Source organism: Xyrauchen texanus, chromosome 4 (genome assembly GCF_025860055.1).
Source record: "Xyrauchen texanus isolate HMW12.3.18 chromosome 4, RBS_HiC_50CHRs, whole genome shotgun sequence".
Lineage (NCBI taxonomy): Eukaryota > Metazoa > Chordata > Actinopteri > Cypriniformes > Catostomidae > Xyrauchen > Xyrauchen texanus.
Genome location: NC_068279.1, coordinates 14,450,487 through 14,567,936, shown reverse-complemented (window position 1 = coordinate 14,567,936; position 117,450 = coordinate 14,450,487). Strand labels below are relative to the sequence as shown.

At 37.2% G+C, this 117,450-nt stretch overlaps 2 protein-coding genes across 3 annotated transcripts; both read right to left on the bottom strand.

Moving 5' to 3' along the window:
- Positions 1–15,359: 15,359 nt before the first annotated feature.
- LOC127643132 (neuronal PAS domain-containing protein 2-like) lies at positions 15,360–96,606 on the bottom strand. Of its 2 annotated transcripts, XM_052125715.1 has the most exons (23): positions 96,483–96,606; positions 45,802–46,017; positions 45,604–45,723; positions 45,099–45,155; positions 42,547–42,701; positions 40,197–40,288; positions 38,209–38,298; positions 37,109–37,232; positions 33,060–33,173; positions 30,595–30,713; positions 28,613–28,695; positions 27,413–27,519; positions 27,052–27,199; positions 25,868–25,949; positions 25,586–25,712; positions 25,373–25,476; positions 24,103–24,174; positions 23,810–23,968; positions 23,188–23,352; positions 22,557–22,747; positions 20,424–20,516; positions 20,101–20,311; positions 15,360–16,916 (listed from the first exon to the last, which is right to left on the bottom strand). In XM_052125715.1, the coding sequence occupies exons 3-23, from the start codon at positions 45,675–45,677 to the stop codon at positions 16,716–16,718; spliced, it is 2,568 nt and encodes an 855-aa protein (XP_051981675.1). In that variant the 5' UTR covers positions 45,678–45,723; positions 45,802–46,017; positions 96,483–96,606; the 3' UTR covers positions 15,360–16,715. The 2 variants fall into 2 exon arrangements, with proteins under 2 accessions (XP_051981675.1, XP_051981674.1); XM_052125714.1 differs by having other exon boundaries at positions 45,604–46,017.
- An 8,493-nt stretch (positions 96,607–105,099) lies between these two features.
- LOC127643142 (vacuolar ATPase assembly integral membrane protein vma21-like) lies at positions 105,100–109,754 on the bottom strand. Its single transcript, XM_052125732.1, has 3 exons — positions 109,599–109,754; positions 109,166–109,275; positions 105,100–106,049 (listed from the first exon to the last, which is right to left on the bottom strand). Exons 1-3 carry the CDS (start codon positions 109,658–109,660, stop codon positions 105,907–105,909), a joined length of 315 nt encoding a protein of 104 aa, XP_051981692.1. The 5' UTR covers positions 109,661–109,754; the 3' UTR covers positions 105,100–105,906.
- Between the last annotated feature and the right edge of the window lie 7,696 nt (positions 109,755–117,450).

Genomic DNA, 117,450 nt, shown 5'->3' with positions numbered 1-117,450 from the left:
ATATATATATATATATATATATATATATATATATATATATATATATATATATATATATAAAACAGATTGTAAAATGTTAAACTAATAAATTGAGTTCTCTGCACTCTGAATCTGTGTGTTGTGTTTAATAACATTATTTTAAAGGGCTCATAATAGGGATAGAAATAAGAGTTATACTCTATGTACATTTCAGAACTGACAACATCCCCCAGTCCAAAAAAAGACAAATTATTAAAATTAAGGTGCAAAGAAGGTTTATTCTAAGTTTTAGATGTCAAATAGGTACAATACATTAACATATGACTGCCCACTTTAACGCACCAGTGATGCATATTCTGTGTTCATCAGTTCATCTACAGCCCTGATCTAATCCAATGCTTATTGGATCTTAGTGACATAGTGGATGATTTAATGTGAATGTGTATTCACATTTTAATTTTTTTTTTTTTATTTATTATTGTAGCATACTAATGGTCATTAATACAGTATATATTAACACACACACACACACACCCACACTCATTCTAATGCATGATGCACAATTTTCTGAAGTTTGTGACTGGTGGAATGTTCTGCTGAAGTATTGCTCTGCAACTGTTGATACATTTCTATCTTTATAAAGGCTAAGCATAATTATACATTTTATCATCTTTACTTTCCCGGTAATTTATTATACCTATTAACACACTCTATATCAGGGGTCAGTATTATTAAATTTTTTTACAATATTTAAAAAATATATTATTATTAAAAATGTCACTGTTTTATTCTATTACATTAATACTTTTAAAGCTACAAAATGTATTCAGCCAGTAGTGAGTGGTTTTCTCGTTTCCTTGTTAATGTTTGTAAAGCAGTCATTGGAAAGGAGGAGGCGAGAACCGGCTTGACGATATAAATCATATTTTAATGAATAACTTAAAGACAAACACACACGATGGACATGTCCGTAAACTATCTCTCTCTCCCGCACAATCCTCCGCAGTCAGCCTTTATCCCTCTCGGAGGCATGATTAGCCTGAGAAGGGACCAGGTGTGTATGATCACGAACCGGCCCCGCCCTCCGCCCTGCCACAATGTTGTTTGATTAATAGCCTTTATATGACATTTTATATACTAGACTGCTCTATTCGGTTACATGTACACTTCAAGTCCGACATTTTGATGCAAATATGTTTTTTGTCCCACTGTTTAAATTCACTTTAGACATAAACGACTGCGTTTACATTAAATCTTCATCAAGACGGGCATTGGCGGAATTTTAAAGTGTATTTGATCATTTAGGCTCGTAACCACATTAGCAATCAAATATTAGCCGCCTGCCAATCAAACAACATGCAGCTACAGATGTCAGGAAATAAAATGTCAATCTTCTACACCAGTGGTGCTCTTGCTATCGCAATTGATGTAATGAAAACCCCTGTTCTAGAAAACATAGGCTAAATATAGAAAACTACTCAAAAGTTTGAGGACATCTTCCTTTTTTCCAATAAACATCTAGATCAATTTATTGCCCAGCCCTATAACATGGATAACATTGCATTAATCTCTCACAGCAGCCCAATAATCTCTGTAAGAGATAGTTAAATTACAGGCTACATTATAGACACACAGAATCTAATAAGCAGAAATATGAAATTTACCTCGATATGTTTCTTCAAATTAGAGGCAGGATTAATGCTGATGTCTGGCTTGAGCAAGTTAAACTCACATGATACAATCAAGCAATTGGCCTTTTTCACTGTGAAAAGTCCTTTTAGGTGCAGCCATGATGTTCAGGTGTAAACTGTGCTTGAGGTATTCTCCACATCAGTTGGCACCAAATCTGCAGCAGCCGTTCAAGTTTTTACGTGTGATTTGATTTGACGAGAGTCACGAGACACTCTCTAGCCAAACAGGTTGATAGATACAAATAAAATCAGGACATGGAAGTAGAGAACACAGGCGGTGGGAAAATAGCGCAGTAAAAGAACAGTTCCAGTATTTAAAATAACATCAACTAAAAGTATACAATTGTTAAACTACTTAAAAAAAGTAAAATTCTTGGGAAAAAGTAATTAATTACAGTAACATGAGTATTTGTAAATCGTTACTTTACACCCGTGTGCTAAACAGTACTTGAAAATAACTGGACGTTTTTTCCACAACTTAAACTACACAGTCAAACCTCATATGTGAATTTTGAAGTCACCGTGTTTAAAAAAAAATTATGTTGCTAACAAGTTGCTAAATAAAAACTACAGATACCACAAGCAAAAAGAAAAAAAAGCCTGACAAAACGAAAACTGTAGTAATTCTTATCTAGCAGCTTGTTAGCAACATTCTCTTTTTCTAAAATTCACGTTTGAGGTATGATTGTGTAACTATTGTAGAACAAAACGTCCAAGACCCCATCACTCATAAATCCAAAACTGACATAATATAGTATAATATAATATAATATTCAATCAAGAATGCCATCATAAATACTCTCTCACGTTTCTGTGGGCTTTTCTTACTCCTCCTGCTTTCCGTAGTGAAAGTAAAGTGGGGGGGATGTGACGACATGGCGGCCAAAGGTGAGTTTTTTTTTTTTTTGTTTGTTTGTTTTTTTAAACAGCAAGACATTTTATTCACAAAGGGTTCCAAAATTAGCAAAGTGCCTGTATATAGATATATCTTTTTTTTTTTTTTAATTATTGCATTAAACATATATATATATATATATATATATATATATATATATATATATATATATATATATATATATATATATATATATATACATTGAATAACAACAGTGGGGACATATTGCTAACAAAGGGACAAATAAAAACTACATAAGATATCAAATATAAAGATTACATTTTCAATGTGACATCCTTAAGGATGTTATATGTTTTTGAAGCCTTGGTGTTCAGAGGTTTAGACATATTATTAAAAGAGGCAAAATGCGATTTTACATCAGCAGAAAAAATTATAAAATTAGGTTTCGATTGTATTACTCTGGCTTTGTGAAGATGAAATTTACCTAGAAGACAAAGTAACAATAGAGAACAATCAAATTTATCATCATTACAATGAATATCTGAAAGAAAAATCATAGTCTCTGTAATCTGCACCAATTTGTTAAAACATAAAAATAATAACAAGGTTATTTCTGTCCAAAAAGATTTAGAGAAAGTACACTGATAAAACAAATGTAAAACTGATTCTTCTTCCATTTTACAAAAGGAACACAATGGGGATACATTCTCAAAAAACCTGTTTAAATTCTGATTGCAAGGGTAATATATTTGTGAGTAATTTTGAAATGAAGTTCTCGCCCCGGTGAAAAGGCTGAAACCTTTATTAGAGCTCTCTATGAATTATAATACTGTGACTTTGTTGAACGCAGAGATGAACACATTCGGGATCGGATAGTTGTTGTGGGCATACTTGATAGAGAACTGTCACGTAGACTGCAGCTGATGTCTGATCTTACATTGGCCCAAACTATTCAGAGTGTCCGCCAGTGTGAGGAGGTAGCGCTTCAAGTTCACCAGCAGGGGGAGACGTGGGCTGCCTTACAGGAGGTAGCACAAGGGAAAGCAGCAGACAGAAGGAAACCGAAATAGAAACCTGAAAGAAATAATGGCAAGGAGCAAGGAGAACCAAAACGTGGAAGATGTGGAAAAATCAAACACAGACAACAGGAAATATGCCCAGCAATGAAATCCACATGCAATAAATTAAAAAAAGTGGGTCACTGGGAAAGAATGGGTCACAGTAAATCAGTGAGAGAAGTGACAGAGACTGTTGCCCAAACACCATATTTCCTGGGTGCTGTTACAAATTCACACAGAGATGATGAGCAATGGACTGTACAAATTTCCATTGGAGAAACACCAGTCAATTTTAAAATTGATACTGGTGCTGATGCAAACATCATGTGTGAAGAAACATTCATCATGCTAAATCCTGAGAGAGTGTTAGAGCAGTCAAATGTCACATTATGTAGTCCTGGAGGTAAAAGTGGAGGTAAAAGTGGAGCTGCAGCATATGGAAGAGAACGGGCCCATAGTGCCAGTGCCTAAACAGAATGGTAGGGTATGCATTGGTATGGATCTTAAAAAGTTAAATGAAGATGTAAAAAGAGAAAGGTATGTTCTTCCAACTATAGAGGAAATAATTGCAAAGCTGAGTGGTGAAACACTATTTTCATATTTTGATGCTGCCTCAGGCTTTTGCCAGATACCTTTACACCCAGAAAGTAGCAAATTGGCCACATTCACAACACCATTTGGAAGATGCTCCTTTAAATGTCTTCCCTTTGGCATCACAAGTGCCCCATAAATATTTAAATGAAAGTTGACAGAAAATCTACAAGGGCATTATCGAGTATCAGTGCACATGAATGATATATTGGTGTATGGAGACACCTTGTAACAACATGACCAGCGGCTTACCAAGGAATTGGAGAGGATTGAGTCTGTGGGGTTAAAGTTAAACAGTGAGAATTGTCTCCTGAAACAAAGCCAGCTCCACTTCCTTGGTCACCTAATTGACAAATCAGATGTGAGAACTGATCCTGAAAAATTCAAGACAGTCCGTGAGTTCTCACCGCTGCATTATGTCCAGGAGTTAAAACGTGCACTCTGAATGTTGAATTACCTGGGCAAGTACATTTCTAACCTGTCAACAGTGGGCAAACCATTGTATGACTTGCTGAAGTCGACAACTGTGTGGACATGGACCCATCCTCAGGAGGAGGCATTTCAGCGCATCAAAGACATTCTTTCCACTTCTCCTGTCTTAAAGTTCTATATTGTGGCTCTACCTACTGCTGTTTCAGCTGATGCTAGCAGTTATGGCATAGGTGGCATTTTATTACAGCTGCATGAAGGAGACTTCAAAACCAGTGGCGTATTGCTCACATACTCAATCTGAGGCTGAGACCAGATATGCCCAGATTGAAAAAGTATGTCTGGTGAGTGTCTGGGCTTGTGAAAAGTTTAAAATATACCTGATCGGCCTTGAGAACTTCAAATTAGTCACAGATCACAAACCTCTAGTGCGCCTCATGAATAAGAAGGACTTGGACAATGTTCTGTTGCGTAGTCAGAGACTATTTATGAGGCTTATGAGATTCAAACTGACTGCAGAATATGCTCCAGGCAAGATTTTGCTGGTGGCCGATACTCAAACCGATAACAAAGTCCACTAGCATGCAAGGAAAATGACATGAACACACTCTCAGATGCTGAGTGTTACATTGTTGAGGTATGCCTGCAAGCTCACAAAGACTCATAGCTATCAGGGCTGCTACAGCGGCTTACAACAATTTGCAAATTGTGTTGAAGTTTATACAGTCAGTATGGGTGAATTATGTAGGTAATGTTCCAGTGGTAGTTAGACATTTGTTCCCTTTCAAGAATGAGCTGTCTGTGCACAACGGAATAGTGACAAGAGGTAGCTGCATGATAATTCCAGATGTCTTAAGAGCAGATATTCTAAATAGAATACATAATGGATGTCAAGGTCTGACATAGTGTAGGGAGCAGGCTGTGTTGTAGCCAGGCATCTATTCTGAAATCAAAATGTGCAATCCTGTCAGATTTGCCTTGAGATGAAACGAGCACAGCAAAAGGAACAACTCATCTCGACTCCTCTTCCAGACAGACCTTGGAAAAGACATGCCATTGACCTGTGTGAGCATAACAAGCACACATACCTTGTTCTATCAGACTATTTCTCTCAAATAATTGAGATACTTCACATGCCAGCAACCAACACCTCAGAAGTAGTGTTCCAAACTCCTTATGGGCAGGAAGATAAAAACGACACTCCCAATGCTTGAGACAAGTCTTCAGCTCCAATGGCCAAATTTGAAAGATGTAAGGAGAAAAGATACCATGGAAAAGCAAAAGCAAGCCTTCTACTTTAATCGTCGCCATGAAGCTAGACCCTTACATCACTGCAGCCTGGTGACACCGTGCTCACAACGTTGGACCACCAGAAGGGTTGGGGAACAGCTGCTGTTGTCACAGGAGAAAGTGCAACTCCACGATCTTTTGGCATTGAGACGCACCAGGGGTCAACAATGTCACTTGCAGCATATCCCTTTATCAGCTGGAGGTAGACAATCTCTGGTTCAAAGAGAACAGTCACGTGAGCAGCAGCCTGACACTACAGTGAATACTGACATGACTTTACATGTTTCTCAGCCCCCAAAGAGGCAGACAGGACTGTTAATATCTCGATCCGGCAGAATAAGCAAACCTGTAGACAGATTAGATCTGTGAAATGCAGATGAAGAGAGAGAAATTAAAAGAGAAAAAGTGAAAGGGAAGAAGAAACATTATGTATGGTTCATGTGGGTTTAATTTATATTAGTAATGACTTTAGGTGTGGGTGGAGAAAGCAGTGAGATAAATTAGGAATTAATTAATGAGTTAAGTAATTTTTTTAATTAATACATGTATTGAATGTTTATCAAAACTAAAGAGATATGTTTAAGGTGTACTTAAACGTTAAAAACTGAAAAAGGGAGATATAATGTGTGTATGCCTTTAAGAGAACGTGGGGTGAGTTCATCTAGCTCCATCGGGAGTGGGTGTTGTTTTCTGTTCTCCTTGAGAATCAAAATAGTTACTCTGTTCAGACCAGTGGTGTTCATTAAGGATTATTATAGTGTGTAATCGTCTGCTGCAGAGATATGGTAGATTAGACAGATGTGGTTTTGCAAGAGTTGAATGATGCTGCCGTTATTCAGAGCATGAATGCGTTGTCTGTAAAACAAGAGTGGGAGAACCTGCTAGATCTCACTAAATTCTCTAGCAGGCGCATAGATTCCAGTTGTCAAATAAATTGTCAATTTACCGAAATGTGAAATTCTTCAATCCTATAAATGATAATCGTATAGACATATAAAGTTTAATTACATGCAAAACTAGAGTGATCTACATTATTCAATGTCAGTGTAAAAAGCTTTATGCTGGAGAAACATCTCGCCCTTTAAAGAAGCGAATGACAGGACATAAATTAGAAGCGCAATAATAAGCAATGATAAAAAATAGTCCCGTTGCAAGATGAATTCAATCATAAATTATCATCCTTTTTCCTTTTGGGTATTGAACATATAAAACCTAGTACAAGAGATGGGAATATTGACCTTGTGAGGAAAAAGAGAGTGGTGTTTAGAATTGTTTGCTGTAAAAATTTATTTCCAATGAGAATGAGGATATTTCTTTGGACTTTTTGTAATTATGATGGTTATAATTACCCCCCCAATAATCAAAACAATCAAGTACTCCCACCAGTCGTCCCCCCATTATTTATACAATGATCAATGGAAATATCTAAACACTTCACTTGCTGACTAGTGATCTGTCTCACACACATTAGCTGTGTCTTGTTTCGAAGGCTGCATGCTAGGTAGGACACGTCTTTTGAAAGCTGCAGTATATTGAGCGTCCTCTAAACAAACGGCTTTCGTAGGACAAACGTAATGTAACATGGTTGCGTGGAAGGGAATGCATGAGGTAAATTTTAGGAGTGTTATAATGATGTAAAGAGAAAACAAAATAGATTTTACAGGTGTACTTTTTAATATACTTCTATAATACTTTGTTTTAATCATATATTATTATAATTATACATATACACTCTGCATCCATCTACTGAGGTACTGAGGGAATTAACATTACTTGCCTTTGAACATCATATTTACGGGCAAATTGGCGTAATTTTTTTTGACATTTCCGTTGAAGCAAAGAATTGTGGGTTGTAAGTTCCCACGAAGGATACACCTCATGCATTCTCCAAATTCACGTGACGTATGCTGCCTTCCAAACGAGACCTCCTGGAGGACGCTGCCTTCCAAACGAGACAGCCATTGATGAGCTAGGTGAGCTGCTCTCCTAAACAGAATTTTTGAGCATCAAACGTACCCTATCTAGTTAGGCAGCTCATTATGCTTTGACACACATCCATTCAGCCCTCAGTTTCACTTTCTGTCACTCAAAAGACCCAGGCAGAACAATGTCTTGTCTATTGTTACTCCAGTATTCATAAGTTTGTGCACACTAATGGTTTTCTGTAGCCCCCCCACCCCCCTTTTGTGCTTTTGTTTCTGCAAGAGAGGTTGGAGAGGAGGCTGTCCACCTCCACCTTGAAGGTTTATGTAGCCGCCATATCGGCTCACCACGACGCAGTGGAAGGTAAGTCCCTTGGGAAGCACGATCTGATTATCAGGTTCCTTAGAGGTGCCTGGAGGCTGAACCCTCCCAGGCCATGCCTGTTCCCCCCTTCGAGCCACTAGAATCAGTTGAGCTCAAAGGCCTCTCCTTGTAGATGGCCCTCCTGATCACGGTGGCTTCCATCAAGAGGGTTGGGGACCTGCAAGACCTGCTCAGGAATGCGGAACGTCTGACCGGGTGTTACGCTTGCTCCACTGAGGTGATCATGTGCGCTCTTTTTTCCCCAGGAGAGTCCACTAGATTCGCGCTCCCTGGATGTTCTTCCTCCCTAGCCCTCTGGTCCGTAAATTCAGCGGAGAAATTCCCCGACCAGACCCACTATGGGTACTAAAATTACTCTGTACTGGAATAGGTGCTCCACAGGATGGGCCCTTGTGGATTAATCCCACTGTGTGTATTTTCACCTGGGCAGGTGGAGGTCTCCGCGGGGTCTTTTCCCCCTGAAAGAATAGGAATTGGAAAAGAACACCTTCCCCGATGCATGTGATAGCATTAAGATGGCCCCAGCCACTTTAACTCTATGCGATAAACATAAAGAGAGAAAAGGCGTGGCTGCCACGGCCTGCTCCCATGCTTGGCACGTCGCTTTGTTCCCAGCCTGTTACTTCGGCACGCAACTGCCTGCTCACACTTGCATCAGCAGCGCATGTACACGGTTCAGCGCATGGCATGATTGAATAGGGACCCCTAGTGTCACTTCACTCGACACAATGTCAAAGTGAGCGACAGATGGGGAATGTCCCTGATGGGGGGAACGATACGTTGTGTCCCCCTGGCCATGACGCTGAACCGAGCCACTGCTATGGCCTAACCTTATTCTCGGCTCCTCAGTGCAAAACCTGAATGGACAGACACATGATTTCCTCCTTTTATACCCGTATGTCTGGGGGAGGGACATGCAAATTCTGTTCGGCAATTTTTCATGGACCTTTTTCATATTCAGAGGCATATCCGAGGATCCCTAAAGAAGCCCCTTGTGTCACTACAATCGACACAATGTCTCATTCCCTCCATCAGGGAACAGGGGTTACACTAGTAACCTAGACGTTAATTTAATTTAATTTTACAGAATTAGGAGAATTAAACTATTTACTAAAGAAAAACATGCGGGTGTGAAATGGAACTGTGAACTGAAATGCTGCATACTGTAACTCTTGAATGAAGTGAGACTTAGTGGAACTTTCTTGGATTACCTGTTGGACTGCTCTTTGGATCTGGTCAAATACGGATGCCACACTCCTCTAAACAAAGAGGAAGTAATTATATTTGGTGACTGTGGTGATGTGGGTGTGGCCGAGTATCAACTGTGGAGAGCGAGGCAGGGAGAGGAAGAGCTGTAAGGATTGACACCTGTGGGAATTCACCTCTAACAGCTGTTTTGTGTTGCAGTGAGAGCTGGAGGAGTTTAAAAGTGCAGTCCAGGCCGCCGGAGGAGAGAGAGAGAGATAGAGAGAGAGACGCAAGAAGCATTTTGTGTTCCTGTGTGTGTGACATTAGGGGTGCTAAAAAGCCATTAAGTTTTGTATGTATTACACTGAAAAGTGCTGACGATAAACAACGTACACTGGATTGTTTGTCCTGCTCCCGCTTCCTCCTTCAAAGAGATGTATTGATTTGTCACAGTGACATATTTCCATGACTCAAGAGTTAAGATAAAGAAATAAATAACATTTTAAGAAATTAACAGTATAATACTTCAAACAGTATAATATTAAACAATACAACATTAATGTAAATACAACATGAAAATAATTTCATAGCTATATGCATTAGACAATTTGATTTAAAACCAAATTTATTTTTAAGCAGAAACGGTGACATATTAAAGTAGCATTAGTTAGCAAACTGACATCATGCAAATAGCCACGAGTCGCTGTGAGCTACAGTAATTTTACCACATGTAAGGGGTGTTTCTACCTGAAACATATTAACAGATTAATTAAATTGTTCAGTTAGAGTTTAATCTATAGTACAGGAACACTGACTAAATAAAGTAGAAAAAAATCCCTAATGTGTTGGCGTCCTTATGAATGTTAAATTATAAATGGTGTAACACATTAAAAAATATGTATATAATATTTATTGTTTTATTGTCTGTATATTGTGTGCAATGTGTCTATCGTATATTATTTATACATATCGTTCAGTGTTGTGCACTCCGTATATCTTTCAACTACATGCCTGCAATGTTGATGGAACTGCACTAATGAAGTGATTAAATTTCCAGAACCATTTTAATCAAGTTTAATGCATTCAAAATTTAAAATCAACCACTAAGCTGGTTTGTTATTTAACTCACATTTTGAAGCACTATTTAAAATGTCTTTCAACAAAAACATTTGTATTGAATACCCATGAAATACTCTTGAAGGTCTACATCCTGTGAAAACAAACTCCATGCTTCAATGCGATTTAAAGTCTTCAGAATTAATAATAATAATAATAATAATAATAAAGTGGGAATTGTGATAGTTTGAGTGCATGCGGTGACAATGGGGTAATTAGTGTGTTTTCATGGTGACGGTATTTGTCAGTGCTGCTCCTGAAAGCTTATCGCAACAAAGTATTAGGAGAAGACAAAAAATACAGATATAATACAACAACAAACGTCTAAATATACATCACTTAACATTAATTAATTATAAAGATGCTTGCAGATTCTCGCATTTCTACAAGCAAAACTTAACAAGAGCCCCTTCCACTAACTGACATCTTCTTCCAGGTCAAAGATAGGTCAATCAAAAATTCCCTAGCCAATGAGAACTCATTAGCCTCAGTTAGCCCGCCAATATGAGAGTTTTGTGCCAGAACTGCAAACGAAAATTCAGGGAGCTTAACTGAAAACTTTGGAATTGTGACTGAAAACTTTAGCAGCGCATTCCTAAATCCTGATCAGCAAACGCAAGCATAGAATATCGTCAACAACGGATATTGTTTATTTGAAGACTTAGTTTTTCCTAGTTTGAGACTAGTTTTGCCTTATATTTTATAAACATTTCAACATTTCAGATTGTTTTTATTCATTCTTATTTTAGATTTGTATACATTTCTTGATTACGTTCAAAACAATTGGCACAAATATAATCCCATATCTCTCCAATTCCCCCTTCAGATTCACAGCTGCTGTATTTGGTGTCTCATCTAGAACACACAAGACCAGTTTTTGTGGTGAACAAGTTTTCCATTTCAGTGACAGATTAACAAGAGATCTTTACTACAAATTCCCGCTGCACTCTGAAATTCACATTTCTAGGTATAATAATCACAGCAGGAATACTGTGTTGGAGCAATGCATAAGGTTTTGGAAGGCAGATCTTACTGGCTGTGTTGTTATTGGTGGTTGTGTGAATGTGGGCGGGGCAGGAGGGTAGCTGTAATGTCCTCTGACTGCAGTCCTCCGCAACATGACACTGCCTTTTAAGTGTCTTAGTACACTGGATGAAAACTTTTACTTTTGGCCCATTGGCATATGGCTGCTTTTTGTGACAGCCTGATGAAAAACACACACACTTTGTTTTTTTTTGTTTTTTATCATGGTGGGGACTTTTTCTAATGTTTTTATACTGAGCTAATGATATTTTCTACCAATCTGGCTGGAATTCACCTGTGATGAAGAGCTGAGTTTCTGTGCTACTGGTTAGATAGACAGAACAGCCCGCCTCCCGACACACACTCATCTGAGTGCACACCAGATACGTCACTATAGAGAGAAAGTGAAATAAACATGAATGGAGTAAGAAGAAGATCAAATGAGATGAGGTGTTGTTTGCTTTAGAAATACTTCCGCTTTATTAAAACAGATATCCAGGCTGTATCAGAATGTAAACTTTTTTTTTTTATTATTAACTTCTTTTAAAACAATATTAACAATATGTTAAAGCTTGTTGTGATGGTATATGTTCACAGAAGAAAAAGGGGGAAAACAAACAATACATCATTGACTGTGCAATAACAACTCGCTGAACTGAAGAACAAGTAAGACATCTCAATAATTAATCTGTTACATAATACCTCTGTTTTTTACTTTCAATTCATACACTGTATATAAATGTATTTCAATTTATTTAACATCTTATAAAATAAACAACTATATTTTTCTAAACATTTCGTTTGTATTTCTTATATTACAATTTCTTCCATGTGTTTTCTGCAGAGTATCAGCAGAGATTGTAGCTTTTACCAGGTGCCATTTTCCATCTACCATCACTTGGTAGAACATTAAATGCATCTATGCCCTTGCCACCCAGGATGAGAGTGTTTTCACCAGTTTAGGTAACACAAATAACACACACATTCTCACAACACACATGTAACACTCACACAAATCTCTGGAGAAATCCAGGCCAGAGAGAGGAAACAGAAAAATCAAAAGACAGAAAGGGAAAAGAATAAAGTGCAGTCTCCACAACCAGAGCATAGTTTCACGGTACAAAGCGAGAGAGAAGAGAGAGAGAGAGAGAGAGAGAGAGAGTGTAAAGTGATTTTATGGTTTTCATCTACCACTTACAGCCCAATCAATAAATGCAAAGACGATAACATTCACATGTGCAAACAACACAGCAAACACATGAATGTCTGCAAAATAATAAAAACTGTAACTCAAGAAACCTTTGAGACTACATGTTTGTGCCTGGCTGGCGACAGATGTGGAAGCAGCTGGTTTTGTTCGAGGGAAAATGCACAGAGATGTATCTCTAAAATACCTGATGCACGAGAACTGAAAACATCAGACTGGGTTGAGCCACAACATTTGGATTTCTTTGTCCTACTTTTGTTCATTTACCATTTTAAATGAATGATTGCATGCCTAACCAAAAATTAACCAGTCAAGAAATCACAAAGAGCATTTGTAAGATCTCACAAAAGCAGAAAAACAGGAGGCACTGTTACAGAACATGGTGGCACATCATAGCCTTTGCCAGTAAGGGTGGTTTGTGTCTAAACCCTTGCAGTTCACTCTAGACCCCTCATCGACTAAGCCATGTCCACACACGATTGCTGGATCATCTTCAGTTATTAAAGAAATACCACAAACACATACTCCAAGCACACCAAACATCTTCCTTGTCTTTACTAGAATCACTCCATGGAGGCAGCACAACATGCTGAGATTAGCAGGAAGTCAAAAGGGCTTTAAACTCTGCTAAGAACATTGTAAATGACTGTAGAACATAAATGGGTTATCATTTTGATGGGAAATCTGATACTTGTATGGTTTGTAAATTCAAAAATAAAATCTGGAGGTCTTCCTTCCAGTGTAATTTGATCAAAAACTAACCACAGAGTTTTGGTGCTTAGGAAAATCTTTTGCTAGCTTCAACACCTGCGTAAAAATGTCACACCTGAGAGTGTCTGGTAGTTAGACTGTACATCACCAAAGGAATGTTGAGGATGTTTTTATACAAAAATACTTTCAGTTTTCATTTAAACAGCACACTGACTCACTAATATGAAGTGTCTCTTTCTAATACAAGAAAACATACCTGACTAGAAAAAAGAAAATATCTTAGATGAGTATAAATTACAAACATTCTTGGTTTTAGATTCACATTGCACAATATGCAGAAGGGCACATAATGTAAGTTGTCAATAGATTGATTTAAGACTTTCTTTAAAAGAGTTGTCTTTGCTTTACAAAAATAAAATAATCAGCACCAGTCTTAAAATATGCAAGGTGTGACAAGACAGAAAAGAGTGCAGCTTAAAGCACCCACAAAAAGAAAATAATTCTGTGATTTTGGATTGTCAGATTGTTTTTTTTGTGGATGTGTCTGAGCATCACAACATTCCATAACAACACTGCAATAAACTTGATTTTGAATAATCAAATATAAGAGGGTAAAACTTTTGCCCTTGACAAGCCTGACACATATATTTCCACATCAATTCCTGATAATAAAGTTACTTTAAAAAATGTAATGAAAAAGTGACCAAACAACAAGTGCATAAAAGTTTTGAAAAAATGTTAGACTTGTTTTTTTGTGAAACACTGAGCCCAAGTGATGAGAACATTTTCATTCCTGCATCTCTCTATAAAGTCATCACATTATGATGGTCTTCAATCAATCATTTCTCCTGAACTGGACACATAAACACAAATACACTGTGACACCTAAAGTGTCCCACCACCTTAAATGAATAGTTCCCCCAAAATAAATATTCTGTCATCAGCCTCATGTTGTTCCAAACCTGTATGACATTGTTTGTTCTGTGGAACATTAAAGGAGATGTTTGGCAGAATGAAAGCCTCAGTCACCATTAATTTTCAATGTATGGAAAAATATGCAATGGAAGTGAATAGCTAAAATATAAATTTTTTGGGTGCACTATCCCACAAGTTAGACAGAGCTTCTTCCCTGTGTAAAACTGAAAAAGCACTTTCCACGTATGAATGAATGTTACATTTACATAATGCGTTTCTGACACTACACTCAAAGAGCTGTACACAGTTAACAGGGAACTCTCCTCAATCGCCAGTACACTCAGCAGGCACCAGCTATTTGTGGAGAGGAGAGAGTAGAGTTATAGAGCCAATTAATGGATGGGGATTATTAGGAGGCCATGACTGATGAGAGCCAATGAGGGGAATTTGGCCAGGACACCAGGGTTACACCTCTACTCTTTTCGAGAAGTGTCCTGGGATTTTTAATGACCATAGAGAGTCAGAACCTCGGTTTTACGTCTCATGCGAAGGACAGATATGAACAGTGACGGAATAAATATCTATGCTGGCCTGAAATCGACATCAAATCAACGCAGTTTTAATGTCTGGACACAGGATCATAAATGTCTAAAACAACCTAAACTAAAAAAGAACATTTCAATCAGGGAAGTTATCATACTTCACCTGAAAATTATGAAGATTAATGTCTAGGCACCAGCCTAAAAATGGAAACTCTAAGAATTTCATTTGAATTTAGAATTCAGAACTCAGTATTTGGAGGAGCAGTACAAAACTTTAAAAACACCTGCCTAATATTGTGTATGTCCCCCGTGTGCTGCCAAAACAGGGCCAACCCGCATCTCAGAATAGCATTCTGAGATGCTATTCTTCTCAACACAATTGTACACTGCGGTTATCGGAGTTACCGTAGACTGTCAGTTCGAACCAGTCTGGCCATTTTCTGTTGACCTCTCACTTCAACAAGGCATTTCCATCCACAGAACTGCCACTCACTGGGTGTTTTTGGCACCATTCAGAGTAAATTCTAGACTGTTGTGTGTGAAAATCCCAAGAGATCAACAGTTACAGAAACTGCCCGTCTGGCACCAACAATCATCCATGCGATTTTCTAATATGCCAATCGTGTGGCGGCAGTGCAGTGCATAAAATCATTCAGATACGGGTCAGGAGCTTCAGTTAATGTTCGCATCAACCATCAGAATGGGGAAACAATGTGATCTCAGTGATTTTGACCGTGGCATTATTGTTGGTGCATGATGGTCTAGTTTGAGTATTTATGTAACTGCTGATCTCCTGGGATTTTCACACACAAAAGTCTCTAGAATTTACTCAGAATGGTGCTAAAAACAAAAAACATCCAGTGAGCAGCAGTTTTGCAGATGGAAACGCCTTGATGATGAGAGAGGTCAACAGAGAATGGCCAGACTGGTTCAGACTGACAAAGTCTACGGTAACTCAGATAACCACTCTGTAAAATTGTCAGAACAAAATACTGATGAACAGATACAGCATGATTCAAGTTTTATTATTAACATTATATCTATCTGGGAGGGGACTGAAACTGATGGCTTTCTGTTTTCAAAATATATTTTGGTCTTAGCTGAAATTCCCCTCTTAAACAAACACACATATATAGAACCTGTGGGTGAGAGCGCCCTGCAGATGAACCACACTTGATGTATGAAATGTTCATGCATGTTCATGGTTATGATCATGCATTTCATATATTTTATCTCTTGTGAGGTGGAGCTGTTTCTTAATTTTTGTATGTGTTCAGCACTCGCAACGGTTTTGTCACTGGACTCTGCATCCAGTTTACACTATGTCAAGGCATTTCTTGATAGGTTGACATTGTTGAATTTGTGTAAGAAAGGTCCAGATAACACAAACCAGCTGTAACATTACAGTGCCAAAAAAAAAAGCTTGCAGCTCAAGTTTCAGTATTTTCCAATCAACTATTAAGGATTATCTGAAGCACTCTGTCTTTTATTTTTAAATCAGAACATCTGCTCGACTGTTCAGGGCTTCTCCGTGACCTCTGCCTTCATGTGTACCAAATGGGTCATGCCGCTGTGGGCATCTCCCACACCTCCCCAGCAACTTCTGCAAGCAGTCTGGGCAGCCTTGAGGCTTGTGGCGTTCTCGCCATTGTGTGCTGTCATGGGAACTTTGAGAAACTTTGGATTCTCTATTTGGTTTGGCTCAGGAGCCAGCCATCCCCTGAGGAGAGATAGTCCCTTCCCATCGTGCCACAGAGCTAACCGCTCAACGTGCTTTCTCGGCAACCTCTTGGCTTCTCACTGGGAGTGGGGCTACCGTGGGAGCATGGTTCTATAGTTTGACAGGCTGCCAGACTGGGAGTGATGGTGCTGCTGCTGCTGCTGCTGCTGCTGTTGTTGTGGTTGCTGCTGCTGTTGTGACTGTATGTATCCCACAGTGCTTTGCTGTTGAATATTAGGTGTGTGGAATATGGCCTGAGTGGGACCGCTGTGGATGAGACCCTGAGGCTGCATCTTTGAGATATGGAGAAAGAGCAAGAGAGAGAGTGATGTGGTTATCAGTATGCTTTGTGCAATGCTCTAAGGCATAGAATAAAGTATGACATTAGTATCTGAACATGAACTGTTTATCATTGAAATTAACCATACAATATTACAATATTCAGGTTCCTTGAATAATAATGGATTTACTGCTCTCAGCAGCCTATTACAATGATAAAATCTCTTTATATTTTAACAGAACAGATTCTTGCAAATTTTTTTTACACAGACTAATTAAGATATTGGTAACAATTTATTTCCGTGTCCCTGTTACAGTGTAATTACCTAAGTAAGTACAGAGTAATAAATAACTTAAAAACATGAAACACAAGCACTTAAAATATAATTAAGTTATGGAACAGCATATACTTATACATTGTAATTATATATGTGTGGTATTATAACATACTGTATGTGTAACAGGCCAGTCTTGTAACAAATATTTGTGTAAGTGGGAAATCACTAGTTTCAGCTAATTCACTAGTACACTACTGAATACATGTAATGGCTTCATAATTACATAAGAATTACACAATATGACTTGAGTATTAATCACTGTAAAATACAGTGTACTGTACTTAAGTGTACTTCATGTGTACCTACATACAGTATCTTAACAAGCTGTGTTTAAATTTAAATTAACTTGCTAGTATACAGCTATGTATACTATGTAATGGTTTTTAATTGCTTCATAATAATGTATAATTATTATTTCAATAGAAATACACAATATTATGGAATATTAATCACTGTTCAGTTGGGGATGTGGTACGCCATTTGGTTTCGTAGTACTTGGGTAATTACGATGTAACAGTAACACTGTAAAATTAAGCGTTACCAAGATATTTTATTCATTTTTATTTTTTATAAAATACCACAAATGACAATAAATCTCATATTGTGTATCAGTGTTGTGTAACAACTACCTCGTAATTACTCTGATTGAAGCCTCAAGAGCTTTATTTCAGCCAGAAATGAAAATTTGCTCATCATTTATTCACCCTCATGCCATCTCTGATGTGTATGACTTTCTTCCTTCTGAAGAACACAATTTAAGATTTTTAGAAGAATATCTCAGTCCTGTTGGTCTATTCAATGCAAGTGAATGGTGGCTAGAACTTTGAAGCTCCAAAAAGACATAAAGGCAACATAAAGGTAATCCATATGACTCCAGTGGTTAAATCCATATCTTCAGAAGTGATATGATAGGTGTGGGTGATAAACAAATCAATATTTTTTTACTATAAATTGTCCTCCCTGCCTAATAGATGGCGATATGCATGAATAATGTGAATCGCCAAAAACAAAAAAGGAAGAAAGTGAAAGTGGAGATTTATAGTAAAAAATTACTTAAACATTGAATACTGTTTTTTACCCACACCTATCATATTGCTTCTGAAGACATGTATTTAATCAATGGAGAACCTATGGAATAATTTTATAATGCCTTTATATGCTTTTTGGAGCTTTAAAAATTTGGTCACCATTCACTTGCATTGTGCGAAACTTCAAAGCTGAAATATTCTTCTAAAAATCTTTGTTTGTGTTCTGCAAAACAAAGAAAGTCATAGCATCTGGGATGAACATGGGTGAGTAAACAATGATAGAATTAATATTTTTGGGTGAACTATCCGTTTAGGTACTGTACACTGATATTAAAATTTGTTGTGCATTTCAAGTTGGACAAGACAAAATTAATGACTTTTGTTCAGAAAGTTATTCACTTAAAAGAACTGACTCATAAAGAGTCTTTTGTTCAGGAAACGGATTAGACTAGTCCCGCTGTGCTTTGACGTAGCAGTGTTCCATACACATCGGTGGAAAATGTATAGTTGAAGTCAGAAGTTTACATACACTTTAGTCATTAGAAAAAAAAATTAACCACTCCATAGATTTCATATTAGCAAACTTTTGGCAAGTTGTTTAGGGCATCTACTTTCAGCATGACACAAGTAATTTTTCCAACAATTGTTTACAGACAGATTGTTTCACTTTGAATTGACTATAATCACAATTCCAGTGGGTCAGAAGTTTACATACACTTAACTCTGCCTTTAAGCAGCTTGGAAAATTCCAGAAAATTATGTTAAGCCTTTAGACAATTAGCCAATTAGCTTCTTATATGAGGTGTTCTGAATTGGAGGTGTACCTGTGGATCTATTTTAAGATCCTATTTTCAAACTCAGTGCCTCTTCATTTTTTATTTAAAATAAATCAGCCAAAACCTCATTAAATAAAACAATTGTTGACCTCCACAAGTCTGGTTTATCCTTGGGAGCAATTTCCAAATGCCTGAAGTTACCATGTTCATCTGTACAAATAATAGTACGGAAGTATAAACACCATGGGACCATGCAGCCATTATACCTCTAAGGAAGGAGATGCGTTCTGTCTCCTAGAGATGAACGTAGATTGGTGTGAAAAGTGCAAATCAATCCCACATTTTGGAGAAATGTCCTCTGGTCTAATGAAACAAAAATTCAACTGTTTGGCCATATTGACCATAGTTATGTTTAGAGGAAAAAGGGGGAGGCTTGCAAGCTGAAGAACACCATCCCAATCATGAAGGATGGGAGTGGCAGCATCATGTTGTGGGGGTGCTTTGCTTTGGTACTGGTGCACTTCACTAAATAGATGGCATCATGAGGAAAGCTGTTACAAATGGGTCTTCCAAATGGACAATGAGCCCAAGCATACCTACAAAGTTGTGGCAAAATGGCTTAAGTACAACAAAGTCAAGGTATTGGAGTGGCCATCTCAAAGCCCTGACCTCAGTCCGATTCACAGGGCAGTTCTCAGGGGAAAACTGAAAAAGTGTGTATGATACCTTCAAACCAGACTAGTTACACCAGTTCTGTCTGGAGGAATGGGATAAAATTCCAGCAACTTATGGTGAGAAGCTTGTAGAAGGCTACCCAAAATGTTTGGCCCAAGTTAAATAATTTAAAGGCAATGCTACCAAATACTAACTGTATGTGTATGTAAACATCTGACCCACTGGGAATGTGATGAAATAAATAATAGCTGAAATAAATGATTGCCAAAACAAATGTATGCAAGTATGCACTGTTGTGAATCCAGCTGAAATTTTGCACAAGAACCTAATAAACAACGATTAGTGAATGAGACCCAATTCGTTTTTTGGTGTTTTGTCTACCTGAAAGAACTGCTGAGGCTGCTGTAATGGTAAGCTGTTTTGGGCAGCCGAGGGGTGAGTGGTGTAGGTGGCTGTGGACTGATGGGTAATGAAACTGTTATGGGGGATCATGATTGGTGAGGTGAAGACTGGGGAGGGAACAATCACAGCATTACAATTCATCTGCTGCACAGGGAATGAGGGAGCCATCATCTGCTGCTCCAGAGGATATCTGTAACACACATACACACAAATTTAAAACAATAACATCCATTTTATGAGTTTACATGAATTTTGAGTTTAGATATTTGAGCCATACAGTACAGGGCCATGCACACACTTACTTGGTTTGTTGAATAGTTGAGTTGAACTGGGAAGACTGAGCCCCCCCACTGCTGTCTGGTACAAGTGTTTGCATTGGCTGATTGAACAAGAGCCTAACAATCAGAAAACACCTGACATTACTGATAACAGCCAATCAGAGAGCCCCATTTATTGTTCAGCAAGTTTATTCACTGCCTGGCCAAAAACAAAAGTTGCATACTCTAATATATCGTTGGACAGCCTTTGGCTTGATTATGGCACGCATTTGTCGTGGCATAGTTTTGACAACCTCATGCATCGTCACAACATTTATTTCCATCCAGAGTTGCATTAATTTTTGGCCGAGATCTTGTATTGGTGACGGGAGAGTCGAACCACTCCGTAAATTCTTCTCCAGCACATCCAAAAGACTTTCAATGGGGTTAAGGTCAGGACTCTGTAGTGGTCAATTCATGCTCCCTGAACCACTTTTTCACAATTTGAGGCCGACGAATTGTCGTCCTGGAATATGCCCGTGCCATCAGGGAAGAAAAAAATCCATTGATGGGATTACCTGGTCATTCAGTACATTCAAGTAGTCAGCTGACTTCATTTATTGCCACATAATGTTGTTGAGCCTAGACCTGACCAATTGAAGCAACCCCAGATAATAACACTGCCTCCAGAGGCTTGTACAGTGGGCACTATGCATGATGGGTGTATCGCTTCATGTGCTTCCCTTCTTACCCTGACACCCCCATCGCTTTGGAATAGGATGAATCTGGACTCATCAGACCACATTACCTTTTTCCATTGCTCCAGAGTACAATCTTTATGCTCCTTAGCAAACTGAAGTAGTTTTTTCTGATTAGCCTCACTAACAAGTGTCTTTCTTGTGGCCACACAGTTGTTTAGTCCAAATTCTGTAAATTCTCATCACTTTGTGCATGTGTAAAAAAATGCTCCTATTTTTAATATTAAACATAGCCGTGAGCTCTACTGTCGATTTTCTACGATGTGACTTCACAAAGCTCCGATCACGATCATTCAAGATTTTTTTCCTACCACATATCTTCCGCAAAGCTGACAGTTCACCACTATCCTTACAGGTTTAATAATGCATTGGACAGTTCTTACCCCAATTCTAGTGTTTTCTTTGCTTGATGCAGGCCAATAATTTGCACCTTCTGAAACATAGTAACATCTTTTCCACGACCACGGGATATGTCTTCCGACATGGTTGTTTAAGTAATGAGAAGCTACACACTGCATCAGTTAGGGTTCAAATAATTGTTGCCAGCTGAAACATATTAATCACTGCAATAATGATCCAATCATAAGCTCTGCTTATTTAAATCCAAACAGCACTTTTTTTCTGGCCAGGCAGTGTATGATACCGTACAAACCATTAGTTGGGGTTATTCCAACCAGAGATATTTGGTCTGTTCCAAAATTTAGTGAGCTTCCTCGCGGTCTCCTGCCTACATATGCAGCTGTCTTCTACGACAGCATCCTAACTGAATTGATGCTTCATAAGAGAGCGATTTGGAGTGCTCTACATAGGCGGCAGCTTCGCACATCATTCAAATAGTGCTTCTCACTCGCATACACGGAACTCGACTCACAACTGATTGCAATCAAAGATCTTCAATACAGGTGACGCAAGAGAAACGATGCAATCCTCTATTGAGCCTAAATACACAATTTTTTTGTAAAATAGTAATTTTTTTGGTCATAATAAACTGTTATTTATCAAAACTTTTCAGTATTGAATAGATTATAAGTCTATTTATAATCTCAATATCTCTCGCATTATCCGCCATCTTGGATTTATTTTTCCACCGAGCTCATCACTGTGCATTCTGGGATCTTCCTAACCGAGGAATAATACATATGATGCTACCTTAAAATTTGGCCAAAATTAGATATCTTAAGAGGCAGCATAATTAAGATACCTACCTTTTGGAACAGTCTTCACGTCGGGAGTTTACCTATGCCTTAAATTCTGCCTGTGGAGGATGCTCACTAAGATTTGGAACAGACCCATTATCGCTAAGATCATTTTACTTCAAATGACATTGTTTCTATGAAGTTAATCAAGATGGAACATCTGTACTTTTGTCAGTGTTGTGTGTTATGTTAGTGTTCTTCTGTGTGTAAAGGTGTGCTGTTACCGTAGCTGTCCATCCTGGCTGTAGTCGTTGTTTGTGTGTCTTTGGCAGTGTGTGTCTTGTTGGCTTCGGTGTCCGTGGTTGGAAGAGAACATCATTGGGTTGCTGTAGAAGGGTGTGGTGAGACTGGTGTGTGTCTGCATAGGAACACTGATGGCCTGCATGGGTCCACTCTGAACCAGTCTCTGCTGGCCCTAAACACGCACAAGACAACCATCACTCTGTGTGTGGCTCTGTAAGTTGTTATATGTAAGGGATAATGCACAGTCAGCCGGTTGTTGAACTACAGCCACTTTGCGTTGGGGTCCTAATCACCCTGTGGGGGTTTATTTTGCTTTAGCAACTGTACATTATTACACGGCTACTAACCAAATGAATAAATACATCGACGTACAATTTTGATTTGTGTTGAAAATATATAATAAGCAAAATAAATATTTTATGAAAATTAGGTCCGACACCTAATTTTCCAGCATAAGAAGCAAAAGATGAATCGCAATACCCAGATGAGTGATCTGATATGTGGATGTGCGGTTGTTACTCAGAGATATCAGACCGCTAGTTGGTGCCATAAACAAATCAGAATCAAGTATTTCATGTAACAAGTGCGTGTAATGTGCATCTGTGTTTTTACCTGAGCAGACGAGCTACTTGGCTGTTCTCTAAGCAGTGTGTGTGATGAATGTGAGACACAGTGTTGGGGTTTCGGGTGTGTGCTGTGTTGGGTCGGCCTGCCTGGACCCTGCTGCTGTAGACTGGGACCAGTGAACTCTCCCTGTATTGGTTGCTGGAGCAACATCTGCAAAAACACAGATTCAAACACACTGCTCAGAACAAGCCTGACATCTGTGATAGTTTTTAGTTGTGATAATATATGTAGTTTACATCTACATAACATAATAATTCCTTAAAAAGCCTTAGCCATTTACAATGACATTTTAACAAATGATCCAAAGGTGATTTTTAGTTGATGTATAAAGTTAGTTACTCTCATCTTTACAGGTGTAGTTAATAATTTATTAATTCTAACAAAATATCTGTTGTTTTATAAATGAATACCCCACCCTTTTAATAAAACGGCATGTTTGAATGTGTACTTGGATGTTTAAGTGTGGCTTCATTGTCTATTCACTTTTTCGGAATGTAGACATTTCTTCCTTTTTAATTTCACTTATATTACATATACTCTGTGTTCTATCTGATCCACACTTAAACAAATACAGACAAAAATGGCACGATATACAACATGTGTGTACTTGTAGGTTTGCAAGCTGCAATTTCTCTTTAATGTCATGCAGCTCCTCTTGTTGCGTTTTGATGTCTGCCTGTAGAATGCGTGTTCGCTCTTCCAGCTGTTCCTTCAGTTGATGCATGACGCCTAACTGAGGCTGCTGGAATCCATACAGAGCTTGTGTCTGAAACCCACATTCACAGAACATTGAGAACACTCAAACACAACAGCAGACATACAATCTAAGATTACATAAATAGTAGGAGAGAGAAAAACAGATGGAAAGAGGGAGAGAGAAAGCGGGAAGTGGGGACTGACCATGGTCGAATGTTGACTGCAGGAGGGGGAGACTGGCGTGGGCTCAGAGGAGCTCTGCCTCTGAATCAGGGTCTACAACAAACAGAGAGACAAAGCTTTCTGACACATGCACATGCTTTCACACACTGTAAAGAGGAATCTAGCCTTTATCATGTCTGAGATTTCCATAGCTTTTTTTTCTGATACTTGTGGATTTTGTATTGAGTGTTTAGACATACTGATCATCTTATGATACTAATCCCAGGCCATCATCCATCCATCCATCCATCCATCCATCCATCCATCCATTCATTTATACCCTTACAAAAAATTATTACACTATGCAGAGTTTCCATACAAAATTATTGTTACTACAGTTATTGTTACTATTAAACCTCAATAACTTAATATGGCATTTACTTCTAACATTGTAAGAAGCTTTGAAAATAATTTTCTCTTTTGATGACAGAATTGTTTGGTTGATACCAAGTTCCCCTAGTTTTGTACAAAAATATTTGGCATATTTTGGCAAAAACTATGGTTGGCAGATGGATTGTTCCAAGCATCTTGGAGAACTTGCCACAGTTCTATGTATTCAGACTTATTTCAATTGATGCTGTCTCTTCATGAAATCCCAATGATGTTGATCCAGGCTCTGTGGGGGCCATACTGTCTGTTGCAAGACTTGTTCAACTTCTATTTGCAAAAGGAATGTTTGGAATTCTAAAATGTATATTTCCTATTGACACCCCATAGCAGAAGATATAAAATAACCATCTTAGACAAAAATATTTTTATGAAACATCTAATAAGACATTTGCACAGACAAATGGATGGGTGGATGCATGGACATACAGAACTGACTAATCTACACCCTCACCTGTTGAATTCCATTTGCACACACTTGTGTACTCTGTATACACACATCATGCTTTGTAGATTTAAGAAACATTGCTAGCAGTAAGCTCCTAAAACGTTATGAATTATGTTGAGAAGGTTTTTTAAAAGTTTGACACTTCTGTGCCACAGAATGGAATTAAATAATTATCACTTATTGTCAAACAGGTTTCCTGAACACTACCCCCATTTTCCATTGGTCAGACAAAACAAATATTCCCACCCCAAACTCAAGCCAAGTTGAACCAATGTTGTTATATTGGGCTGGTCTGGATGCTCAAATAAACAGGGTAATCTTTTGATCACGCAACAGATTGCTAAGTAATTAAAAAAGCACAATTCCTCTATTCCCCTATAAATAGTGATGTGCATGAGTGTATGTTCGCATTCGTACCTTTGATCTGCTGTGTGACATTCTGCTGGAACTCTTCTCAGGACCAATAGAAGCAGATTGCCTTGACGACGTGCATGCTTCTGTGTACCTCACTGATGAGTTTGCTATGGAAACACATGAAGGGTTTCTTATATATGAGCTTCTGATTTATATGTTCACATCATAAGTAGTGCTGAAGTATTGGCAGAAGTCTGTGTGCACACGTGTACTCACATGCAGAGTCAGACATTGCTGTGTGTGATGATTTTCTAGAGCTTTGTGAGGACACTGATCGCGTGCTGCTGATTCTGTCCCGTGGGGCATCTAAAGGAGGGCACATGTCCAAAAACACCTCCTGACCCTACACACACAAACAAAGAAAAATACACTCCATAAACTGGACATAAACATGACTAACTATTCAGTAACTTTACAGACAAATGGCTCATTAAAACAAACAAGTATGAAATCGAACATTATACTAGCATGTGTGTTGGGTTTGTTTTTGCATAACACCTTGATTGAGGATGTGGCCATCTCAGACGTGCTTTCCTCTAATCCAAACTCTCTCCTTCTCTCTGCTCGGACTTCAGCATAACTTTGAAACAGTGAAAACAGAGAGAGACATTTGGGTACAAGTTTTGCTTTTTGTTTAGACTTTTTATCCTTTCACCTTGTTCATTGGTTGTAAAAAGATGACAAGAAACTTAACTCACCTTCATGATGAGTATGACTTTTTTCTTCTGCAGAACACAAACATGGACATTTAGAAGAATGTTTCAGCTCTGTTGGTCCTTACAATGCAACTGAATGGTGACCAGAACTCAGAAGGTCCAAAATAGACATAAAGGCAGCATAAAAGTAATCCATACATCTCCAGTGGTTAAATCCATATCATCTGAAGCGATATGATAGGTGTGGATGATAAACAGATGAATTTTTAAAGTCCTTTTTATTGTAAATTTCCACCTTTGAACAGCCCCAACCAGTTGGTGGCTGAATGTGAAAGTGAAAATCACTTCTATACCAGAATGTGGAAGTGAAAGTTTAGATTTACAGTAGAAAATAATGTGAATGTTGATCTCACCCACACCTATCATATTCCTTCAGAAGATATGGATGTAACCACTGGATACTTATGGATTACTTTTATGCTGCCTTTATGTGCAGTTTGGACCTTCTGAGTTCTGGTCACCATTTACATTGTGAGGACCTACGGAGATGAGATATTCTTCAAAAATCTTTGTTTGTCTTTTGCAGAAGAAAGAAAGTTCTACACATCTGTAATGGCATGAGGGTCAGTAAATGATGAGAGAATTACTTTTTTGTGTGAACTATTCCTTTAAGGTACTTGAACAAACATTGAAATCTGCAATAACATAAACTAACCACAAGATGGACACGCAGGACTAAAAACACTGTAGACAAAGTAAAACTGATTCTATTAAACCAAGATAACTATTAATGCCAATTAGCAAATTGGATAGTAACTGGTATATATCTATATCTATATATAGTATTTCAATATGTTAAACTAGAGGTTGAGGTGTTTTTGTGTGTGACTATTTCTAAGAGTATTTCCTTTTATATGCATGTGAAAGAGTTTGTGTTTACTTGCCAATCTGTGTGTGGTGTGGCACGGTGTGGTATGGACATACTTTCCATATGTATGCATAGCTGTGCGTGTGTGTGTTTTATACCTGACTACACTGTGTGTACAGACGATAAACTCTGGTTTGGAGTTCCACTGGTGGTATGTGATGTAATAATGTGTCTGCAGCCATATCCATTGCTGTCCTTTAGTCAGGAACCGATAGTAACAGGATTTTCCTTTCCCACACTGCATCACTGCAATGCACATATACACAAGATCAGTAGTCTCTAACATCAGAAAGCTTGTTACTTGTAAGCTTGGGAGTCTTTTATCTTTCCTGATGGGGGCATTTTAGCTCCTCTGTGATTCACACAAACAACACAAGAGTTTAGAAAGAGTACACTGACCTAGTTTTAAAAGAGAGACAGAGAGAGAAAGAGGGAGAGAGATTTAAAGATAATGCTTACATTGTTTATGACACTGAGCAATCAGCTCCAGGTCATCCACATGGTAGTAATCGTAGCCTGACGTTCCCAAAACCTCGAATGGCAGGTATCCAATGATAGGAGACGCCCTGCAAACACACACACACACACACGCAACACATTCCTAATTCACAAAACAATCAAGTGACCCTAAACATAGGTGCATGTACAACACCCAAGAAAACTACTGTGGACTTCCCTTCTAGTCATGTGACTGAACCTAAAACATGATGAGCCTACATACACTCCACTGAGGTAATTGAGAACTGGATGTCCATAGCCAGCTTGAGTCAAGTGTGTTTGAGTGAGTGTGTAAAGAGAAAATAGCATGTAAGCTTAAAGGGATAGTTCTGCCAAAAATGAAAATTCTGGCATCATTTACTCATTTTACCTCATTTTGTTTCAAACCCATGACTTTCTCAGCAGAACAAAAAAATATTTTTTCCAAACAAAATTAAGGTGATTAGAATAATTATTTTTCTGTTTATGTGAGTGTTACTGTTATTCTATTGGGCCGATATTGAGACCACTAAAAACGTGTATGGGCCACATTAGGGTATGGAAAAAAGATGCAGTGAATGTGAATGGTGAGTAAAGCTGTTAGTTCCTAACATTTTGTAACATCATAACATCTTGTTTTGTGTTCCACAGCAGAAAGAAGGTCATACAGGTTTGAAACAGCATGAGTGCAAGTAAATAATGATAGAATATTTGGTAAACTATCCCTTTAAAGAGAAAGTTTGAAAAGAGAACTTGAACATCCTATTATAGCTCTGTAGGGGACAGGACATCCAGTACTACGCATACACACACACACAGAGTTATGTAACGCTCTGGGGGTCAGAAACTCATTCTGAGTAGATAATCTCTATACTGGAATTTATGAATGGCCACAGCAGAATAAAGAGATCATGTTAAAATATGTGTGTGAGAACTGACTGAAACACACACACAAACACAAAAGTCTGATGTCATATCAGCCCCCCTTTAGCTGGCCTTGGGACAGTGGAAAGTCTGAATTAGCAGATGTAAATGGGTCAGCAACTAATGAATGAATCAGAGGAATGACATCATCAGAAAGAGTCACAATTCAAATGAACCAAAAAGGAGAGTTAAGTACAAGACCAAGCAGACAACATGAGAAGAGTTTGCATGACAGAGTCTCGGCAGCATTTCACAAACCTGTGATCTAAGAAGAGAAATTTCCATTCCAGACTGTGTCTTGATGTGAATTCATCACAAACGTCCTCTATGTTACACAGATCCTGTGACACACACATAGATTCGCGCATGATTGTTTTACTGGTATGGTGGGGATTTTCCATTTACAGGTGAAACTCGAAAAATTAGAATATCGTGCAAAAGTTCATTAATTTCAGTAATTCCACTTAAAAGGTGAAACTAATATATTATATAGACTCATTACAAGCAAAGTAAGATATTTCAAGCCTTTATTTGATATAATTTTGATAATTATGGCTTACAGCTTATGAAAACCCCAAATTCAGAATCTCAGAAAATTAGAATATTGTGAAAAGGTTCAGTATTGTAGGCTCAGAGTGTCACACTCTAATCAGCTAAACACCTGCAAAGGGTTCCTGAGCCTTTAAATGGTCTCTCAGTCTGGTTCAGTTGAATTCACAATCATGGGGAAGACTGCTGACCTGACAGTTGTGCAGAAAACCATCATTGACACCCTCCACAAGGAGGGAAAGCCTCAAAAGGTAATTGCAAAAGAAGTTGGGTGTTCTCAAAGTGCTGTATCAAAGCACATTAATAGAAAGTTAAGTGGAAGGGAAAAGTGTGGAAGAAAAAGGTACACAAGCAGCAGGGATGACCGTAGCCTGGAGAGGATTGTCAGGAAAAGGCCATTCAAATGTGTGGGGAGCTTCACAAGGAGTGGACTGAGGCTGGAGTTACTGCATCAAGAGCCACCACACACAGACGGGTCCTGGACATGGGCTTCAAATGTCAAACGTCTTACCTGGGCTAAAGAAAAAAAGAACTGGTCTGTTGCTCAGTGGTCCAAAGTCCTCTTTTCTGATGAGAGCAAATTTTGCATCTCATTTGGAAACCAAGGTCCCAGAGTCTGGAGGAAGAATGGAGAGGCACACAATCCAAGATGCTTGAAGTCCAGTGTGAAGTTTCCACAGTCTGTGTTGGTTTGGGGAGCCATGTCATCGGCTGGTGTTGGTCCACTGTGCTTTATTAAGTCCAGAGTCAACGCAGCCGTCTACCGGGACATTTTAGAGCACTTCATGCTTCCTTCAGCAGACAAGCTTTATGGAGATGCTGACTTCATTTTCCAGCAGGACTTGGCACCTGCCCACACTGCCAAAAGTACCAAAACCTGGTTCAATGACCATGGTATTACTGTGCTTGATTGGCCAGTAAACTCGCCTGACCTGAACCCCATAGAGAATCTATGGGGCATTGCCAAGAGAAAGATGAGAGACATGAGACCAAACAATGCAGAAGAGCTGAAGGCCGCTATTGAAGCATCTTGGTCTTCCAAAACACCTCAGCAGTGCCACAGGCTGATAGCATCCATGCCACGCCGCATTGAGGCAGTAATTAATGCAAAAGGGGCCCAAACCAAGTACTGAGTACATATGCATGATTATACTTTTCAGAGGGCCGCCATTTCTGTATTTAAAATCCTTTTTTTTTTGATTTCATGTAATATTCTAATTTTCTGAGATTCTGAATTTGGGGTTTTCATAAGCTGTAAGCCATAATCATAAAAATTATATCAAATAAAGGCTTGAAATATCTTACTTTGCTTGTAATGAGTCTATATAATATATTAGTTTCACCTTTTAAGTTGAATTACTGAAATTAATGAACTTTTGCACGATATTCTAATTTTTCGAGTTTCACCTGTATTTTTACTGGTTTTATGCTGAACTAATGACATTTTCTACACTATCCTTAGACCTATGTCTAACCCTCACACAAACTTTCCTTTCTGCATTTGGATAATTTCATTAAGACATTATGTAACATGTTTATTAAACTATTAGCTGGTCCCAACATTGTATGTGTTATCAGGATTTTATATTCTTCAGGGGACATTTGGTCCCCACAATATAGGCAGAACCTAATTCACCATCATGTCAAAGGAAGGACTGACTTATTTTGTGTGTGGGAGGGAGCTCTCTTACCTTCAGGAATTGGGGGGTCACGAGTCTCACTGTGGCTACAAGACAGATCTGCTCCTCCAGTGAGGACTGCAGCGTGCGCGGGAATGCCAGCTCATAATCGTTACATGAGGACAGAGGCACTGCAGCACACATAGAAAAACAGAGTTTGATTTGGTTTTCCAATAAAACCATGTAATATGCGCAAGTACTGTATGAACATTCCATAAAAAAAACACACACACATCCAAGTGCCAACGTGACCTGTTTTTAGAGCTACTTGACACTGTGTGATATATCAACCAAGCAAATTTATAAACCAATAATTGACGTTTGTGAGTTATTATCAACCAAAAATGGATAATGCACATATATATATATTTTTTTTTCAAACATTTTTAGTACATTTTATTTAAATAGTGTGTAAGAATTGTTTATTTAATTTCAACAATTTTGTGCAAATCTAATTTGCTATCGTGTATAATAAAATGGATAGTTCCAGTCTTTGATGCTGACTGGTCAATACAGCCTTCCAGCCATGCTAAAGCAATAGAAGTAAACTGTCTGCACTTTACTTCTTGAGAAGGCTCTAACTCAGGGGTTTTCAAACTGGGGTCTGGGGAAAAGCAAATGTGTATAAACGTGTAAACATTTTTAACATTATCAACGTTTCATTCTCAAATCATAAGCTCTATTCTAATTGTATTCTACTGAGCCATAGTTTTAAACATTAAGAATAAAAACAAATCTGCATACAGTTTAACATAATAATTATATACTATTAATAAATATATAATATTTCTAATAAATAGGGATTGTAAGTCACTGTTCTCAGCATGACTGCTTTGAAACAATAATAGTGAAAAGTGCTATACAAATCAATTTGAATTGAATTGAAAATTCTTCAGGTTTTTACATCCAACATTACTCTAACATTACAGTAGAAAAAGGACACTGTTAACTTGATCCGAAGTAAATGCAGTATATTCCAGATAATATTTTAACTATTTATTTTGGCTTCAATACAATGACAATATAACAAATCAACCAACATGTTGTCTTTAAAATATCATGCTTAGTATACTTCTTACACAGGGGGTCCCTCATAAGGGGGTCTTTGGCATCAACAAGTTTGAAATCCCCTGGTCTTAACAAACATTGATCTGATGTTTTATCTTGACTGTTTTCTATCTTATTCAGTTCCCATATGCCTCTTGTTTTCATGCTTCTGTACCTGCCAGTCAAGTTAAGACCTCACAATGACATTCTACTTGCAAATGTGGACCTGGTCCAATAATTCTAACCTATGCAAAATGCCTCTCTTCCTCAACTAAATGCACAGCAAGCCAAAGTTACAAACACAAGCTCAATTTACATGCTCTTACGAGAATATTTCAAGTTCAAAACAAGTTATGCTCAATTGACAGCATTTGTGACATAATGTTGGTTACCAAAAACATTAATTTCCTCCAAATGAATCTCCTTTTTAAAAAATATTAAAACAATTTGACATTACATTGAGGTACTTACAATGGAAGTGAATGGAACAATTATTGGAGGGTTTAAATCCAGAAATGTGAAGTGTATAATTGTAATAAAGCACACATTACTTCTGCTAAAACTCATGAATTATTTGAGCTGTAAAGTTTTTTTAAATGTAATTTTTATAGTCATTTTAGGGTTTGTTGACATTACATCATCATGGCAATAAAGTTGCAAAATTGGCTATAACTTAACACAGAAAAGGTTAATAAGTGATTTTATCACACTAAAATCATGTTAACACTCATTATTTATGTCTTGTGGCTATACTGTAGAAATAGTGAATATTGTAATGTTTACAGATTGGCCCCCATTCACTTTCATTGCAAGTGCCTCACCGTAACCTAGATTTTAGTTTTTTGCTTTAAATAAAAGGAGGGACAAGTCAAAATAAATGTTTGTAGTAATCAACATTATGCCACAAATGCTGTCGATTGAGCTTAACTTGTATTGAGACCGGAATTGTCCTCCAAGCATACTCACAGCTGAAGGCAATGGAAGCTGTGCTGTTTAATTTGTCTTCAGAATAAGTAATACTGTAGGTAGAACTTTTAATCAGTAACACTTTACAATAAGGTTCATTTTGTTAACATTAGTGAACAACATTAGTTAACATGAACTAATAATAATGAACTGCAATACTTTTACAGCATTAATCGATCTTGGTTAATATTAATGTCATCGTGTAATAATGCATTATTAAAATCAAAAGTTGCATTTGTTAACATTAGTTAATGCACTATGAACTTACATGTCATGAACTAACATTAATAATGTTTAGTAAATTCTTCAAAAACGAAATTGTTCATTATTTGTTCATGTTGCCAAATGCATTAATTCATGTTAATGAATGGAACCTTATGAAAAGTGTTACCTTTACTTCAATCATTAGTGTCTCTGTTGGTGTTGCATATGGCTCACAGTAATGTAAAAAAAATAAAACACACCATTGTTATGAAACTTGAAATCTCCAACGAATTTGACATATTCGTAAATGGGTGGTTCTTTTGGGTCAATGTTCCCCCTCGTTAAATGACAGCAGAACTCGGTGTGCGTCTCATCTGAGGGGCAGTGATTAGAGAGAGAAAAAGGTCGGGAAAGAAAGGGACAAAAAAGGGGGCACAGGGTGGAAGAAGAGAGGAATTAGTGCTATAACAGAGCAATTCATTTTGTCAGACACACAGATACAAACACACACACACACAAGACTGAGGTTAATGTTCTATTACGGCTGTGGCCCCAGTGGCTTTGATGATTAGCCTAAAATAGAGTGCAATGACCTGACAGACCATACAGCAGTGTGTGTATGTGAGTGTATGCACGCAAGTGAGTGAGACCAGTGAAAACAGAGATGTTTTTGATTATCAAACAAGATCAAAAATTCAACATTGGCTCTTCGCTATTTGAATCTCTCTCACTTTATAACTCTTTCTCTCTGTTTCTTTCTGTTTCAGGGATTGGGGTCAGGGTTAGAGCTGTGTGTGGGATTACCAGTGTGTTGTAATAGATAATCTGTGTTACCATGTTACACTGCGCACACAGAGCCTCTATAATTAGCCTTGAGTCTAATCATAGAAGTACACTGCAGCCAGCCAATAAGAGAGCACTGTACATAGCACTCGCAAATAATCCAATCAGAGTGCAAAGACTAACTCGGAATATATTGCAGGTGGCCAATAATAGGGATTCTATTTTGTCAAAAGTTTACAGGACATTACAAAAGTCTTCATATTAATTTGGTTAATTTTCCCCTAACAAACTCTTAAAGCATGTACTAACATTTAATAATGTATTTCCTGTTCCCATTCTAGAAAGCATTTGATTGGATGAAAAGCTGTGTAGTGCAAGATTGACATAAATGCATAATCATACAAAAGCCATAGTTTGGGTAATCAGTGCCATTGTAGAAATAGCCTATTCACAGGTACATTTGTCATGTTTAGTTTATTCCCTAACAGAAAGTATCTGACAATGGGTAGGGGTTACCAAGACAAAAGGAGTATTTGACTTCCAGCAGTGCCTTGATGCAATGCATGCTGGTTAGAAATGTTCTTTTTAAAAGGGGAGGTGAGACAAGCCACCTGGGTCAGCCGCTGCTGTTACCCCAAAGCAGCTGCACAAGCGCTGATGATAATTGGCCAGACTCCCTGATGACAACGATGACATGTATTTCAAATTTATTCTGACAACATCAGTTCTGCTAACTCTCACAAACCTGTGCATTTATAATAGTAAAAACCTCTTTCATATAATCTTATATATTTTATTTTATACATCATGTTTATTAAAAACAATACAAAATTATACAAATAAACTGACACTTTTATTGGTTTAAAAATAATAGAAGCTTTTCTCAGACTTTCTTCTTGTATACAAAGGCACTGAATCCAGCAACATGTAATCTACTCAAATTAATAGTGTATCTCGTTATTACATGTCAAATTCAAACCTTTATTTGACCAATTTTACATTTAATGTGATCACAATACTGTTACATGCTACGGGAATCACAAAGTAACTGACTAGATAGCTCTTTTTAACTCCCCTGACTGCAACTGCCAAATCTCGCTGACTGGTGTAGTTGGAGTCGAACACACTAAATGTATGTAAAAAAATGAAAATTCTCTCATCATTTACTCACCCTCATGCCATCCAGATGTCTATGACTTTATTTCTTTATTTCTTCTAGGATTTTTAGAAAAGTATTCAGCTCTGCAGGTCCACACAATGCAAGTGAATGGGTTCCAAAATTTTGACACTCCAAAAAGTACATAAAGGCATCATGAAAGTAATCCATATGTCTCCTGTGGTTTAATCCATTTCTTTAGAAGTGATGTGGGTGAAAAACAGATCATTATTTAAGTCCTTTTTTGCTAAAAAGTCTTCTCCCTGCCCAGAAGGGGGCGATATGCATGAAGAATGTGAATCACCAAAAATACAAAAGTGAAATTTGAAATGTGAAAGTGAGAGTTAAAGTGGAGGTTGACTGAGCAGGGAGGAGAAATTAAAGTAAAAAAAGGACTTGAATATTGATAGGTTCCTCGCCCACACCTATCATGTCACTTCTGAAGACATTGATTTAACCACTGGAGTCTTATGGATTACTATTATGCTGATTTATATTATTTTTGGAGCTTAGAAATTTTGGCATCATTCACTTGCATTGTACAGACCAAAAGAGCTGAGAACGTCTTCTAATAATATTCATTTGAGTTCAGCAGATGAAAGAAATTGATACACATCTGGGATGGCATAAGGGTGACTAAATTATGAGAGAATTTTTGGGTGAACTATTTCTTTTAAGAGTCACGTGGTCATGTGATATCAACATGGCAGCCTCATGATGGGGCAACCACCCTTATGTACAACCCCAATTCTGAAAATGTTGGGACAGTATGAAAAATGCTAATAAAAACAAAAAGTATTGATTCATAAATGATATTCACCCTTTGCTATATTGAAAACACTACAGCTACACATTATATGATGTTTTTCCTTGTGAATTTCATTGTTTGAAAATGTACAGTAATTTCAAATCAGATGATTGCAACATGCTCCAAAAAAGTTGAGATAGGGGCAATTTAAGACTAATAACAGTGAGTTGAAATAACATGGCGATGTGAAACAGGAGATGTTAAACATGTGAGGCAATCATGTCATAGTACTCCATACTGTTTAGGGAGCCTCCAAAAACAGCTTAGTCCTTCAAGAGCAAAGTTCATTCGAGATTTGTCAATTTGCCAACAGATTCTTCAGCAAATTATCCAGCACTTTGAGAACAATGTTCCCCAAAGACAAATTGGAAGGATTTTGAGCATTTTACCCTCTACATTGCACAATAAAAGGAACCTGGTCAAATCTCTGTGCGTAAGGGCAAGACGAAAACCACTTCTGAATGTGTGTGATCTCTGATCCCTCAGACGTCACTGTCTTAAAAAACTTAATTAATCTGCAATGGATATCATGAACATGGGCTTAGGATTACTTTAGTACATTTTTATTGGTCAGCACCATTCACTGCTGCATCCACAGATGCAAGTTAAGACTTTACTGTGCAAAGCAGAAGCCCTACATCAACACTGTCCAGAAGCGCTGCCGACTTCTCTGGGCTCGGTCTCATCCTAGATGGAAAGTAGAATGGTGGAACTGTGTTTTTTTGGTTTGAATAGTCTGCATTTCAAAAAGTTTTTGAAAAACAAAGTCGTTATGTTATCTGGGCCAAAGAGGAAAAGGACCATCCAAGTGGTTATAGCATCAGGTCCAATAGACAGTGTTTGTATGGGCCAGGGGTATGTCAGTGCCCATGGCTTGGGTAACTTGCACATCTGTGAGAACACCATGAATGCAGACAGATATGTAAACATTTTGGAGCAGCATATACTGCCATCCAGCACTGTCTTTTCCAGGGAAGTCTCTGCATTTTCCCGCAGGGCAACTTTAAACCACATACTGTCTGGATTACAAGTGTATGGCTGTTTAAGCGGAGATTGCAGGTGCTAGATTGGCCTGACCTGTCTCCAATTGAGAATGTGTGGCGCAATATGAAGCACAGCATACGGCAACAAAGACCCTGTACAATTGTGCGGCTAAAGACCTGCACAATGGATGACTGGGGTAAAATTCCACTTTCTAAACTTAACAAACTTGTGTCTTCAGTGCCCAAATGCTTAATAAGTATTATTAGAACAAATGGTGATGTTTCACAGTGGTAAACACTCGACTGTCCCAACTTTTTTGGAGTGTGTTGCAATCATCTGATTTGAAATTAGTGTACATTTTCAAAAAACAAGAAAATTCACAAGGAAAAACATAATATAACGTGTAGATGTAGTGCTTTCAATGAAGCAAAGGGTTTATTTGAAAGTAAAAAAAAAAAGACTTACTGCACCTTTAATAAACAGTCAAATAGAGAGTGTTCAGTGTTTGTGTGCATATACAGTATTTTTTTGTGTGCTAGTCTCTGTGTGTATGTGTGTGTGTGTGTGTGTATACTTACTGGTGTTGAGGAAGTCTACAGCAGAAGGCTCCGTCAAGAGCATGTGTGATGACAGCAGTTTATACACCTCTCCGTGCTCTCGCTCTGGCAGGAAGTTCAAAATGTTCTGGTCCACCATATCTGACTGAGACACAGTAGTATCCATGGCAACGTCACTCCCTGCTCTCCTCCATCAGTGGTATACACTTCAATTCTAACAATGCTATGCACTTTCATCACAATTTCAGTAGCATTCTGAATAATCTACTTTATGTTATCCATAAAACCTCAGTCCTATATCATCCAAGTAAATCACCTTTAAAAAATGAGTAGTGGGATTTTATTATAACAGGAACTGGGTTACATTTCCACAATCATCTAAACAAAGCCATAAGTGTACAATCTGAGCAGATAAATCCATGAAAATGGCCACACATGACCTTCAGTGCTACTCGAGTTCTGTCTGTTCTATTCCTCAATAACAAGGCTCTGCTAAGCCCTCCTCTCTGCTCTGCTGTGTTAATAAGGCCAAAGGCCAAGGGGGGTAAGACAGTGATGCAACTGACCAGGAGTATTATCAATCTGCTTTTGTGACCCACACATAACAGCATGACCAAGGACATTAGATTGGCAGCATGCAATCACACATTTAGATGGATTTTAACGCATTTGCAGCATAGCAAAAATGTTGTTGTTTTTTCTATAGTAAGTGGAGCCACATCACTGGGTATGACCTTCCACTTGAATTGAGGGCATATTTTTTGAAGAATCAAGACAATTTAAAGAAACTGTTTTTCATATCCTGAACAAACACAACAAATAAAAGGCCTCAAATGAGTCTTTTCCTAAGGGCCATTGTCCACAGCCTACAGAAATTCTGCTGTGTGTGGGCTGTCTTATCTAAGTTTAGAAAAACATGACAATTCCAGTACATTACTAATTAGATGAGTTTAGCAGTCTAATAATATAACATAACATCCTTAGAGGTAATGAATTTACATTTGTAAAAGGTAAAAAAGCTAATCAAGCTTACAGAAAACTATTGCATAACTGAGTTTTTATGAGTTCCATAATCAACCAAAAAGTGTCTTTGGAATTGTTTCCCTAATCCTTTCACTTACCGGCAGATGGCCAATGAGAGATGACACACTGTCAGATACATATATGATGTTCCCATCTGTGGTAAGAGCTATTAGGAAGCCATCCAATGCCTGCCATAACCAAATAAAAAAAGTAAATAAAAATTTCAGTAGAAACTGTTATACTATAATGATATTAGTATTTTCTCAGTAATTATTTAAATTAAAAAAAAAAGTTTTGACATCTTAATCACAACAAAACTTTCAATTAATTGATTATCTGTGTTACTTTAGCAGGGTACATATAGTATAAAGTTGTTGTTGTTGTTGTTTTTCACTTAAAGAGTTAGTTCACCCAAAAATTAAAATTATCTCATCATTTACTTACCCTCATGAGATCCCAGATGTGTATGACTTTCTTTTTTCAGTAGAACACATTTGAAGAAAAATATCTCAGAGTTCAGTAGGTCCTTAAAATGCAAGTGGATGGTGATCCAACATTTATAGCTCCAAAAATCTCAGACAGTCAGCATAAACGGCATCCATACAACTTTTTAATTATAATCCATCGCTTCCGGTAAGCTATTATGTCACACGTGCATACCGCTGCTGACCAAATGTGATGGTTTAGAGTTAAAAAGTCCTTAAATATTGATCTTTTTCGCACCAAAAGCAATCACGTCACTATAGACAATAATTTATCCACTGGTGTCATATGGACGGCGTTAATGCTGACTGTCTGTTCTTTTTGGAGTTTCAAAAATCTGATCACCATCCACTTACATTTTAAGGAACTACTGAGCTGAGATACTTTTTTATTTTACATCAAATGTGTTCTGCTGAAGAAAAGAAGTCATTCACACCTGGGATATCATGAGGGTGAGTAAATGATGAATGAATTTTCATTTTTGGGTGAACTAACCCTTTAAATGTACATTATTTATGTACTCTATATTTATATCACTTTACTTGGTGTTATACTACCCTGGCATTATAAAATATAAATTACTTTCGTAATCATGCGCTTTTTTTTTTTTTTCCCTTAATTTTCTTCAAATTGTGGAACATTTTTATTTTTTTGTTAGAGCAAAATGGAACTCAAAATAAATATTTGCTATGGACTTCCATTTAATTTTATATTCTAACCATGGTATTCACCCTGCTATAGTTTACCCAGAAATGTGAAAACTGTCCATTGTACGTGTCAAGTCTGTAACCATACAGTATATACAGGGTTAGGTGAATGAAATATAATAATTTAAGAATTAGCCACAAAAAAAATGGTTGACCATTAATATACTAGGAGTGGTGGTGGCGTAGTGGGCTAAAGCACATAAATGGTAATCAGAAGGTTGCTGGTTTGATCCCCACAGCCACCAACATTGTGTCTTTGAGCAAGGCAATTAACTCCAGGTTGCTCTGGGGGGATTGTCCCTGTAATAAGTGCACTGTAAGTCACTTTGTATAAAAGTGTCTGCCAAATGCATAAATGTAAATGTAAATATGGTGGTTAGGGCACTGGTGTGTGCATGGAATTTGTGATAACACTATTTCAAGCCTGTCACATCTATAGTTACTGCTAGAGGTCTGATTAGCTAGACTTGTCAGTATTTTAGACTGGGGGCTGAGGGAAGCCAGAGTTTGTTTTTAAAAGGAAGTGTTCATGTGTGAATATTTCCTTAATCCTAGACATTTTTGGGGTGAATTCAAAAAGTCCCCATAAAAAGCTTGACTTCCTTTTTCAGATGGCTATAGGAATGCAGAGTACAGGTCAAGTCATCACACAGTATATGCACATACTGTATTTCTGCTACATAATTATCGTTAAACTTAAATGAGTTTCCTTTATTTGTAATGTGTGTTTCACCTATACACAAGCACTCATTCAAGCCTGAAGCAATGCTGGAAGGCATCTAATAGCCTAGTAAAATACATGATGTGTTGACAGCACAGAATACAGTTGAAGTGTGCAGTATTCCCAGAGGGTTAGAAAAAAACAGAAAGTGGAGGTGGTTACAAACTACCTTTACCTCCAGCATTAACAGGGTGAATTCCTCATTGCTGAGGAAAGAAGGCTTCCAGTCCTGTCGGACCTCACAAGATTCTGTTTGCGCCGTGATCTCTGGAAAACATCAAATGCAGGGGAGATGTTTTGGAATGCTCTGACAACATGAATCAGGACTGTAAGTATAAAATTCAGGGACAGGCATTTTGTGGACTAATAGGTTTGGATGGAATGGATAAAAATAGAAAGAAATGTAAATCAAGCAGTAAAGCATTCTGGAATTGGGGGAAGTTGAGCAGGGCTGAACTGTTTATAGGAGCATTGAAATCTGCTGCCAGTAAACATTCTGCCGACGGCCTGACAGCTGTGCCCTAGATTCAAACAGGAAATTAAAGAGGGTCTATTGTGGAGCACTGGCACAAAGTTCCTGGCACATAGAGGTGTTGGTAGTGACACACCCAGGACCTTGCAGTAGTTTGCTCCTCCCCTCAAACTGAGATCAAGAAATACAGCAAAAATTATTCTCTAATGGGGCTTTTCCACTGCACGGTACAACTCGACTCATCTCGACTCTGCTCGCTTTTAGGCTGTTTTCCATTGTGGATAGTACCTGGTACCTTAAAAATTTTTTAGTACCACCTCGGTCGAGGTTCCAAGCGACCCGAGCCGATACTAAATGTAACGTCATAATGCTGCAGATCGCTGATTGGTCAGAGAGAATCGTCACTGGATTTGCGACACGGGACATCAACCCGCTAGTTTTAAAACTAGCTACAGCGATAGCAGTATCATTTATTCACATGACTTTCGAAATTGTAAAAAGAAATGGCTGTGCGCAACACTGCGCCGTGGTCAATAAACGAGGTGCAAACGTTCCTCTAGTTAGCGGGAAGTGTCTCATCTTTTGGTCGCATACGGCTACCACCGGACCTACCAACAGTGTAGGGAAAAGTAAAAAAAAAAACGTAAAAGAACCATCAAGGAAAAGTGGAAGTGGTTCGACCAAATGGACAATATTTAGACTGGCGAGCAATGGGAGTGAGAGTGCCCTACGATGGAAGATGGGACATTAACTCTATACTCTGCTTGAAAGCGTCACTTAATTTAGTTGACCAGTGTGGCAGGGCGGAGGGTGGGGCTGGGTCGTGATTCCACACAACTGGCCCCTAATTGGGCTGATTAGCTCGAGAGGGATAAGGGCCAACTGGAGATGGCAGTGCGACAGAGAGAGAGATTTACCGGCAGCTGCCCGACACCTGTGTGTGTGTGTTTGTCTTTTTTGGTTCAGTTTTATATTAAACTATTATTTATATTGTTAAGCCGGTTCTCGGCTCCTCCTTTCCACCTATCCCTTCACAACCAGCTACTGGATAGCTTGCTTCTAAAACAACCAGGCCAATTTAACTGTTACAATTGTGTAAAATCACCATGCAACAAATGCTTTATGCAGCACAAGGAGCTAGTAGCGAACAGCTAGCGGTCGTGTTATTGATTATTGTTTTGTGTCGCATTTAAGATTATGTCACGACAGTAGAGGCGGCGCAACTATGCCGATCAGCCTATAATCCCACCCACGTTGAGGCGGCACTAAACAGCAGTGGAAAAGTAAGCTCAGAAAAGTAAAGCGAGTAGAGTCGAGTCAAGTCGAACCGTAATGTGCAGTGGAAAAGTGCCATAGCTAGGGCCCAAAATGAACACTTTCAAAGAGCCAAATGCAAATAAAAAGGGTATTTGGTGATTAAGTAAAGCATTAAACAAAAATATTAAAAACAAATCACAAGGCGCGTTTCTTCACATTTTTGTTTCGGCAAGTGATATGCAAAAAAACAAAAAATAAATAAAAAAAAAAATACAAATAATAATAATAATATATAATAATAATATATATATATATATATATATATATATATATATATATATATATATATTCTGAACAAATTTTCCTAGCCGATGAAAAATGCTTATGGCCATAACATTCATCTGACATTGACAAGAGTGACAAAATAAATAAATAAATAAATAAATAAATCACACTTCTAGCACAGAGATGACTGAGTTCATTCTGCTGTTCAAGTATGCAAAAAGAATTATAATATTACTGCAAAAATTATGAAAATGATATTTCTATAATATAATATTAAAGCTTAAGATTGTGAGGGAAACTTGGGTAGACCAGGGTAACTAATGCAAGATCAAATGTAAAAATCACTCAATAGATTTTAAGTATCAATTTCCATTAAATACATTTTTCCCTCTCTTGTTCTCAACGGAGTAAAAGGTTGTATGAATCCAGAGATATTTCTTTTTTCTCTCACTCCCAGTATTTTATCCCCACTACAATTCTTACAAAAAACAAAAACATGACCTCCCCTGACCTTTCTGTTTCTGCAGGAAGTCAATGGTCCTTTGCAGGATAGTGGATTTGTCCATCTTGCGGGGATGACCCTGACCCTGCAGCATAGTACACAGCTCTTTAATGAGGACATTGAACTGGTCTCGCCTCTTTTTTTCTGATTTATTACGGGACGCCCTGCAGAGAGAGAAAGAAAGTGTGTGAGAGAGAGAGAGGGAGAGACAGCGATAGAGATGACACTTAAAAGACAGGAGAGTGAGTGTTTGTGTGTGCATGTGTGTCTGTCTGTAGCTGTTTGCACTTAAGAGGGCGCTAAGAAGAGAAGGAGAAACATAATCTTCAATTAAAGAAATGGATGCACACATGCGGACTACACACAAACATGGAATAAAAACTCTTCTTAAATAATGTTTTTTTTTTTCTGACACTGAAACTCCATCTACGTACCAAATTGTGTGTGTGTGTGTGTACATACTTCGCTACAATTTAGGGACAATTATGTGTCCATATTGTCATGTGCCCCCAAATTGTCAATATTATGTCCCCATAAATCAGCTAAATCTGACAAAAATGCCCTATGTGGACATCCCCTAATAATGAATAATGTTATTTGAAACTCTAATAATGCATAGTTTTCATTTAGGGGTAGGGTTACTCCATTGTAATTAGTTTTCTACAAAATCAACTGAAGTTTATGGTATGTCTTCATTTAGATGGCTTTCTCAAAAGACCTCAGATAACAGTAGAGCAATTACAGGGGAACATAATCTAGAGTGCATTTTGACCTGGTAATTTATGGTAGCAGCTCTGCACCTTAAAGTCCCTGGCTCACTCAAGTGCTTCTTTGTTCTCTGTTAAAAGCCAAAAATAAGTTTGAAAGCACCGACATACTGTTTGCAAACATTCAGACACCGGCCACACCGCTGGAGGAGGTGTTTAGTGTAGCACTTAAATATGAGGATGCACAAGACTACATGTAAAACATCAACTAATATGACATTAAAATATGTTATCAATGAATTCATGCCACATTCTATGAGTAGAATTCACATGAGAACAGTAAAAGAAGCAGTATTAACTACTTAGTGATGATTTAAGGTAATATATATGCAGTAAATAATGTGTAATTCGTAATGTTTACCTTTTGCATTCATGGCACTAATGCGCTAACAAGCTATACACGGCCAAAATATGCACCAGTTACACTCTGTTATTGTAATTTATGATGACACTGATACCACTTCAAAGATGGGTGTATAAAAGAGTGTTAATGGTCAGAATACACACAAAAGAATGATGATAGGCATATATATGGGCAGATGTGTAAATAGCTTTTCGGCTACAAATAGCACATGAATGAAGCACGTATAAAACAACAAAGTGAATGGACACTTAATAAAATGTGATTAGATTTGATTCCATTTGTAGACTAATTAAACAAATGAAAATAGCATGTTATTTTTTCTCCACCAATTTGGAATGCCAAATTTTCCAATGCGCTTCAAGTCCTCATCGTGGCGTAGTGACTCGCCTCAATCCGGGTGGCGGAGGACGAAATTCAGTTGCCTATTAATTCTACATGGCAATGTGTTCATGTTGACTGATCTTTAACTCACTGAAAGGGAAATTAGCTGTCAGCCTCAAAGTAGGTAGAGCTCCAGGACACATCTATCAATGACGTGGACTAATGGCAGTAAAAAGGTGTTGAGCAGCCGGTATAAGGTGGTATAAGGTCTTCCAGAAGGTTTGCACTGACTAGCTGTTATAAACCACCGAAACAAACTCAAAACACCTTTATTTTCTCCAGATTTTGTTCTAAATGATGTCACACCTATTCGTTCTTTGATTTTGTATGAAATGTGCAGGGGCCTTTAAACTTCTGTCACACCTTATTTCTATTATGCTAATTTTACAATCCCTGACAGTCTTTTAGTTAATGTACATGTTCACTGCTTGAGAAATCTATAGTCTGCTTTTAGATGCAAAAGATTTCAGGCTTCCAGCGAATGGTTTACAAAGAGTCTATAATTTAATGACTATTCTCAGCTGTAAACTATGTTTTCAAACATGCCCTGGGTCTAATACTGCAGAAACATGACCTAATATGTAAAATTAATTAATGTTACTTGACAGTACACCGATAAAGGGTGAAATTTATTTTAAAAGCTTAGTTATGCTTTTGGAACGGTGTCTTACAATGGGACACATTGACAACCTTAAATAATATCAAGTTTGAGTCTCAAATTGTCCTGCTCATGCCACAGCTTACAGGAACAGCTCGAATACTGTTTGTATGAGCAAGTATCTGCAACTGATGTGAAAACCATATGGCTCATTTTCATCACTGTCTCTCTCTGTCAGCCCTATGCACTCTTCCACAAGTAAATCCTTTTGTACTGAAAGAAAGAAAGTGAGACATGTTTTTAAAGGTGTGATGTCCTGACAGTCTCTGGATATAATGAAAGTTCACAAGTTTAGAGTTTACAGTGGCGGCTTATTTTCAGAAATAATACGTTACTTTTCACAGTACCATACACAGTACTATTACTATAAAGAGCACACACAAAACACTACCTTTTTGCTCTGTCCTTCTCATCTTCATCCATTAAATCATCCACATAGCTGCTCGTGCTGCAATCAGAGGAAAATATATTTTATTCAAAATTCATTTGTCACCATCAAATCCTCACATGCCACATAACATGGCATAGCATGGAGTAATTCACCTAAACATTTTAATGTTTGAATATTTAAGTAATTATTTATTTATCCTCAAACAAAAATGGAGACATTTTGAATAATCTACTTGAAGATGTTCTTCAAATAATGGCCTAAATTTGGGTCTGTTCCTCACACAAAGCTATGGTATGGCTTCAGAAGTCTTGAAATATAGCATATGAGTCACATGGACTACTTTTATGGAACTTTAATGGTGTTTTTTGGTCTTTTCTGGAGCATGAGGGGAAGAAAATAATGACAGAATTTGTATTTCTTGGTGAACTATTCCTTGAAGGTACAACTTAGTTTGACCATTAGTTATCATTAGGGCGAATGTATTAAGTGCATTAAGTAGACTTACTCCCATTCCCTCTGGCTGGATGGACAAAGGCCTCCAAACTCCGAAAGGTTGTCCATGCTCACTCCTTCTCCCATTCAGGCTGTCTGTGAAGGCTGGCGTGTCCCATTTGCATCTTCAAGTCTCAAAACACCAACAGAAATTCTAATAGATGGCATACTAATCATCTAATACTAGTGGTTAATGATTTGCACTACTTACAAATCTAATGGCTAGGCGCTGCTGTAAACCCGCAGATAACTGGCAGTCAATGCAATGCTTTTGTGTCCTTATGTCTAGCCAGTACTTAAATGCCAAAAACTAGCTTATCATCAAGATAGCTTTTATTGTTACTTTTGACTTCCAGCATAGAATTCCTCATGTATGCTTGCAAAACTTTGTTCACTCTCCATGAGGTAGTGATGGAAACAGCGGGATCTGTGGAAGAAAAGAAAAGCATGTTTCAGCCCAATTTTTTTAAATCCACATCACTGTGGTAAAAAAAGTTTCATAGCAATGCTACAAGGGGTAATTCATCTATTTCTACATTGGCTCAACAAAAAGCTCTATAACATTTAAAAAGAACAACAAAACAGAAGTGCGTGTGAATTCGATTTTTTTGCTTGATTTGTGTTTTTTTTTAAAGGTGCAATAAGTAATTTTTTGTTACCAAAATTACAGTGGAATTCAACTTTATACAGACACTTATCTGCATTGATGCAGCAAACATTTTAAATGCCTTGAGTATTCATCTCATGTCTATGTACATAATTTTTAGATACATTTACAAAATGTACTAATAATTTCTTTAGGGAGATATATATATATATATATATGTTTTTTTTTTTTGTGGATTAAGTTACTCAAGTTTTTGTGGATTAAGTCAAAAAGTCTTATTCAAAACAGCTGACACAAAAGATTATTCAAAAACAAATAACGAAACTGCTACAACACTGTTACAAAAGAACAGCAGCCATCTCAGGCAGAACTGAACACACTAACTGAAATGTAATCGTGACTGAGCTTACATCGCAATTAGGGTTGGGAATTAAATATACCGGGGCCATATGATTTCCATGGCTTTTGGTTCCATTAATGGTTCCAGAACTTGCAATTCATGGATGGAATGTCCAGTACATGTGCGGACAGACCTCTGTGCTTAAATACACTGATTGTGCTTCCTGCAGAACAATTCATTGGCTGCCTCGCTCCTGAACTGTGCGAAATTCACAGTGTGTTTTATAAAAGGATACATAAATGAATGATACATGTTATCACATTTTTGTTTGTTGATAAATTATATTTAATATACAGTATAGTTAGGATCAATTATTGGAATGTATTTATGCCTCAAAACATTTTCTGTAAACATGCCTTCAACAAGAATAGCATTACATTTGTTTCTAAATTGTTTGTTATATCTGTTCTTTTGAAATCTATAATGATCTCATAATTTGACAAATAAATGCTATAAGGTTAAGACTTTGCTCAAAAGTACTAAAAGAATCATTAATGTAACTGTTTAGGAACCTTAACTAGAATCATTAAATTCCTTACAATTCCAATCCCTAATCCCAATGCATTCTGGAATTGCCTCTCCACCAAAAATACATTTGGTTGCAAGGGTTCGCCTTATGCAATTTAAGATTTTACATAGAGTCTACTGGATCCCCTCTAGATTGCGTAGGCTTGGTCTTAAAGACACACCCACCTGCTGGCGATGTCAATCAGAAGATGGAGACACAACCCATATATTTTGGGGATGTGTTAAGATTCAAGAATTTTGGTTGAGGATTCAGCGTTTTATGTGTGAGGGTTTTGTCATCTCACATTTTTTTTGCCACAGACTCTGTATTTAAGGAGATGGGGCAGTCATTAATTTGGAGAATAAGCCCGTGAAAAACTGTGTACTGACTAGTATTATGATTGCAGACAGATTATTTTAAGGAGTTGGAAGTCTGCTGGAGCACCTTCATTTCAGGAGTGGTGTTCAGAGATGGTCAGAATGGCAGCTTTTAAGAAGGGGGTATCCAGAAGACTGGGAGACCTGTTTGTGGATAAATGGGGCAAATATCTTTCTTTTTTGGAGGGCTCTCGGGAAAGGACAGTGGAGAGAGGTGTAGCGGATGTGTGTGATCTATCTATCTATCTATCTATCTATCTATCTATCTATCTATCTATCTATCTATCTATATATATATATATATATATATATATATATATATAATTATTTTGGTTTGTTTTTGTGTCTATAATTATGTGACCACTGGGGTGTTGGGTAGTAAGGGTTAAATACTGATTCTGTATGTATGTGTTTTGCTGTTCTTTATTTATTAGATGAATCAATAAAAATGTTAAATCGCAAAAAAAAGACACATCCGGTGCTGCCTTAAAATTAATTTTATAACATTTTAAAAGATTTTAAGAGCCTGAAATGGAAAAAAGGCCACTAACATTATTTTAACATTACTCTCTCTTTCTCATTGGAAAATAATAAAACTGAGGTAACTCTCCAGAAATATTACAGCTCACCAAAGCCTATATCTTTTAAAGGTGCTGTGCACTCTACAGCCTGACTGAAATCAAAAATCATTCAGATCTCTGTTCTAGGATTCACAGAGAGCTTGCTTAGAGTCAGTAGGCTATGGAATGTCACACAGGTATGAATATGTTTCTTAAATTGGTACATTTTGCCTGTTCTATTGCCCCCTTGACCCTTGCTCCTTTAACTTATGCTTAACAGTCAATGTGTTTTTTCCCAATCAGCACTGCTGGTTCGCACCCATGTCAAGAGTTGTTACCTAGTTACAGTGGTAAAACAGCTGCTGCTAGTACTCATGTTGATGATGAAAGCATACAGCAGTGGTACAGCACCCAGGTGTATAATGTGAAAAGACATCTGGGAGGCTGGAGAAAGGGGTGGAATCAAACTCGGGTTCAGACCAATCAATCAAACCAAGTGTGAAAGCATTCTAATGAATATGTTGATGGCCAGTGCCTGTTCATAATCTGTTGTGATGCATCTGCACTGTAACACTAACCTTTTGCCATGTTGAAAATTTTGGGTGTATCAAAGCGGATAAGGCTAATTATCAAAAAATTAGCTGTAGAAATTACACCTTGGTCCAGTCAATAATTGTTCCATCTCGTACTGCATCTTAAATGGTCAGAACTGTGCTTCTTACAATCAGTGTATACATTTCTGGATTAAACCTGCTTAGCACAATATCCGATGACCAAGTAAGAAAAAGTCTGCGAGATGTGTCATAATGACACCTAGGCTTAAACGTGAATGCAGCATTGGCACAACCCTTGGGAAATGTTACATCGGCAAGGAGTGCCATGACCTAGAAAAAAAATTTCCGACCAGCCCATTTCATAATCCAACAAAACAGTATGTGAGAGAGCAAAACTACACACATTTTTCCAAGGACATAATAGTTTTTGTAGTATCATGTTGAATTTAGGGATGCAAAATTCACTGTTCAACTCTCAAATAAACTCAGAAAACAGAAAAACAGAAAAATCCATGTGTTGATGGCCATTTATGTTAAGGCCAAAATAATGAATAATTCATTATGACACAGTATTTAGCCAGTCATGGGGAGGATTACATTTTGTTACATTTAATTTAGTTAGCATATACATTTTTGTATTGTTAGAAGATGCTCTGCAATTAAAGGCCTAGATTTAGCAAGCGCTGTGTATTGGCTGCCAATCCATGTATTTGCCAGTATCATGATTTGATATGTTTAACATATGATATATGTTTAGTTCTTGTAATGCAAGTGACTATAAAATATATGTATAGTTATTGAGTGCATAATACGCGCACTGCATTGTAATGAATTGTGCACACTATTTTAAGTCAATTTAGGAAAATGTTAACATTATACAATATTAAAAACTCAATCACACGATTCCATCATCTCATCATCTGTTCCCACTCTGCCTGGATCACACATAAATACTTGCACTATTACAAATGTCTAGCCGTATGAGTCTCCTTCAACATTTGATTAAGCATGTAAGAAATTGTCAGTCAGATGAACATTTATTCCGAACTGTAATTCCAAGACAGGCTGAAGGGCTTTCCAGTAATCCACAACCAGATGGTGGAAAACCAGACATCTTCTCTACTTTCTTGCCTTCTTCATGATATAAGATCAGAGTTTTGGTTTCCTGTTTCATAATTTGTGAACTCAAATGACTTCTGTGGAACAAAAACAAAGATTTTTTTGTTTTTGTTCCACAGAAGATATGTGTCCATTCAATGGAAGTATAAACTATAAATCTTGACATCTGCTGCCTCTTTGGCGCAATCATGATTTAAAACTCGATCACAGAGCGAGTGCTTCTGAACATGAATCAAGTGCAAGGAAGTGTACTCAAAGTTGAAATCATGATTGCAGATTGAATAATTAAAATAGAAGTAATTAATTTTGGTCTGTTTCTCACCGATTGTAACACTTCAGAAGACATGGATTAAACCACATGAGTCATTTGGATTGTAGTGCTTTGAAGTTTTGGATCTCATGGAGTTGCATTTTATGGATATAAACACATCATACTATCTATGAAAATATCTTTATTTGTGTTCCACAGAAGAAAGTCATATGAGTTTGAGATGGCATTAGGGTGAGTTAATAATAATAGAATTAAAATGTTTGGGTGAACTGCTCCTTTAAATGCTGGTTAATTTTGGACACATGGATACATGTGCTGCCAGCCTTCCAATTAGACCACAGTCCAGAACTCAACATAAAGCACAAAGCATACTTTGGTTTTTAAGTGTACGCTAGCATATGCATACAGGGCGGCTGTAGTAAAAAAAAATTCATACCGCACATTCGCCTAGAATAAAGCCCAAATATACTTAGTTCAGATGCAAACGCAATGCACAGAGGCGTTTCCAGCAATGAAGGACATCCGAGGCTTAGCCCAGACCATTTTATTTTCACACTAGCAACCACTTCTCTGTAGTCCAAAGCTGGTGAGAGGGTATTCTTTGAGTTTTGCTCTGGCTGGGCCTGTTTCTACAGTTCCTAAATCTTCCACTCTAGTGCTATCCTCGACTAACTCATCCTCTCTCTTCCCTGAATCATCTGTGATGCAAAAGAACAGATACAGCACATAACTTATTGCAAATCAGCTTCAAACAACTAATTCATCAAGTGCTACATATTTCAAATTGTAGACCAATTACATTGAAGAAAATGTATTGGGAAGAGCAGATCAGTGGGATTGCCCTAATATCTATCATGATTCTTGAATTTTCATGTACATCACCATAAAGTCATCACAAAAGAGTTATATTATACTGAGTAAAGTGATGTAAAAAAATATTTAATATAAATAATTTATATTTTTTTACATAAATTGTCAAAATGATGAATAAGATCCTAAGTTAAAGCAATACATGAATGATTTTAGTCTAAGTTCATTGACACACTATGGCATCGAACTGTATATAATTCTCATCATCTCTATGAGAATAATTCATCTGTCAAAATCCTTTCATTAGGATCATTGAGATAAACAATGTTTCACTTTTAACTTTCTCTAAAGTAAAGTGACTGATTAATTGTTACCAGTTTCCATGCCTGATTCTGGCACATCTGCTGCTCCTCAGTCTGGAGCTCATCTTTGCTACCCTCTACAAAACCATTGACTCAAATCAAAGTGTATATGTACTACAAACTAATATAACAAAACAAGTCACACATACATTTTATGTTAATGCTTATTGGTTATCCTTAGCGAAAACAACACCTGATAAACAGTGGTACAATGAATGCAAACTTTAATACAGTGAAAAAGACACTCAATTAGCACAACATAACATGTAACATTAGGGATGTCCCGATACCACTTTTTCCACTTCCGATCCGATTCCGATAACGGAAATCTCAGTATTGGCCGATACCGATCCCGATCCGATACCAGTATTGTTTTATTGCATAATCAGTTTATAATATCTTTACATTATTGTGTGGAAATAATTGGGTGTACTCTTTAATATGTAAAGAAACACAAACCTTTAACTACACATTATTTCAATATAAATGTATAGCTTATTAAGAAACACTTTATTATTAACTAGCATACTGGCACTCCCTGAGTTCTGATTACACGCACCTGCATATCATTAGTGGCTAATCAATGACTGCATAAATACCCCGCTTGCGCGCGCGCGCACACTCACTCTCTCTCTCTCTCTCTCTCTCTCTCTCTCTCTCTCTCTCTCTCTCTCTCTCTCTCTCACTTTCACACTCTGTGCCTGTTCTCATCGATAGTAGAAAGTTCTGGAGTCTCAGAAATACTATGTCAAACATGTGTCTTCATTATTGCCTGCAAGTATCATAAAATTGTTGTAAGTTATCTCTTTCATCGTGTCTATACACTGTCTGGATATTACTTACCTGCTGTTTGCCACTCTGCTTAACTGGATTTACTCACAATGTTTACATCACTGTTTCAATCCTCTGCTCAATAAACCCTGCAGAGTTCATATCTCTGCTGTGAGTCTCTCCATGACAGCTTTAACTTTTAAACCCTCACCCTTTTTATTCACAGTTTAATTCGCTTCTTATTTATATTCTGGTTAAATGCACCTCCAGTGCCGTTCTAAGTCCATATTATAAGTGAACCGAACTGCTGAGCATCTACATCTGAGATGTTCGTTTGAAGCGCTCAAATATTGTGCACGTGTGAAGGCTATAAATAGCCGCACGTGTGTGTGTAAACCGAAGCACCATTCACTAACGGGCTGAAGCTGCGCGTGCATTTATATATTTACTTATTAAACACAGCCTATTGCAATTCACAGAGCTATCGCGTGTCTTCAAGTGGCTTTGAATAAAATGCACGAGTCATATGAACCGCTTTAATGGTGTTTTAACAGTTCTTTTATGTCATTTTTTAAGCTTGACAGTAACGAACATGACTAACACAGAGTATCGGATTTGGGTCGGGCTCCTCACACCGATACCCGATCCGTCTAAAAACGTCAATATCGAAGCCGATACCGATCTAGGTATCGGATCGGGACATCCCTATGTAACATGTACATAAATAACAATTTCTAACCTTCTTTTGTGACAATTTTTGTGACAATTTTACCTGGTCAGAAAAAGAAGTCTGTTAAATTACCTGATGAACTTTCACCTTTGCTGACCCTTTAAGCTTAGCAGAGCTAATGTGTACTTCTAAATCACTTGCACCTTTATTAGCAACTGACACATAAGTGCCATCTTTACAGGTTATACATTCTACTTCCCATGGATCTCCACCTGGATGAAAGCATGGGAATTTTTGTGCAAATCTTCTGTAAATTTGCACTTTTCTTAGGGCATTGTTTCCACTCATCTGTCATTTGCTGCTACTGACAAGCAACTGTTTAATGCCGAACATAACAGAGCTTCGTGCATTCTCAGAGAGATTGACAGGCAGGAATTTGGCCAATAGTTGCTGTAAGCCTCTTATAATCGACCAATTGGTGTGCGAGAAGGCGGTACTTACAAAGAGGGGTTACAGCAATGCAAACATGCGCACACTCAAAATAAAGTATTAGACCAGATACACATCATCATGCAACTACAGCCGCAAATTTAGAAATACCGGCCATAGGCATTTTTAGGTCCGAAAAAGAGGACATGTCCGGGACAAAGAGGACGTATGGTCACACTACTACTGTGGGTGAAAGCCAGCCTGATGATGATCTTCAGACTTTAAGGACCAAAAAAAAAAATATAAACTCTTACCCACTGACTTCTTTCGGAAAAATCCCCAAAACCTCATTTGCTTCATTTTTGCTGTCTTTCCTGCTAACTGCTGTTAACTCGCCACTAAGTAACGTTAGTTGATGTCAGCTCCTCCCCTACCTGCTGCATATTCAACAGAAAGGAAGAAACGGAGTCGCCCATAGGCTACCGACAGCAAAGAAGCTTATTCTATAGGCTAGATAATTTTTAAGACCTATCTCTATTTTTACAGGCTGTATGCAGTATGTGCAAAGCCAAAGCACAATGAAATAAGGCAACTTGTGATTTCGATAGGCTATTGTCCACTTTCATATTTGTCAGTCAACTTTTCAAAATACAATGGTGCAGATTTCCTCACCATGCGTGCAGAGTTCATCCGGCCTGATTTTTCTAACTGCCCTTACTGAACATGCAGAATGCGCATGTGCCTGGAAACACAAGGCGTTACAAGGTGGCAACACTCACAATTGAGCCCTTGCTGTCATGAAGAAGAGCTAGAAGAAGATGTAATCACCACTAAACATCAGTTGAGGAAGGTAGAAACAAAAACAGTGGACGTACACTTCAAGAACACGTGTGTGGAGGTCAGGAGATACCTGCATTTGTATATCTTATGTCTAAAGGAATATAAAGACATCAATATGGTCTTAACTCCTGTAGAGAAAAAGTCAAGTATCCCATAGCAGTCATAGTGCACATGCGCCAACCTGTGCAACATATGTATGCGCGCACAGCCAATTGGAGTATATTTTGAAAGGCTAGCGTTCAACAGTATGCAGACGTTAAGAGTTGCGGTCAAATCTGAAGTATACTTTGAGCTTTATTTGAACTCATTAGTGGGTCCACAAAGTGGCAACAATCACTGTTGGGTCTCTGTTTTGGCGAAGAAGTGCAAGAAGATGATGTAAATGACAGTCAACAACAGGAGACGAAGGTGGAAACAACAGTGCATGTGTGAGGAGGTCAGGAGATACATGCATTTGTAACTCAAGTCTGAAGGAATATAAAGACATCTTTATGGGTCTAAACACGTCCTAAAGCAGTCGTAGCACGCATGTGCCATTGTATGCTCGCACAGTCAAATAATGTCTATTTTTAAAAGGGTAGCGTCCGTCTGTATGCATATGCTAGCATACATGTGAAAACGGAAATATATTGGGCTGAAGACATATCATTCACTGTGCAAATATAAAAGTTGCACAAGGCTTCAGTACTTAATAGTAAAAAGATATATTGTAACTAGATTCAGATGGAGATGACAAATATACACATGCCCTCCACATATGCAAAGTATCCAAAGAAGTACGTCAAACAAGTAGGATGTCTGAATACTCAGTATAAGGGCTTGGGACATATCAAATATTCACAATAAAATCACATGATTTTGCTGAAGAAATAGAATTAACAATATCATGAATATCATCTCATTCTCCTTTCATGTTAATTTTCGTGTTCATTTAGATAAAAACTTTGGGGAAACATATCTTCATTTCTTTAAATATTGAATACACTTGGTTATAATGGCTGTTTGAGTGAAATGTAGTTTCTTCTGATTTTAAAAAAAAAAAAACAACACTTTTGAGCAATTTTAGAGCAAATACATAATTGTCCAGATTTATACTGAATGTCATCAATAGGCTGAAAAAGATTGAGATGTAACTTTTGTAGCCATATAGCCAAGCTTTACTCAGTATGAGTAAGCAAACAATACCAAGATGACATATTGCATCTGCTGAGATTCCAAAGTGTGCAACCAGTGGACAATTTGCTATCAGGCCAAGAGGAGCCATCAGATTAGAAAAGTTATAAAAACAAATAAAAAAATGCCAAGAATGTCTCTTTTCAAGAAGTACCTAGAAAGTTCCCCCTCCCAGTGAAATTTATTTTTAAACAACACCAGAGTAAATTGTTTTCATGTTTGTTATATGATAGGTCAGAGAACACACAGGCCAAAAGACAAGTAACATTTTTTTATATTTGGTATATTAAGACATTTTTTGTTTGATGGAAAGTATCTAAATCAAACTGAGCTGGTATTTCCAGTGTTGAAAAGAGGAAAGTGTTTTGCCCACAGCTTGCTACACAACAGCCTTGGGACATTTACACAAATGTAAGAGTTTCAGTAATTTCCTCACAACAATTTAATCGCATCAGGCTGCCTCAGAGCACAATGTGTAATTTTTAAAATTACTTTTACAATTATTTGCCATAAGATGGATACCAACCTTGAGATGGTTAAGAATAGTTTCATGAAAATGTGATGACCAGACAAGCAAAAATTAGATGCAGTAAGATTTAGTTAAACTGTATAGAATTAGAATAAAGCACCTCAGCAAGCCTTATAAATCCACCAGAGCACTCAAAAGTGAGGATCTTATGTTGAAGGGGTCAAGAAGGCACCCCCCTTTACATGGCGCCTCTATGCATTGCATACTTTGCATATATGTTTTTTTGCCCCTCTGTCAGTAACCTTACAGAAGCTGTTTTATCCTACATGAGGCAGGGGTGCACTCATGGGGGCTGCCATTTTAGAATCGCATGACCAGCTGAACAACTCACTGAATCTCAGTAACAGTCATGTTATTGGACACTTTCACTCTTGAATTAAATTGATCATGGCTGATTGTGAATAGTGAATTTTTACGATGGCATCTATAACTGAAAACTATTGATTTTGAAAGATGCTGCATCCACACCACTAGGTGTCAATGTAAGTCCAAAAAGTTACTGAGTGCACCTTTACATGAACCCAAGTCGGCAAACTACATGAACATCAGTGATATAAACTTAAAACTGCTAGTGAAAACCAGTCAATCAACACTGTCTTCACACATGTATGACTTATGAAAACACAATGAAGTCTTTCAAAAATTCCGGAGTTCAGCATTTATTTCTAACATAATTCTGCACAATTTCTTTTTCCATTCCACAAACAGCACTGTAAACCATTTATAAGACATATATGCATTGCTTATATAATGTTTACAGATACAGAAGTGAACGAGTAACAAAAGAAAAGATTTCCCTCATGCAGAAATATCTTAATTAACCGCGATTAAAATGGTCACGGTTATTAAACCGTATGAATCTGGAAGCTACGGTTAAAAACCGGAAAAACAAGCATGTTGTTTATTGAATACCAAATTTACAGAAAATTCGTCTTTCAGTGTGGATCTAAATACTTGCGCTGCGCGTGTGTCCTGCCTTCTGCCTGGCTGGTCTGAGAGGCTGTTACTATATGGTAACGGAGTCCACAAGGTGATTGTGTAGGTAAGGCGATGCACGTGCAGAACGTGAACTTTCAGCATGCGTGAAACTCTCAAAATGAAAACATGGCGGAACAAAGCGATCTCCCGGAGTTGTATCCAACAAAGAAGCAAATTAAATCAGCTATTTGGGAGCATTTTGGCTATCATTTTAGCTATCAGTATGCAAAACGTGCAGACGAAAAGTGTCAGCAAAAGTGGTGAACACATCTAATATGTTCCAGCACCTGAGGAATCACCATCCAGAGATTCACGCCCAGATGAAGGTAATAATTTTACAAACACAGTAAATATTAGTGTACTACCTTTTTGTAAAGTCAAACACTGACTTGAAACTGTAACTCCGAAGAGTTATATACTTTAAGGTTAAAAGAGGAGGGGTTCAGCTTTACTGTATATTGTGAATGCGATGCTTCCAAATTGTTTTTCATACTTTTTTCAGTTTTTTCTAAGATTTCAGTGAGCGTAAAAGTGCTGTGATAATCCGGCTGATCGTTAGATTACTGAATAAAGAAAGAAGGTTCTCCTAGCCTGTCACTGTTTTATTTTAAACATATATGGTTTAAGTTATAGTTGTTTTTGTTTTTTTGGTTATTTATTTTTCATTTATATTCAATAAAAACATGTAAAAGGTACAGAAAGCTTTGGTGTCAGAGGGCAGATAGAGAAAATTGCACCTACTTAAATACAAATACTTAGTAGGAACATATATGTTTACTGCATGTACTAACGAACGCTGCAATAAAACTTAAGTTGTGATATGTTTGTGGAGGGTTTTATTGTTGCATAATAAGTACATTTGCAGATAATCGTAAAAATTGTGAAATCGTGATTTGTTTTATCAGATAATAATACCATCAAAAATTCAGATAGTGAAATCTCTATTTAACTCTGACTTTTATTGGCAATGCCAAGTCAACTGGACACTCCTCCTTACCTTATATACTTGAACACAAACAAATACACACGCACACCAGACTGGCCAAACAGAATCCAACTTCAGCCACAAAAATGTTTCAAACATGTTTACAGCTAGCAGCATAGACTATGATTAAACACACACACACACACACACACCAATGCATGCACAAAGTTCAAATTCATGATCACTTCTTGCCTCTTGAAACACACATTCCAGGACACACACCCTGAAGGTCACAGACAGATTATGCAGCAGTGAGGGTGAGGAAATGTCAAGAGAATGATCATTTTTGTGTCAACTGTCCCTTTTAGTAATTATTTTAAGCATAAAGGGGTGTAACATTTTGATTTTCTGATATAGATCATTTCTGTTGTCACTGTGATTGACAACTAACAAACACCATGAATTTTCAACATCACATATACCAGAGAAGTGTTCAAAGAGTGATTCACAGGAGCAATACATGCACCAATCAGGAAATTTGAAGCCGATATCATACACTATGATCAGCCAATACAGATACTGTTTGTTTTTTAAATGACCATAGTCACACTTTTGCAAATTATATTCTAAGGTTATGTTTATGCCCCACACAGTAAAATTACATGAATTGTGAATTACAACAGTTATGAATAGTTCTGGTGCCAAAATCAAAGGTCATTGTGACACTGGAAACCAGTAAAAACCACGAGGGCATCACACACAGCAGGGATATGTTAAAAAATAAGAAAGTTGCCTTTTACTAGCACCAAAGGAATCATTAGTATCATTAGTATTACCACCTTTGGCGTTTTGTTGCAATACAAATCACTTTATAATTAAGCAAATGCGTGAAGACCCAGTACTGCTATTTAATCTGTTATTAGTGGCATTGGGATCAACATCAGTCTGATTTAAATTGGGATCCTCAATTAAATTGGGAATAGTGCTGGGATGAGTGACTGATGATGAGATATTGAGAGCACCTGGAGAGTGTGCTTGTTTGATATTTGATATTGATTTGATAGGCTGCTGATAAACATATTTCTGATGATGATATCATAACGCGGGCCACAAAACAGCGCTCGAGGGCTGCACGCACCCCGTGTATTGAGCAGCACTGCTCTAAAGCAAAGCCAGAAGGCACCAATCAAAACCCACATGGAGAGTAGCATGTGCCTGAGAAAGCCATAATTTATCGGGGTTTTTATTTTATTGAGTTTGAAAAAGAGCATATAGATCACAAATCATGTGAACTATATACAGAAAGATGCCCAAGAGCTGCCCAAGTTACAGATAATATTAATAATAAAGAAAATAAATTAACAAAATTATTTAAAAAAAAAATATATACACCTATACATATGCACAAACACACACACACATACATATACCTACATACATACATACACATATTTATTTATATATATATATATATATATATATATGTACACACACCGATCAGCCACAACATTAAAACCACCTGCCTAATATTGTGTAGGCCCCCCTCATGCCGCTAAAACAGCACTGACCCGTCGAGGCATGGGCTCCATAAGACCTCTGAAGGTGTCCTGTGGTATCTGGCACCAAGACGTTAGCAGCAGATCCTTTACGTTATGTAAGTTGCAAGGTGGGGCCTCCATGGATCAAACTTGTTGGTTCAGCACATCCCATAAAAGCTCAATCAGATGGAGATCTGGTGAATTTGGAGGCCAAGTCAACACCTTGAACTATTTGACGTTCCTCAAACCATTCTAGAACAATTTTTGCAGTATGGCAGGGCGCATTATCCTGCTGAAAGAGGCCACTGCCATCAAGGAATACCATTGGCATGAAGGGCTGTACGTGGTCAGCAACCAGCTTTAGGTAGGAACTACATGTCAAAGTAGCATCCACATCAATGCCAGGACCCAAGGTTTCCCAGCTGAACATTGCCCAGAGCATCACACTGCCTCCGCCGGCCTGCCTTCTTCCCATAGTGCATCCTGCTGCCATCACTTCCTCAGGTACGACACAAAACATCAGACCAGGCCACCTTCTTCCATTGCTCCATGGTCCAGTTTTGATAATCACATGCCCACTGTAGGCACTTTCGGTGGTGGACAGGGGTCAGCATGGGCACTCTGACCAGGCTCCAGCTACGCAGCCCCATACGCAGCAATCTGCGATGCACTGTGTGTTCTGACACCTTTCTATCATGGCCAGCATTAAGTTTTTAGCGATTTGTGCTACAGTATCAGACCAGACAGTCTAGCCTTCACACCCCATAGGCATCAATGAGCCTTGGGTACCCATTACCCTGTCGTCAGCAGGGGTGTAATGTAATGAATTAGAAATACTCAAGTTACTGTAATTAAGTAGTTTTTCACAGGAATTGTACTTTAAGTAGTTTAAAAATGTTATACTTTTACTTTTACTTGAGTATATTTTATGTGCTGTAACTGTACTTTTAATGCACTATATTCCCACCCTCAGTGTTCGCTACTTCCCTGTCCTGATTTTATTTGGATCCATCAACATGACTGGCTAAGGAGAGTCTCGTGACTCCCATCAAATCAAATCACATGTAAAAAACTTCAACGACAGCTGTAGATCAGCACCAAATGTTATGAATGTGGAAGATGCCTCAAACACATTTCAACACCTGAACATCACGGCTGCACCTAAAAGGGCTTTTCGCAGTGAAAAGGGCCAATTGCCTGACTGTATCATGTGAGTTTAACTTGCTCAAGCCAGACATCAGCATTAATCCAGCCTTTATTTTGTAGAAACATATTGAGGTAAATTTCATATTTCTGCTTAATAGATTCTGTGTCTATAATGTAGCCTGTAATTTAGCCATCCATCACTGAGAGCATGGAGTCATCTAATAACAAGAAAAGAAATGGGTCATTTGGTGTAAAGATGTAATATATCTGAAAGCATTGTCTTCATAAAGGACCAAAATTAATCTACTATAGGGAATTCCCAGAACATGTTTAAGTAGGTACCTACTGCAGTGTTATTACACAGATGGCAGTGAGAGTCGGGTCTAACCTTCATCTTGTGCAATCTAATATATTGGTTTTAATATATTGGCAGATACTGATATGGCCCCTGATATCTTGTGCATTCCTCCTTTTATGATGCCTTTATTTGATATTTGGACTTTCAGAGATCTGGCCACCGTTCAGTTGCATTGTGAGGACCAACAGAGCCAAAATATTCTTCTAAAAATCCTTTTTTTGGTTTCTGAAAAAAAAAAAAAAAGGCATACATTCTATATCTGGGATATCTGAACTATTCCTTTAGCGCAGACTAGTCTTTCAAACAACCGATCGACTATATTATTGTTTTGCACATCCTTTGTATTTAAATTGTATTCCAAGGTAATTCACAGAATTCTGAGTTCCAAAATAACGTGTTAATAGCATTGTACATGTACAGTAAAAAAAAAAAAAGAATTTGGTTGTTCTAAATCTCCCTTTGTATTCAGTATTATAATTTTTTTATTATTCAGAAGCACATTCTAATATTTTACATACAGACCAGTAAAAATGACATGGCTCTACAATAGTTTTACATTTTCAAATTTCTAATTTTCTAAACATTTTAATCTTATTTATTGTTCATTTTGGCTTCTCGTCATTTTTGTTAAATCAGAAATAAAACAAAAGGCATTTAATGAAGTTAAAAAAATTGGCACTTTGTTTTCAGTAGAATTAAGATGAATTTAAGATTCTGCTTAACACAAAATTGTAGGTAAAATAACACCATCCATCCATCCATCCATCCAGTCAACCGCTTATCCTGTGTACAGGGTCGCGGGGGGCTGGAGCCTATCCCAGCTAACATTGGGCGAAAGGCGGGGGACACCCTGGACAGGTCGCCAGTCCATCGCAGGGTAAAATAACACATTAATTTTAATTAATTTAATTTGAATTATGTCTTGTAATGATATTACACAATGCAGAATACCTACCAGACTCTATTGACAGACTGACAGATACAGCACTGTGGCTCTTAGCTAAAATCTGCTCATTAAAACATATTAAGTGCTGATTCACTGCTGCTGGAGTGATGCAGCTGTGTTGCCTCTCTGCGCTCAGATGCTGCTTTCATCAGCCAGGGTAATATTTCAAGTGCTCCTCACTCATTTATGAACAGACACAAAGAGAGAGAGGAAGTCAGAAAAGAGAAGCAAGGATCCAGCATACTGTGCTGCTATTAAACATCTTAATTTGTCTCTCATGGCAATATGTACAGTACACACAAAGGTGACAGAACCATCTATGCAATCTCTAATGAGTAACAATATGCTGCTGACCAATGCAAGAGAGAAAAAGAGAAAAACAGATAAGGACATAAAACAACAAAGTGATTTACAGGAGACAAACAGCTCTGACCCCTGTGTGAAAGGTGAGGGAATCATCGCATCACTCACAAACACCTTTTACAACATCACCATTCAGCCTAAAGACCACCTTTACGCAGGAGCCCATACACGGTGTACAAAATTAAATAGCATTTTATCCAGCTTATGGGGGTTTCTGAGTCACAGAATGTGAATTTATTTGCATCTACATAAAAACACAAGTTAGACCAACAATGTTCCCCCAACTAGCCAAACAGAGTTGTCTGAATGAACAGTTTCATATTGAACAATGTTGCTGATTTGTGTGTTCCCAGCATATATTGCAACATAAATCAATTATGTGGTTAGTGTTATGGGCTTAATTTTTACTGATTTTATTTTTGCTGTTCTTGTTTTGTTGTTGCCACTGTTAGTCAACTATTGTGTGGTGTTATGTTATGAGCTCAACTTTTAACTAAATGAGGTTCATTGATTGTCACTGTTATTGAGATTTGTGTGTTAATGGTTAAGGCCTATTGTGTATCAAACAATTGTATGTATCATCTTGCCTTGCAAGAATATCTCTCTCTTCAGAGGCAAAGATTGCAGTAAACAAAATTGAAATGATGACCAAATGAAATTAGTAGTTCTCTGAACAAGAATTTTTGCATTTAGTGAACAGACATATTCACATTGACTAAAGAAAGCAATGCTACGAAGGACAATTAAGACTATTTTAAGATTATTTTTGGAGATCGCTCAACAATTCTTTTTTCCACTGTGTGTACAGCCACCACACAATCCCATATAAACTCACATACACTTGTTCGCTACTTCAAAAACCTTCATACGATCTTTATTACCTGACCTGCCATAAACACACACGTTGTACAAACGTATTGTTGTATCCCCTAACCCTTCCCCTAAACCTAACCCTCACAAAACACTTTTTGCATTTTTATATTTTCAAAAAAACATTGTTTAGTATGTTTTTAAGCTATTTGAAATATGGGGACACTATAAATGTCTTCATAAACCACATTTATAGCTTAATACCCTTGTAATTACCAGTTTATAACCTAAAATAATGTCCTCGTAAACTACCCAATCCCGCCCACACACACACACACACACACACACACACACACACACACACACACACACACACACTCACTCACTCACCAGGTCTCCCCAATCACTTAATGTTTAACGACCTCCAGAAGAATAACACCCTGAAACACGCTTACGCACTTGTCTCTGAATTTGCAAAGTCCGAATCATTTCGTGAACCACAACAAACAGAACCTAAACACGCACTTCCAGCCCAAATTGAAGCAGACTTACCACAGACTTGAGCCCTTCTGAATTTCCCACAGGAGTGTAAATGGATTCAAATAATGTTAAAGCTACAAACGCCTGAATCATTCAAAATCCAAAATCTTTAACGAGACAGGTTTTATGCTGACTGGAGCTACTGGTTTCATGACCCATTTTGGCCGCATTCCAAGATTTCAGATAACCTAAGTCCAGAACTAAGAGAGTCTCAAACAAGCAAACTGACAGCACAGCCAGGCGAAATGTTTATAAAGTTTTTATTGATATATTTGAATCGTTTATTTACACTGCTCCGAATGTGTTTGGATATGCTCATACAATCTTTAACGCCTTGGGTAAAAAAAAAACATTAAGGTGAGGAAACGAGCGCGGTAACATCACAGAAACCACCGCTTCCGCGCTATACCCGGACACCTCAATATCTCACTAATCACAAATGCATGACTTACTATTTCCATTTGCTTTCTCTCAGAGTGACTTACTGATGAGGGCTCCAACAATCCAACATGGAAGCAAACAAGCGAGCTTTAATGCGTTCAAAACAGTTCGGGACAATTTACCAGCCTTCTTATTGACAATGTAAAAAATACAAATTAAATAAATAAATAAATAAATAAATAACATTACGGAAAATCTTACCGTGTATTAAAGACTGCAGGTCTGTACTTCACTGTAGGTTACATTTCTGTCTTCACCTCTCATCTGGAGCCAAGAGTGAGCTCACGCCTTCACCATAAATAACCCACGAGAGAGCCAATCCGAAGTCTGACACAGGACGAAAAATTGATAAAACACACGAACAGAGGAATCCGCGTAAACCGGTATGGAAGAGCACGCGTCGCGGCGATTCTGCAATGGGTTCCGTGTGTTCCTTTCGTAACCTGGTCCACATCCTCCGCTCCCGAGCGCCTGTAAACAGCGCTGAGTTGATGCGAAGTACTAAAGTAGGTCAGACGGGAGCTCAATAGTCAAGCAACGACATCACTAACCGCCCGCAGCCTCACTCACTCACTCACTCACTCACTCACTCACTCACTCACTCACTCACAACACGCCAGAGAAAAGTACATACATTGCAGAACGGCCACGAACATAATTTTTTAAATAGGCTATTATTATTATTATTATTAATAATATTATTATTATTATTATTTCAGAAACAGTCCACTCGTTTGGACCACGGTTAGGTGAATATCTTGCTGTTGTCACACTGCGTGAGTGTGTGTACGAAATTCGCCTATCGCATGCTTGCCACATTATGTTTAATATGGACAGTGAAACTTTTTTTTCGTAAGACGACAAACCTGTACTCTATATAGCCTACACAAGACCAAGCTCATGCCCATGTGCCAAGTTAATTCATCAAATGCACATAAGCACAGCTTGCAAAAACATGTTATCCCCTTTCAGGTAGCTTCAAAGAAAACAGAATAATAATAATAATAAATAAATAAATAAAATTTTAAAGGAAAGATTAAATTGTTGTGAAAAAGCAGCAATTAATTTGAAAAATATGTAATAAAAATATGTGTTGGATTTACTTAAATATATAGCCTATATGTAGCATTATTGCATCATGCTTTTTAAGTAAATTCAACTTATGGTCTAGCACAACTAGTTATGATATACAAAAATTAATCAGTTCAATCAACTTAATTTACTTAAAAAAGTATGTCACGTGAATAAGACTTAGCAACTAATAGTTGTTTCAAATGAACATAAATATCACTGTTAAACTGTCTCAAAAGAAAATGAGGTCAGTCATTAAACTTGATTGGCAGAACAAGTGCACATTTAAGGTGCTGTAAGCAATTTGTTTTTCATGGAAATAATGCAAAAAATGTTCTACTCCCTTAAAGATATTAATGAAATAAGTGCCATGATATATCTCACTGTGACAGCTAGACTTTGTAAACAGCAAACAAAAATGAGTTTGATGCTTTTTCCATTTATGCTTTTCACCTGTCAATCATTTGGCTTGTTCTCATATTTTATTTGAAGAGGATAATTGAGGCAATGATTCATAATGTTTGTCAGTTGAGGGCGCTAGTGTGCCACTGTTGAATCTGACAACAAGCAATGCTTCTCTTTTGCTCCATTTTGGTCTCAAAATTATCTTAAGAGAGGGGTTTTGGAATGAGGGGGCGTGGCTAGTTCATAAGTTTAGTGACAAGAAAGCTTCAGAACGCTAAAATCGCTTATAGCAACTTTAAGCTGCACTACAGCTATGCATATTCACATGCGCAGGACAAAATTCACATGGATTGATCAGGATACAAGTTGAACACTAATGGTACACTAATCACCCTAAAGGTGACTAGCACGAAACAGCTACTGTTGAACAATATCAACTATTCTAAAATGAACTAAAATTCCTAATAACAACTAATTAAATGGCCTTATAAGTTAATTTTCATCAAACAAATATGCTTAAATTATTCAAGCACAAGGGATTATGGGTATTCCCCACAACATCAGTTCTGTACTTGTTTGTTTGAGTTAATAGTGCTTAAAATCTTAATTTTATGCATTTGTAAGCTAAAGAAGTTTAAGAACTCACATTTGTTCATTTACTTTAAATGTACCTCCACCTTAAAATGTATATTTTGTGTTGTACACGTTAATAAAAATTAAGTAAAGCTAAAAAAAAATGTAATATGTACATTTCTGAGTAGAAGCTATATTTATTTTTATATGTTATGGTCGTAGAGCCAACAAATTATTCTTTTTTCAGTGGGGTGAAGTGCAATGTGCTCAATATAATGCAAAACTCTTTGAAAATGTCAATGTAATTATGCACAATGTCAAATAGAGTTGTTGCTGGAAGTGACTCATTAGACTCATGAAGTTCAGCACATATTTGCATGCACTGGACTGTCTGAGGCAGACAGAACATATGCCGGAAAAATTATCTGTTATAATGCACACATTAAACAAATCAAATCCAAGAGTTCCTGAATTGAAACTTTAGACAGACAAAAGTAAACATTTAGCACTGCAGATTTAATTTTGCAACAATGGTTTCCTTTTTTAAAGGCCAAACATTCCTAAAAGTGACTCAACAAAACACCATCCTAATGTCTTACCCAACACAGTTGTTGTGCACAAACACATCTTTTAGAGGACACTTAAACAGCTAAAGCAGAAATAATGGTGATGCTGGAAGCATGGTATCAGGACTCATGCAGTTGCCATGGCAAACAGAGAACCCTTCATCAGACCCTCCGTCCAACATGGTCAATGATCAGCTGTAAACCTCTAAAAACACATCAGCTGTCTGGCCTTACCGGCTCAGTGTGTGCATACTATACTCACCAAATAGATTTATTTGCTCTGCATTATTCTTAATACTTTATTGACTTAAGGTGTCATAGTATTCACACAAAAGTTGCTAATTAATGTCTGATGGCAGTTTGTAAAGGAGTGAGTCTTGACTGTTATTTAGAATCATCATTAAAATGAGTCATGTGGCATAAAAAAGATCAAGAAATTAAGCACTTTCTTTCTTTCTTTCTTTCTGAGCCCTCATTTGTTTCCTTTCTTTTTGTTTCTTTTATGTTCTCTAAATTCTTTTATGTTTTGCTTTGTCCAGGGATTTTTTTGTGTATTGGTGCTACTTTGGTTTGGATGCTGACTGCGGCTCTGTAGCTTTAAAGAACTACCAGAGGAATATGGGTCAATGGAACACCAGCAAGAGCAAGAGGGAGGAATTGAGAGACACAAAGGGAGAGAGTTTAATGCTTTGTAGGAGAGTTTCCGAGATTCAGTGGTACAGCACAATAATTCATTCTTGCATGTCAAGAGCACACAGGATTGTGGGATTTCATGTTCAGCAAAGAATACATCTATGCTGCCTTCAAAAATGTATCAAATGTAGGTATCTCATTAGACAGGATATGAAGTGAACTTTGGATTCGGACGTGCCTTGGCCCCTTCCTACCTACAATTTACAGCCTCTGGAGGCAGCATTTTCCTAGATTCAGATGCATTACTTCATTTTACAATTGTTCATGAAAAAGTTCACTTCCCTTTTGGGCTGGGCGATATTGAAAAAAAAATCTTTGAAAGATAATCGCCTCGAAAAATATCGCTATATTTGATAATATTGTCAATCCCCCCTGCCGAGGGTCAGTGAATATTTTTACTTTATTGATTTTGCTTTTAAAATTAAATTAATTTATTGAAACATGAAAAACTTAAACACAATGCATTTCTAAATTCAAATTGCACTTAAAACAAATTGAAAAAGCAATTAAAATAACAAAGTGATCAAAAAATCTTATGTATAACCACAAATGCAGACATTTACCGTCTCCAACGGCTACGTTTGCCATTAGGCTAGTATCAGTACGTGGCAACAGGTGAAAAATTACTAATAGTCTACAAATTAAGAACTAAAGGCAATTATAAATATAAAGATAATAATAATAATCATAATAAATAAGCCTAACAAATACCCATGTGTTTCCAAAAAAATGCTGCTAAATGTGTGTTCTTATCGAATGTGTTGCATTGCGTTTTGGTAAAAGTTCATGCTGCCTAAAGAAAAGAAAACAGAACTCAATTTTAGGTTCAAGGTGTCATATTATTTTATGATTTAATCACTACCGTCTTTGTTTCTTTAAAAAAAAATATATATATATATATATATATATATATATATATATATATATATATATATATATATTAGGGCTGGCGATTATCGCGTTAATTCAGTGCGATTAATTTGACAACAAATAACATGTTAAAAAAATGTACGCAATTAATCGCATGCCCCCGGACTATAATAAGGAAGATTCCTGAGAAATGCAAGCTTGTAGTACCACCTGTTTACTCCAGAGGGCAGTAAGTGAAGTTTCAGCTGTATGAGCAACGTGCAGTTTATACAGTGAAGAAAACACTTCAGTAGGCAGAACAACACAAACATGCGTTACATTCTTGCGTTCAAAACACTTGATGGAGCACAAATCCGAACAAAGGGATCTCAAGATGTGTTTCAGTATTGATTATTAAACTATACTTAACTTGACACAGTGACCTAAACATTTTATGTTTATGATGCAACGCACCTGAGATGCTACACAAGCAGGTCTGACGTAGGTATAAATTGACTGGGTCCTTAAACAAGCCCTCATAATAAATCTCGAACTGATTGACAAATTCACTTATGAAATGGATATCTCTGAACTGTATACCAATGATTGACTTATGTTCAATAATATGGTAGTAAACAATACACTGTATTCTAAAGCTGCTTTTTGTATTGTCTTATCAATAATTATCTCTTCTGCTACAAGAATGTAATGCATTTTAATTATCTGAATATTTTTTATTTTATATATAAATATATAATGTTTTAATATTTAAAAGATAACTATGTATATTTATATATTGAAATAAATATGTATAATCATTATATATTGAATTATTGTTATATGAGGGGCTTTCTCAGCAAATATTTGTATATGCGATTAATCGCGATTAATTAAACGGGACACCATGTAATTAATTCGATTAAAAAATGTAATCGATTGACAGCCCTAATATATATATATATATATTTATTAGATATAACAGAGTTGCGTTCACAATGCTTAAGAGCGAACTGCTCTGTGGAAATAAAGCAAAATGATCGGAGATCATTTGCAGCAGTATTCTCATAGACGACATTATTCTCACAAAAAGATTTCAGACGAATTAAATACAGAAAAAGGAGAGATAACTCTTTTGTGTTCCATGAGACAGGGTCCCGCAGCACTCCTCAGAACAAACACCGAATCAGAAACGAGCAATGACATCTTTTCTTTTGTCCGTTTTTATATAATAAAAATATAATTACGATTCTTCAAGTGCGTTTCTTTGTGACTAACAGCATTTCTAGTCATGTGCCCACTCCGAGATGTTTTACAGGTCACCTGCCTGTTGCTGATAGATAAGCTAAATTACCCGCCACTATGCTTGAAAAATCTGCAATTTGTTCACAAGGAGTAGGCTGTAGGACAAATTCGGGTGAAAGGAAATCAAAAGAGTGTCTTTGACTTCAAGCTTTGCAATCGTACCCACACTTTTTGCAGAAAAATTATATCTAGAAAGTTTTAAACGGTCATGAGTTGCTCCCAATGGCAGGCTAGCGCCTTGCATGGCAGCTCTGCCGCCATTGGTGTGTGAATGTGAGTGTGGATGGGTGATTGGGACACAGTGTAAAGCACTTTGGTAACCTCTAAGGTTAATAAAAAAGCGCTATATAAGTGCAGACCATTTACCATTTACAATGTGTTGGTGAATGGCGAGACACCAGGCAAGCCACTTGATCCATAGTTTCCTGACCCCTGCCATAAAGCATTGTGAATTATGTCACTGAATATAAAACTATGAATATAAAAACATTTATTGCAAAATATCCCGATTTGTACAAATATATAATTATTTTAAGGGTGAAGGGAGGCCAACTCAATTACGTCAATTACAGTGCGTCATGGGAACTTGCGGTCACTCCGAGTCACGTTTCGAGGGTAATGTAGTTGTTTACCATGAGATTGTTTACGTGATTTTTAAATAATGAAGTTGAGATAACGCTTGGCTTCAACAGAAGCATATACCATCAATGAACAATCGTAGCTCACAGCAGGTCTGTTTTTAAAGGTTTATAAGTTATTGTTGAAAATCAGTTCGTCTATGGGATAAATGAATGGGATTTTTACTTCCAGAACTAGACTGTTGTGCTCTTCCTTTCAGACACAGATTCACCGTGCGTGCGCTGCTGTAGCCAAGTGCACAATTGGTCGTAGCTGTAACCAATTAAGCGATCAGCCTCACTAGGACTGTGGTAGCCAAGCACGTGATTGACTACTGCTGTAATCAATCAAGAGGGAGTCCGACCCCCGATTATCTTTTATTTATGCATTTATTTATTTTGTGGAATTCAATCATTTTCAAATGGCACTCCTGACAATCCTTCACAAGTCTAATTATGTGGCACAGTGGTTGGGAAACACTGTATTAGACAATACCCTTCCTCTAATAGAATACTTGTATCATTGCAAGATTAAAAAAAAAACATGATTTAATTTATTTATGTATTGTTTATTATTTATTTATTTACTATTATTATTTTATATTTATATTTATTCATTTAGCAGACATTTTTATCCAAAGTCACTTACAAATGAGGAATATAACAGAAGCGATTCATCCCAAGAAGGCAGTAATCAGGGAAGTTCTGTAATACAAAATTGCAAATTGCTTAAGAGAAGCACAAGTAGAGAGGAAGGTGGGAGATAGTGGTGAACGAATGGATTGAGAATTGAAGATCAAAAGAGTGCATCCTCAAATGTCCCCAAAGGGAGGTTTTATTTTATTTCTGCATGCTTCAAATAAAATCAAAACAAATCCCTTTATTGTCACTCAACCATATACACAAGTGCAACAGTGGGTGAAAGGGGACAAATTTGTCTCCAAAGCAAATTTGAACAACAGTGTTTTTTCACTACTTGTAGATTTGTTTAAAGTCAAGAAACAGGTAATCAGTCAAATGTATTTATTTATTCATTGTCTTATTGTTTGTGACCTGCAGTATTCTCAAGATTGTGGTTTGTTTACCATTCCCACGCTGACACATAACAATCTGATTAATTACAGCAGTTAATTAATAACCATTTACAAATCTCTGCCGCCTGATGTCACCCATCCCACTTCAAACAACCTCACAGTAAGAGAAGCATCTGAAACGCTGACATTCTTTCACCCACTATAGCAAACAGTTTTGTGATAAAATACATCCACAAATTCTCTAGGCTCTTTTCCACCATTGGGCCGAACAGTTCTCGTCACAAAACCATACCGTTCCACGCTGATCCGGGCCAGTTGGCAGTAACTACACTTTCTTTTTCCACTGTGGTGGTATGAAATCAGTAGAATGTACGTAACAGATCCGTGTGAGAGGTAAACATTGGAGCAAGTGCGGTGCGCTATGGAGGTTGATCGCATATTCTAGTTTTTAGGACTGCCTGTTCCCCTGGTTTTACTCTGCTAACAAACAGAACATTAAAATAAATATTCCAGGTTCAGTTAAGTTAAGCTCAATCGTCAGCATTTGTGACATAACGTTGATTACTATAAAAAATGATTTAAAAAATCTTGTCCCTCCATTTTTTTAAAGAAAGAAAAAGAAGCTGCAGCAAAAATCAAGGTTACAGTGAGGCACTTACAATGGAAGTGAATGTAGCCAATTTTTGGATGGTTTAAAGACTGAAAAAAGCACTTACATTATGAAAAAAGCACTTACATTAATTTTTCTCTTAAAACTCGTGCATTATCTGAGCTGTAAAGTTTAAATCATAAAGTTGTTTTATGGTTTGTTGACATTACATCATCATGCTAATGATGTTGTAAAATTGGCTACAACTCTATACTGAAAATGTTAGTAAGAGGTTTTATCACACTATAATCATGTTAACATGCATATCATTTATGTCTTGTGACTAAACTTTTGAAACAGTGTGTATTTTAACATTTAAGTATTGGCCCCCATTCACTTCAATTGTAAGAGCCTCACTGGAACAGATTTGTGCTTTTTTCAAAGTAAATGAGGACAAAATTAATTTTTGTGGTAAAACAATGCCACAAATGCTGTCGATTGAGCTTAACTTGTATTGAACCAAATAGCCTGGATCATGTTTACAGGCATATCCTTTGTCTTGCAGCTATACTTTTGAAACTTTGCCCCCCATTCACTTCCATTGTTAGTGCCTCACTGGAACCTAGATTTTTGCTTTTTTTTTTAGAAAAGGAGGAATGAGTCAATATAAATTTGTGTTAATCAACATAATGCCACAAATGCTGTCAATTAAGGTTAACTTGTACTGAACCCAGAACATTCCCTTAAATAAAGCTTTGATTAATGGAAAATATGCATAATATTTTATTTAACCTGGTAAACTGTTTGAGAACCACTTCTCATTTACAAACATGACCTGCTAGCTATTGGCAGAGAGGAGATGGTAGAGTGATGTAGCCAATTCAGGGATGGAGATTATTAGGAGGCTATGATATATAGGGGCCAATGGGGGAATTTGGCTAGGACACCAGGGTTACACCCCTACTCTTTACAAGAAGTGCCCTGGGATTTTTAATGACCACAGAGAGTCAGGACCTCAGTTTAACATCTCATCCGAAAGATGGTGCTTTTTTTTTACAGTATAGTGTCCCCATCACTCATTAGGACCCACACAGACCACAGGGTGAGCACCCCCTGCTGGCCTCCCTAATACCACTTCCAGCAGCAACCTTGGTTTTCCCCAGGAGGTCTCCCATCCAGGTACTGGCCAGGCTCAACCCTGCTTAGCTATAGTGGGCAACCAGGCAAGAGCTGCAGGGTGATATGGCATCTGGCTTCTTATATTTTTGAGCTTCAAACATTTTATTATTGCTATTGTTAATGATTCATAGATTTAGAAAATGTCTTAAAATGTTCAACCCTTCTGTGATGTGAATGCAATCTCGTCACTTTTCCATCATCAGCCCATCCCACAGCAATTATGATGAAAACAAACAAAATGTTAGACCAACTGAATGCAAAAAAATTCATAAAAAATTGAACAAAAAGATGAAAAGGAAAACAGCATGTTTACTGATTAAAAAAAGAGAGAGAGACAGCACCCCACAGCACCCCACAGCACCCACCCATAACTGAGTTGAGCAGTTAAGATGACTCATTTTGTTTCAGAGCCCTCTGGCACAGAAGGAAAATCTGAAAGGAAATTTAGAAAAGTTCAAAATCAAAAGAGCAGCTAGTTAGTTAATGTAACTTAAATGACAGATGGAACAACTTTCACACACTCAAAGTCTTAAAACACTCAGTATGTGATGCTTCTAAACTAAAGCATCTAAAACAATGATGAATTCTACAATACAGAAACGTGACACACAGAAGATTTTCCCCAAGAACAGCGAGAAGTTCAAATATAATTCAGTCAGTACAGTAGCGATGACTTGAATCTCTTGGCTTCTTTTATGAGCCTTAGATTATGTAGGTCAGCTGCAGTAATACAGCAGTTTTCTTCGATCTCAGGAGACAGGAGAGAGACTAAAACCCTACATGAAAAAACACCTCTAAACTGAACAATCATTTCACAGAAACTCATCTTACTCTCTCAGTAAGAGATAATTACTATATTCTCTCTCCCCATTTATTCACATGTCCAAAGCTCCATCTTTCAGTATTCCCAGAGCACTGCCATCATAACATGTGGGCTGTTCCAGGCCATGGTCCTTTGTATGTTGATCAGTGTTGTAATTGTCCACATATATGTGCGTGTGTGTGTCCTGTGCTTCAAAAGAAAACCCACATTGTTCTATAATCATTTTAATTATATTAATGTGGTCTGACCCAGATAAATGAAAAAGCTAATCACATATTAGATCAAGTAAGTGTGTGTGTGTGTGTGTGTGTGTGTGTGTGTGTGTGTGTGTGTGTGTGTGTGTGTGTGTGTGTGTGTGTGTGTGTGTGTGTGTGTGAGCGTGTATTTATCACTTTGTGGGGACCAAATGTTCCCATAAGTATAGTTAAACCCGAACCTTTTGACGTTGTGGGGACATTTTGTCGGTCCCCATGAGGAAAACATTTTATAAATCATACTAAATTATGTTTTTTGAAAATGTAAAAATGCAGAAAGTTTTCTGTGAGGTTAGGGGATAGAATATGAAGTTTGTACAATATAAAATCCATTATGTCTATGGAAAGTCCCCATAAAACATGGAAACCCAATATGTGTGTGTGTGTGTGTGTGTGTGTGTGTGTGTGTGTGTGTACATTTCCTTTTTCTGTCAACAGTCATTGAAAGGATGCTGTGCTGTTTTCACCTCTTTCTTACTCTGTTCGTTTATGTATGGAAAAGAGAATAAAGAGAGAGAGAGAGAGAGAGAGAGAGAGAGAGAGAGAGAGCTCGACAGAGGTCTTTTATACAGAGTTCGAGGGGAAAACAAACTAATCAAGTGAAGAGAGACTTTACTTAAAATGGCCTGTTTTTAATTTAACAGTGAGCTACTTTATATCAAACAGAACAATTATCCCTTAATTATACAGGCAACATCACAGAAAAAGAGAACGAGTGAGAAACAGAGAATGGCTGAAAGAGAATGGGGGGTGGATTGACTAAGAGGAGGTTTGTTTACTGTGAAGTCTATTATCATTCTGGAGATAAACATTGTTTTAATAATAGGTAAAATCTTTCTTTACATTAATTATTTTAGCATAACCAGATTTCACAGTTAGTACAGCTGCTGCTACTGTTGTTGTGAAGTGGCCATTTTCATGGATGCATTTGCCGTTTTATAGCTGACGGAAGTGATGTTTCAAATGCACAAGGTGTGTTGCCGCGAGTTTTAGTACTTTAGCCAAACTCAGTTCAATCCTTATATCTCAAATAATGTACATATTCACACAGCGTGGGGTGATGGTACAGCATTCAACTCACATTTGCATGGTGCTGTCTTTACAGGTGTTGTGGTATGTGCCACATTCACCATTTACAACTATTGTTTTGTAAGGTCAGCATCGCAGCCCCTTCCGCTATGTAGGGCAAGCTGTGGCTATTGAGTGCGTAAAGTGTCAAAAAATTTTTGGGTTGAAGAACTAATACGGATTAGTACTCCTGGTACAATTTTGTTTGTTGCAATTCCAGTGTAAACATACTACTTATGTTAAAAATGGCATTGAATAGTGAAGAAGTGTACAGTTGTTGGTTGGTGTGTAGGGGTGGGTAAAAATATAGTTTTTACGATTAATCGCAATCTTCATTTGATCGATCTCGATATTGATTCTTAAATCCCAAGATCGAACTTTCACTTGAATTCACTCGCATTTGCAACCAAACTTTTGCGCTGTGCAACTAAAGTGAATAATTTTGGCAAGTGTCTGATAAATTTACATTTCACTCACCAGTAATTGTGTAGTTTAGTTGTGAAGTGTTCAGCAGAGAGATCCTTTCACAGCGTGTTGAGAGTAAAAGTTGTTCCGTGTACCGTGTGTCCAAAGACGAGAGCCACTCAACCCATTTATCATCGATTACAGTCTCTTTTAATACCCTTTTAATACCCCAAAACAACTACAAAAAAACATTTAATTGTAATCATGCATCACACAGATGAGGTAAAGCTATTTCAGTCCTCTCTAGTTAACATGCATTCATTTAAAGGCACTGTTTACAGAAATGTCTGTTTTTTTTTGGTTAAAGCTACAGTACCAGCATGTGTTCAACAAATCAATGTAAATATTTGTAAACAAATTATGCAATTTAACAATAAATATGTAACTAAAATAATATATGAAATATAATATCTTATTTATTGATTGAATACATTTATTTGTTCATTTTTAAAAAGCCAAAATGTGACCAAAATGATGAAAAAGTAATAAAATATAATTAGAAAAATATATATTTTCCTAATTAACCTAGTTAAAAAGTCCCCTGCATAATTAACAGCGTTAGATGGGAGAGAATTTATGTAAGCAAAAGGGACATTATAACTTAAATAAACACATATGAATCGATATTGAATCTAATTGAAATCGGATCGAGAGGTTGTGAATCAGAATCAAATTAAATCAGGAAATCTGTATCAATGCCCGGCACTAATGTGTATTTATACAGGCTCTAGTTACTATGGGCAATGCTTTGAGAAAGAGTGAAAAATTGGACTGCTCAGTGCTGCTGCCTCTCTGACACAACAGAATACTCATTCCCTCTCTCTCTATCTCTCTCTCTCTCACACACACACACAAACACACACACACACAATTCCAAATTAAATTAGTTTTATGATGACTGTGGCTCCCTCTGTGAGCCACATGTAAGGGGTTAAACTGGGATTTTGGAGATGGTAGAATGTCAAGATCTTTTGGTGAGCCCAGCCTGATCTCATGTTGAACTCTTAATAATTTGTATGAGTTAACTAGACAGCAAACTCATAAGAATCACCTTTTATAAAAAAAAATAAAAAATCAACTAACCTACTGACAAAATTAAAATCAATAAACTCCTAAGTCTAACCCCTAGCCCAAAACCCTAACCTAAACCTAACCAGGATTTACATTTTGAATCTGTAAATAAGAGGCCACAGCATTTCTGCATTTTTATGCTTCCAGCGTTCCTCTCACTTATACGCGTGCGGCGTGGCGTGTCTGTACTATTAAACGATAAGTGGTCTGCCCATGAAAAAAAGTTTCTTCACCTGCTAGAGCCAAAATATGTGTAGGGATGGAAGGTATAATGATGTACGGTTCCGGTCAATTTATAATTTATAGCGACAAACGCATCCCTGTACCACCAAACCATGTCATCGATATGTTTTTGCAGTTTATTTTAATTGTATTGTTTCCCTGTATTTTTAATTCTAAATAAAATAATGATCAATCAACAATGTATATACACGTATTTACAAATAACACTGGGAATGTATTTCGGGAAAGGAACATTTGGTTCCTTTTTATTTTGTGATTTCACTAGAATGGAGGGCAGGAGTTACATTCCATGCATGCCCTAGAGAACAGAGTCGCTCCAGGCACATATATCGCTATCATGGTCCACAACTCACTAGAAGGAACAATAATACTGTACTTAATGAACTTTAAAGCAATTTTTTTTGAGCAAGTACACTTTAAAGAAAAGGAGGGACAAGTCAAAATTAAATTGTGTGGTAATCAACATTATGCATTATTACACATAAAAGGTATTAGTTCATCATTCAGCCTGCTTTTGTCTAAAATCACCCAACACTAACCTTTCTAATCAGCCATTTAATAACCAAGCAAGCCATTTTAATATTTGATATGATAGAGGCTGTATTCATTTATCAAACTTTGTTTTGTATTTAAATGGCCCTTTAGCTAGTGCTCTGATGTTTTTGGTGTAATGACTGTTGTGACCTCTATAATTAAAGAACCATCAATCTCTCTTGTGTGCGGCAGCAACAACATAACATAAATAATTAACTTCTATATTCCAAACTTTCATTAGATTTCAGTCTCGCAAAACACAGAGAGAGGGAGACACAGACAAACTGAATGATCGACACTGATGGAAATACTGTAAACTGCAATAAGAGTTAAAGTACTGATTCTTTGCTGGCACACTTACAAAATACACACACACACACACACACACACACACACACACACACATAAACATACACATATAAGCCTGTTGGATAATTACGTTTTACTGTCCAGATAAGTTTGGCAAGAACTGTAACAAAGAACATGTATAGTGAAAATTATCTTTTTCATCATTATTTCATAGATTCTCCACTTAACCACGCCTATATGACATCAGCATGACATCACTAATTCAACATTAGCCAGTGACGTTTGTTATCCGTTTAATTTTTGGGAGATGGCACTACAGGCCTACAGTTCCTCCTGGCCTTTCTATAAACATGGGAACAAAAAAACACCAAAAAATAAAAATAACTTAAATCATAATCCATGACATCACTGGCGAATTGCACAGTGCAATGTTAAAACAGAATACATTTCAAACAAAACAAGAGAAATTAATATAAATATTTTATAAAAATGACTACTATATTGTGTTGATTTATGTGCAACAATGGTTAACTTTCAGTATCTTATATGCGTGTACACAAACATACATATTAAGTGCTATTTGTTACTAAAGGTGGCGCTATTGTTTCAGCGATTTGTTTGATTTGCATTTGACATTACTTTTTGATGAAGAAACAACATGAAAGTAAACTATAGCAAGTGTAACACATGAACAGTGTAATTTGGCGATTGTCATTTGGGTGTACTTCTGAAATTTTCTTGAAAAGTTGTGCATCTATTTACACTCAAAATACATATGTGTAGCTTCTGTGTATCTTATGTTGTTTTGTGTTCAATATGTGTTTGGTTGCCAGGTCTTCACATATTAAAGACCTGAGTATGTAATGATGTTTTGTAAAATACCTATGCATTTTAAGGGTTGTTGATTGTCAAATTGTACAAATCTTATTTTGTCCGAGAAAAATAGTAGTGCTGGGAAATTTATCACATTAGAAAATTAATATCTGCCGCTAATATTAGCCATATATTTAAAGCCCAATTCAAACCACAAAACTGAAGTCCAGATCTGAATCTTAACCAATGAGCCACACCCAAGCTGGCTGAACACAGATTGGAAGAGCAAACTGTCGACTATCCCACAATACATAGCTGCCTCCACACCCACTCCTATCACACACAACTAACACAACTGTTGCAGTAGTCAGAAGATACACCCTCTCCCCAAAACACAGAAACACTGAAACATAAACTGATAACAAGGATTTTAATTTGATTAAATATTTTAAAAACGTCTTACTTCTAAATAAGTTTATCCCCCTTTTTATTCCTGTTTAAAAATATTAGAAATTAAATTGTTAATAACTGAAATATGTCCTTTTAATAACTATAAAATGACCAAATTTTTCCTTTGTACAAAATCTTATTTTTGGGTGCAAACTGCAAAGACTAACGACACACTGTTCCAATTTGGTTTTCCAGGTCTGATGATACTTTGAAACTTGAAGTTTTGAAGCCAACTTAATCAGGTTCTCCTGAAGTGTTTACATGTATTTTGTATCACCAATTCTTCCTTCTACTTTTACCAGATGCCTAGTCTACCAGCCACCACTATACTTCATTGTATGCCATTTTGTAGATCCTTTGAAAGACAGGGTCCTCTCCAACCACAAAATCTTTTCCCACATCGGAACTGGGTCACTACTTTGCTTCTTTCTTTTTCTTTTTTGGCAGACATGCTTACACATTGTGCAGTTTGAGCAGTGGCTTCTTTTGTGCAACCCTCCCTTACAGGCCGGTGTTCTGCAGAGCTGTTGATATGGTTGACTGGTGCACCTGGTTGATTGTTGCACTCTGTTCTCAGCTACTGTTCTCGGGGGCATCTGACAAGTTTACTTGCATGCTCAGACAGTTTTATCTAGGCAGTGTTTGGATGGATTGATGTTGCTTCCAACTGTCGTTGGTTTGCTTTACATGTTATTCAAAAAGTCTCTTTCTGTCAAAGTAAGTTCAAAGTGGACCAGACCTTATGTAATTTAGTCAAAAGCCTGGCTAAGCAATACTAGCTCTTGCTTTGAAGTTTCCAAATCCAAGACGATATCTGGACTAAGAATGGTCTCTGTTCTTGTATTTGGAAATTTGAGCTGTCTTCCTAGATCCACCATCAACCGCCAGTGCTGATGAATCTGCCTTGCCCCAACAGTAAAGATCAGGTGGGCTAGGAAGCACATCATACATGCCACATTTAAAACATTTACAGATTTCCGTTTGAGTGCTGACAGATTCGATTTTCAGTTTGACTCCTACAGATATCTGGAGTTCAGTGAATTGCTCAAATACACAGCGGTGATAGAGCAGAATTTTTTTCATTTGTCAGCCATAAACTGAATGTGTGAAAATGCCCTAATCTTCAACCACTATGCTACCACCTTCCCACCAAACAGATGAACTGTAATTGAATTAAGCCCTACCTGGACAGGAATAGTTTTAACCTGAAAAGACACTGGTGTTCTAAGCAGAGGTAAGAATAGTTCTAACCTACAAACCTGGATACCTAAACACCATGCTCACAAAGAACCAAGACCCCACTCAAGCCTGAGGGATGAAAATAGCATGGATTAAAATAGGTTTTAACCTGAAATACTCATTTGTGCGTGACCAGATGCATATACAGTGGTGTCAAACGTGGTTTCAGAGACAACTAGCTAAAATGCTTCTATTTTTCACTTTTCTAATAAAAAAAAAAAAAGATTTCATAATCAAATATTATAATCTGCACTACAACTTGATTAAAATTATGAATTGAAAAAATGAACATGATTTTCCGAAGTTCTTAGTATTTAGTGAGTGGTCATTTTTCTTTAGCTCGTGAGCTGACATAGACTCAACAAATTTATACAAAACCTTATGATCCATGTTAAACCACGAGTTGAGAATAAAGCACACATATGACTGGTGACCTAAAAATAGTACAGAATCTTAAATACTTGAAAAATATTTTTAACATTTTAAAACTTTCAAAGGTTTAAATTATATTTGTGTCCCGGACAATGTGTACAATGTGTGGTGCATAGACACGCATTTTTGTTCAGTGTGCTTTTATAAGTGATGTATTGGCATGGGAATCCTAACAGAGCACAACTGTCTGGTTCCAGAAGTAAAAGTCCCATTCATTTATCCCATATACGAATTGATTTTCAATGATAACTTATAAACCTTTAAAAACAGACCTACTGTGAGCTACGAGGTTGTTCACCGATGGTATATGCTTCCATCAAAGCCATCCATCTGCGTTATTTCAACTTCATTGTTTAAAAATCTCGTTTGATAGCCGAATTCATGGTAAACAACTGCATTACCCATGGTACATCAGAGAAAGATACACCAATCAGAGACAGTTGACAAAGCAATCCGCAAAACGTTGCTTGGAGTGACCGCACGCTCCCATGACGCACTGTAAATGACATAATTGAGTCGGTATCCATTCACCCTTAAACTACTTATATATTTATACATATGGGACTATTTCACAATAAACGTAAAATATATAGTTTCTATACTTATCATCAACAACCCAAAATCAATAGTTTTATATATTTCTATTTTCTAGTTTGCTATTTTCCAATGACAGCCTGCGGAAGTAATGTGTGCTTGAGTAATTTTAATGATTGTTGCCCTGTCATTTGTGACACGTAGTGACACAAGTTACCTTGAGAAGATACAAGCAGTGTTTTTCTTTCTTTAAAAAAAAAAAAAAAAAAATGTTATGGATTAAACTGAATCAGCCCTCATTCCCAAATGAAGCAATGATACCTACAGTACCTACAGTAACATCTGCAATGATACCTACAGTACCTACAGTAACATCTGCAATGATACCTACAGTACATTTGCTCAAAGTAAAGCTATTGTATTGATTCATGTAATAGTAAAAGTGATAGTAAATAAACAGTTCACAGCATCAAAATTTGTGTGTTATGCAATTAGTGTGTTATAAACCGTTCTGCTCACTTACACTAATGTAATTAGATGTGTGATCGCTATTAAATTACGTTTTTCTATTTTCAAGTGACTAGAATAATCGTTGGCCTTGATTTTGATTCAGTCTTCACAGTTTTCAATCAAACTGCTGTGTAATTTAACAATATCTCTTACAAAAAACGTATGATAAATATGCACTACAATGTCACTCTTCATACCAGCTCACGTAATATTATTATCCATTCCGTTTATGAGACTATTTAGCCAAAAACAGTTTCTTTCACGGCAATCTCCCATTCATTCCAATGAGGAGGTCTGGGGATCTTGTTGCGAGCAACCGTAACCATGGGGGGCAGAGTTTAGCGAAGGGTCAATTCCTCTTAACGATTCCGGTTCCTTAACGGTTCCATTACAAATTGTTTTATGCCTTTTAAGGAAGAAATATTTTGGAACTAAGAAATGGAATTCTAATTGGATTTACTACCCTCAGCAAACTGTTACCAAGTGATGAAATTATTTTATATAATAACAGAACAGATTCTTGCAAATGGTGTTCAGACAGACTTTTTGAATAAGATATTTTATTCATTCGTTCATTTTTATACATCATATACAGTAGACATTATACATTTCTTTTTAGAACAAAACTCAAAATGTGTATTTTGAATGTCTAAACATTAATATCAACAACTAGCAATTACTTTTATTTAAGTCTTACAAGCTAGAAGTACACACAACACAGTAACAGTTCTTGGTTCATTTCGAGTCGTACATAGCGAAATGAATGACTTGCGGTTCAGTAAGTTTTTCATCCACTAATTTAACCAGATGATTAGAGTCTTTCAGGAATCAGGCTTCACTGGTCGAGCAGTGTGTTTCAGGCTAAAGATCATTCAGCAACTGGAATAAAAAGGTTGTATGTGTTTTAGACTCAAATGAACTGGCTCATCATAAGAATAATTCATTCAGGAATCGAACTACACCTGTTGCATTGTAGGCTATGTTTCGTGCTACTGATTTAATAATGGATGTTGCAGTGCCGCTGAGTGGTAAAGTCATTTTAGTACGATGTTTGATCCGCATCTGCAAAAGAATGCATGTTCAAAAACCGCAAACGGAACTGAAAGTCACACAAATCATTCTGCTACTGTATTGTGCATTACACATCAATACTCAGATAATGTTTTATATGAAGGTTTAATAAATGGATCTCAGAGGCAACATGCACAAACAAACCCACACATGTGCATACACACTTTTGTATCTGCAGAAGGGAGCAGAGCAAAGAAAAAAATGGGGAAGAACTATTATTTCTATGAATCATGCACCCATAGGCAGACTACATAAAAAGCAGAAAAACTGAGGGGGTGGGAGGTGGGGGTTAAGAGACCTTGGGGGAGAGAGAAAGAGAGTAACAGAAGGAGAGAGAAAGAGGGATGGCAGAGAGAGGCATTTGAGCTGAAAATGACGTCTGTATGAGCGGTTATTTAATCATCCACTGAACATTGCGTATGTCATCATTAAAAGGTTACACAGAGTGACACAAATACCAGACATTCCCTCTGCAGTCATGTGCAACATACTTCCACACACTTAACGTAATCATAAAACCACAGTACAGCTGCTTCTGTCCCGCAAGACCTTCTACGGCCATTAAATCCATACTCTGAGAGACTTATCTGCCGCAACGCCATCAACAGTCAATTCCCAAAGTGCTCTGACTGGAAACCTTCTCTGAGGGCTAATGCCTGGAGTTGGGATTGGAGTTAACAAGTTTCCGAGTTAACATGTTGGATTGATTAGGAATGAAAATGGTTTGGTAAGGGACAGATCGAATTTGGATTCAGTTGACAGGTTATGGTTAAGCTATAGGGTTTAGGGTCAAGCTAATGAGCTAATATGCTGCCTGCCAGTCCTCTTCAAAGTTCCTATTTATGAGTTCAGAAGTCAAAAGTATTATGATGGGATTTTTATTCAAGTGATTTTGGTTAGAATACAATGTATGCATTTGAAAAGCTGGGTATCAATACAGATTTCCCAATTTGATTTCATTCCGATTCACAATATCTCAATTTGATTCTGATTTCAAAATGATTTGATTTGATTGTGATTTATTTGGATATATTTGAGTTTTTATGTCTATTTTGCAGACATATGAAAGGAATTCTCTCTTAGCTGCTGTAAATTATACAAACATTCTAACTTGGTAAAATATGTAGGCTAAATATTCATTAAAAATTGTTTACAACACGGCCCAAAATTCAATTGCTATTTAATTTAACAGATAAAATAATCAAAACTGTAGTAAACTTTAGCTAAAAGTGTAAGATCAATCTTGGAGTTTGAAGAATCAATCTTGGAATTATTCAAAGGAAGATCAATAATAATCAGAAATTCACTATTTTTATTGAGCCTTTGTACTTAGGATTTTCACTTTCTGACTAAAGTTTTAAGTCTCTTTTTAGTGGTAGTACAAAAAAAGACCACCTGGTCTCTTAGAATCACATTACGATACCTACGTTTTTGCAAAATGATTTTTACGTGACTCGTATCGGGGCAGTTCCCTGGTGAAATAAGCACTACAGGCTCTATTCACTTTCACACAAATTATGAGTAAAACGGCAGATTATCAGTTTATAAACAAGTACTTTCTGCTTTGCTTCTCACACAAAGCTATCTTATGACATCAAAACACTTTTACATGACTTGTAAGGTGATCCATTTTTATGTTTGCAGTACATAACCAACTGCTTTTGTGTGCTCCATCAAACTGTACAGCATCTCAACTAATACAGCGCAGCACTTGTTGCAATCTCGGTCCATTATGTCAACGCTTGAGCTAAAAAGTGTCATAGAACGAAGCACCAAAAAAATTCTGTGGTTGCTTCAGCAATTGCACTTTTCATCTCTTCGTAAATGTTTTGGACACTATCGGTTAGGTTTAGGTTTAAGATTTAGGGTAGGGGAGTCAGTATTATTGGTTTAAACACAATAGAGCGTTAAACTTAAAGCTACACTATGTAACTTTTGTCCCTCTAGCAGTTAAACTGCATGTGTCTCGCGGAAGACCACTGTTTTGGCAATGACTCAAGTTGTGCTTCGGCTCTGCTCCTCTGCGTGGATGAATGTGGTTCGAGGTACCGGTTTACACATGGATACACGACATCTAATCAGAGCGAATGGACAAAGAAAGGAAGGATAAGATGGATATCCGAAACAATGTCATCAGAGCAGGTAAGTGCCATATCTTATGCTGTTGTTTTGAAATAAATGACGTTACAACAGTTAGGCAACATTTGTTAACATTAAACATAACGATAAGGTCAAACATTGTAAAGTATTTATAGCTGCAGGATATTTTGGCCAAATAGACAAAGGTAGTATATAATTTATAGATTGTCATAGTTACCAACCAGTGGTCAACATCATTTCAAGACTCACATGTCCTTAGCAAGCCTAGGACTAAAGGATCATACTTTCAGCTTCACGCTACTCCCACACACGCTACAGTAGTCAGATCTTATTTTCTCTGTGTTTGGACATGACGTCAAAATGTGAACACGCACGGGCAAATGGCGTATGTATGAAATTTCACACAAAATCTGTCCCGACTGCTTTAAAATATAAATCATTATTATAGGTTTATCAAAGTGTATCTGGGAAAAGACTTGGTTTGGTAGATGGATTTTTGTTGCATTAATAACATTTTGTTATTTTTTAACAAAAGAAAGTTACATAGTGTAGCTTTAAAATACTGTACCATCTGTTTTGGACAACATTTAACTCTCTTTTAGCACCACACAGTGGATATTTCTCCACAAAACTGCCACAAAGCATTTAAGAAACCATTTAATATTTTGCAAAAATGTCACCACAGTTACATAATTTTTATGATATGTGACTGAAAAAACAATAGCAATCTCGTGCTGCCACAAAATAATGGGAAACATTGTTTTGTTGAACAGTCTTTCACCTCAAAAAATGGCTAAATTAGTAGTATTTTCTGGCAAACCTTTTCACTATTCTTCATGACAGTACACAAAATGCTCCACAATGAGCGAGTTTACATGCATGTTCTTACAACGATTACAGTACACTATAACCTATACCATTTATACTTACAAAAGAGAAATATTACCCTCACATTCATGCATTGCACTCAAGTACATTGGGGAAATTCCGCAGTTTGACATCAGAGGGAAACCCCACTATTGCAGCACAATTCTGCTGCAGGTCGTGATGGAAAGTTCAGGAAACAAACACAGCAACAACTCCGGAATATATGGAAATAAATCTATGTAATGGAGAATAAAATAGCAAAGTCTTCCTTGAATGCTATGTTTGTTATTTACACAAGTGTCATGAGGAAATTACGTTGCTTTGGAGAAAGCTGCTTACTGACTGAGATGCTTGTATCAAGAGTAAAAAATAAGACGCTTTAACAAAGTATGTAAACGGGAACGGCACTTTCTCGCAAGAAGCCGCTTTCTGTTTTCAACTTAGTCGTTCACATTCACACCTTAATTATGACAAATACCACTTTGCTTCTACCGTGACTCTTTAATTTATCATTTTGACACATTTCACCAATTATACACCATCACAGACAGATCTTTGTTTATAAAAAGTATTCCATAATCACATATCCTTAAAGAATTTTTCAGTTTAATACATAAATAACTAAAAATATTACACAGTCCCACAACACACAAATTACAGTCTCACTAATGAATTACCATGGTTTGTTTTCCACCACACTCCACATAATGTTCATATTATAACTTTTGGAATCTAGGAAATTAGCAAATTAAGGATGCAGTGAACTGCTTTTCTAAAACTGTTGTATCTGTGTTTATAGTTTGCTCAGAGACCTGCATGAGTGCAAAACCCAGTGACTCTCACGAATGGCTATAGAAACCTTTAACCTTGAATGTCTTTCCAGAGAGTTTTCCAGCACATACTGATATAATACTCACATGATAATTGCTATGAATTTCCATTGAGAAGTTCCCCAGCCCCCTTTTCCCTGTGACACAGACTGGTAGATCTACTAACTTAAAACACACAAAACACACTCAAATATCATACAAACTCACACTCACGTACACTTCTTCTCTCTTTTTGTCTACCTCTCACATACTTTTCTCCTCTTTCTCTGTCACTGTCTTTCCCATCCTTTTTTTTCAAACAGACTAACTAGATTTTATGTTTCTGTGATGTAATTAATTTTTCATATTGTTAGGTACTGAAATAGAAGAGGTTTAAACCAGTTTTACCAGTTTGAAGTTGCTCTGGTGCTATAATTAGGATTGCATCAATGTTTAAACCAACAGTAAACTCATAACAATCATTGATTATATCAATAAATAACAATTTATTCATCATATTATAATTATTATTTTATTAAACTCAGTCACCATTAACTTTCATTGCATCTTTTGTCCATACAGTGAAAGTGGCTGACATTCCACTAAACTCCTATGGTATTCCACAAAAAAAAAGAAAGTCATATGGGTCTGTAACAATATGAGGGTGAGTGAAAAAAATGACAACATTTTTATATTTTTGTAAACAACACTATAGTGCTAATAACTGATTATTTCTGCAAGTGCAGTTTATGCATGTATGACATACCTGAACACAACCGACAGTAGCCTAAATTTTACTTAACATTGTTGTCAATGAACAGGAAAAGAAGCATAACCAACAGGAAGTGAGTGATAAAAAAGTTTAACATGGCTAATGATGGTGACAGTGACTAAAAATCCATGACATAACTGTGGTGTGTGCACATTTTTTGATATCATCACTGCAAATACCACAAATGTGGGTCAAACAAACAGACTGAAACTAAACAGAGCATGACTCTGGCTTTGCAGCTGAAATCTTTATGATTCATAAACTTGCTTCCCATCAGAGAATTTATGATCGAAATTACTGCGGGTAGTTCTACATTTCACAGTCGACTCAGGAGCAGCTTTTAACCTTCATGCCTCATTTGTTCCACCAAGAAACAAAGTAGCTGATCTCCAAGCAAAGCAAAAGCAACCTTTCTGTCTTGTCAAGTCCACACAGGCGAGAGGAAATCAATTGTTTTTTTCTTCTTTGTTCTCTTAATGTTAATGAAGATAATCTAACAGGCAACCACGAGCGGATTGTATTCATTTTTTTCTTATCAACCTCTCAAACTGTCTTTGCGTTATTTACACCTGGTATATAAGCCTAGAAAAGGCTGTTGAATGCGAGCAATCTCTGGAATGGGAAAATCCAGCCATAACAGAATTGTGTCTTACAATAGAAGAACGTTTTCGATTAGCCTTACGCATTAATTGTCAAACAAAAAGAATGAGCCCGTCAAACCATAAGACATCTTTTCCAAAATATGGAGAGAAGCTTATTTGCACAAAAGATGTCTTTGTGCATTATATGTGTCCTGGTGTTGATGTGTTTCTTTAAATTAATGTGAAAATCACAGGGAAAGTACAGGAGAAGTGTCAGCTATAAAATAATTCAGTTTAACCTGTTGGTTTGTTTTCAAATCCTCACATACAGGTGCTTTGATTTGCATGAAATTATAGGGCTGCATGATTATGGCAAACATCATAATTATGATTAATTTCCATTAAAACAATTTCCATTAAAGTACTTATTTTGAGGATCAACCGCATGCCATATTTTTTCATGTTAGCTACACATCCAAAACAAGTATTTACAGCTTGTTCCTTCATTAGCTGTTATATCTTTAAATGAAGACAGTGCTTAAACATTAAACTTCACACTGATTGACCGGATGTTAGGAGAAATACACTTAGCTGCATAGGAAAGCTATAGGTCTGTCTGCACTGGTCTCAGAACAGTTTGAAAACTTATTTTCATCCTAATTCCATTTAAAGCCTCCTAACACAAAATTTTTCAGCTTTTGTATGAACCCATTGATTCTCATTGTGATAATGAACAGTAAATATAGGATTTTTTAGGGGAAAATAGCCCCGTAGTCCACTTCAGTGGTCATTGTGTTTAGCAGCATGCTGTTTTGCGATAAATAGCTAAGATTTACAAAATGTCATTTTGGACGAAACTAGAGACTTTCATCTTTTGACTCAAATGGGCTTACAGATAAAAATTTTATATTCCAATTAATAAAAATGTCTTTGTATTCTTTTATTGAGGCTCCACCTCAGAAACGGCTTCCCTTTTCGGCTGACATAACTTATACCTCTTACTTTTTAACCTGTCCCCTCCAACCACATGGATCCATGATATATAGTGTACACTTTCTCAATACAATAAATTTACAATGGATAAAAAGTCCAACCCTAAATTTTTCTAATTGAATATGCTGTTTCACTCAGAAATACACCAGATTAAAAAAGTTAAATGGTTTGCGAATGCTGTTTCATGTTGACTTTAAACCAGTTCTCCCTTTAGTTAATTTTCTTAAGGTAAAAGATTCAGTCAGAAGATACCTATCACTGAAAATTGCAGATACATAAAGACACCACACTACCAAACATGCAGCACTGCAGCTACAAATAAAATCATCTGGCCGCTATTTGTGGAGTTTCATAGAGAAGTATAATTTGCTAACAGTCTATTTGTGAATTTAATATAATGTTTGACCTGATTTGGCAGGAGGGGTCAAACTATATGTACACATGTAAGTGATGCCTCAAACAGTGTCTAATTGAACCATGAATGGAAGAATTGATTTGCTAGACTCTAAACCGATTCAGTCTCATTGATCCCAATCTTGAGTCATATGAAGGACAAGGCACCAAGGAAACAACTAAAGAGCTAAGAACAAAAAGACAATAAACAGAAAATTGACAAGATATTTACTAGATGTTTTATAATTAAAAGTACAAGTCTAACATCTCAATATGCGGTTTAAAAAAAGAGGCAGGTAAAAGCAGAGTCCAGAGATTAGCTATGATGTGGTTACATTTACATCACACTAGTAAGCTGCTTTCAGTAGACATAAGTAAAATTCAACAAATGAAAAAGAACACCATCTCAGAAGAACAGTATAATGCCTGCCCGCTAACTGTTTTACAAGCTCAAGCTGAAATAAATCATTACGTTAATTTGCCAAACTCCACTGGGCATGGTCTACCTAAGAGCACGGAGACAGTGGGCACAAGTTCAGGAAACATAAATGGGAATGCATATTCTTTATATAATAAATATATTAGTTATTAGTTAAAGGTACAATCGTGTTTTTCCTCAACACAAAACGTTTTACCTCTAAAGAAATAAATTGTACTTTCAACATTGATGTTCAAAATGAAATGAAGAATCCAGTAAAATCAGCCTAGTAAAAGGTTATTTATTTTACTTGCCGTGTTGAGATCACATAAAGAGCAAAATACTAACTACTTTCCCTGTTTCCATCTGGTATTAAGATGCGTTTTCGGTGCTACAGTCTGATTCCAGTAGTAAAAAATCCCATTCATTCTTTAATAGGGGAATCAATTTTAGCAATAACTTAAAAAACATTTAAAGACCTACTGTGAGCTCAGAGGTTTATGGTGGTATGGATGGTACATGATTCTGATGAAGCCATCAGTCTGTGTTATTTCAACTTCATTTAAAAAAAACAAGAGCATGTCAGGGGAGGCGCGGAGAATGATGATCATTTCACCAAGTGAAAAATTTACATTTTCTCAGACAGGGGGCTTACTGTCCAAGACTTTGAAACCCCCTGGATTACATGATTTGCAATGCTTCATAGGAATGTAGTTCATTCCTTCATGAAAAATGTTAAGTACACAGTTTTGTACATTTTAGTTTTTGTCTGATTTTTAGACCATTAACACAGCCCAGTCCAGTACTGTATTTGGATCAGACCTAGAGCATAGTTAAATAGTTCAAATATGGACATTTGGTCTGATGCCATGCATTACGATACACTGTTAACACTTAATAACTAAAATGCTTTGGCACTGATCATGCTTTGTTCAAGCTTTAAGCTTCACCTGTATCTCTATCCTTATTTCACTCTTACTCACTCTCTCTCTCTCTCTCTCTCATCCCCTTCATTGTTCCCATTCTCTGCCTTTCTTTGCTCACTCCCTTTAATTTTGATCATCTTCCTTTCGATTCAGTTTTTTCAGCTTTATTCTTATGGCTGTAGATCTGACACAGAATTGAAAATTCACCATTGCTCTGAGAGCTCTTAAAAGGCCGGTGCCTCTCCTAGCATGCACAAGCACTGCAGCAGCTCACTGCCATTTCTGCCTGCCGAGTCACAATAATATGCCTGCCTGCATGCTAGGGCGAAGCTTACAAGCCATGCCCCAGTAACCCAGTTTCCCCAGTGCGAAAGCTCCTTAACAGCCCAGCAGTGGGCACTGTGTCATCCATTACCCAACACACATGCACACTCACACCAGAGGTGGGTGTACCTGTCATATGCCCCCCATCCCCTTTTTTTTGTCTATCTGTGAGTCAGTTTGTCTTTCTACTATTGCGGACCTTTGTTCAGAACCATTTAACACTGAGAGCAGAATAGCCCACACAGAGCAAAGCCTGTTTTCCCAGCACAACAAACATAAAAGACTGAAGGGTAAGAGGGAGAATAAAGAGTGTCCATAGAGAGCAAAAGAGACAGAAAGTGAGAGAGATCGAAAAACAGAGTATACCTACACACTAGAGCAGGGGTGCCCACACTTTTTTGTGTGATGATCTACTTTTAAATGACCAACTCAATAAGATCTACCAACTAAAAAAAACCCAGTTTCATTTAAAATAGCCAGGGGATTTACCTTATTCTGATGACTTGCACTGAGTGGAATCAGACAGTTTTGCCTAATCCGGGCAGTAGCATCATAATTTCGTGCTCTGTTCTCAGAAGTCCTTGGAAGGCGCGTATGCGTAAACCTAGTTGTCATGGCAACTGAATAAACAAAACCTCGCCTGGTCAATATTTACTCGTCAAGTGCAAGTCAGACAGAAACTAAAAGAAGGAAAGACATTATATTTATTTGTATTAAAATGTAACTAAAGTACATTTAAATTTTGTGCGATCTACCAGCATTGCCTTTGCGATCGACTGGTAGATCGCGATCGACGTATTGGGCACCCCTGCACTAGAGTATAGGCTGCATCAGAGAACGCTCAGGATCCATTGATTTCAAAGGGGATTATGCGTTGTAATGGCATAAAGAAAAAAATATAAGTTATTAGAAGTGCCGTTTCATCATGTGGCCAATATTTGAGAAGGTTCTGCCGTCAACATGAACTCTCAAGAAACAACATGCAACTTCCTGTATGATCCGGTTTTTAGGTACGTCAACTTTATGCAGACACACTGACAAGTGCTATCTCCTGTCAGATATTTTTGCACTGGATCTAGAGAGTTTACCTTCCCCTATGGCATGACTGGAAGTACGCTGCAATAGCAGTGTGGGAGACCTGGTTCGCACCACACGTTGAAACCAGGAAGTAAACATGTCCTCATAATCAGTAACAGGTGTGTTTCGGAGGTTGCATATTTTCCTCTAACATTACTTTTTTCTCCTCTGATGGTTAGGTTTAGATTGGGAGATACAGTTTATAAAATAACAGAACATCCTGTAGAGGTGAAAACAACTTGCTTCACAATTCACTTTTGGTGCCCCTCTGTGGACATTACAACCAGAAAATGGAGCTCAGACATGCCCATACGTCCAACAACACTAACCACTTTGACTACTGGGGGTAGTGTTTTGAATTTTGGTAAGCACAGACCGATTTTAGCTGAAGAAAACTCAACCTACTGTTTCCAATCTCAATTTGAGATCAGTCTGTTGTCTTTTGCTGCCTCCATTGATCAATAACAGTTTCAGATAGGAGGGTCCAGCCATGCATTCGGAAAACCCAATTTACTCTATTCACACTTGATTTCAAACTGACCAGGATCTTTCCACATGCTCAAAGTTCATCTCATGTATCCATGAAGTGCTCTGTCAGAGCTTTCTCTAGTGAAAGCGCCCTTAATGGAAAGACTAAAGTCTCTAACCTTTCAAAGCACAACTGAATCACCTCATTGTGCAAAGACATGAGGTAATGATGACCCAATTAACGACTGGCAAACTCAGGATCTGCCAGGGAAAGTTTAGGAAGCCAGGGAAGGTTTGGCAGCAAGTGACTCTCAAGCTTGGAACAACCATCCTTTTCTTGACCAATTATAAATTTACCAGTACACAACTTACTCAGTTACAGAAAAATCTCATTCAACAAGCATCAAAGAAAAGGTACAATATACTTGTCCTTAATTTAGCATAAATTCCTCCTTTGAGTTCATACTCTTCATCTCAATCTTTGGCTATAAGCCTCAGGTATTTCTTAACTTATCTAAAGTGACCACCAATAGGTCCAATATATAGTCATAATGTGTGTTTATCAGACTTAATATTCATAAAAATGAAAAACTATGCAATGTTGTAAATGCATACTGTTTATAACCAGAATAAATACAAGCCAGATATCCAACAACAGCACTTGCAAAGAAATTCAACACAAACACACACATAATCAAGATACTACTAATAGGTCACTAATATAACAGTAATTTATTAGCGTTGTTTAATAATGTATTGACTAGTTGTAAGGGCATTTAATCATGTCACCTCTATCCAAAAAACACAAGCTTAAAAAGTTAGCAGTATATTTGGAAGGAAATGCTGTTCAGTTCTATTCAATTTTAAATTCAGTTGAATTGGTGTGAAAATTAAAGATGATTTTCAATGCCATCAAGATGTCAGCAAAGCTGCAAAACAGGTTTGAAACCTGCCCTGCGACCTCCTTTGCATCAACACATTAAAGAAACATTGACAAATTTAGATTTGCTGATGGCTTATTATCAAGGGAGTAAAAAGTACAAATTGCAAATTAAAAGTACAAATTATACCTAAGAGAAAGTATGGATACAGACTGAAAATTCCACTCAATTAAATGTCCAAGTATCTAGCCAAAAACATAAGTGAGAGTAAAAAAGTATTCACATTAAATTGTACTTAATAGTTAAAAAAGCTACTTTTTTCCTAGCTAGAATGAAATCAAGAGAGGAGATTGTGTGAGAGAGGACGTTGTTAAATTCAATTGGTTTGTTAAGTCGCCTTTTTACTGTCTCTGACGACTGTCATATTTCTCCCCAGTGGTATTCACAACCTGGTAAAGGTATCATTACAAAATGTTTTTATGTGGCCAGTTGTACATAACTGTACTGTTCCTGGTGAAATGAACACTAGAACCACTAAAACAACAATGACTTGTATCCCTTTCGCTCAATCACGAGTAAAACAGCAGATTATCAGTTCACAAACACATACTTTTCGCTCTGTCCTCACACAATGCTATCTTATGACATTTAAACACTTTGACGATCCACAGTTTTCTGAAACAACCACTGGGTGGCACCATGATGATTCTAATTGCCTGTTTTCTGTTTCTGTTCTCAAGACGCAATGTAAAACTAACTGAAACCAGCAATTTAGACAAAGAACAACAACCATTTAGGTTTTTTGGGAGTCAAAATTAACTTGTGCAGTTGTTGGCTGTCATAACAACACAAAGTATTTAATGATGTTAACATAACTAACCACGTACCTTCACTTCATGACATCTACATACTAAGGTGAGGTATTGTCAATAAAACGGTCGTCTCGACTCTGTGATTTATTAGCACTATACATCCATGTTTTTTTTTACCATTTTTACAAATGTAATACCTTAAACATTACAACTAAAAATATATGCCGATGCGAATGAAAATACTGGAAACAGTCGAAACGTGGAACGCTTCCACGTTCGAGAAAAAAGGTGGACAGCGTATGACTCATTTTAACGTTTGCATTACATAACCAACTACATTTACAAGCTTGTTTAAATGTGATCAAATTGAGATGTAACTTATCTGATAGTGTTGCATTTTCAAAACAAAGGACTGAAATACTCAAACCAGCCCGTCTGGCACCAACAATCATCCATGCGATTATCTAAACAGCTAAATGTGTTGCAGCAGTGCAGAGCATAATAGCATGTAGATACGGGTCAGGATCTTCAGTTAATGTTCACATCAACCATCAGAATGGTTGAAATTTGATCTCAGTGATTTCAACCATGGCATGATTGTTGGTGCCAGATGGGGTGGTTTGAGTATTTCTGTTATTGCTGATATTCTGGGATTTTCACGCACAACAGACTCTAGAATTTACTCCGAATGGTGCCATAAACAAAAAACATCCAGTGAGCGGCAGTTCTGTGGATGTAAATGCCTTGTTGAAGAGAGAGGTCAACAGAGAATGGCCAGACTGGTTTGAACTGACAAAGTCTACTGTAACTCAGATAAGCACTCTGTACAATTGTGGTGAGAAGAATATCATCTCTGAATGCTATTCTGAGATGCAGGTTGGCAATGTTTTGGCGGCACCAGGGAGGCCTACACGATATTAGGCAGGTGGTTTTAATGTTGTGGCTGATCGGTGTATATATATATATACTGTATTTGCAAACAGGGGCGTCGGACTGGGGGGGTAAAGGGTACCGAGTACCCAGGGCCCGAGGCAGGGGGGGCCCCTTAGAAGTCAGTTTTCTATACATACATATTTGGTACGGGGGCCCAGCAAGATGGTTTGTACCCAGGGCCCAAAATTTGGTGCTACGCCCCTGTTTGCAAAGCAACATTTTTTGTTTTAAATTCATAACTGACCTAACTGTTGAAGTAGCAGACATTTAGAATACAGTTTAGAACAAAAAGCATCTGTCTCTAACTTCTTGCTCATAGTTTTGATTACATCAGATTCAGTCGGGCGGTCAAATACAAACTAGTCGCACAAATATTTCAGCGTATCCGAAACTCAATCATATCCGAATTTCCACCTCTGCAGATGGTTGGAACTCAACACAGCTGCTGTGCGACACTCCATTTTAAATAACTGACCTCTGGTCTAATATATATATATATATATATTATATATATATATATATATATATAAATAATTCACAGATGCAGTGAAAAGGTGGCTTCAGTCTAGTAAGACAAAAGAAAATTATCTGCAAAAATGTGTACTTTTCAAGTTTAAATAAAAAAGTACTATTTTTTCCTTTGGAAATGTAATTAAGAAAAAGTCTTCCATTTAAATTGCACTCGAGTAAAGTACAAATCCTAAAAATAATACTGTTGTACAACACTCAAGTATTTTTACCCAATTACTTTACACCGCTGCTGTCCTTTTTGGAGATTCAAAGTTCGGGCCACCATTCACTAGCATTGTATGGACCTGTTATATTCTTCTAAAAATCTTTATTTGTGTTCTGCAGAAGAAAGAAAGTCATACACATCTGGGATGGCATGAGGATGAGTAGTAAATGATGAGAACTGAGAATGAGAATTTTCATCTATGGGTGAACTATAACATGAAGACTGAACAAATAGCACAAATAAACCTTAACTCCACATAAAACGACCAGATAAAGACAAAACACAGAGCGAAAATAGAAATATCATTCACCACAGATGCGAGTTTAATGGAAAAGCGGAACGATAAACCGAGCGGCGACCGGAGCGTTCGGACACATCCTCACCAGTGAACTTTCCATTCCTCTCGACGAAATCCAGGGCATGACGTCACTGCCACCGGCTCATGATTCTCTCATGTCATGTGTTACATAACTTGCAATCTTTTCAAAGCGCTTTTATTGTATGGTTTATTACGTTCAACCTTTCAATTGAACCGTCGGCTTAATTTAATCAAAGAATAGGCTAATCAATAACTTAAGTCCTTAAGATTAGTAAAAACAGACAAGACCGGCTTTTAGCCTGCTGCCGCTCTTCTTGATCTCCATTAGGGAAAAAATACAGACGTCAACTCGGCCAATAAATGAATATGCATATGCAGAATCACGGACAGTATAACTCGCCCACCATCTGTCTGACACTTATGATAGGCCTATAGGTGCCTTGTAATATATCATTTCGCAAGTACAGAACAAAGTACAGTAGCCAACTGTCTTTATCAATTAAGACACCAAATCATTACATCATCACAGAGGAAAGACACATTTATAGTTAGACCTGATGAAAAGTGACATTAACACTCACATTCCAACTGCCGCAACTTTATCTGACCGCTGAAAATATCTATAGCGCCGTGACCGGTTTCTCGTCCATGTCAACTCGTCATGGGTAGGAGCCTAATTACACCGGGCGCCTTTAACACAATGGCACACTTCTTGTGTGCCCTAATTTCACAAATTTAACCAAGAAACAATCGGCTGTACTCACCTAATCAGAGACAGCAATGGGAAACCAACTTGAACAGAAAAGTTGCTAAGAATCTCTAGCAACGAGACACGGCCAGTGAGGCTTTTTTTGCCTTCCTTGCCTCACACATGAAATCGAGTTACACAACCGGCACCGTTTATGTGGGCAATGAGTGACTTTAAGAACGCTTTTTTCATTGACTGATGTTCATTTTCCAACGCACACACCTCACTCTTTACGTCATCAGCCATCGTCACAGCTTAAAAGAAGAGAAGAGGCGTGGCCGAAGTCCGGATTCGCTAGAGTCGGTGGAGGGGAGCGCGCACACCCGCAGCGCGTGCTCGACCGGTCTCTCTCCTCTCCGTTCTCAAAAGGTTTGAACGCATGCCAGTGAATGTCATCGGCAGAGAATTAAGGACGCTGTGTGTCAGTGAGGCCAGTTCTTTGCTTGGAAAGAAACAGGCGCTTGGGTTACATATTGGACGTGAAGCCAGTTTTATTGAAACAGTACGAATACATTAGGTTGGTTTATAAACTTAGATACTTGCATTCGAGTTTCCCAAAATGACGTGTGAGTTCTGTGGGCAGTTATGTTATGCAAGGACTATTGTTTCATAAGGTGAATTTACGGACTTATTAGTTAGTGGCTGAATGAACCAGAGATATTGCGTCATCTGTAGCCTAACCCCAGCTGGATAATCGAGTATTACGCACAGCACAATGCACAGAGAAGAATTTACACAAAACAATTTATTTTTGGAAAAATACATACCAAGAGACCTTATTCACAGTTGTGGGTTGTCTTTATAGTGGATTGTAAAGTGTTGAACCTTCAGTTGATGAAACATTGACCCCCACACACACACACACACACACACACACACATATAGGGGCCCTCCCCCCACTAAAATGATTAGAGAGCTGTGTATTACTTTTTACACATAAAAGTACAAATAAGCACATAATACATCCTAAAGTGTGTAAACCCAAACTAGCAAAACATTAATTATAACAATGTTAATGCAGCTACTTATCTGAGCATATATGGGCTGCCTTGTTGTGAATGAGCACAACGATTGACAGGCAGAAAGTCTTCTGATTATCTAAACTATCGAACTGACCGCTGACATCTTTCCCCCATTGTTTACTTTAAAGAAACAGGTGTGATATTTCATGGCACCTATTTTAGTGATATCTGACAGATAATAGAAGCGTTTCTGCATGTCATTTCACAAAAAAAATACATCACTTATAGCAAATACTTCGAGTTGTTATGACAGCCAGCGGCAATCGGAATCATGGCAACGCCCGGTGATTGGTCAGGAAAACTGAATACAGTGCATGCCACTGAACAGGCTGTAGTTCTATCCCTCACAGCCTCATTTTCACTCCCGTCAAAAATCAAATATGGCGCTACTCTGAATAAGGTCTCTAAAGTGTCTCGTCACCCTTCTTGTACTTAAAGCAGAATTACAAAATAGATTTATTTGTATTTTTCTAGACAAAGAAACTTGATTCTTTGAAGTGGAAACATTTTCTTGCAAATATTCTGTCAGACCTCAGCAGGCGGGCGGGGGTTAATTGGATCGTGCTGCTGTGGTCTGTAACTAGGTCATGTCAGACAGTGATTGGAATCTGCCAACGGTTCGCTCCGCTGTGCGTGGTCAATGAATGCACCAGCAGAGGACAGCCAGCTGTAGACCGGAGGCAGAACTCGCCCAGCTGATCTATATAGATCGAGTCATTGTTGTGCAGCAACATGCATGACTTCACTTAACTGTTTGATTACAACACAAGCAATGGATTAAAATACAATATCTTTGTGAAAAAGAGTAGAATAGAGATGGATTTATCTGCAAGATACATTAAGATAATAATGGAAATAGAGACACTAGAAAGTGTTTGCTGTGTAAGTATAGACTAGATCAGAACACAGATTGCCATCCCAAATGCCCTGGCAGCAAACCCAATGAAATGGGCATTAGTCACTTGGCAGGCACTGAAATGTTGTTCAATCCAAGGTACCAGCCTGTTTTAAAACACTGAAGTCACACTCTGGAGTCTCACAATAACTGTTCCTAGATCAGTATTAGGACTACATATCTGTGTGCAGGACAGGGGACAGCAGTTGGGATTGACTGCATCAAACTAAAATAGTTTGCCAAAGAGTAACCACTGAATGCTGAGCATATACCTTTCTTCTGCACAGACAGTTTAGGTAAATGTGTTTACAAGCCTCAAATTAGCTAACTCTGCAGTTAAGAATTTTTCTTTCTTTCAATCACTCTTTTTAACTGAACGTGGAGTGATTGCTCAGAAAATTCCAAGATAAAGTGAGTGAGAAGCCAGTCTCCATGGCAATGGTCGCTAGTCTGTGAATCACCCTTAGTTACTATTGCACAATCAAAATACAGGATGAAAGCCCAAATTGTGTCAATGGCAACTTAGTGGATGCTTTCTACTTGGGGAAAGGGAACATGGTTCTAGTTCTCCAGGTTTGAGATGGGACTCTACTGAGATGGGTGATACTTTCACCAAAAATATTTATCAGAGTATAGACTTTCTATCCAAATCACTGACATCCTGGCCATTCTTACCTTTTCCACCACAAGCTACTGGATCTGTCCCATGAGCGAGTTGGGTGACTACCAATGTTTCTCATACTCGGTATAAACTCAAACTGTAAATCCCATCAGAATTATGTAAATATTAACTTAAATGAAATTCTTCCACTATGTATTTGTGCTTTTTAGGCATTTTTTTCTGTCTAACTGGGTGGTTCTAGGCCAGAATAAGCTGTAATGTGAACTAGCCTTGATGCCACAAGTCAAAAGTCTTGCTACGCTTGAGAAAATAACCATGCTTAGGGTCTTAATTCTATGTGTGAAGTTGAGATGATTTATGGACAGAATACAGTTGTGTTGTGCATGTTCATTAAGTTAAGACCTCTTGACTTCAGTGAGGTCATGTATTGTTTGACTGTAAAGAGCCACATTCACATACACACAGGAAATTGGAAGGATTATACAACATCCTCTCACCTCTCTATGTGTATTTACATGGCAGGAGTGAGTCACAGAGAATAATAGGGAAAGATCCACACACATACCACCCATAAACTCAAGTGTGTATGCACACTCAGAGATATACACACACAGACCTGGATTAATAATTGTAATGATGACGCACAAATGTATGACATTTCTCCATCATCTCTGTATCTGGGGAGTGGGCGGTGAAGAGAATGAGTGAAAGAGCAACAGAGTGACTGGTAGTGGTTCAATCATGTGCTAAGCTGATTTCAGGTCAGACTACTCTGTCTGAGGAACAGTTGGATAACTGCTATTTTGCCCTATTTCAGTGTAATGGTCCCCTCGCTGTGGAGCTGCCCTAAAGATCTATTCACATTGTACAGTATATTTCACAATGTCTCATTAGAACACAGGGCGCATTTTGTTTGACACAGATTGAACACTACTTATTGGCTCGGTAGACCAGCACCCTCGAAGCAATGCCACCCTAGGCGCTCGCTTATGTCGCCTAATGGGTTGACCGGCCCTGCCAGCCGGTGACCTCTGCTCTTCCTCTCCTTTTTATATAACATTATACCTTTAATCTTATCTTCATCTCTGGTGCTGGAGTTATCAAGACATGTTTAGAGCAATTATAGGTCATCTTTATTTAGAAACAGCCAGTCGTTCTTCCCTGGACACCTGTGCCCATCTGAAAATGGATTGTAAAGACTGGGCCAGTTTATCTGCTCTCTCAGAAACAATGGAAAACAAGACACCGCTTATAAGTAGTAACTTATCCATTACATTTATTCATAGACAGCCCATCTAGAGCAACCTGGATTTACTGTAAGCTTGCAAAATGAGTTCGGACACAGCAATACATATTGGCAACAGGATTTTGATGTCACAGTCTAGGGTTTCTGTATTTAATAAAAAACTAATAACAACTACAAATACATGCAAAATGTTATAATAAAGTATATACTCCAGGTTTTCCAGCTTTTAAGTTTGTATTCTTTGTATAGATTGTGCATGTGCCTGACAACTTTTTCAACCGTCCTGGTTCATGAAGTATTTTTCCTATTATTATTATTTTTTTTTTTTAATAGGAATTTTAAAAAAAAATCTTTATAAAAGAGTTCTAAGCCATGAACCAAACCAACCAGCTTCCAGGTGAATCACAACATTACAAACTTAGATTTGAAGCAAAATGTATTTGAAAATCAGACAAAAAGACAAAGGTACAAGACTGTGTACTTAACGTTTTTAATGAATGAACTACAATACAATGAAGCATTACGAATGACGTGATCGAAAAACAATAGTAAAATATACAACTAATGATTTCAAGTTGCATAGAAAAATATAGAATCAATGTGTTGTATGCTTGCAAAATATTCAGATATTTGTATATAAGTCACGGATGTTTCTGGACATAGGCCTAAAGGCAGCCACCTAGGGTACCATCAGCTGGGGGTCCGCCAATGAGGAGGACGCTGCCTCCCCCCTTTATTCACACTAGAAATACATAAAAAATATAAATCAAGCCTCAGCATAGTTCTGTTATCTAGAGTTCTGTAGTGTAGAGTTCTATGGTGTCTAATTCTGAAGTATAGAACTCTTCTTTCTAGAGTTCTGCGTTATGGAGCCCTGCTGTTCAAAGTTCTGCAGTGTAGAGTTACTCAGCTGGGCTGACTTAGCCTGCAGAGGGGTTGGAATGGAAAGAATGTGGCTGGCAGTGGCAGAAGTAAATGGCAGCAATGGATGGAAAACAAGGAAATTCTAGTTCTTATTTTTCACTCTTCCTTCAACCCAGTCTTCAACCCAGACATGCTCTCAATATTTCCATATGGATGTTTCTCTAATTTCCTTGTCCCCCCATTTAACCCACTCTCTCTATTTGTTTTAGCAGCTATAAAAGTCTTCTCCCACTATAGACTGCACTGATAATAAACAACACTAAAAATCTATCCAGACCCAATTCTCACCATCATAAACTCAAATAATAGTAGTAATAATAAAATATGCCTATTTTTAATAATTAAACATTTAAATTGTATAAAATTCCATCAAATTGATTTGTGTAATTATTACATTCTAAAGAATAAAACAAAATGTTTCATTTTTAAAATTTGATTCAAGATTACTTAATTCAGTTTGTTGAAATTTTGATATCAAATTGCTGACAATGCTAATAAGGGCTGCTGACAACAGACTTATTTTGATTAATTTTCATCTTTTATTTTACATTAACGGTACAGTTTGTCACCACTTTAAGCATGAAACACTTTCAGTGCTTGTAAAATTCCCATTAATGTTGCTAAACTCGATACTGATTTCTTGAGATTATTTTCAATAGACTTGATCTTGTCATGTTCTCACACATGGGTTTGAGTTATTTTAAAATAAATAGGATGTAGAAAATGTCTGTCACTTGTGTTAGAATGGGACATTATGACCATAAACCAGATGTGTGTCAGACTCCTGGTTATGCAGCTTCCTGGGCTGCCTCCTCTGCTGCCTTGTAATCATGTTGTTTTTTTGTTTAGGTTTTTGTCTAATACAGTTCCGAATGAGAGTGTGCAGAAACTTCTCAATAATCATGATTTCACTGACTTCCATCACTGTCCCAAACTTAGTCTTAGGCTCATCCACTTGTGCTTGTAGGGGGGCAACTAAATGTCCCCTGTACACATATAAAACATAATTTGCTGTTTTAATATTTGCAGACATGCATGTTGCCATGCTATTCTTTAGAATGATGAATGCAGTAACATTTTGAGGTAAAATGAAGGCTGATGATAGGCTGCATCAAGATTTTAGGTTAGAATTTAAAGGAATAGTTCACCCAAAAATGAAAATGTTCTCATAATTGAATCACCTTCTTGCCATCCCATATGTGTATGATTTATTTCTTCTGAAGAACCAAAATTATGTTTTTTAGAAGAATATGTCTGCTCTGTAGGTCCATTCAATGCAAGTGAATGGGTGCCAAAATGTTGATGATCCAAAAAGCACATAAATGCATCATAAAATTAACCCAGACTCCAGTAGTTAAATCCATATCTTCAGAAGTGATATGAAAGGTGTGGATGAGAAACAGATCAATATTAAAGTCATTAAATTCTTCTCTCTGCCCAGTAGGGGGTATGAAGAATGTGAAAGGATTTTTACACACACACTTATAATATAACTTCTGGAGACATTGATTTAACCACTGGAGTCTTATGGATTACTTTTATGCTGATTTATGTGATTTTTTATTATTTTTTTGCTTCAAATTTAGGCACCCATTCACTTGCATTGTATGGACCAAAAGAGTCATACACATCTGGGATAAGGGTGAGTAAATTGTGAGAGAATTATCGTTTTTAGGTGAACTATTAATTTAATGAGTAGGCTATAATCAGCATGTAGCCTACAGGTCTTGTAAATGGTCACCATTTCCTTTAAGATTGGACGCATCCTTTGAAGGCTGCAGTATACCGAGTGTCCTTTAAACAAGCCTTATTTAAAGAGACTTAGTAGGACAACCGGAAACGGAATGTAACATGGTTGCTATGACAGCACGCCACTCTTTAACAAGCGCTTTGAGTGAGAAAGGAACAAAGTCCCCTTAGAAGAATGTATGAGGTACATTTTAGGAGAGTTATAATGATGTAAAGACAAAATAAAAGAAATTTACAGGTGTACTTTCAATCTAATACTTTATTATAATTGTATATTTATATATTTATACATATTATATACTCTGCACCCTGCAATGGACTGGCGACCTGTCCAGGGTGTCCCCCGCCTTTCGCCCAATGTTAGCTGGGATAGGCTCCAGCCCCCCCGCGACCCTGTACACAGGATAATCGGTTGACGATGGATGGATGGATGGATATACTCTGCACCCATTTACTGAGGTAGTTCAACTTGGGAATTAAGATTACCTGCGTTTGAACATCATATTTACGGACAAATGGCGTCATTTTTTTTTTGTTTTTACATTTCAGTTGAAGCTAAGAATTGTGGGTTGTGAGTGCCCACTCACACTTCATGCGTCCTCCGAATTCCCGCGAAAGGTCGCATTCGAAGTGTCCTACTCGCTTTTCTGAAACGAGACAGCCTCGATGACGTATGCGGCCGACAAACGCAGCTTTCCATACGAGACAGCTACTATATGCGCATTTCTTATTAAGCGCGCTTGGTGTGCGCCTCTTAGATGATGATGTTGTTAATATTTAGCTCAGTTCTGCGTTATTGAGCACACGTGCCCCTCCATTGTGATTGGTGCGCCTCGCGTTAAGTATTTAAATGATACATGGTGTTCATTAAGAGGATGATGTGTTCGTTATCTTCCCTGTAAACTATTTAGTGATTATCTTGCATTTCGTTTGCAAGAGAAACAGCAGGAAGAACCCTGCAACTTTGTTCTTTCTCCCTCTCCTGGTCAGTTGCGTTTGCGCCTGTCTCCAACAGAACCAGTAGCCTAATCTATGTATATTATTTGTTAGAAGTGTGTTGAAGATGTGGTGAGATTAGTGTATGGTAAGCGCCTTTCTCGCTTAAGGTAAGGCATTTATTTGGGCTTTAGTGGGGTGGTTTATAACGAGTTCCAAATCTATGTTTTTAAGTGTATTAATAATTTGCTATTGCAGGTGCGATGTGCCCCTGTATACGTAAGCATATGCCGTATACTCATCTATCTTTCTTGGGATTTTGCCCATCTAAAATAAGTGATGATACGTATGGCCGCCAGATTAAAGAGCAGGCTTTTGACCCGGTACTTTTTCAGTCAAATAACACAATGCAGCAGCACTGTTGAGTGAATTGTGTTTATATATATATATATATATATATATATATATATATATATATATATATATATATATATATATATATATATAATATAAAAAAGTGGGAACATGTGTATTTTCTTACACTTTATATATGTACTCTATAACAATGTTAATAGGTTTTAGAGAACGGGTGCAATTATTTTTTTTTGGTGGGGTTGAACTGTATCCCTCTTGAGTTTCAAACCGGCCACTAGAGGTCGCTCCTGATGAAGGAACCATTTTTAAAGTGTGTTACTGCAAGACAGAATAAATGTTTTCTGAGCTGCCTCTATCCAGGTAACGAAAAAAATGATGACGAACTGGTCCATTTATTGTAAGAACCGCCAACACCGTATGTAACACCATACTGTAGGTTGGACAATGTTACCCACCCCCACCAACTTTTATTAATTATTTGTAGTTACTGATTCATACATGCAGCTGTGATGATTGCATGACATTTTGTAGATCTGCATTTACACATGGTCACAGATAAGGCATCTTTTTTTGGTAGGGCTGTAGATTCCAAAATCCCCAGCTTTTTCAAATTGAACAGATTTGGTATTCAATCAGATTCAATTGTTCATAATGAAGCGAGGTGGTTTAATCTTTGAAATTCTTGCCAAACCATTTAATTTGCCATTCAAATTCATGATGAAAAAAAAACCATCTCTTTTGTCTCCCTTGTCCTTTAGCACAGTGGCATTTTACTGCTGCTCCAATTGTTTTAGGAGATTGGAGATTGTTCTTGGAAGAAACAAAACTTGTTCCGATAAGTCAAGATAAGTTCAGTTTAATAGTAAAAGAAGAAACTAATGAGGGGCACAAAGAAAAGTGTGTTTAGAGGGCAGGTGGAGCATTTATTTATTGGCTACATTGATCCATAATTACTGTCAAAAGAAGAAATAGGAAATGCAATTAATGAGCTTGAGAGTGTGTATTTCCAGCAAGAATGATGAGTTACATAGAACAATGTTGATTAATAAATAAATTGAAATGATCAATCTGGAAAAAAGGTAAAACTCAAATCACAAACACGCTAGTTTTTACCAACCAACAGTGTACATGATATAATCACCTTATAAATCTAAAAATACAAAAAGGAAGACACTGAAAGGTACAGCCCAAGATCTTTTCTTTACAGTGCAACAGACTGAAATCAGCCGAAGCTTCACATTACAGATCAAAAGCATCAGTTTTACTGTTATATTACTAATTAACAGATTTGAAGTCCACAGTTGAATTCAACTATTGGCTAGGCCGAAATGAGTCAGATAATAACACTGCAGGAACAATGAACTTCCATGAGAAAAAGAGCTTGTTTTCAGTTTGGATTTCTTCTCTGGCCTGTTAGCCCTGCACAAAAACACATTAACAACTACAGTCTTCTGACACAACCTCCAGCCAGGCTGAAAGATGACCTCAACCAGTCCATGAGATGAAGAGGCAATTTTGGCATCTTCTCTCTGATAGGCTGAGAAATTCAGGAGAAAAGTAAACGTGCACACACACACACACACGCTGTCATTCCATTGGTTTGGGAATGTGTATGACAAAAGTGGCATGTGTGCATTTCCCGCTCTCTCTCTTGGTTGCATCCAGTTTTGATTAATCCTGTTTTCCCTCTCTCAATTGGCGTGACCCCTCATTCCATGCAACGTAAACAAAGAGTGCCAGAACCACATGAACCGCAAGCACGGCAACAATGGCAGCGTAGAAATAGCTGTCATTGCTGGAGTAACCCAAAAAGGCTGAGAAGAGAAGAGAAAACATTATGGATCACTGAAACAAATGAACAACTAGGGATTTAAAGGAGTGTTCCAGAATCAATATGAGCTCAAGCGACAGCATTTATGGCTTCATATTGATCATCACAAAAAAATACATTTCGACTTATCACTGCTACAGTAAGACACTTACATTGCAGGTGAATGGGGCCAGTCCACAAACACTAAAATACACACTTTTCAAAAGTATAGCCTCAAGATCTTTAAAGTCATACTCAATATTACAATGTAACGCTGGTAAATCCCTGATTTGATCTCATTAAAATCATGTTAACACATTGTTTATGTATTGTACAGTGCTGTGAAAAAGTATGTGCCCTTCCTGATTTATTCTATTTGTGTGTATTTTTCACACTAAATTGTTTTAGATCTTAATAAAACAAAGGTAACCCGAGTAAAAACAAAATACAGTTTTCAAATATATATATATATACACATACACATACATACATTTTTTGTTCTTAATTGAAGCAAAAAAGTTATCCAACACCTATATGAAAAACTAACTGCCCTGTTATACTTAATAGCTGGTTGTGCTACCATTAGCAGCAACAACTACTGGAGATCAGTCTTTCACAACGCTGTGGTGGAATTTTGGCCCACTCTTCTTTGCAAAACTGCATTAGTTCAGCCACATTGGAGGATTATCATTTAAGGTTCTTCAACAGCGCCTCAATTGGATTTAAGTCAGGACTTTGACTAGGCCACTAAAAAACTTCAAATTTTTTGAGCCATTCAGATGTGGACTTGCTTCTATGCTTTGGATCATTGTCTTGCTGCATAATCCAGTTGTGCCTGAGCTACAACACACGTACTGATGACCGGATGTTCTCCTTTAAGATTTTCTGGTAGAGAACAGAATGCATGTTTCCCTCAATGATCGCAAGTCGCCCTGGCCCTGAAGCAGCAAAGCATCCCCACACCATCACACTACCACCACAATGCTTGACCATAGGTATGATGTTCTTTTTGTGGAATTTACGCCAGATGTAACAGGACCCTGCCTTCCAAACAGTTCCACTTTGACTCATCAGTCCACAGAACATTCTCCCAAAATGTTTGAGGATCATAACAAAATTCAGACAAGCCTAAATGTTCTTCTGGGTTAGCAGTGCTTTTAGTCTTGCCACATTTCCATGGATGGCATTTTTGGCCACTGTATTTCTTATAGTGGAGTCAAGAATTGATTGATGCGAGTGAGGCCTGCAGTTCCTTGGATGTTGACCTTGGCTTTTTTTGTGACTTCCTGGATGAGTCATCGCAGTGTTCTTAGAGGAATTTTAGAAGGTCGGCCACTTCTGGGAAGGTTCACTACTGTGACAAGTTTCCTCCATTTGGAGGTATTGGCTCTCACTGTGGATCTTTGGAGTCCCAGAGCCTTTGAAATAGCTTTGTAAACCTTCTCAGACTGATGTATTTCAATCATGATTTCTGGAATTTCTTTTGACCTTGGCATAGAGTGCTACTGGGTGAGACCTTTTACCCAACTTCATGCTGCTGAAAAAATTATATTTAGGTTTTGATTAGATTGAACAAGGCTGGCAGTAATTAGGGCTGAATGTGTCTAGTCCAGCTGAACCCCATTATTAATGCAATTTCATAGATTTGGGGACTTCATAACTAAGGGGGCAAATACTTTTTCCACACAGGCCCAGTTGGTATTGCATATCTTTTTTTTATTCAATAAATAACATTATCATTTAAAACTGTATTTTGTGTTTACACAGATTGCCTTTGTATTATGTTAGATTTAGTTTGAATATTTGAAACAATTTAGCTTAAAATAACACAAAAACAGAAGAATCAGGATGGGGCAAATGCTTTTTTACAGTACTGTAGCTATAGTTTTTAAAGAGTCTGCATTTGAATGTTTATGGACTGGCCCCATTCACATCCATTGTAAGTGTCTTACTGTAACCATGATTTTTTTTTTCCTTCTACTTATTTTAAATGAACGAGGGTGAGTTGAAATAATTTTTTTGTGGTTATCTATAGGTGATGTCAGAAGTTTACATACACCTTACAGGGTTTCTGCAGGTTTGAAGGAATTAAATTGAAGACATTAAGGCCAAAAAGAAAAATGTATGCCCACTTTCACAATAATAATAAAATGTAAAAAAAAAACACACCTTAAATAATTAATTAGCTCGTAAATCCAAAACGACTGAGACTGCTTGAATGTCTCTGAACAAGTTTTGATATTCTATTGTGCATTTGTGTTTTCTTTTTAAATAAGTTATTACAACATTAAAACTCTAAATGAATTCATTAAAAATGCACGTAGCCTATATTGTGGCCATTTAAACTATTAGTGACCATTAGTCACTGGCTTTCCAGCAAGACGTGACGCAATAGACCAATGCTTTGGCAATGTCACCGCTTATGTCAACCACGGAAGTGGTGGCAAAAATCATGCATAAAAAGTTAACTTTTATCGATTTACGTTGTTAAAAAATTATTCTGAGTGCTCTAGTTGACTGCTGTGGCATCAAATCATCAACAGAGCTGCCTGGACAGCGATCATTTCAACTCACAACTTTGCAGCATAAAATTAATAGCGAACATGATTACATATGATTTATTAACTAATTTTATTATAGTAAGTTTATCGCTAAGAATATGTTTTTATTTATGATGGTTTTGTGCCATACATGTGTTTAATCATCTAATCTGTCAAATCTAACACAACAGTCAGAGGGCTTTCTGCCACCACCTACTGCGCATGAATTAGAATCACCAAAAACAGGAGAAAATGAAAGAAGGAAAAAGGACTTAAATATTGGTCTGTTTCTCACAACACCTATCATATAGCTTCAGAAGATATGAGTCATCTGGCGTACTTTTATGTTGCCCTGATGAGGATTTTGGAGCTTCAAAATTTTGACACCCGTTCACTTGCATTGTATGAATCTAAAGAGCTGAGAAATTCTTCTAAAAATCTTCCTTTGTGTTCAGCAGAAGATAAAGTCAAACACATCTGGGGTGGCATGAGGGTGAGTTAATGATACCATTTTTTTTTTCTTTCATTTTTTGGGTGAACTGACAATTTAATAGTAGGCTAAACCGTTTGAACAAAATACCTTCAAAGAGAAAAGACTTTGATGCAAAATACAGTCCGATGGGTAGAGTTATCATCAGTATAGTGAAAAACAGCAATGTCTTTAGCACAGACACAAGAGAACCGTCATTCCTGGAGGAGTACAAGAGAAAGAGGAAAAAAGGGGAGGGAGGGGGAGAGAGAGAGAGAGAGACGTTAAACCTGTCGTAATAAAAATTTTAAATGCTCAATTTAAGATCTCCCGTCTAAAGCTGAACACTGGCACAGTAATATCTTTAGTTAATTATTACTAACGAACAAATCCTAAATGGAGACCCCTGAGCGCACGCTCACGGAGCTTTGCATAGGTTGTAATGCAAGCATCGGGTTTTTCTTTACATTCGGATGTGTTAGTTTCGTGCCCTGAAGTCACGTGCAGTCTCTGAGTAGCAGGCACATCATATAAAATGCCTTACCCTATGAAATCAGGCGCAGTTCCTACCGCTGAACTCACAGAAGTCTTGTCGTGGATTTCCATTTTGTGTTTTGTTTGTTAATGGACAGAAGAAAAACTGGAGGAAAAATCACCAGCACGTAATTCCGTGCTGCGATATCTTGAATTATTTGCGCTTCCGGGTCTTAGTCACATGACCATGGTGAAAGGAACTCTGTACGCTTCTGCGCATGCCCGCTGGGGGGCACTCACGTGCTGCGTCTCAAAGTGCTCAATATCTACCCTAAGTAGTATATGTGATAAATAGTACGTTTAGAAAAAGTGCTCCAAAGTAGCCCGGGTGGTCTACTAGTTCCGGTAGATTTGCGAAATGTGGATCAAAGTCTTTGTAGCAAGTTAGTCCACTGCACCAGAACCGTCAGGCACAGGAACGGGTTTTTCCCCTCTGACTATCCATCTCATGAACAGTTAAAATTCCTCCATTGAACAATAGTTAATGTGCAATACACAGCTAAGTCTATTTATATTTATCCAACATACCATACCTATTCTGCCATTACATTCCCTTGCTTCTGTATATAACAGAATTGTATACAGCCGTGGTCAAAAGTATTGGCAGTGACATACATTTTGTGTTTTGCAAAGTTTGCTGCTTCAGTATTTGTAGATTCTTTTTTCACATGTTTCTATGGTATACTGGAAAACAATGATAAGCATTTCACACGTTTTAAAGGCTTTTATTGGCCAAAACACTAAATTTATGCAAAGACTCAATATTTACAGTGTTGACCCTTGTTCTTCATAACCTCTGCAATTCGCTCTGGCGTGCTGGATTTCAGCTTCTGGGCCACAGAAATCTAAAAAAGTCTAAAAAAGGGTTCCTTTTTTAGACAACGCTATGGGCTACGCTATGATTCTAATGGCCTGTTTTGTGATTCTGGTCTCGCGAAACAATGTAAAAATGACCGAAACCAGCGATTTAGACGGAGCACAAAAAACATTTAAGTTTTATTTGGAGTAAAAATTAATTTTAGGCTCAACTTGTGCCGTTGTTGGCTGTCATAACAACTCAACGTAATTAATGATATCAACAAAACAAACTTCGGGCCATCGCTTCATGACATCTAGGCCCTACATACTCAGGTGAGGTGAGGCACTGTCAAAATACAACGCCAACAGTCATCTCGACTAAGTATCGGCACTGCAAGCCATTTTTTGAACATGTTTACAAATGTAATACTTTAAACATCACATTACCCGCTAAGAATATATGCCGATGCGAGCGAAAACACTGGACCGGAAATTGAAAACTTGGGAATCATGGAACACTTCTTCCGCGTTCAGGAAAAAGGTGGGTAGAAGTGGCCCGTCTCTGCTAAATAATCTCTGTCAGTGCACGCTTTTTCGGCTGATCACTTTTTCGGCTCACTGTGCTCGACGGAAGAAGAGTTTGAGGGTTCGCTTCAGAACTACAACTGACAACGGCGCTTCATCAGTTCTTGTATCTTAAGCGTCACGTAAGTTTAAATGGTTTAACGCTGTGAAAAGAATCTTCATTGACACTGTAGGACGACGATCCTCCCCGTTAATTGCGAACGATCGGCTGCTCCATTTACACAATGCACAAAAAAGCGTTTGATTGATTAATAATCATTATACCTGAAAGCTTTTATGTCCATCTACTGTATTTATCTTGCTTATAAATACTCATTGTGTTTTTAAGAGCTTTCTTTCTTGAAAATAATTGTTTAGTAAAAGTGTCAGCACTAGGCCTATAGATTAAAAATAGAAAATCTTAAACAGAAACATGAATCATATTAACACAGTTAGGCCTATGTTCTCATTTTATTTTTGCCATTTATTGTATCACACTAAAATAGCGGAGATCAGATTCCCTATTAACAGACTGTTGAATGATGTAACCGTATATGATGCTTAAAAAGACAGAAACAATAAATGTAAAATAATATAAACTCAATTTAAATACTACAAAATGCATATATTCAAAGGGCCCATAATAAATTATGAACTATTTTAACTTATTCAAACACTTTAAAGGGATAGTTCACCCAAAAATGAAAAATCTCATTAATTACACACCCTCATGCCATCCAAGATGTGAATGACATTCTTTGTTCAGTAGAACACAAAATAAAGATTTTTAGAAAAATATCTCGGCTCTGTAGGTCCATACAATGCAAGTGAATGGTCCAGAACTTTGAAGCTCCAAAAATCACATAAAAGAAACATGAAAGTAATCTATAAGACTCCAGTGGTTGCATTAATATCTTCAGAAGCGATATAAGAAGCGATAAGCATTGTAATAGGTGTGGGTGAGAAACAGCTTTTCAACTCATCTGAATGATGGGGTGCAATCCATTCAGAAGTGATCATCCCTACACACTGTTTCCGACTTTACCCTCTGTCGTGAGAGCTTCGAATGGCTGAAAGGTGTGTGGCTCAAAAATAGTGTCCATTTGGTAATTTTTTGGGAAATTCTGTTTGGAATGACCCTAGCTTGGCTACCTTTATTATTCTCCCATCAAAAAGCCCTGTGAAGGCATCATTTAAGCCTTTTCAAAGTGTCCAAAAATTCCCTAGACCATTTACATTGACAGAATGTTAAATTGAGCTACGAGTCTGTTTTAGAATGTTCGTAATTTCAAACTTGAGCAAAACTTACACACAAGCCCTTTAATCTGCTTTAAGATGCTCCTTTTCTTTCTTTCTTTCTTTCTTTCTTTCTTTCTTTCTTTCTTTCTTTCTTTCATCTATCTGTAAAACTTGTACAAATTTCTAACTTAAAGCATTTAAAACTATTTAAACTTTCAGACAAGGTTTTGTCAGACTAACATATAGTTTGTCTTGACATATCTAGTTTATATCTAGTGTAATCAGTTTTGAACCACACAAAGTAAAATATCAATATTTAATTTTTCCCAACCACCTAAACAAAGTAATTTTTTGTAATGTAGGGCAAACATGCAGTTAAAGCAATGAATAGTATAAAAAACTTTTTTGTTCGACAACCCTTTTATACTATACAAAAATAAATTTTAACCTTACAAAGCCTAACATGAAATAATAGTCGGGCTTATTCTGAATTTGATTGACACAGCGGGCCGCCGGCTCAAGATAGAGCGCGTGCATAGAGCTCTCGGTCAGCTTTCTAGCGTGGGTGATAGACCACGATCTATCCTGGCAAGATTCTTGCCATTGGCTGACAGAGACTTTGTTCTACGAGCGGCGAGGAATAAAGGCAAGTTGTGCTGGGCGGACCACAACATCATGGTTTTTCTGGACTTTGCTAGATTGACTCGAGCGAAGCGGGATAGATTCAAAGAGTTACAAAAATTGCTGCTCCAACAGAATTTAAGCTTAACACTGATCTATACAGCTAAGCTGAGAATTGATGTCATAAGACTTTTACATGCCCACGACAAGCTATGGCCTTCATTAAATCAATGGAGAGAGTGGGTAACTTTGCCTGCACTCGATCAACAATACAGACTACACATTGTGAATTTTACTGATGCAGCCTGAGGTGGTTTGTTGTTCTGTGGTCTGCCCACTGACTCCTGCCTGACTCTTTTTTTTTTTTTTTCCTGTTCTTTTTTCCCTCTCTTTGTTAACTTGCTGTAGAGCTCATTTGCTCATGTTGTGGGTTCGATTTTATTGTTTATTGGCCCCTATTTTAAAATTTTATTGAACATATTTATGTACAATTTAATGGTGCAGTTTATGATAAGAAAAAAAAATATTTTTTAAAATATGTATGTATGTGTGTGTGTGTGTGTATATATATATATTAGGGCTGTCAAAAAAATGTAATCGAATTAATTACATGGTGTCCCGATTAATTAATCGTGATTAATCGCATATACAAATATTTGCTGAGAAACACCCTCATATAACAATAATTCAATATATATAATGATGAAATAATTATACATAGTTATCTTTAAATATTAATATATATATATATATATATATATATATATATATATATATATATATATATATAAAATAAAAAAATATTCAGATAATTAAAATGCATTACATTCTTGTGGCAGAAGAATTAATCATTGATAAGACCATTCAAAAAGCGGCTTTAGAATACAATGTATTGTTTACTACCATATTATTGATCATAAATCAATCATTGGCATACAGTTCACAGGTATCCATTTCACAAGTGAATTTGTCAATCAGTTGGAGATTTATTATGAGGGCTTGTTTTAGGACCCATCAATGTACACCTGCATCCGACATTCTTTTTTGTTTTTTAGAAACAAGCCACGGGTACACATAGTACACAACATTACAGATATATTTTACAATAATGCCAAGACATTATATTCATTACATAGTGCAATGGTTTTCAATGCTTTGGAGTTGTTGGAGGTACAAAGAGTATTTAAATAATATTTCAAGTCTTTACAAAAAAGTGCAAATAGGGGCTTTACAGACATAAATTTATACTTATGTATAAAAACATTTGCAAGAAAAATAAACAGATTAATCAGAAAATATTAACTTAAGTTATCAAAACTGTGAAAACCAAATAAAACGTCTTTATAAAGCAAAGAAAAACCAGTTAAAATAGAGGTACGTACAAACAAACAAATTTTTTTCCAAAATACTACAGCATGGACACATTCCCAAAAAAGGTGAGGGGCAGATTCATCTACAGCATTACAGAAGGAGCAAAGTGGATCTATTTCAAGGAGCATGTTTCTTAAATAAAGACTGACTGGGTAAAAACGGTGTAAAGGACACCTCCTTAACCTTGTTGGTAATTAAATATTTGTGAGGTAAAGACCATACGACCTGAGTCAGACATGCTTGTGTCGCGTCTCGGGTGTGTTGCGTCATAAAAATAAAATGTTTAGGTCACTGTGTCAAGTTAAATATAGTTTAATACTTAATCTTTAAACACATCTTGAGATCCCTTGGTTTGTGTGTGTGTCCGCTGAAGGGTTGTTAATGTTTTGTTCACTGTAATAAACTGTGTGTTGCAGCTGAACATTTCACTTACTGCCCTCTGGAGTAAGCAGGTGGTACTACAAGCTTGCATTTTTCAGGAATTTCTCAGGAAAGCATTGCGATTAATTGCGTTAATCTTTTTAACGTGTTATTTTTTGTAAAATGAATCGCACGTTATCAACGTGTTAAACTGACAGCCCTAATAAATATATATATATATATATATATATATATATATATATATATATGTGTGTGTGTAAAAAACACCGGACTTGAGCAATTTGGTAGCAGTAGTGTTGCGGAAAATCTTGTGTATGGACCGTCGGATTTCTAAGCGATGGACAACATTTGGGCCTGTTATGCGTGAGGTTGAAGCACTTTTTCTATTCTGTGAGTTATTAAGGATGTTATGGTTATCAGTGTTGGAAAGTGGTCTATATAATTTAGCCTTGGGTACACAATGTATATTTACATGTCAATATGACACACTTTAATATAGGTAAAATGTTTCTCTCCACGTGGAATGTTAATGGGCTGGGGCATCCAATAAAAAGAAGGAAGTTTGTATCTTTTATTAAGCATAACATTTTTTATATAGTGTTCCTGCAAGAAACGCACCATTCTTCACAGGAAGCTGAAAAACTTGGCAGGGCATGGGATGGGCATGTGTTTTGTAGTGCTGGTTCGAGTAAGAGCAGGGGAGTCATCACAATGATAAGCATTTACAATTATAAGATAATTTATATATAATATATATTTGTATAGGTCTTGAGGGCAAGCTAAGCTGCTGGGTAGATACTTCAATCCTTTTTTTTTTTTCAATCTTTTTTCTCCCAATTTGGAATTCCCAATGTGCTTCTAAGTCCTCGTGCACCCGTAGTGGCAGAGGACGAATCCCAGCTGCCGCCGCACCTGAGACCATCAACCCGTGCTTCTTATCACGTGGCTTGTTGAGCACATTGCCACAGAGATATAGCACATGTGGAGGCTTCGCCATCCACCGCAGCACCCCACCGAGAACAAACCACATTAGATCTACCACGAGGAGGACCTCCTGAGACTTCAATCTTTTAATGGTCCTTCTTCATAGTGATGCAAATATGTGTAGACCCTTTAGAGCAACGTTAACACTACAGAGGATGTGTAAAAAATCTTATCTTACAGACATTTGGAGGCTTCTGAACCCATCTACCAGGGACTACAAATTTTTTTCATCAGTTCATAAGATTTTTCTCTAGAATACATTTTTTTTTATCTAAGTCACTTATTCCATCTGTCATTGATTGCTCAATTGGGAATATTTTAGATTCTGAACATGCTTTGGTGTGTTTAGAGATGTTGCCTCATGTAGAGAAAAGGAAATCATATAGATGGCACTTTAATACATCCCTTATACTGGACCCAGAATTTCAACAAATGTTAAAGATAGAAGTTAATGATTATGTAGAAACCAACTGGTCCTCAGTATTCTCTGTGGTCGTGGCATGGGAGGCACTTAAGGCAGTTCTTAGGGGGTGGATCATACAATATACCTTATTTATTAAAAAGATCAACACAGAAATTTATAGAATTAGAAAAGTGTATTAAATGTGCTGAAACAGAGTTGAAGAACTGAATGTCATCAAATAATCTTAGAGAGTTCACTCAGCTAAAATATAGGTACAATACTATTTTGTCACAAAAGGTATAGTTTTGGTTATTCAGGGCAAGACAGGCATATTTTGAGGGGAACAAGGCAGGGAGACTTCTTGCCAGATACATAAAACAGAGAGAGTTTTTTTTCCACCATTCCTTCAGTGAAGTCTTCTGGATGCAATATATGTACTTCACCTACAGATATTAATAAAGCCTTTAAAGAATTCTATTTCTATCTTTATAGTTCCACATCCATGTCTTCCAATAAGGATATTAGCAACTTCGTAGCACCGTTAGAACTTCTTAATTGACGAATGATCAAAAACACTTCCTTGCAGGGGCGTGTCTAGGGGGAGGCTGGGGGAGGCAGTGCCTCCCCTAGGATAAGCTCTGCCTCCCCTGAGAATTTGAGAAATAATCTGTCCATCTGTTGTTTTGAGTGTAGCCCCGAATGTATTTTGAATAGTTGACTGACAGATATGAAACCGGACAATAGCCTATGTAAACCCCCAAAATCATAAGTTGCCTTATTTCATTGTGCTTTGGCTTTGCACATACTGCATACAGCCTATAGAATAAGTTCCTTTGCTGTCGGTAGCCTATGGGCGACTCCGTTTCTTCCTCTCTGTTGAATATGCAGCAGGTAGAGGAGGAGCTTGCACAGTCGTTGACATCAACTAACGTTACTTAGTGGCGAGTTAACGGCAATTAGCAGGAAAGACAGCAAAAATTAAGCAAATGAGGCTTTGGGGATTTTTCCGAAAGAAGTCAGTGGGTAAGAATTCACATTTGTTTTTGTCCTTAAAGTCTTAAGATCATCATCTAGCTGGCTTTCACCCACAGTAGGCTAAACCTCAAGAGTTGTAGCCTCTAACCTGCTTGATTAGATTGATGCATCTTGGTAGCTTCGAGTTAACGCAGTCGCCTCTCACGCCGGAGACCGCGGTTCGAGCCCCGTTCGGAGTGTACATTTCTTGTTTATCAGGTGTTGTTTTCGCTAAGGATAACCAATAAGCATTAACATAAAATGTATGTGTGACTTGTTTTGTGATATTAGTTTGTAGGAAATATACACTTTGATTTGATTAAATGGTTTTGTAGAGTGTAGCAAAGATGAGCTCCAGACTGAGGAGCAGCAGATGTGCCAGAATCAGGCATGGAAACTGGTAACAATTAATCAGTCACTTTACTTTAGAGAAAGTTAAAAGTGAAACATTGTTTATCTCAATGATCCTAATGAAAGGATTTTGACA

Coding starts and splice junctions, on each gene's coding strand:
- LOC127643142 (XM_052125732.1), bottom strand. CDS start 109,660: ATGGAAATCCACGACAAGACTTCTGTGAGTTCAGCGGTAGGAACTGCG. Junction 109,276..109,598: donor ACTGCGCCTGATTTCATAGG/GTAAGGCATTTT, acceptor GTACTCCTCCAG/GAATGACGGTTCTCTTGTGT. Junction 106,050..109,165: donor AAAGTCTTTTCTCTTTGAAG/GTATTTTGTTCA, acceptor TTCTCTTCTCAG/CCTTTTTGGGTTACTCCAGC.
- LOC127643132 (XM_052125714.1), bottom strand. CDS start 45,677: ATGGGAGAAGGAGTGAGCATGGACAACCTTTCGGAGTTTGGAGGCCTT. Junction 37,233..38,208: donor CTCTCATTGGCCATCTGCCG/GTAAGTGAAAGG, acceptor ACTGTGTCTCAG/TCAGATATGGTGGACCAGAA. Junction 33,174..37,108: donor TGTAGACTTCCTCAACACCA/GTAAGTATACAC, acceptor ACTGCCCCTCAG/ATGAGACGCACACCGAGTTC.